The sequence below is a fragment of the Triturus cristatus genome, chromosome 7 (assembly GCF_964204655.1).
Source record: "Triturus cristatus chromosome 7, aTriCri1.1, whole genome shotgun sequence".
Classification (NCBI taxonomy): domain Eukaryota; kingdom Metazoa; phylum Chordata; class Amphibia; order Caudata; family Salamandridae; genus Triturus; species Triturus cristatus.
The window spans coordinates 1,484,717,693-1,484,861,871 of NC_140590.1; the positions used below are offsets into that span (position 1 = coordinate 1,484,717,693).

Below are 144,179 nucleotides of genomic sequence, written 5' to 3' on the forward strand. Positions count from 1 at the left end.
TGTCGTTCCAGCGTTTTTTCACCTCCTCCATGGCCCTCCTCTTCCTCTCTCCCACAGCATTGACCTTAGCTGTGATCTCCTCCCAGATGTGTTTCTTTCTGGACAATGGCACTGTCTTCCTTATAAACAGCTCCTGCTGGTGTTCAGCCACCAGGCTATACAGGACCTGATTCTCCTGGTGGCTGAACCTGGGGTTCCTCCTCCTCTTTTCCTTCCCCTGGCTCTCTCCCTGCTCCTCCTGGCTGGCTGTGGGGTTCGCTGAGGTCTCTGCGCTTGGCCCTGCTTCCTCCATGTCTCTGGTCTGGTCTGGTCTCTGCTCACTGGAATCCATTTTTTTTTTTTTGCCTGCTTGGGGGCCTTTTATAGTGCAATTTACCGCTTGCTGCGTGTAAAATGCAGGCCTGCTGTCAATTGTCAGGCTGATTTTTTAGATAAATTGCTTATCTCTACTTTTCGCGGCTTAACGTGCGTTTCTTTATCGCCGGCGCTAAGATTTTATCGCCATGCCTAAGTGCCGGAACTGATTGTTATCGCTTGTTAATACGTTGCTATGGCGGCGATAAACAAAGGACTTCGCCGGCGATAAAAATGTTCGCGCTAGCAGCGCTTAGCGATAATTATCACTATTTCTTGTTGATATGCCCCCAAGGTGTTATACTGCAAGTTAGTATAACTGAATGAGGACAGAAAAAAATCCAAGCATGTATGTCTAACCCTACTGATGTATGGTGCCCATTGCTAAAACCATGGGCCACATCGCTCACCAGTCTTGACAAATTTCATTGTTTAGTAAATTAGTCTGGGCCCTTAAAAGAAGAAACACGTTAAAGTTGCATTTTTGAATTACAGGTTTATGGGTCTTTTGGGCAATATGCTTTTCAATACACTGTGGTGATGGCACTTAAACATTCTTGGACGGAACTTAAATGTTTGAGGGGAGCTTGTTTGTTTATGAATGTTCTATTGGTGGCAGTTTCTCTTGAGGGTGCTGGGAAATGTGGTTGACTACATTTCACATCTGTATCATTAATTTGAACTGAGATGCTACAAATTTGCCGACCATTTTTCCACAACCCCACCACGTCTGATTTCATCCTCCCTGGAGGAGAACTGATCAAGCAGTACACCTTGTACCGTGCAACTAAATTTTGTAGAGCCAGACTAATGTGACAGACCGGTGCACAGCACTATAGAGACAGGCTTACCATTTGTGTGTGGCTCTGTTGGGGTTTCTGCACAATTTCACGGCTCTGTAGGCACAGGGCTGGTGTTGGAAGGCATGTGAGTAACCCTGGGCGGTGAACTCTGCTCCACTCGAGGAGTTTGCGGAGTTTTATACACTCCGCGTTACACAGAACTTGCGGAGTTCCGGAAAACTCCGCTTCTCGCAGTGGAGCTGAGTTTTTTTCCTCGTTCGTGTTCAGCAACGTCAAGTTGGCGAGCGCGAGCAAGGAAAATTCACCTCCTAGTGAGATTTTTCCACGTTCGCGATTGTCAACATCAAGTTGGCGAGCGTGAGCGTGGAAAATAAACCTCCCGGCAAGATTTCTCAATGCAGGTGGGAGTCAGGTTTCTCATTGTGAGTGGTCGCGTATGCTTGCGACCACTCACGTTGAGAAACTGCCAGTTCGCGTTGAGAAAGCTGCCGCTCGAATAAAAATCTACTCGAGCGGCAGAAAGGAATGCAGCGCTCACTTGCACTGTGCATGGTGCCGTTCGCGATGATTGAACAGTGCGGACAAGCATCTGGCACTGAAAATCACAGTGAATGTCATTTTTTTACCGCACTACGCCGTTTGCGGAGTTTTGCGTAGCGCGGCGGAGTTTTTTTACCACTTCACGTAGTTTTGCGTAGTGCAACTCGGCGAACTCCACCCAGGGTTAGTCCAATGCAAAGATCTAGTGACGGCATTAGAAGGGAAGAGCCCAAAAGTGACGCAACGGCGGCGTAAAAGTGTTGCAAGGGGTTTGTAAATCTGCCCCTTGGTTGGTACCATCGGGCCTCTTTGGGATAAAGCTTAGGCCTGGAAAGAAAATGCAGGTGTCTGTGGCTGTGGAAGGGGATTCTACAGTTGCTGTACCATTAAAGGACAATATCGGGGTTAAGTTGTATAAATCAGCCTTTAGTGAAAAACTGGGCAGAATCAAAGGTTAGAGCATAATATTTGTGTCAGGGGGGACTAACCCAGTCAAACACAGACTACAAAATGTACTGTTTCATGTGAGAGAAGATCTAGCGGACATTTAAAGGAAATACGTGAGGATGATGTCTTTGAGTCAGTATAGTCTTCCTTGTGGACGTCTCCTTTGGTGAGAGCCCACAAGAAAAATGGCTAGTTGAGTGTAGAACTCAGGAGCTTCAATAAAGTGATATGGGTTGATTCTCATCCACTCCCCAGGATAAATCGCATAGTCACTACTTTTAATGGTGCTAGAGTGTTTAGCAAGATTGATCTAGCAACCGCATATCACCAAGTGTAACTAGATACTTTTCCTAAACACCTTTCTGCCTTTTTTTTTAACGGTGGTTACTTTCCAATTTTAAAGGATGCCGTTTAGGCTGGCACCCACAGCATCTGTCTTTCAACGGATTCTTGAAAAACCTTTCAGAGAGGTCAAAGGTGTGGTCGCTTTTCAAGCTGACATTTTAGTTGCTGGAGGAAATGTCAAAAAAAATGATAGAGCCATGAGTGAAGTTTTGAAGAGATTGGAGGAGGCAGTGATTGTGGCAAATATTAACAAGTGTGAATTTCAGAAAAACAGCATAGAGCATCTGGGTCATGTCATTTCTGAGAAAGAATCCCACCACAATCAACAACAAGTTTGGTTGAGGATATAACTAAGGCTCCGACTTAAGATACATATGATCAAGTTGCTTCTTTTCTAGGAGTGTGTGAGTTTTACACACAATTTATTAAAAACTTTGCTGCCAAAACTACCAATGTGCATGAGTTGCTGAAGAAGGGAAAGAGATTTCTGTGGGACGAGAAATGCCAAAATGAATTTCTGTCATTGAAAAAGACAGTGTTTCTGCTAATGTATTAGGGCTGTTTGATCCTATCAAGAAATGTATCATCTGGTTTACGTCAAAGGCATTGAGAGAAAATGTTCTCTGTCTTTGACAAGGAACGTTTGACGTGCTGTCGGGCTTTTTAATGCTTTAAGTGTTTTATCTGTGAAAGGAAGTTCACCCTAAAAACTGCCCATAATCCATTACTTGATGTTTTGAATGGGATTGTTATAAAAGATCGTACCCCCAGGATAGCCAGGTTGAGCTCAGAATTATTGCAGTGTAATATTCAACTGAACATGTCTCTGGTGAGAAGAACATCAAAGCCGATTATACCTGTCATGATATCCTGTTTTTTGCAGTAAAGAAATTTCTGTTGGCAATGATGAAGACTGTTTAATAGCCACTATTGATGTATATGATGAGTGTGGTTTCACAGAGGATGAGTAGAGTGTAGCATTTTCCGAGGACGAAATTCTGGGGGAAGTCTCTCGTTATAGCACAGGAGGTGGCCCAGAGAGAAGCTTCTGCCTGTTAGAATTCTGCCATTGTTTAAATTAGCGGACAAACTATCTCTTGACGATGATGGCATGTTGATGTGAGGAGAAATATTTACACCTCCCTGTGGTTTGAAAGCAAAAATAATGCTATGGGCCCAAGAGTGACATTTAAGACAGACCATTACTAACTGAAAAGTTAGAGCAAATTATCCGTGGCCAAGTCTGGACAATGACATAAGTGAAATGGTCAAATGGTGTATCATTTGTTCCAATAGTGATAAAGGGATGAAACTGTTCCTATTCCTTTGCAAGCAACTGAGATACCTGATGGTCCTTGGTCTAAAAGAGCTATTGACTTCATTGGGCCATTTAATTCTCTACCTTGGAGATAAAGATTTGTGATGCTTTTTGGTAGATTAGTATAGCAAATAGAGGTAAGTGGAGAACATGGAAGAACCTAACACAGAGGGGGTAATCAATTTTCTGAAGAAAGTGTTTCTAAGAGAGGGGTGCTCCAAAGAAATTGTTACAGACAATGGTGTCCAATTTGTGTCTAGATGGATGAAGGAGTTTCTAGAAAAAGAAATATCAAACATAGGATTGCTCTTTATCACTCACAATCCAACGGACTTGTGGAAAAGATGAACTGTACATTAATGGATTGTGTGCTGTGGCCCATTCAGAATAAGATCGATGTGGTAGAACAGTTGAATGCATGCTATGATCTCATCGGGCATGCCTGAACTGCACCATCGGGGAGTACCTGTTTGAAGTTTTGAGAGGACATGCTCTAGTGTCCAAAATGTGTCCAGCATTGTTGCGTAAGTTTCAACCTAAAACCAGTTACGAGAAGCAAGTTGGCATTATCATATGACCAAAAATTGAGGCATCCCAGATTAAGATGAAAGGTTGGTATGATGATAGACACAAGGTAAAAATAAATCTGGTTCCTAGAATAAAGGTAGGGGATAGGGTGCGAGTCAAAAATACAACATATGTTATAAAGCTATTGTCAAGATTCAGGGCATCAGTGCAGGTAAAAGGTGTGTCTGAAAGGGATGTCCATAGCAAAGGGAATGGACAGTGGAACATGGAGAGGTTAGTGAAAGTTGACAATGTGGGGTCCAGTAGTCGCAGTTAATTGTCAGAGCATCCCATTTATCCTAGTATTTAGGATATTTCCCCAAATTGAAGTACTACTACACAGTCTCATGAGGCAGTTAAAGATTGTGATGTTGTTAGACACAAGAGTGCTGCTAGGTCCATTAAGAAATCATTATGATACCAGAATGCATAATGTTACGTGTTGTAGTTCATGAGAATTGTGCAGTTTTCGACACTTTTGTTATTTCATTATATGTAGTTTGTTAGTTTGATATTGTAGAATGCACAATACTCTTACGTATAAACTGCATGAAATGTTAGATGCAATTGTTTATGTCTTAGAATAATTTTTTATTTATTTGTATGTGAAATACCGTGGTATGTATTACGCCTTATGCATACATTGTGTATATAATTTGTATTTATTAGGAAGAAGGGAGATGTTGTGGTGATTTCACTTCAGCATTCTTGGGTAGAACTTAGAATGTTTGGGGCGTTTGTTTATGAATGTTCTACTGTTAGCAGTTTCTTCTGACGCTGCCGGGTGTTGTGGTTGACTACATTAAAAGCTCTACCTTTCACAGCTGTATCTTGATATTCATTAGAACTGAACTACTACATGTCTCCACGTGAAACCCCCTTCAGTGTTCCTATGCACAAAATAGGCATTGCAGAAAATCTGTCATTCAAGCAGATTTCACATTAAACTAAATCCAACCAATCAGTTTGGATCTCCAAATTTAAAATGACTGAAGATTTTTCATGCCACTGAGCTCAACTTTTTTTGCAAAAATGTATGTAACTTGGCCCCTCCAGTATAAGCTAATGGTTATTTTTTTTAATAAATATTTTTACTGGCATTTCAAACATGCAACTACAAACAGCTTTCCTATTACATCATACTTCAGCATAAAGATGATACAATAGTGTCTCAGATACCAATAACCTCATACTCGGTGTGTTGTATCCATATACCCATGCAAATGCATGATTGGGGCATTAGTCCGAACTTACATATCACATTTTATGTAAGTTCAAGATGTAGCTTGGGCTATAAGCAGACCGTGAGAATTCTTGTTAGGAAAAATTGTCGCACTTACAGACAAGAAGAACAGGTGTGGAGTCGCCGCACTAGACACTTCTGATGAAACCTGGTCTGTTTTTAAATTGAGCAACAGACTTGCTGATGGTTGTGCACAGCTGATGGTTGCTGCAGATGCTGGCCACTGGCAAGGCTCTGCAACCAACATGATGGTGAGCAGTCAACCCCTCCAGCTATGCACTGTAGGGGATGGCAAAAGGGCCAGACATCAGGCCCGGTCCTGCATCCAACATGCTATTCAACTCCCTGAACGTTCACAGACTTTTATTTTTTTAATTTGTTTGGAGTACAGCAGTAGTCCTGCAGTACCCTTCACAGAAGTATTACCCTATTTTATCAGGGTACTTTGCAAGCTTCCCCGATCAAGCTTGCATAGTGTTGCTGTACCAGGGGTGTAAGCTGGTGCAGCAGATCCCATGGGAGCACACCTGTATCACACATGAGGGCTGCACTGAGTCTTCTAGGTTTACTACTGTACTCGCAGCTTGAAAAACAATGTCTATTTTAACCTTTGAGGAGGTGCCACTGGTTCTCCAGGAGGTCAGGGTTGTTGCTACCATGCCCCCTTATGCCATTTAAAAAAAATATATATTCCTGGACATGGGTATAGAGTCCTGTAATGGCGAGCACAACATATTCTAGAGTTGTGGCCACCCAATCAGATCGCTTGGTGCCGGTTCTATGGTACCAAAATGTCTGACTTGGGAAAGGGTTCCTTTAGCCAATGAGAAGGTCCTATTTTTTTAATTTCCATTAGCGCTGGAATCCTGCAGGACTAGCCATCCAGATACACCTAACTTGTTAATCTTTTCATTCCACCCAAAGAACCTCTTTAAATCATCAGAAATTATTTAATTGATTTACACCTAGTAACAAAAAGCACGCTTTCTGAGTAAAGTTCTAACTTCCTGGCAAATTTAGTGTAATTCCGTTCAGACATTTTTTTCTGCATTGTAGAGCAAATTTCTGGGAATTAATATGTGAAATCAGCATTTCGAGACCACCCCTTTTTCTTGGCCCATGCTTGACAGATCAGCACAAAACCTTCCATGAAGGAGCTGAGGTGGATGAACTTTTCTTTTGGAACATTTTGTGCAGATTCATCAAACAGTGGCAATGTTATTAGCAGAACTAAATACACAATGGTCACTATGGAGTATATATATAAACACCATTGTGTAGTTAGGGGAGCAGAATATATTTAAATAACATTGCATACTGAATTGAGTATATATAAACTTTATTGTTAGCCGTTTTGATGATCGTGTTAAAGGTAATGTGATATGTAATCTGTCTTGAAGGACCATTTATGACATCTGTAATTACATCTGACAATTAAAGGGTGCTGTCATGAGGACTGCATTTAGTATGCGAGATACTGTTTGCAGGGCCCTTATGCTGTTATATATAACAGCTCTGCAATATATATGTATATAACAGCCCTGCAAACCGTATCTCGCACACCAAATGCAGTGCTCATGAAAGCACACTTTAATTGTCAGATATAATTACAGATGTCATAAATGATCCTTCAAACCAGATTACATATCACATTACCTTTAACACTATCATTACAACGGCAAACAATAACGTTTATATATACTGCTTACAATATGCGTTGTTACTTACATATATTCTGTTTTTATTTGCTGTTAATTATCATGAAAAATATTGTGAGGTCTAAAGCATTGAATTCGTTGGGCGAGTAAATGCTTGCAGGACAGTTGTAATATTTATAGGTTGCCGGGCTAACAATGAATGTTGAATGTTATTAGTGTTTATGTTTAGTTTTGTAACCATTACTTCAATTTTGTTAATGTGTTTTGGTTTAGCAAATATAAAGTTGATAAAACCACCCCAAACATATATTGTCCATGCACAGTTGGTTTTGACAGAATAACTTGGCCACATTACCACCCCTTGCAGCCAATCAGCCACGGGCAGCCAACTCCTACTGTGCACATCCTTTGGCACAGTGAGGGTTGGCTACAATGACTGGCCGCAAGCCCTCTGGTCAACCGCAGAAGGCCGCCAACTCCCATTGATGTTAGCCACAGGACCTGGATTTGACAAGGCCCTGTTCCCATCCCACCACTGGCAGCCATGTATTTGGAATGTTGCTATATTTTGGCATGGCATTATTTTGTTTGTGTTGTTTTTTTTTTTATTACAAACAGATTTTTTCTTACTGTCCCTCCAGCTTTTCTGTCCCAATTCCTGGGTTCTGTTCTCTGCACAGTACATTGGTCTTTCACACCATGCAATACAGTGTGAAGATGTTAAGGTGCAGATTGCTTTCCCGCTCAAATTGCTGTAGAACATCTGGAAGAACATTTGGGGTTGTTTCAATGTCCTGTGCTTCAGCAGTAGATCTCTCCTGCAGCCACCTCTCATGCTTTGACTTGAGATGTCTTCTTATAGTCGAAGTGCAGAAGTAGTGGAGTCTCCTCTGTCCTCTGATCAGCTTCTGATCGTAAGGCTTGCATATTACCTTCTTATGATTTAATTTCTTCTCTTATATATGATCCCCAAATTGTCAGTATTCAACAGACTATTATTTGGGACCACTAAACAAGACATCTAAATTGCACCCACAGTCTTGGTACAGAAGCTGACTAGCAAAGGGGACCAAGTGTTATTCCAAGAGTTTCCGAGTTCAGAGTCCCAGTAACAAGACCTTGAATTTTGAAAGGACACCTAAGATGGGTCTAGGAGTTTCATAGGCTGTAGTCCAGGTACTGGAACTGAGGACTATTGACAGGTGACACACGGGGAGTTTGCAGACCAGTTGCAACATGAACACATTTGATTTTAATTTTGAACTATGGTGGGTTCACTTTAGCGGTCCCACCATTAAGACCCCTTCAGTCAGGGTGTATGCTCCCTGACCCCTTATGTGGTCTTTTATTCTTTTCTCAGGCCACTGCCTGCCAATCAATGCCTTTGGGTATCCATGTACCAACTTAGAGCTCATGTACCTGAAAGATGGGGAAAAAAGCTTCCTTATGCAATCAAATTGAATTCTTTTTTAATTTTGGTCACAATCACTCGTTAAACCTGCCTTCAAAGATGGCTTGTGGACTAATGGTACAATATCTTTACGTTTTTTACCCTTTCAAGACCACTGACAGATTTTTGCTACACTATTTTCACAAATACTACTGAACCCATTTACGCCAAAGCAAACACAGTTTATTGAGTAATGTTCTACTTTCATGACAAATCTGGTGTCATTTCATTTAGTGTTTTATTTCTAGCAGAGTAGAAAGATTCTTACAGGAGTGAGGAATGAGAATACGTAAAGTTATATTATTATCCATATTTATTCCCCCATCCAACGGATCTGCATGAAACTTGACACGCTGAATTCAAATCTTTGTTTTTTTGAAATTTTCAAACAGATTTGCCAAACAGAGCCAATATTATTAAGAAACAAAAATGACTTTTCAATGTGAACTCAGGGGCATAGCTGCACCACATTCTTGTAAATATGGTGCAGCCTTGCGTTTCCGAAGTGGAGGAGCACGGCGTTAAGCCCTGGAGGCTAACGACACGCTACGCCACTTCATTGTACATATGCCCCTCAGTGTGTAATAAATTACATTAGACTGTCCTGGGATGCTATAAAGGAAGCAACATCACTGTTAATTATGCAGAATTCATACTGTAGTGTCCCAGTGGAGAAGACATTCATGGATCTAAGTCATGAGGCACTGCTGCTTCGTGCACGAAGTTTGTTCTTCCACCAGAAAAGAGTGCACCATTAACACGGAATTCTTTTTATTATTTGTGTCTCCATACATAGGAATGATTCAAGCAGTGTTGTTTATTAATTGAGGTGTTATTAAATCCTGTGCTTACATTAATGAGAAAAACCAGTTTGTTCTAGGTAGTCATGGAGTACGCACAGTTCCAGAAATGAGTGATATTTATTAAAGGCAATGTTAGTAAGCATGCCTCAGGTAAAGATGAAATAAGGTCATCTATTAATTTTTAAAAAACTAATTCTCTCTCAGTCCTATTGATTGTGCTATGGCAATTTAACAACCCGTTTATTCAATTTATTCATTCAAATATGTTAAAACGAACCATTAAAGACAAACTTCTTACAGGCCGCTATTTCCTTGACGAAATCTTTTAAGAGAACTATTTGTTTTGAATGTTGTTTACACCCTTTAGCAAATTAAATGCAGGGCGTTTAAGCTCGAGCTCTGACATAAAGTTGTATTTGAATTCTATGTCTCTCATATGCTTAAAATACAGACATTGTATACAACCTCAGTATAATTATTATATTTTTTAATCCTCATCTCACCAATAAATGTAAAGAAAATTATACTAATAATGCTTATTAGTATAATTTTCTTTAAATTTGACCATATATTGACGAATGCTGCTCACATAATGTGCTGATAAATGTACCATATTATTACTAACATCACCAACAAATCTTTGGTGAAAGCTGTGAAAAGACAATAGAATTTGGTTCACTGTTATTTAACTGATACGCTCACCGTGTTCTATCACATTCTGGAAGTTTAAATACCGACCCTTCCTTATATCCACTCCACAATATTTATTGCAACATGCCATCAAGCTAAATATGTATGTAGTTAAGAATAGAGAACTTGGAGCCAGATGTACAAAGCATTTTACTGGTCACAAAAAGCATTTTGCTATATACAGAAGGCAAATGGGACTGGTAACTTGCTACAGAATCACATTTTGCTTTTTCGATTCGGCATTAGGAAGGACTGTGTTTAGGGTGCCCCTTCCTAATACCGAAGAGCACTGGTATGTAGGAATGTTTTGTGACCGGGAACTTCAAGTTGGCGGTAACCCATTCGCAAATAAGAAGGACCTCTTCCCCTTTGTGAATGTGGGCGTCACCATTTTCTAAGAGCAGGCAGTGGTCATGTGGATCACTGCCTTTTCATTTTTATTTGTGAAATGCATCCTGTTTTCCTTTAAGGAAAATGGGTGCATTACAAAAAACAATATTGCTTTATTTAAAAAGCAATCACAGACATGGTGGTCTGCTGACCCCAGCAGGCCACCATCCTTGTGATTGTAGCCATTCACAATGGGTCGCAAATTCCAACCTGCCTCATGAATATTGATGAGGCATGTCCCTTTGGGACCCACTGCGAATCACTAACAGTGTCAGACACACTGTTGTACATCGCAGTTTGCAATTTCCTAATAGCGAATCGCTAAGGTTTGCTTTTAGGAAATTGCAAATCCGCAATTTCGGACATCAAGCCCCCATTCTTTCCAGTTTAGGCGTATTGAAGTGATATAGTGATATTGTGGATTTGATATATGTTCAGGTCAATATTCTGGACCTCGATATTGTGACATACAACCTAAAACCGAACCTGCATTTGCAGAATGATAGTCATTTTATTTACATAGCAAGATGTACATCCTGATATTAGCTTCATAGCACTTAAATCTATCACTAAGGCATCACAGAGACAGAGCACTCTCAGCCAAATTATTGATTGGCCCATACTGCAGCCATAAAGTAGATTCATATGCATGGCCACACTGATAAATTTAATAAACAGGGGTTTTGGTAAATATGAGCAACAATCCCAGCGGCAAATATATAAGGTACTGAATTCCATGCAGTAATATTGGGTCTGCACGTTATTCACAATTAAATGCTATTAAATTTGTAAATGCATTGCTACAGGGTGTTACTCCTCAGACCCTGATTACGAGTTCTCAGCTAGGCGATTATTTTCACACCTTTCAAAATCCAATATTACAGCGATCAGAATTTAAAAAGATGCAAGAATTAATGCCTATCATGAGTTATGACTTTAAAATGAGTAATAACATGCGGAATTGGTGTTTAACATTCCTAATTCTGCATATTTGTACCCCAAAAATTGCCACTTTGCACACGTAAGACCTGCCTTGATATATCTGCAAATGTAGTCATCACCCTTGATATATTATGGGATTGCACATTTCTTATCAGGGGCCGTATACAGAAGGAAAAAGTTTGATTAGCCATTGAATTGGGACCGGTCCTGTAATCTTGTAAGAGGCACTGCTTTTAATTTCATATGAGTACTGTATTTCATGCACCTTATTCTGGCTTAGGCCGTTATTTTTTTTGAATTTTTGTTTGTCGCTTTGCACACTGTTGTGATATATTTGTGAATGCCGCCCTCATCCTTTACAGGTTATGGAATGGTGAGTTCCTCAGCATGGACCATATGCTGAAGGATAGTTTTGATTGTGTACTGAATAAGGACTAGTAATCAAATCTTTTAGGAAGTATTGTTTTTCATTTTGGGTTGATATTGTTTAACATGTATCTTATTAAGGTCTTGTCGGTATTCTAGTTATGCCATGACAAACCAAATACATATTAGGGCTAAGAAATTGATAAACAACTATTGTACATGATATAGTAGCTTTGCCCTTTATTACTATGTATCTGTATAGTTATATTGGTCTACCCTTTGTCTGACTGTACTTTTATGGCCATAATATTGCTGAATAAAGTATTATTGACTGACTGACCGTCAGATTTTTCTAAATACATTTCTGACTTTTTTCCAGATAAATGTTGGTAGGGTTGATAATTATCTCACAACTCGTACTTCTGATCCTTTTGCAAACGTGTTTGCACACAAATCACTCTTTAGCTCTTCACTTGTAATCAGGGCCACAGCTTTATTTTTTTATGCAGATTTAGCACCCTGCCAGTACCATGCAGTTAGTAATCGTGGCCTCAAAATAGTAGGCAACCGCTCCTGGAATCCCATCCAAAGATTCTGCATACATTAATCTCATCACCATCTTTTAGTAGTAGTTCAGATATGCATCTTTTTCACAAACATCCCCCCAACTCCTGAATAAGGCTTTCAAAGTAACCAATAAACCACAACATGTAATCTATGAATCAGTGTGTTATCTAAACTAGGACTTTCTGAAGAGTTCTATCAATAGTGGACCTCATTATAAGTTGCCCATAATCTCCGATGGGTCCAGTAGCGGAGTGGACCAGCCCATTGTGACTACAGTTAACATGGAGACACTTTCGGCCCATTGATTTCACTCTGGTGAAACCGGCTGCTCAAATCAGTTGAACTCCCTGGGTGAAAATCCGAACAAGAATGGTGTATACCCATTTGAATCAATTCTGTTAAATCCAATTCTCAATTTTTTCCCATTCCTAAAGAGACACTAAGGGACCACCACAGTGGAACTTTCCTGACCTCCAGATTTACCATTCTGGCTGGCATCTCTGGGGGGGCAAATTTCCAGACTAACTAGCGGACAATTTGCAGTGGAGTCCATGCCCTTTGAGAGGTCAACATCTCATAATCATCTTTTTCATGCTATTTCACAACAGAGAGCTTACACCCATGCAGCAACCACAGCAATAGGCTCTTTTGTAAAACAAAAAGTGGCAGACAATGTAAAGTGTTATTGCTTTTGGACTGAATCAAAGGCTGAATGGATTTCTGGTTTTTCAAGTTGTGCAAAGCTTGTCGCATATTAAACACACCTTCATTTACAAGTCTGTGGGAGACAGTTTAAGAGTCAACCGCAGCTCAACATGTGTTTACATGAGTACAATCACTTCCTGTATTTAGGATTTTTGAACAGGTGTTCACATCATCACGTCACTTTGCTGCATTTGCTTTGGTCCCCTGCATCATACTCTCTGGCCTTCTTCACCTCATAACTCCTCTGCCTCAGATACCCTGCTCGGTCACTATCCCAAATTCTCTTCTCCCCGATCACCTCTTTCCACACCCATTGTCCAAAAGCAATAATTATCATTAGCATAATTACACCCTGCTCTGCCCAGATTCCCTTGTGACCTGTATATCTGTCAAGCACTCTGGGTCCTTCCTCAGTCCTACTCAAGCAAGGAAGCCTGAGGTTGTTCGAGCCAGGACCTGGGACCAAGACAGCACCTTCAGGTATGAGCAGCACAGCACTGCACTTCTATCTGTATTCCTCTCTCTCACTCCCAATGCAGTGTACATGTTAGGCACTGCCTCGTGAGCTAGTCCAAAAGCTAATTTACAAGTTTATTTTACTAGGTATTATTCTTATTATTTTGAGTTTTATATAGCGCTAGCTAGACCCGAAGGTATCAGAGCACTGTACATGGTATGTGACAATGTTTACAGGAGGTACATGAGGGGATTCATAAGAGTCCTAGTTTAGCAGCACAGCATTAAGTGGTTATAAAGACACACAAGTGTAACACTAGGACATATTGAGGAATGGCTGTTTTCCTCATCATCGAAACATGATTGGAGAACACCTCCCAACCTCAACCTTGACACCACACATTCAACAACCGAAAACCCACTCTACAGACACAACAGTTTGTTCACCATCCCAGAAAATGTTTTCTTTGCTTTTTTAGGGTTATGAAGTGCTCATCAACTGCAACAAGTTATCACTGCCAATGTGGTTGTTGTTTCCAGTAATGTTTTACATTAGTAAGGATATATGATGGTTAGAAGCATAAATTCACACCTCCTGAAGGCATTGGCAAAGACTGCACTTTGGGAATAATGCACAACTATAATGCCACCGATATAATGAATACATGTAACTCACATCTCCTTAGATTTCTTTTCTTTGCTACATATAAGTGATAACAACATTTTCATGCACATTATTTTACGTAATTTCTTCCACTTCCTTCCTAAGCTTTAACTTGGTAATTTACAGACTTATTTACTAATGTTGCACAGGAGCTTGTGCGGCCCGATGCAATTTTGCACCGTGCCTGAGGATTTTTATAATGGTAACTAATCAACACAATGCGTACCATGATTTGCACAACTTTGCTTCATCTGCACCACAATTTACTGTTTTAATTTTTAATATTATCACCTATGTGCACACAAATGTCGTGTTTCCAATTAATTTTGTAGTGGCACTGAATTATTTTTGGTACGGTGACCTCACTTCCAGCGTTTATACTTAATTTATGGAAAATATAACCTCAAAATTGTCCACAAATATCTGCTACGGTGTGTGTATGCATCTTTTAATCCTTTTCGAAGGTCAGTTTCACATACAAGCAGTTGCTAATATGGCAACCTTCCATGAACCATGTCGATCAATAAAAATGCATCACTTGGTAAAATTTCCTGTTTAATATTTTCTTCCGCTATTTCTACTTGCATCAATTTAAATTTCTACCTGTCGGTATATGTATGTTAGTCCCAAGTATGATATAAATGTTCCTTTTTTACACTTTTCTAATGCATTATAGTTGCTGTGGAGTGGTTATCGCATACGTCCATTTTTAGAAAGATGAGGAATGGGTACTGGGGAAACAGCCATCACCCCCACACCCCCCCCCCATTGCAGTTATTCACTCCACCCTTCTTTAAAATGCAAGCCAGTTGCCACCTGTACCATTGAAAGACAGACTGACAGCTTCCACATCCAGTTCCCATTTCATTCATGCTTTGTTCCCATTGCCGGGACGGGTTTGCGCCTTCACTGGACATTGCATTTGCTATTATAAAGTCCACATGTACCATAGGCAAAGTAGTAGGATTCTCCTGGGGCCTGGTAATCACTGTAACCTTTGAATATACAAAGAGTATGCAATTCCTAAGAAAGGTAAAATGGGAGATCCCGTAGGTATCATACCCATGTCAAGAAAGGTTGGAGGAATATGAATATTCAGAAGCAAGAGCCCTCATCCATCGAGTTGGGTGGCTTGATTTGTCATCGGGGAGCTCCTTGTTGGGCCGACGCTGCAATGCCCAACTGGCCCCTCAAGGGGGCTCTTTGCCAGGCATCTTTTTAGAAGTTACTAGCGGTGAAGACCCTAAAGGGAGGGTGCTAAAAGTGTAGAATGGTAAAGGAAGTAAGAAGGCATAAAAATGGTTAGTGCCACCTAAAGACTTTTTATTGAGTTGATGGATCCTGTCACATCTAAAAGCGATGTGAAACAGTGAACGAAATGATGTCCATATGTGTCTCCAGTGATCTATTTGAAAGACGGCCAACACGTTTCTTTCCAACAAAGTAATCATGAATGATCTAGGCCAATTTGTCAGGACCGTTTGAAACCTAATCAACATGGGTCGGGACAGTAGTCCAGCTAGTTTAAGGGCCCAATCCAAAAACCACCCTACCAGTGTGGTAAAGACAATACCTAATGTAAATTAATTACATGGAGATAAATCAAACCCTATGTAAACTACTTACACGGGGACAAATCAGACACTATCCTCCAGTATTGTGAAGTGCGGTTTCCTTTGCAAGAACTAAGGGGCATAGATTATTTTCCGATAGAGTCGGATCTGTGCTCATGTAATTAGTTTATGTAATGTCAGATATGTGCCAATGTAATTAGTTTCCACAGTTTTTTTTCTCAGTTTCATGTTAGTTTTCAAAGAGCCATTTTCTTCCACAAATGGAAAGAGGGCATCAATAAGTAATGTTAGTGTACCAATTACATCCCCACTAGGAGGACATTTTTTACTCAACTATGATTTATATGAATGGGATCCAAAGCTTTACAGCTAACACAGGAGGATGTTAATGGTGTAAAAATTGATCTTTTCAGCTTATCTTTTAGCTGTTTGAAAGAAACCAAAATTATTGGTCCAGTCCAGCATTCTTATGGTAGCTTTTCCAACAGAGGGGCCAGATGTAGGCACCCTGTCGAAAATTCACCCTTTACCATCCAATGCCTGCCAAAAGTTGGCAGCATGTACATTCCGGGATTCCAAGATTCTAATGTCAAAATCATCACTAGGGCAACTTTGGAGTTGGATTACAAAGTCAAAGGTCAAATATCCAGCAGACTGTTCTCCAATTCCAATATTTTTTGGGTGTGACACCACACCACTATAAAGGTCACCGTCTCAGTTGCAGACAGGTTTACTTTTAACATTGTCGTCATTCCGTTTGTCCTGGGTAATGGGCTGGTATTTTACTACCCTCGATGTAATGATGCCAGGGGTACTAGTATCCTGAGGAAAGGGAAAATCTGGCCCATTTTGAGATGACCTCTGAGAACAATCGAGAAATTAGAAATTGATTGATGACTCAGCAGTTCTGGTTCAGGTTCACCCTGTGAATCTTCATTCACACCAGATATTCTTAGGATCTTAGGATTTCAACTCTGTCATCGGATAACATTTCTGGGTAAAAGAAAAAGAGATCCACTGCATTCCTGAGGTTCACATAACTCTGAGTGGGCTGGCCACTCCCATATTGACCTACCTCAAAATGAAGTAGCCACTCATTATGGGGTTCACATGCTTAAATCTGGTCTGATTTGCATGGCTGAACTTTTCTATCATGCCTGTAGGTGGTTGCTAACCCCCTATACTGAACATTAGCTCTATTCACCCTCAGAATGGTGTGGGTATCAGGGATTTCTCTAGAGTGGGTATTTTCCATACTCCTTTAGCCATGTCTCTGTGATTAATGGAATGCCAAGGCAAATGTAGATGGTCAAATCATTAATTTCACCAGCTACTGCATGTAAACAGGGGGCATTATTCATAGCATATTTGTGAGAGGACTTTTCTACTGAGTTTTGACCAAAGTCCTTGCTTCCCTCTTCCTCCCTGTTTCTGGAATTCATTAGCTGAAGCCATGTTTTAAGAAAATATTTTATCTTCTAGTATTACCTCAACATTTATTATTAGGGTTTGGTAGCCTGAGAACTCTGAGCACCATGTCAGTCCTAATTAGTGTCACAGCCTAAATACGCACTTGTAAATTGAATAAATCCAATACACATATTCAGCTTTCAAGTAAGGCAATGCTGAGTTGGCAAAGAAAATGCACAGTGGCATGAAAGCTAAATGCGGCATGTGGGCTGCAGTGTCTATAAACACCACTGACACCTAAGACTAAAATATATGGCTTCTGGGGGTCAAACACCATTTCTTTGAACAGGCTTGAGTATGAATAAAAATCAATTCTTACAAGTAAGCCTGGTAAAAAGTTAGAAAAAATATTTCAAACCTCTTCTTATTTCTTGGGGAAAGCTGATTTTTGAAAAATATATTGGAGAGTTAACTTTTAAGAAGGTACTTTGAGCTGCAAGAAAGCAAACTAAATTATAACCTGTTTTCCTGATAACCCAACTTTTTAGACTGTAAACATTATCCCAGAAGAGCTGTCATCGGTTCCCCTCAGGGAGGACAATAGAGCAGCTTCAGGGAGTGAGAAGTCTACTGTGGTGCCAACAGTGTCTCCACTTAGCAGGGGTGAATCAGGAACAGATGTCACTACAAAGGACTGCCTCAATGCTTCTTTCCTTGAAGTTGAGGTCCTGAATGATGGCCACAGGAGTGGAAACCATTCATTCCCAGTTGTGTCACACACTTTTCTGTGCCCACTGAAGGCAAAAAACGATTTACAGCACAAGGAGAGTGGAGGTTCCCTCATTTCAATATGGGTGTTTTTGAAAGGAAATACCATACTTGTACACAGGAAAGAAGGCTAGTTTAAATATTAAATGAGGCTCTCTGGAAAGATTTGTAGTAAAGGTAAAAAGGGAATGCTGCACAATGAGATTGTTTTCCATGTGAAAGTTGACAGGGCTGAATTAGGGAATTCTGAAATCAATTCATGTGCACAGGATAAGAAAAAGACTAAACGTCCACCTTTGCCTCTGGACATTCTTAGACCTTGAAGACAAAACGATTCTGTTTGATTGCTGGAGAAGAAAGACAGCTGGCACCATGGACTGCAACTGCTCTCTAAGAGTTGCAGGCCTCCTGTTGCTATTAAAGGGATACAAAGAGCAGAGGGCATCCCGGCCCAGAGGGATGTCCTGATGGAACTCAACTTCAAAAGAAATCTATCTGGATAGAGGCCTGCTGACTAGAAGCCTTCTCTGGGGACCTGAGGGTTGTATGAGATACCAAGACCGATGTTACCAGCATGATAAATGTTTGGGAGCTTTTTGAACTCCGTGGGTCAGATTTACAAATCCTTTCGTTCAGGTTTGCGTAACGTTTGTAACAGAGAAGCCCATATAAAGTGTCCAGGTGGGATTTGCTATTCAATGCAAATAGGGATTTTTATTGAATAATAATTCAAAGAAACACAAAGTTGTGCAGTGCGCTGTCTTGCAGTACTTTGTGTCCCGGAGGCATTCTATGGGTAGACCATGGGTGTTCCAACGCAACCACTGCTGGGGTTTGATGCAAATCCCTATCTACAAAGAATTGTACACAGGAGTTTGCACTGAAATTCTATCCATTCTTGAGACAGGAACAATGAGAAGGAATGTTTTAATTGTTCCTTATTTTTCCCAGTTTGCATGTGTGCTGCATTGCGCAGCACACATACAAAGTGGGAAAAGCCTTGAAGCATAGGCTTTGGCATAGAAATGATCCCTTCTGATAAAATACCTATGCTTCAGGCAAAGCAGACACCCTTGCACTTGGTGCAGGGTGTTTGCATTGCCCCATTGATGCCTAAATTGCAACAGTGCAGGGAGAGAGCAGAACAGCACCACATCTTCATAGCTATGGTGCTGCTCTGCTCTCTCCCGTTCATGCAACACAGAGCAGCTTTACTGTCTGTGATTTGCTGTGCTGCATGGCTTCTTGATAAATCTGGAACAGGTAAATAGGTCGGGTTTCTAAGGAGAGTGCACCCTAGGGAAACAAAGATGTCAAGTCAACCAGCACAGAACATTTGTCAAGATGAAAAAGGCTACAGCAGGATCTCAAATTGATGTTATCCAGCATCGTGGAGCCCTCTCTGGTTACAGCATCCAGACTTGATTCACTGAAGGATATTGGAAGAAAAAGTTAAAATTTAGGACCTAGGTGAGGTGGCTGCAAAATCAATCTGTGTCCTGCTCAAAGATGTTGGTGCCCAAACTGAAGGCTTTAGCTTGAGCACAATGACGACATATCTGAATTTGATGGGCTTTTGCTAACGTCCGGATCCCAACTTCCCACATAGGGGAATTTTGAGTAAGAACGTCTTGAGTAAAAAACTTTGGGGCATATTATCAAACCAGGCGATAAAATTATCGCCACTTTAGCGGCAGAAAACTGCAGCTAAAACTGCGATAATGGGCTTGATAATATGCTCTATGGAATTCCAATTGAAGCCCATGTTAGACGTCCTTCACATTTAACATGGGCTTCAATTGGAATTCCATAGAGCATATTATCAAGTCCATTATCGCCGTTTTAGCAGCAGTTTCCTGCCGCTAAAGCGGCAATAATTTTATCACCTGGCTTGATAATATGCCCCTTTGAGCTATGTAACTCACTGGGTTCACATGCCCCAACTCCATTGCAGTTAGCTTAAAATCGCTCCTAGGTACCTCTCATGAAAATAATGATATTGAGTTGTGCTTTCTGTTTTCATTGTGTTTTTGTGCCTAACAAACCATAACTCCTGTTATCATTATCTGGTTTGAACCGTTTTGTATCTATTACATTTTTTATTTTTTTAAACTTTTCTAAACTGGTTTGGGAGATTTATTGTGTAGTCTTAACTTTAATGGTTTCTTGGTATTGCTTGAACTTAGCACAAAGTTTGCTCAAAAATTGCCTGTTTGCTTGTGCCATTGTTACCAGTAGTGACTAACTCAGAACTGTGTTGTGACCTAACCATATTGTGTTTATTAATTTGGTTGGGGAACTCCTTACTAAATTAATTATCCTCTTGGCACAGGTACTGTGGCGTTAAACGTCATGATACAAATTTGTAAAAAGTATACAATTTCAAATGCACCTGTCTAGGTGATCTATTCACCATCATGGTGAGCTTACCATGGGGATTTATACATCAAGATGCCTCACTAGGCTTTCCTGTAATCTTGAAATATGCATATAGGTACATTTTAATGCACCTCTATAAAGTTCCCATGTCATGAATTCCTGGGACTCCATAAAAGAGACATGGTATATCTTAAATGTGGCATTTACTACTCTGACTTCAACCAATATGATAGGTCTCCAGACCAAACAAAAAAGGCTCTTCAAATTTAAGTGAGGCTGCTTGTAAATAAGTGCTTGGAATATCACACCTATACCAGCCGAGAAATAACCTGCAAGTGATAATCAGTGCAAGTGATAGGCCAATACTTGTCACAAGGACCTGGAAGACTTCTGACCCTTCAGCCTAATGGAATTCCCTTGCACTGACTCAACCCTTACTTTTTCTCTGACAAAGATCAGGTGAGGCAACCAAAAGAGGCAAAGAAAAAGAGAATGAGTGGGATAAAGAAGAGAAATAGAGAATGCAAGTAAGAGAAAGAGAGACAGCATGAGAGAGTTCTTTCCAGGCGCTGAGACTGCTCCATTTTGGTTTTGAGGGAAGTAGTAATTAAACGCTGCTTCCTAAAATCAGTTATATCAGCATCTAGGCATGTCTTGATTTAGTAAAAGTTAGTTCAATTGTGGCCTTTTTGACTTGGAACTATGAATGATATTGAATATTAAAAATTGTAAACTGACTGAAGCAACAAAGCGAGTCAAGCCTACATCAATCAATGTACACAGCCCTGAATCAAGCAAAGGTACACACATTATTGTTTGAAAAGCCAGGTTTTCAGCTGCTACCTAAAGTTCATCAAATTGGATCCTTGATGGAAAGCAAGATGGAGTCTTTTCCATGTTTTTCTGCTGTCATTGAAAAGTCAGAATCACCATAAGTTGGCAGTGCAAATCCCAAATACATGGATTAAGGCAAACTGGGAGGGATCCCTGGTTGAGAGGATTTAAACTTTGCATCCAAGAAATCTGGAGTTTTACCATGGAAAGCTCTGTGATCACTGTGGGTTTTAATAGTATTCTTTTGTAGAGATAGAACAAAGGGCAAAATATGCACTATATGTGTGAGGAGGTCACAGAGAAAGAGACCATAAAGCAAGGTGGTGACTGCATTTTGAGGTAACTAATGGCTGTGTAGAGATTTTTCTGGCATGGCTACAAGGAATGCATTACCATAACCTGGGATAAGATGGGGCACATATTACTGACTGTCAAAGAACGGAAGGATGTATATGAACGTCTTTATGTGGAGCAAACGTGTTCAAGACTTTGGTCACCTGGGTGGCCTAAGAAAAAGAGTGGTTGTTAAAGCTAAACAAAAAATGTGTGCTAACCAGCTTTGTAATCATTTGATGCCTTCTTGTGAATGTGTGCTCTATGAAAGGCAAATACTAATGCTAATAGCTGGAACATTGTGATGAACTACCTATGAAAGGATAGGCAGTACATGGGAGTAATTGCTTAAACAGATGCCTGCCTTCTGGATGGATCCTGTGTGAGTGGCTTGGGCTCATAGGTTAATCTCCAGATCCTGTGTAAATAGTTTGATTTGTGTAACTATCTCTGGCTAATCATTCAGAGTCATCGGACTGTGTGAGATTTGAGACAGTGTAATATTCTTTCAATCATCTGCTAAAGATCATCCACCTCCCAATGTAAAGGATCAGATAAACCTATTACTGTAAATGGTATTATTCTATGGAATATACTCAATGTAACACCTCCAGAAGTTGTCCAACATACCTGAATAAAGTATAAAAGTTATGTATTGGACGTGACCCTCTCTGTAGGGTCACCCCCAAATGTTTTGCCCTGAACCCTCTTATTTTTACTGAAATCATTTTTGTCTGCATTAGGACTCTATGCACTTTACCACTGCTTACCAGTGTTAAAGTACTTGTGCTCACTATGTAAAACATGGCAAATTTTGCTTACACCTGATTGGCATATTTAATGTACTTATAAGTCTGTGTAGAGTATTATATCATATACCCAGTGCCTATACATTAAATGCTAAAAGTGGGCCTACAAAAATAACATATGTTGGACGGAATGCTGAACAAATTAAACATTCACCCTCAGTCACAGATCTGGGTTAAATCTATTGTTTTTTTGCTTGCCATGCCATTCCAGTTTGGGCCCAGCCATGTGCAAATCAATCTTGACCCTGCGCCCAATGGGAAACAGTCCAGCCCGAACTACCAAGTCAGGTCCTCTCTGGACCAGAAAGAAGCATCCTGGGGCCGGTTTAGGGGTATCACGCCTCATTAGCCAGGCTAGCTTGAATCTGGTGGCATAAAGAGCATGGGATCCACGTCTGGACATACCCTTCCATCTTAGAGTGACAAATGTAAATAAACAGATGATGGACGAAATGCTTAAAAAAAAAACATTCATCCCCAGTCACAGATCTGGCTTAAATCGATTGTTTTTCACTTGTAATAAGGGCCACAGTCTGGAATGTGGACAGGAAGCCGAAAGCCTCACACATCTCAGCCCACTCGTCCATCACATTAAAAAAAAAGTTTAGATGCTTGGTTGTGAAATATCAAATAATACAAATTAAAAACCTATGGCCACACTGCTGAAACCTTCAAACTGTACACCAATTTCAAACCCATGCTCTATTAACAAAATTATAGAGGATATGATAACCGGTTAGCTTTTTAGAAGAACCAATGTTCTACAGCTAAGCCAATCAGGTTTTATATTAGGGAGTGGCACACAGGCAGCAATAGCTGATATTCGAGACGTTCTGCTTTCTTGCCTTAATATCCGACCTGAACTTTTAATTCTACTTGATCTCTCTACTACAAAATGTGCTGGTGCCTATTTAATGCTTTTAGTGTGACCGTAAAACTAAGGCTGGAATGCAGTGCCAGAAGCCCTAGAAAGGCCCTTTAGGCCCAATCATTCTTTTCAAGCTGCAGGAAGAAACTGAGTATTAGCTCTGTATCCATGAAAATAACACATTCCATGCTGGGTCACACAGGGAATGATACAGTTACAAAAGTACACTGATGGTATTTAACTCCTTGTCTGCCTGGATTGTCATTAACATCATCACAAACATGTCAGACTTCCAAAAAAACATATACATGTGTTGGAAATGGCCCTTTCTGCAGGGTCACCCCCGAACATTTTGCCTTCCTCCTCTACTTTTTGCTGAATTTGTTTTTGTTTGCCTTAGGACTCTGGGCACTTTGCCACCGCTTACCAGTGCATAAGTGCATGTGCTCTCTGCTTACTTCAAGGGCTAGTTGGCTAGCCTACAGAACGGAGCCTTAGGGACAGAACAGACTTCAACTAACTTGAAACCACTCCTGGACCCAGCCTGAGTGAGTCCTAAAGCCCCATAGGGGGTACCCCTCCAGTCTTGGACCCATGTTTGTGGTGTGAAAGGTGCCCAGGTAGCCAAAATCCAAAACGCTGGACTTAAACAATGTTTGACTAAAAATTGCTCTAAGAACAGAGAAAAGACTGGGACAATCTGCTCATCTATCCACCTAAGGTGCATCGCCCTGACTTTGCGGCTGCTCCTGCTACTCTTTCACCTAAGGGTAATAGCCTCTTGGAACTCTCGTCGGCTACAATCTCTTACCTCATCCTACTGTAGTTTTTCAACTTCCAAAAATAGATAATATGTCAGAACTTAAAATTTCACCAGGACGTTGGCCAGCGGCTCCCTGATGACGACGCTCTCGCTTGCAGACTTGCCCTTTAAACTTTACCTTCTCTGAAAATTTTCTTCAAAATATCTTCTAAGTCCGCATGTCAAAGCTAGGTCCAAGGTAAGCACCAACAGGGCCCAATCCACATCTTATATCCAACTCACTCTCCATCGTGGTCGGCCATATTTTTCGACTTTGACACGGGCCCACGCTACTTGATGTCCATGGTTGGTGTTTTGATCTTTTAGGTGCTATTTTTATATTAAAATTTATGACTCTGCTTCTACTGATTGGATTTTTTTTGTTTTGGTGTCAAATCATTCCTTAAAATGTGCTCTATTTTTCTAAAGTGGTGTGGGATTTTTCTTGTGTTGTGTTTCTCATGTTATTGCTGTTTGTGTGCTGCATAAATGCTTTACACTTTGCCTCTAAGTTAAGCCTGACTGCTTTTTGTGCCAAGCCAACAAGGTCCAAGCACAGGTTAATTTAGTGACATTGTGGCTCTTCCTGACAGCGACCGTCATTGTTGCTTGAACAGGGTCAGCCCCCATTCCACCAACAACCCAGTTTCTCCCAGTGTATAAACGTGGATTCTTCTAATGATAACTGTTGTGAGGAAATTTATCAAGACTACAGGAAGTTTTGGATGTCAGACGATTGATGGTGCTGACAATTTGAGTTGATTACTGATGCATGAAACGCCACATCAAAGGACTTACAACGATGTGGTCTTAATATAAACTGCAGCACTGAGGGGCATATGTACAAGCCACTATCGCCAGCACAACGTCACTTTTACGGACGTTCTGGTGGTGATAGGGACTGTGCCATATGTACAAGGCAGCGTTAAGCCACTTAACGTGGCTTAGCGCTGCCTTGTACATAAGGCACTCTTTCAGCTATGGTTAGTATGAAAGGGGTGTGCAGTGGGTGTTTTGGTGGGTGTTCCACTACAACACCCATTGTATTTGACGCTGCCCCCCATGTACAAAGGTGGTGTACATAGGAGGCAGCACCAAGATTAAGACCAGGAAAATCCTGGTCTTAAGTTGGCGAAACGAGGAGAAATGCATTATTTCTCCTCGTTTTTGCTTTTTCCATGTGTGCTGCCTTGTGCAGCACACATGAAAAAAGCAAATTGCTATGGTTTGTTCATGTACAGGAAGGTGTCCCTTCCTGTACATGAACAAACCTTTTAAAAAATGCCATTTTGTAACTTTCATGCGTGCTGCATGAAGCAGCACACATGAAAGTTACAAAATGGCATTTTAGGAATGGTTATGTGCAGGAAGGAACACCTTCCTACACATAACCAATCGTCCCCTGCACACAGACACCCTTGCACTCTGGTGCAATGGTGCCTGCGTTGGCGCTAAGGTTTCTTAGCGCCATCGCAGGGGGAAATGCAAGGCTGCCCCACATTCTTGTAAATATGGTGCAGCCTTGCGCTTCAGAAGTGGCAAAGCGTGTCGTTAAGCCAAGGAGGCTAACGACACGCTCCGCCACTTCCTAGTCCATATCCCCCTGAGCGTCTTGCCTTCTGCAGAATTTGATACACCAAAATGCTCCTATTATTGTAAAACCAGTTACTGACAGTTGATGACAGTTCATGATATCTCCTGTAAGGTTTTATCCAATCCATAAAGCCATTAGGAAGGCTGTGCAAATGGAAATTATTTGATTAGACCACTGACATTGTGTACAGTGTGTGAATCTTTATGAATTTTGAGTGCTAGGCAAATTTGTGCGCATTGTAATAGATAGTAACATTCACTTCGTTGTTGATCTTTAGATTTCATATTGATTTGATAATAGTACTATTTGAGTTGTTTAACTAAACTATTTGTACTGAATTTATGGCATGAAAAGACCGTAGAAATGGAAGAACAAGATTAGGGAGTTTTATGGCAAACCATTGAAGGCAGAAGCACAAAACACCCTTCAAACCTTCACCTTGCATTGGATACATTTTAATTCTCATGGTGTGAGGTGCAATATATGCAACACAACCTCCAACGAATCTAATGGAACGTATAATCCCAGGCCACTTGACTTTCCTCTCATGATTGCCCTTCTGACATAAGCATGTTGTACTCTCTAAATTTTTCTCATGTGGTTACTTGTTGGATGTTCAACTGTATGAAAGTCACTGGTCCCCTGGCCTAAGAACATTGGGGCAGATTTATGTTAACTGGCGCATCCCTGCATATCAGCAGGGATGCGCCAATTATTATGCGCCACAGCTGCGCCACCATGGATGCGCCACATTTATAATGCGGCGCACCATGGGGCAAAAACGGCACAGATGCGTGACGCATCTGTGCCGTAAAAGTGGCGAATTGCTGGAGTTGCGTCGCAAGCGCGACGCAGCTCCAGCAATGTTCTGGGGGGCCCTATCTGTACAATGCTGCGTCAATCCTTACACCTGCTTCAAGCAGGCGCAGGGTTTTGACGCAGCATGGGCCTAAAAGTGACTGAGTGAAATCTTGTAGATTTCATTCAGCCACTTTTAGGAGGCGTTCCTGCGCCGGAACGCCCCCACCTGCCCTGGAACGCCTACATGTGGCGCAGGGCTTTACAACGTGACGCATCTCCCAGATGCGTCACGTTGTAAATACCCCGCACCATGGCGCAGGATTTGCGCCGCTGCTGCGTCACAAAAGTGACGCAACGGCGGCGCAAAAGTGGCGCAAGTGCAACATAAATCTGCCCCATAGCTTTTTTGAAGTAGCAACTTCCTCCTGCATTCAGGTCACTGACCTGCCACGTTTTGTGATAAAAAGGGAGGGTATGACTTTTCATGTGCTATACTATGCATATGCATGTGCTATACTATGTGCATGACTATATGATAGAAAGTCTGGTTTACAGTATCTGTTTATCCCTTTTCCCCATTTTTTTAAGGAAAAATAAAGAGTAGCGTTAAGGATGCTGCCCAAAATATACCTCGCGTTACTGTTATGTCAAGCTGCATGGTCCATGAAAAGTAACCCAGGTCTCAAGGTTCAATGCTCCAAAAAAGGAATGCACTATGGTAAGTCCTGCTGGAGCAATAGTGTGGTTAATGGAAGAGAATTCAACTCTAAAACGCTGCACTCTCAGTGGTTGTTTCAGATCAGCGGTGGCCAGGCGGGTGGAATCTGTGCCATATTTTCATGTTAAACTCAATCTATGTCAATGGGTTCCATTCAATGTATGCGCATGTGTTGTATGTGGCTATTTTGCATTGCTCTGCCTAGTCCAGACATAGCTTAGCCAACTATGTCCTTGGTATTGCCAAGCACCAGGGAAGCTATTGCTGGGAGAACCAATGAGAGGGCAGACTCAGGCGTTCTTCCTATGACGCAACATTCTGGAAACCTTTATCAGCGAATCCTGAACTCTCATATCATATCCCAAAACTTATTTTTTTACCCGCCATAGGGTCCGACTTTAACCTTACTGGTGTGCCTGGTCTAGGGGCAGGTCGAATGTGGGGCAAGTCAAACATTTGTAGTATTTTTATAGTCTTACAAAATCCTTTTACAAATCTGTATGCAGCACAACCTTAATTTGCTACTATAGATCACATGCTTCATACAATCACATTTCCATTGTCCACACAGACAATAAATATAAATGTATCTTTTCTGGTGTGGGGTTACAATGTGATCTGCAAGGGACTAAGCTCAAGTTGTTTCACCTGATATTGGTTATTTTCCTGTACTTTGCCTTTGTGAATGAACTCTGTAGTCTAGCGCCAGCACGCACGTGCTTGGGAAACAGGGCGCTTTATAAGCACATGTAAAATAACACCTTGCCACTTAAGAAATATTAAATTAAAGCACGAACAATGTGTGGCCTTTCATCTTACCTTCAATTCAGGTGACAGAAGGCGTTTAAGGTTAGGTGGAGGGAGTCACGTGATGTCGGGTGCATGAATGGTATGACCCTCTCGAGTCTCTGCAGGGTTTGTCCGTTCAAGGTGTAGAAAGGCATTCATGAGGAGCAATGAACAAACTAAAATGCTAATAGCTCACTGTTGTAAAAGTGGTATTCGTGTTGCAGTTTCGAGTTTGTCATAGAAACACTCTATCAGAAACACTGATCCCCTCCCTAGAGAGCCTATTAGGTCATGATCATCCACATGATAGTCATTCAGTGTGATGTGTCCAGTTATATAGCTCGCCATGGGTTTTTGTCCAGGTGTTTCCGTGGCTCAATAATTTTTGGCTTGAGATCTTGAGAGAACTAATGAGGGCACCGGTTGTTATTACCCTCCTTAATGGAGCTCAATTTACCAACCTTGGAAGGATGAACATTTGACTGGTTCCTGCCGGAATTTAAACCCCTAACGGGAGTATTTTTTTCCCTTTTAAATATGTTTTATTGAGGACATAAAAATGCAATAGAAAATAGGAAAAGCAATAAGGTAATATTTAAAAATATGCAATATTTGTAAGTCATTCATCTAAAATTAAATATGTGTTTTGAAAACTCACGAGTTATAAATAATGTCAACTGTAAATACATTAAAGCTATTAGTTGACAGATGATTCAATAAAGCATAAAGGAAAGTGAGTACATTGGAAAGAGGAAGAAAGGAAAAGGGAAACAATACAATTGTTAAAATGGTGGAAATAAACAATAAGGAAGGAGTCACAAGATGATATTATGAGATAGTCAATAATGACAAGCTATTTTTGAAAAAAAGAAAACTGTACTGGAAGCTTAACAAACTGCTATAATAAAATTATTATGGAAACTATACATAAAATCATTAACTCAAATAGCCATTCATGTTTTAGTATATCTTTGGCAAATACATCCTTGTTTTTTCACTATGGAGACTAATGGCCCCATTTAAGAGTTTTGGGCGCAGGGAAGCGCAGCAAGTCACTTTGGGGAGGAATGTGCCATATTTATGATATACGGCACATTCCTGTCCTTTCAGCAAGTGCACAGTTTGTTGCCTAGCACCAACGCAGATGCCCTTGCACCATAGTTCAAGGGTGTTTGCGTTGTTGGCAGGATTATATTTGTGCAGGATGGGGCACCTTCATGCAGTTGTATGATAGAACGACGCATGCGGTTACTACGCGTTCCTTTACAATGCGGTGGTTACAACGTGAGTACTGTTACCAAGCGTTACCTTTACCACACATGATGTTACAATGATTATCCCTTTACCACGTATGCCTTTACAACAAATTTTGTTGTAAAGGCATAAATGTTAAAGGCATATGCATAGTAAAGGTTTTTCCCCAAAACAAAAAACGCCTCTCTCCCAGACCTGCACCCTAAAACTGGCACCTGGCACAACCCCACCGGCCCCACCCCTAAAAAAAACACCCCCAACCCTGAGCCCTAAACCCTGACCCCCGCAAAGCCCCACTTCACATTCCATTCCCCAAACCCAATCCAATACCTGGCCGGCATCCACAAACCAACTCCTGATCCCTAAGCCCTAAAACCACCCCTAAAACCACCCCTGGCACAACCCCCCCACCTCCCGGCCCCTAGCCCTTAAAAAAAGCCACTCCCAGTCCTGAGCCCTTAAGCAGGACCCGGTCTGGCACCAGCCCTAACCCCCCACTCCCCAGGCATGAGCCCTATAACCTACTCCCAATCCCAAACCAGGCTGTTAGTCCTAAAACACTCTTGTGTGCATTACTCATACCTATGGCAGGAAAAGGAGGGACAAGGCCATATTGACGTCTATCCCATCACCGGTTAATTCCAGGTGCAGAAGGTCTTCGGCTTTCGTCACAGAATAATGAGGTAAAGACGCTAATTATCTTTGCCAAGCCTATGCCTTTACTGCCTGTACAACGCATATACCTTTACCGTTCATACGTTAACAACGTAATTCATTGTAAAGGCATGCATGCTAAAGGCATAATAGCTGTAAAATCACATGTGGTAAAGGCTATGCACAGTAACAGTAGTCACGTTGTAAGCGCTGCGTTGTAAATGTATCACATAGTAACAGCTGCTTTGTAACGGCTGTTTCCTACTTCCTGCACAAAAACAATCCATGGAGGCGTTTTTCTCATTCTGTGTGTGCTGCAGAATTCAGCACACATTGAAAGAGGAAAAAACGAAGAGAAATAAAAACATTTCTCCTAGTTACGCCTGCTCTAGGGAGGTGTAAGGTTTTGGTGATGCACCAGCTTTAAGTGATTTTGAAAAATCTAGGGCAGTGTCAAATTCCATCGGTGTTGCGTGGGAACATCCCACAACACACATGGAAAGCTTCCTTGAAGCAGAGTAAGACAAGGCAGTGCAATATCTATGAGGTCATGCAAAGCACTCAGGGTGACTTTGCGTCACCACATAGATATGATTGAGAGGCCAGCGGCACTGGCATAACAAAACCTGAGGGGCCCCCCTGCAAGGTTCGTAGAGGGGCCCCCTCTAGACTCAATCAGGAGCTCTCTGGCCAGAGTATTGTGCTGAGGGGGCCCCTTGTAGCTTCCCCCCCGCACCGCTGGGGATGCGGGGGCCTGTGTTACGCCACTGGCCTGTGCCACCGTAGGGAAAAAAAGTGACGGTCCAGCGGTGCAGACCTCTTGTAAATACCCCAGATTGCTTACCGCCAGGCTTTGAAATGAACGTTCCAATTATATGTTATTTGATGAAAGGCCCCAGAAAGCAAAAGATCTATTAACTGATGGGAATGGGATAAAACCGATGGGGGACAAACATTTCCCAATGCGGGGAAAGCTGCTTAAAAACATATCAGATATCATCTAAGGAATATTATCACCAAAAATCATATTGATTTGTGTCCAAACGTTTCTCCAAAATCTAGATGTCAGAGGGCTAGTAAAGGGGAGATGACTTTAGATGTCAGTGGTGAGCACTTTTCTCAAGGAGGCATGTTGCTTGCATATGCAACTTTTCAGTTCTGAGATTATTTAGTGTTTTCAGTTTCCGTCAACATCTACCGAAATACAGGCTGCTCAGCCCATTACTTCAATTTCCTCTTAGCTTCTTATATGTTAATTTTTTCCTCCTCTTCAGCTACTCAGATGGCAATACACTTCCTGGAGCCAATGCTGACCTCTCTCCCAATTGAAGACATGCATGGGAAGGCAAACATCAAAGTTGAAGTGGATTATGAAGTCACCAAGTGAGTAGAAATGGCTTTGGCCTAACCTGACAAAACGCACACACACACACACACACACCCTCCCCCCTCTCTCTCTCTGTCTCTCTCTCTCACTCTCTCTCTCTCTCTATATATATATATATATACATATATATATATATATATAATATATATTATATACATATCTATCAACCACAATTCTTCAGAAGAAGGTAGACCGCACTCACGAGTCAAAGGTCATGATTTTCTTTATTTCATTATACAAGGACCAAGAAAATCCCTATGCATTTCAGTCTGACTAAGACCTTGATCACGGGTTGATGATATATACATGTATATGTATATATATATATATATATATATATATATATATATATATATATATATATTATCTACCGTACCGTACGGTAAGCGCACCCTTCTGTGCGCGAGCGCAATTCTGATTGGTTGTTAGATCTTAGTAAACATTCGAATCGGTCGAAACCAGGAAGTGTCGGCCGCCATTTTGTCTCTCGCAGTCCGAGGGAGGTGAAAAACTAAAGGTGGAGAACATGAAAAGGGGGCAGGGTGGACAGGTTCTGACCCCCTAGCCATTGTCAGGGGGTCCCCAAAGGACCCCCAAGGGCCATAAATGTTTTTAATATTTTTACGAAAAATCGCGGAGTGCGCTTACCGTGCGCGCACGGTAGAAACAGGAAAATTACGCGAAGGGCACCGTGCGCGCACGGTACGCGCACGGTGAAAAACCTTAAAAAAAATAAATAAATAAATAATAAATACATAACTTAGCATTTAAAAAAACGTACAAATTCACTGAAAAAACCATAGGTTTCACACATGTTATAGTTAGGAATTAGCATTTAAAAAACCTTGCAAATTCACTTAAAAAACCATAGGTTTCACACACGTTATAGTTAGCTGGACATTTCCCTCGTAAAAAAACAATGAAATTCCCCCGTTATAGTTAGTAAAGGGAACTATAACTCACGCGACCGCAATCCACTGCTGATGACGTCAGATATTACATCACTGATGACATATGTGTCTTTCTGTAAAATAAATATTTATTAAATATGTATAGCTAAAGGTTAAAGGAAAGAAAAATGGGTAAATAAGTGAATAAATACAGTGATGTAATATCTGACGTCATCAGCAGTGGATTGCGGTCGCGTGAGTTATAGTTCCCTTTACTAACTATAACGGGGGAATTTCATTGGTTTTTTACGAGGGAAATGTCCAGCTAACTATAACATGTGTGAAACCTATGGTTTTTTAAGTGAATTTTATATATATATATATATATATATATATATATATATATTCTCTCTCCTCTATATATCCAAGCTTGATGCTTGTGTAGGTCCTACCGCTTCTCCAGAACAGAGGGCGCGAACAGTTAATAAGATACAACAAATTTGGGTGTAAATATAAATGAAGCCCCATACTTTTGGAAAATGTAGCTTTGACGCATGAACTATCATTACGTAGATTGTACAAATGTCTTAGCAGCAAATAATGAAATTTAGATCATTATGATGTTGATGCATTTTAATTCATTTGCTAAAAAACTACTAGTCTATCTTTACTCACATTTGTTTTTTGTAGTTCTCACGTGACACGCTACAAATTGGTGTTTAAAAACGGTTGAAAACTTTATTGATCTGTTGGTGAGCAAGCCTGCTTTGCAGGCGAAACGCATCCGATAACAGCTGTCAAATAAATCAATTTCATGGCTCAAGACAAGGCGTCATCATCCTTGGGTTCATGAGGGACAATGATATATATATGGAAAATAGGTCCTAACTATAACTACCTACTGGCGATCACCAGTAGGTAATATATATATATATATATATATATATATATATATATATATATATATATATATATATATATATATATATATATATATATATTCACTGAAAAAACCATAGGTTTCAGGGGTGTTATAGTTAGCTGGACTTTTCACTTGTACAAAACCATTGAAATTCCCCCGTTATAGTTAGTTCAGCTAACTATAACTCGCGCGCCCGCAATGCACTGCTGATGACGTCACATATTACATCACTCATGACATGGTCAGTGACATCACTCATGACATCACTGATGACATCTCAAATGACATCACTGATGACATCACTGATGACATCATCCAGTGAATGTGTGTTATTCTGAAAATTAAATATGTTTTATATATGTATATCTCAAGGTCGATGGAAGAATAAATGGGTATATAAGTGTCTAAATGGATGATTTGTTTTTGAAAAATTGATTGTGTAACTGACTGATTAAGTGTATCATAGTGAATACATGGCTTAGTGAGTAATGTTTAAATATGTAAATATCTGTATCAGTCTCTCACTTTGTGTATAAGTGGCTGCATGGGTTGGTGAGTAGCTACATGGGTGTCTATATAGGTTATTAGTTGGTTTTTTGAGTATCAGTCTGAGTGTCTGCATGGTTCGGTGGGGGTATTACGTAGTGCATAGGTGCATGAATGAGTGACTCACTGTTTGTATGTGTTGAACACAGTATGTGTGCAGGACTGTATGGGTGGATGAGTGTGTGTATGGGTGTGTTAGTGAGTGAATGACTGTCTCAATAGTGTCTTTATGAGTAACTACATATGTTTTAAACTAGTATATGTGACTATTGGTGTATATATGTGAGTATATGTGAGAGTGAGAGATTGAAAGAGTTCCTGTATGAATAAGTATGTGTTTCTATAAGTGATTGTTTAAAAGACTAAGTATGTGTAAGTTTCCGTAGAAGTAAGTGTGGTGGTGTGTGTATAACTGTATATGCAAGTAAATGTATGTTTGATTCTTTATTAGCATGAGTGACTATGTGTGTGAGTAACTATGGATGAGTGGCATTGTGTAACAGGATGTATAGGTGTATGAGTACATATGATGAGTGAGTACATGTATGAGTGACTGTATTGGACTGTTGGTGAATGAGTGGATGTGTATGTGGATCTTAGAATTACTGAAGAGGTTGTTGTAACTGGTATTGGTATGTCCATTGATTTTAGTCTCTATTTTTGAATGTGTGTATCAAAGGTTATATTAGGGTGAGAGGAGGTCTGCCACTCTATCACAAGGATGATGTCATCAGTGATGTCATCAGTGATGTCATTTGAGATGTCATCAGTGATGTCATGAGTGATGTCACTGACCATGTCATGAGTGATGTAATATGTGACGTCATCAGCAGTGCATTGCGGGCGCGCGAGTTATAGTTAGCTGAACTAACTATAACGGGGGAATTTCAATGGTTTTGTACAAGTGAAAAGTCCAGCTAACTATAACACCCCTGAAACCTATGGTTTTTTCAGTGAATTTCTGAGGTTTTTTAAATGCTAATTCCTAACTATAACGTGCCTGAAACCTATGGTTTTTTCTGTTAATTTCAAAGGTTTTTTAAATGCTAATTTCTAACTATGCCTACAGAGATAGGACATGTGAAGAAAGAAGAAAAAATGCACAGAAAGAAACAAAAGAAGTGCAGAAAGAAGCAACAGAAGTCCTCAAATACGAAGATAAGTGCAGGAAGAAGGATAACGTGCAGAAAGAACAAAAAGAAGAGCAGAAAGAAGCCTTGTTGCAAAATCATCCTGTACCCTCAACTTTTTCAGACGGATACTGGTGGTAACTGAGTCTGACTAACCAGTCCTAGAGCCAGTGCTATGTTAAAAGACACTTAGAATACAGTGAAAACACCTACATACACTAGGGAACATTATGCGTTGGGGTCCCCCTGTGATTAGCCTTACCTCCTCTATAAGCCCCTAGTATATAATAGGGCATGGGGATTAAAACTACCTCTTAAAACAGGCCACAGGGCGTTTTTGCACACGTTAACTCAGGCCCCGTCCCCTCCTTTCACCATTGTGTAAACACGCCCTGTGTCCGTTTTTAGTTGGGAGATTAAGTTCATTTGAGTCCTGAGGGTCCCTAGGGTCCAACTAGCCCACTAGGTACCTCCAGTAAGTGCCACAGAGCTGCGTTGCAGAGAGGTGTAAAAAGTGGCACGGCCTGGACCACCTCTCTGCAATGCAGCTCAGTGGCGCTTACTGGAAGCACTTGGTGGGCTAGTTAGCCCCCAGGGGCCCTCAGTATTGAAGGGAAATGATATCCCCAATTTAAAACGTGCCATGGTGCGTGTTTGCACACGTCACCTCAGGCCCCGTCCCCTCCCTTCACCACTGCGTAAACGCGCCCTGTGGCTGTTCTAAGTTGAGAGATTAAGTCCCCTTGAATCCTAAGGGTCCCTAGGGTCACACTAGACCACTAGGTACCTCCAGTAAGCGCCACAGAGCTGCGTTGCAGAGAGGTGTAAAAAGGGGCTTGGCCTCAGAACACCTGTCTGCAGCGCAGCTCCCTGGCGCATACTGGAGATGCCTGTTGGGGGCGCGTTTGCAGAGTGCTGCATGGAGGGGGCATGGCCTCCGGCACGATGCCAGTCTTTTATTTATTTTATTTTTTTAAGAAGGGGGGCTGTGTGGTTCCCCTTCTTATTCTAATTTATTGGCCCTGATGACCCCATCCCCCAGGGCCTGTCTCCTAATTATATTTTTTTGACCCCAATCCCCAGGGCCGGCCACTGTTTTTTATTATTTTAAAAAAATATATATTTATAGACACACCTAGGACATGCTGGACAAACCGTACGTACCTATCACCATGACGATTTGCGTGATATTCATTAAAAGGCGACTATGCATGCAATTAATCCACGTGGAATGTATTTACACCACTAGTGAAGCTCTGACATGTCTGATGCTCTACCGTGCCTAATCCCGGTAGACACCCTTGTCGTTTATTTATACAAACATGGGTAGCTATTGACGGGCACATTTAATACACATGCACACCAAGCCATTCAAAGGGGATTCGACAAAAATTCGACCAAAACTATGCAAGAAACCCCCCTCACAGTTAATAAAACACACATCCACTGCCGGATGTGTAATACTTTTTATTTTACTCTCTGGAAAGGGGGCGAACATCACTTGCGAGTCACAGCGCGCTCCTGACAGAGCCCAATGCTGTGTTACACCCACCATTGCCTGCCGAGTGCCACACACCTCTGTATTGTATTCCACCAGCTAGTGCATATGCTATGACACTCTCTAGCCCATGTGCACTGTAACACCACCCCGTGAAAATGTCATGCCACACTTGTCTTCGCACGGGTTATATTGCCCCATCTAACGTGCCTTCCTCGATGCCTATGTTATAACGCACAGTGCTATGCCATACATATTACAATTTGGGATCCATATCTTTGTCACAGTGCATATGCAACGTTACACTCCCCAGCACATATTTTATATTACAACTTTAGAGACTAGTTAGGTTACACAACACTGCCCTGTGCATATTACACTCCAAGGCGCATATCGCATAGCACACGATAGTGCCTGTGCTATCTCGCGCTCTCCAATGAATCTGTCATTGCGCACAATGTATTGCATATTATATTTCACGCCTGGTTCATCTTATATCACACTTTTTGGTGCATAGTTTATACCATACACTATATCTAGTTTTCATTTTCAATCGTGCTCTCAGGACTATGTTCTATATAACACTGTGTTCACCTACCCTTTTCACGGGCATTACATTTTGCGATAGGGGGTGGAGGGTCAGGGGGTGTTTTTGCCAAGTGAGCCCGGAGTCACAGTCACTAACGTCTTCTTCTTCCTGAATAAAAGTGAGATTATGCTGCATACTTGTTCATATTTTAAGTAGTTTGCACAGACAAAATGTTTTAAAAACAATAAAGTTTCTAATACCCGCCTTCTCTGAACAGTTAGCTTGCTGCCCCATCCCCCTCCTCCCTATCCTCTGTTGTGTGAATCCATGGACTAGCCTCCTCCCTCCTGCCATGCATGGTCTGATGTGCTGCCACTGCCCTCAATTTAGTATGATGTACCAGTCCACTCCTCCTGCCCTCCATTGCCCAATTCTATGCCCCACCATTGACCTCCTGCTTAAACTCTGTGCTTAGCTTGCTGCCCCTATTCTCCTTCCCCCTGCCCTCCGATGTCTTTGTGCATGCCCCTGCTCCATCCTTTTTGCCCACCATGTCCCATGGACCTGCCACTCCTATCTACTCTGAGTGTTCTGTTGAGCTGCCACTCCCCTCCCACCTGCCTAGCATTGTCAGATGACTGTAACCTGTCCCTGCCACCTCCACCCTGCCTGTCCACATGCCATGCCTCTATCCTCTTCCTCCTGTCCTACATGGTCCATTGTACTGCCACACCCTTCTGCCCTCCCTGGTCTGTTGTGCTGCAACTGCTCCTCCTGCCTGCCCCGTGTGGTCTGTTGTGAGGCCCCTTCCCCTGAACTTTCTTGTCTGTGCACAGGTCCTGACCCTCCCTTCTATCCTCCATCGTCCTTTGTGCATGCCCCTGCACCCTCCTTCTTGCCCATCATAGCCATTGTGCTGCCACTAACCCTCCCACTTGCCATGCATGGTCTTCTGTGCTGCCATGGCCCCTCCCACCTTCCCTGTGTGGTCAGTTAGCTGCCCCTGACCCCCTCCCACCTTCCCTCCATGGTCTGTGTGTATGCCATCACAGTCTCACTGTTGCTCTTCATGTTGTGTCTTGCTTCTAGTGCCCATCCTGCCTGACCTCCATGGCCATCTTGCTGCTCCTGCCCTGCCCCCTTGCCCCCAGCCCTCTGTTTACATGTGCAGACCCCTACTCCCTCCCTCCTGGCTTGTCTGTTCCATTGTAATGCCCCTGATCCGTCCCTCCTGCCCTTTATGGTCTGTTATGCTGCAGCCTTCTCTCCTGTCTGTCCATTATGGTCAGCTAGCTACCATTGCCTCTTGCCCCTCTGTTCTCTGTTGTCCATGTGCATGGTCCTGTCCCCTCCCTCTTGCTTTCTATGGATTGTTGTGCTGCACTCCCGTCCTGCATGCCCTGTGTGGTGTATTGTGCTGCTGCAAACCCTGATGCCTGCCCTGCAGGGTCAGTTTGGTGCACCTCTCCATGTCTCTCCTGTCCTCTGTTATCCAAGTCCATGTCCCTATCCCATTTCCTTCCATGATCCAATGTACCATACTTGCGAACATTTTGAACTTGGTAAGAGGGAGATTTTGAAAAACAACTGGGGTATTGATTTTCCCCTTTGAGTTACATTGAAAAAGAGGATATTGTAGACAGGAGACAGATCAAATAAAGCCCATTTGAGCTTAAAAACATTGGACGTTTCCTGGCTGAATCGGGTCTGTTGGCATGTATGGTTGTACTACCATTGCCTCTTCCTTCTGCCCACAATGGTCTATTACATTGCCACAGCCTTGAAGGAGGGTAGATTTTGTATCACAGGGGGCCCCTGGCCCGTTCTGTCCACACCTGAAGTATGAGACCCTTGTCCTTGCCCTGCCAGTCGCATTTGTAGGCCGTATTAAATTGACCAGCGGGTCCTGTGTTGCTATATAATTATCCTGAGACATCCTTACCACTCAGCCAGCATAAAACCCCTGTGTAGGCCCTTCTGTTCAATATGTAGGCCTCTTTGTTAAATTGACCATAGCTCTGCAATTTTAGTGTATAGCAGTCTGAAGGCAGGTCTGCGAGGCCTTCTGCTCCAAACTAGTAGCCCCCACCCTACCCGAGTGCTCCGTGCTCGGTATCAAAGTTCAACATCCCCCTGAAGCTGTCGACATACAGTAGGCTGCATCCTGGACTGGTACTTGCTTCCTGGGCAGGTTTCCCGCTTTTAAGGAAGTGGCAACCGCAGAGCGTCAAGTTAGGAGAACTGAGGAGATTTTATACATGAATATATTGAATTCCTGTACAATACCCATTATTTTCTGCTTGCTCTATGGAACTTACGATAAGCGATTGGCCTGAGAGACTGACCTTTTCACCCAGTCCATTGTCAGCATTCAGTGGGTAAATGACGAAATGTCTGGTAAAATCTGCAGACGAAGCTTTTGGGTAGCATACGTAGGTAGATGTAGCGTGCAAAGGAGCCCACAAAATGATATAAAAAGGGAGCACCCACAGATATCGACGGACAACCTCGCCGTCTGTATGTAGGTTAACAGGCTGTGCAGGTTTTCCCCAAGAACTGGGAGCTCTTGTCTTCCTTTGCTTAAAATGTCTTGCTCGGCTTTGCTTGAAGTATCTTATTCTATTTTACCTATATGAAATGTCATGTTATGTTTAACCATTGTTCTCTTTACTTTTGCATTTAAAAGATGTTGTATTGTAATTGCAGGAATGCTTGCTCTAAGAGTAAATGTGAGTGTCCCTAGGTAACATTTTCCTTGGTGTAACTTGTTTCTCATGATGCATTTATAGATGTGTTTTCTCTCTCTCTCTGTCAGTCCATTAATTGAGATACAGAGAATATCATGACAGCTGTATGATTATCTGGATTCTGTATTTTGTACTTTAGGTCTCTATTCTGCGGTTTCTTTGAAGTTGCATCTTCTCATTAAACTGCCATTGTATTCTGCCTCCAATTCCATGTCTCATATGTCTGTTTTCTTCATTTTTGGAGCAAGCGTTCCTAGGCACCCCGGCTCAAATTAAGGTGCCCCTTTTGTCCCTGACTCACTCTCCTGCTCAGTTCTGTGGTGGCTCCCGGGGCTCTGGGGACCGCCCCTAGCTTCCTTGACCCGTAACAGATCTTCCCTCCAACAGCCTCTCTTGCAAGTCCTGTATTGTTGGTTTGTTGCCCCTGCCCCCCTTTCCACTGCCCTCCATAGTCTGTTGTGCTTCCACGGCCCTTCCTGCCTGCTCAGTGTGGTTAAATTGTTGCCTTTGCACCCTCCTACCTGCCTTCAATTTTCAGAGTCCGTGCCCCTGGCCTCTGCCTCTCAACAGTATCCTAATGAACAACTAGATTGCTAACATTCTATATTTATTACAAAAGTGTGGAGCGCCTGACATCATCTTGATGTAATCAAAACTGTAATACCTAGAGCATTCCTTTAGAAATTACATATATGAGAGGGTCTTATTGGCATCAAAATTATGGTTAGTGCTCTAAAAGACTAAAATAAGGACATATTTTCTGAGTTTTCAAATAGCGACAAAGCACTTTTAAATTATTTGTTATCTTTATGTTTTTTTATCTAGTTGACAACTTGATTAAATGTTGCACTTAGGGGAGAGGATGTGGTGTTACTTCCAGAACTGCAGACTTTGCAACTGGAGAACCAGGTTGAAGTTTCTGCTTCAGCTCGACATTCTGTGATTCTGGTCAAATCACTTAGTCTCCCCATGTCTACAACCAAAATGAATTTGTTCTTGTGTGATGTAACCAATGCTCATGTAAAGCACTCCAATACCTGACAAGTCTGCACTATATAACACTGCAAAAACACAAAATAATAAGTGTTTTGCACACTTCTGTCATTGGGCTATATTTGGGCTATATCTGGGTGATTTTGGGCTACATTTGGGCTCTTTTGTCTCCGGTGGCCATCTTGGGAGATTTATTTGTTATGAAGTTTCCTAATTTCCTCATGTACTGCAGTCTCCTCAGTCGGAAATGCTTTCAGTTTTTTACTTTGATTCCATCATGAAGGTATTCAGATATGTCACACATTTGCCATGAATTCTGAATGTTAGCACTCTAGTTGCTCATTAGATCACTGTAGTAAAACTACTGCTCACCATGGAAGTCTGCTCCTGGTATTAAAAGTGCATGTTTCAGTCTGCATGTCAGAATTTTTTAATGAAATAGAAGAGGATTTGAGAAGTCACTCAAAATGTGCCCTCATTTTCTTTCTTCAGCATTAATCATAATTTCTATGGCAAAATGAACCCCCTCATTGTGTTCCTTTTTAAATTAAATGTTTTAAGTGTTACCAGTTTATTCCAATCAAGATGGCTTCAGGTGTGCCATACTTTTGTCATAATGAAGACAGTAAGTGCTCTAGTTGTTTTTAAGAACATTCTTGGACATTCTGTCATTGGGCTATACTTGGGCTACATCTGGGTGATATTTGGGCTACATTTGGGCTCTTTTGTCTCTGGTGGCCATCTTGGGAGACTTATTTGTTATGAAGTTTCCTAATTTCCTCATTTACTGCAGTCTCCTCAGTAGGAAATACTTTCAGTTTTTTACTTTGATTCCATCAAGAAGGCATTCAAATGTGTCACACATTTGCCATAAAATCAGAATGTTAGCACTCTTTTTGCTCATTAGATCACTGTAGTAAAGCTACTGCTCACCAGGGAAAACTGCTGCTGGTATTGAAAGTGCATGTTTCAGTCTGCATGCCAGGATTTGAGAAGTCACTCAAAATGTGCCCTAATTTTTCTTTATGCAGCACTAATCATACTTTTTATGGAAAAATGAACCACCTCATTTTGTTCCTTTTTAAATTAAATGTTTTAAGAGTTACCACTTTAATCCAAGCAAGATGGCTTCAGGTGTGCCATACATTTATCATAAGTAGGACGGTTAGCGCTCTAGTAGTTCTTTGGAACACTCTGGAAAGCTGCAGTAGAACACAAAGGAATCAACTGACAGTCTCTGCCCTTGTTGGATGTACATGTTTTACTGAGAATGACAGACTTCATTCTCACATGACTGAGAAATATAATGTGAATTTACAGAAAATAAGCTCTCAGTTTAGCTTATAGATCACCTTCCAAACCTCTGTGGTAAAAGCATGAGAAAATATTTTTCTCTCAATCATGATATCCCAGCAGAAGGCTTTTTCACATGGTGAAATCACCTTAGAACATACCACAATTCCTAAAATGAGTATGGTACCATCAACAAATGATTTATAATGTAACTAAAGTCTTAAAATCTTCTATTAACTGCAATGCTTTTTAATGAGGTGCTATCATGTATATTGGTCCCAAGATGGCTGCCAACACTTCTTGGATGAAGTGCTGACAGCTAATCAGATCTCAGGATGAGATGTGTGGTTAGGCTCCGCCCACATATATATATTGATTTAAATGCTATTTTCTCAGGAACTACTGAACAGATTTACACCAGACCTACAAAAGGCACTTCCTTGACCTGAGGACTACCTCTCTGCCAAATTTCAAGTAACTCTGTTCAGCCGTTCGGGCTGTAGCTGTGTCTAAAGGTCCTATGGAAAAATGCATGGGAAAAACGCGTTTTGGGACCCCCCTTTTTTCTCAGCCCCCGCTTGACGAATCCCCCCGAGACTTTCAGGGTAGGAGCGGAGCGTAGCGCCCCACCTATTTTGAAAATTTCGCGAGGATTCATCGACCTGCGCCAAAGTTATTCCAAATAGAATGTTGCGGATTTCCTATGGAAACAGGGTCCTAACTATAACTATCTACTGGCGACCGCCAGTAGATAATATATATATATTATCTACTGGCGGTCGCCAGTAGATAGTTATAGTTAGGACCGTGTTTCCATAGGAAATCCGCAACATTCTATTTTGAATAACTTTGGCGCCGATTGACGAATCCTCGCGAAATTCTCAAAATAGGTGGGGCGCTCCGCTCCGCTCCTTCCCTGAAAGTCTCGGGTGAATTCGTCAAGCGGGGGCTGAGAAAAAGGGGGGGTCCCAAAACGCGTTTTCCCCATGCATTTTTCCATAGGACCTTTAGTCCAAGCTACAGCCCGAACTGCTGAACAGAATTACTTGAAATTTGGCAGAGAGGTAGCCCTCAGGTCAGGGATGTGCCTTTTGAAGGTCTCGTGTAAATCTGTTCAGTATTTCCTGAGAAAATAGCATTTAAATCAATATATACATCTATAGGCGCACTCCGAGCGCGTACCGTAAGCTTACTGTACGCGCACGCTGCCGTGCGCGAGCGCGATTCTGATTGGTTGTTAGATCTTAGTAAACATTCGAATCGGTCGAAACCAGGAAGTGTCGGCCGCCATTTTGTCTCTCGCAGTCTGAGGGGGTGAAAAACAAAGGTGGATAACGTGTAAAGGGGGCAGGCTGGACAGTTCCTGACCCCCTAGCCTTGGTCAGGGGGTCCCAGAAGGACCCCCAAGGGCAAAAATGTATTTTAAATTTTTTATGAAAAATCGCGGAGTGCGCGTTGCGTACGCACACGGTAGAGATGGAAAAATTCCGCGAACTACGTAACGTGCGCGCACGGTGCGAGAAGCTAGTTAGTGCAGGCAACTATAACTCACGCGACCGCAATCCTCTGCTGATGACGTCAGATATTACATCACTGATGACATATGTGTTTTTCTGAAAAAAAAATATTTGTAATATATGTATAGCTAAAAATTAATGGAAGACGACATGGGTAAATAAGTGTCTAAATACAGTATTAGCATCAACAGAGGATTGCGGTCGCATGAGTTATAGTTGCCTGCACTAACTATAACGGGGGAATTTCATTGGTTTTTCACGAGTGAAATGCCCAGCTAACTATAACATGTGTGAAACCTATGGTTTTTTAAGTGAATTATATATATATACACATACATATATCACTTCCGATCCCTTAAACGGAACATTATGAGTGGCATTAATAACGCAAAAGCGGTTCAAATCAAATGTTATTATTTTTTTGCATTAGTTTACTGAAGCACCTCAAAATGTAAACCTACACATGTCAATGTTTTTTAAAATAGATAAAAACTGTTTTCTGAATTAAAATTCAATATTGGCCTAAAATTTGGAATAAAGTGTCAGGTAATTATGCTTCTTGTAATTTGTAGTTAGATGTTTTAAGTAATTTAATGTTTTATTTTCAAAAGAATTATATTCATTGCATTTGAATCACAAATTAGACTACACTAGACTTTAACAAAATAAAAGAAAATGTAAAAGAAAGAACATCTGTTTTTATATAACATGCTGTATAAAAATGCTCATAACCAGCACCACCATGACTTCAGATTACGCATGACTCTTTTTTGCTGTTTTTTTGTCATAATTTTACAGAGGTTGTAGCTATTTGAGAGATTTTATTTTCTTTACTTGCAGGATCAAAATAAACAAGTTCAGTATTTCCCACGCGAATATCACCTTTATCCCAGGGACTGGGATCCATGTGAAAATCTCTAACAGCCGGGCAGAAGTTAGTAATAAATGGAAGATTAACAGCTGGGTGGTGTAAGTATACCAGTCGAGTCAGGTGCTTGGCAATCATATCCTGAGAACAGTTTAGGAAACCAAAGGGCATATGTATTAAAAATTCATTTAGCGAGTCCTTAATAGCTATTTTTTGCGAATCGCTATTAAGAGCTCGCAAAATGCAATGTATGTAGGAATCGCAATAATAATTGCGATTCCTACTTATTCCTTAATTGCGACTCGCAAATTGTGAATCGCAATTAAGGAATACCTTCCCATTCATTCCTAAGGGCCAATTGGAAGACATTCACAATGTACTCGCAAATTGCAAATGCAATTTCAAGGGTGCAAGGGTGTCCAAAGGACACCCTGTTGCACCCCTGAAATATGTATGTGTGCCCATGTGGCGCACATACATGCCCTAAGGGCATGTATGTGCGACACATGGCACTTTGAAAAATGCAAAAAAGTGCATTTTTCAAAGAAATCGCTAAATACCACCAACTTGAAGTAAGCCAAAATCGCACAACTTGGTTGCTTCCAGAATAACATTTGCGATTCCTTAAATGCATTTGCAAAACAGGGAATCGCGATTGTTTATACTCCAATGAGCTGCGCAGATAAATCCTTACATCTTGCCAATATTTTTAAACAGAGGTTATATCATGTTATGTTGTCGCCCATCAGGTTGTGCTAATGCTACTCTATACTTTTTCATGCCATCCTATATTCTATATTGTAATTGTAATTGTAACTGGGTTTTGTATCGCGCCAACTCACCGACAGGTCTCAAAGCGCTACTGACCAAGTACAGCACAAAAGGTGGAATAAGAATATATAGATATCTGATCTAGTAACCGACTATTGAAGCGGGAATGCGTCTTTAAAAAGTAAAGTTTTCAAGGACTTCCTAAAGTGGAGAAGATTGGGCTCTCTGCGAAGTGCCTCCGGTAGCTTATTCCAGATGATAGGAGCCTGCACTGAAAAAGATCTGCCTCCTTTTGTTGTTAGCTTGAAACGTGGTCGGGATAGCAAAAGAGATCCGGACGATCGCAAGGCGCGTTTAGGTTCGTGTATTTCGAGCCTTTCTTTTATGTAAGCTGGCGCCTGTCCGTGGATTGCTTTGTGGCAGATACACATACTTTTAAATTCAACTCTCTGCACCACAGGCAGCCAATGTAGTCTGTGGAGCAGAGGGGAAGCATGAGTCCTCCTCGGCACACCAAAAATCAGACGTGCTGTGTCATACAGAATAATCTGAAGACGGTTGATGGAGTTCTTTGGAAGGCCGAGGTACAACGCATTGCCATAGTCTATTCTAGACACTATTGTGGCTGAAACAATGGTTCGCAGCATATTCCTCGAGAGCAAGGGGGCGAGTTTACGTAGTTGCCTGATCAGATTGGTACAGGAGCCGACTACAATGGATACTTGGTTGGCCATCGAGAGTTCCTGATCGATTTTTATCCCAAGACTCTTGACACTAGGGCAAGGTTTTGGAGTAGGTCCTAGTTCTTGTGGCCAAAACAAGTCGTTCCAGGGGGAAGTAGAGGTTGAAATTACGAGGACTTCCGTTTTGTCTGGATTGATTTTCAGCAAATTGGATGACATCCAATTCACTGTAAATCGTAGAATGTCTTGGGCCATTGACTGAGCCGATGGTGTATTATCGATACTCAGCAACAGCTGAGTATCGTCGGCATAGTTGAAAACTTTACACTTCATGTTTGCCAGGGACTCTATCAATGGTTGTAAATAAAGATTAAATAGGAGCGGAGAGAGCGCTGACCCCTGCGGGACTCCACAGGCTAGCATACCCACATCTGAGACCTGGTCTGCCAACTGGATCTTCTGCGTCCTTCTTGTTAAGAAGGCTGTTAACCATTTGAGAGCTTGCTCTCCTATCCCAAACCTAGCCAGTCTGTCCAAGAGCAGTGCATGGCTGACAGTATCAAACGCCGCTGAAAGGTCTAATAATATCAGGGCGCCTGGCTTTTTACTGTCAGCCATGCATCTTAGCTCGTCCAGTACCGACAGCATTACTAGTTCTGTGCTATGGTGGGCACGAAAACCAGCTTGCCGCTCCTGGAGAAGATGGTGAGATTCCAGGAGGGCTGACAAGGATTTTAGTATGTGCTGTTCTAGTACCTTTGACAGAAATGGCAGCTGGGAGATTGGCCTGTAGTTCTTCAGGCTAGTTGGATCAGCTCCAGGCTTTTTTATCAGGGGTCTGACGCATGCCTCTTTGAAGGTAGATGGTAATGATCCAGTGGCTAGCGAGGTGTTTAAAAGGTCTAAAATCTGGTCTTCTAGAAACGGTATTGCTAGCCGAAGGATGTCAGGCGGGCAGGGGTCAGCGGGGGAACCAGATTTGGTGGATGCTACAAGTTTTCTCAGAGTGGTAGAGTCAATGTAGGGGAAGCTGGTAAAAATCGGGGTTAAAGAGTCTGAGAGGGGCAGTTGTACAATGTGAGAGACTGGATTATCCTTCTTGATATCAGACAAGATGGTCGCTACCTTTCCAAGGAAGTATCCTTGAAAGGTATCGCAGTCAATCAGGATGTCTGCCTTTTCCTCCTTCTTACTCAGCTCTTTCAGAATTTGGAAAGTCTCTCTCTGAATAGTAGTAGCGTTGTTAATGCGCATCTCATAATAGTCCTTCTTGGCTGATGTAATAAGCTTTTTATATACTTGAAACGATGTTCTGTATGATTCCGTGTCGGTATCCTTTTTAGATTTCCGCCAGCATCTTTCGAGATAGCTAAGCTTTCTTTTTTGTTCACGTAGACCTTCGGTGAACCAGGGGGCTCCTTTCTCTACACCTTTTATTTTTTGTGTCTTTTCAGGAGCTAGCTCATCGATTGATTGCCTAAGGATGGTTATTATCATATTATACTTTGAGTCTAGATCAGTACTATCAGAGGGGATTATAAAGTTCTGTATGTACTTGGGCAGGGTTTTGGCTAGGGTATCAGAATTCACTTTTTTCCATTGGCGCACCTTTTTTGTTTTTAACGGTAGTTTGACCTGGTAGATATCTTGCGATAAGTCATATGAGATAAGATGGTGATCTGACCAAAAACAAGGTGAAATACTTGTGATGACCGCTTTTGGTGTCGAAGACCAAATGAGATCTAAAATATGGCCTTTTATGTGGGTTGGAACTTCCACAAGTTGTGTCAGTCCAAGGGCGGACATGATGGTCTGTAATTTCTGGACTGACGGATCTTGGTCGCTTTTATCCCAGTGGACATTGAAGTCGCCAGTTACCAGGATATTTTTATAACATGTGCATAGGTCTGATATAATTGGAAAAAAGAGATCATTGAACATGGGGGTACTTTGGGGTGGGCAATATACTGTTAAAATAATAAGACAAGAATTGTTCATGGTAATTTTTATCCCCAGTAGGTCAACGGTATTTATGGTCTCAGATAAGATCTTTGTTACCATATATTGCCTTTTGAAGATCGTTGCTACACCCCCACCTCGGGCCCCCTCTGGTCGATTATGCTAGATCATATCATACCCACTGGGAAGGGCGGCGATGATATCCGGGGAAGAGGCATCACTCAACCAGGTTTCGGTGAGTGTCAGGATATCGATAGTCTCGTCCTGTAGAAGGGTGAAAATTTCTAAGTGGTGTTTCTGCAGTGACCTGGTATTGAGGGTAGCCAGCTTCAAAGGGGTTGAGCGGCTTAAGTTCTTACAGCTAGAGATGTGCAAGATGTTGTTTTCCTTAAGAGTAGCACATACAATAGGAGATAGGGTATACCTGTCAGAATTCAGTCCTAGGAGATCCGCTGAGGTATAGCAGGTGCGTGTGCCAGAGTCCCTGAGCCCTGAGCCCGGTCGTGCGCGGACGGGCGCAGACGGGCAGGACTCTGGCACGACTCCGGCGCAGATCCGGCGCGTCCGCTGGTCGCGTCCGCTGCGCGGAGCCATCACTGTCCGTTTTTATAGCGCTGTGGATGGCCTCACACACCCAGCCCGACCCAAGATGGCCGCCAAACCCGGCGCCCAGCGCTCTCGGCGTCAATACTCAGCCGAGAGCGGGACCGGAGCTGCAGGGAAGGGGTAAGAGTGAATTCTAGGCGCTGCTAAGCGCTGGAGGGTCTCAGCACACCAAATAAGATCAAGGTGTGAAATTTACATAGCAAAATACCAAAACTGTTAAAAAACACGGTTTGAATACAAGAAAAGACAGGAGACCTCCCGGCTTCCGCCTCAGGAGGGAAAAGGTGCGTGTAATGTCAGAATTACCCGTTACCAACTCCTGGCGCCTTTTATAGCGCTATGGATGGCCTCACACACCCAGCCCGACCCAAGATGGCCACCAAACCCGGCGCCCAGCGCTCTCGGCGTCAATACTCAGCCGAGAGCGGGACCGGAGCTGCAGGGAAGGGGTAAGAGTGAGTTCTAGGCGCTGCTAAGCGCTGGAGGGTCTCAGCACACCAAATAAGATCAAGGTGTGAAATTTACATAGCAAAATACCAAAACTGTTAAAAAACACGGTTTGAATACAAGAAAAGACAGGAGACCTCCCGGCTTCCGCCTCAGGAGGGAAAAGGTGCGTGTAATGTCAGAATTACCCGTTACCAACTCCTGGCGCCTTTTATAGCGCTATGGATGGCCTCACACACCCAGCCCGACCCAAGATGGCCACCAAACCCGGCGCCCAGCTCTCTAGGCGTCAATACTCAGCCGAGAGCGGGACCGGAGCTGCAGGGAAGGGGTAAGAGTGAATTCTAGGCGCTGCTAAGCGCTGGAGGGTCTCAGCACACCAAATAAGATCAAGGTGTGAAATTTACATAGCAAAATACCAAAACTGTTAAAAAACACGGTTTGAATACAAGAAAAGACAGGAGACCTCCCGGCTTCCGCCTCAGGAGGGAAAAGGTGCGTGTAATGTCAGAATTACCCGTTACCAACTCCTGGCGCCTTTTATAGCGCTATGGATGGCCTCACACACCCAGCCCGACCCAAGATGGCCACCAAACCCGGCGCCCAGCGCTCTCGGCGTCAATACTCAGCCGAGAGCGGGACCGGAGCTGCAGGGAAGGGGTAAGAGTGAGTTCTAGGCGCTGCTAAGCGCTGGAGGGTCTCAGCACACCAAATAAGATCAAGGTGTGAAATTTACATAGCAAAATACCAAAACTGTTAAAAAACACGGTTTGAATACAAGAAAAGACAGGAGACCTCCCGGCTTCCGCCTCAGGAGGGAAAAGGTGCGTGTAATGTCAGAATTACCCGTTACCAACTCCTGGCGCCTTTTATAGCGCTATGGATGGCCTCACACACCCAGCCCGACCCAAGATGGCCACCAAACCCGGCGCCCAGCTCTCTAGGCGTCAATACTCAGCCGAGAGCGGGACCGGAGCTGCAGGGAAGGGGTAAGAGTGAATTCTAGGCGCTGCTAAGCGCTGGAGGGTCTCAGCACACCAAATAAGATCAAGGTGTGAAATTTACATAGCAAAATACCAAAACTGTTAAAAAACACGGTTTGAATACAAGAAAAGACAGGAGACCTCCCGGCTTCCGCCTCAGGAGGGAAAAGGTGCGTGTAATGTCAGAATTATCAGAATTATAAATATATGACAAACTGGCTGAAATTTATTGGGAGAAATGGTGTGGGAAAAGGGAAAAACATGCAGAGTTCTAGTGTTAAAAAACCAATTGTCAGTTTCATGCCTTGCTTTCCTAATTAAAACACAGAATTAAGGTATTTACCATTTATAATAAACAGCTTGCTGTATTCTACCCAACTCGTAATGAGGGCCTTGGTCAAGACTCAGTTTTGTGAAAGAAGAAAATGCCCTTTGGGTGACCAGTGATGCACTCTGTAAGGAAGTAGTTCTAACTTCCCTAAGATCTCGGATCAGAGCATCAGGCTTGTGCAGTATTGGGCTGATATGACAGTAGTAATAATTAACATCTCCAGCTCTGTAATTTCCTAGAATATTAGTTCTCAAGAGCAGTTTGAGGGCTAATGGAATCCGGACCCAAAGAGAATGCTCTTCTGCACTTGTCTTGTATATTCTTTTAAGCGAGGGCTGTACATTTCTAACTGTCCAATAGTGCTATGCTTTGGACCAATCATGATTCATATTTCTGACCCCATCTTTTAATACTTGCCCTATTTTTGTTGAAATGTTTATGAGCAGCATTTATGTGCATAGTTCAAGTTTTTTGAGTTGCAGGGAGATCACAGGACTAGTTCTCTAAATAATCTGTTGTGGTGGGAATAGAACTGTTGACTGGATTTTTTAATTTGTGATGGGTGGAATATCAGATGCATTGAATGCCTTGATGAATCTTGTCAGTGAGGCCGTCCTTCTGAAACCGAAATGGATTGGTTTAGGTGTGTGGATGATTTGCGGCCTTGACTAGTTTCAATCAGATTTGTGCTGATTATTGCACACATTTCTTAGGTTCACTGTGACTTACCGGAATGATGGTTTGGTTACCCTGGGTATTTGGCAATTGACATTTTGCAATGTACTGCAGGGTGAAATATTGAATAGATTTTTAAAGAGGATATTGCTTGGTATCCAGTGGGTGGAAGAGCAAGTCAGCTCTCCGTTTCTGTTTACGTTGTGGTAAGCATGGCCTACAATTAGGCTTTTGTGGGTACTATATGAAACATAGTGATATATATATAAACTTTAATCGGTCTGTGAAATAAAGACCATAAAAGTACAATCCATGACACACACTTCAAAATCAACCAGTTTAAAAATCATCCTTGATATCAATAGTTTAAATTTACATAGAATAAATACACTGTTAAACAGGTCCTCCGAAGGCATTAATAATGCCAAATTTTCTACACTCCAAGGGGGTTTAATTGCAGCTGTTTCTCAACCTGATAGCGACTTAAAAAAAAAAACTAAGGACGCTGAAAATAATGTCTCCTGAAAGCATTTGTAAGTATATGCGTGAAGGGCGAACCTGAGTAAAGTTAGCAGTGGTATAAAAAGGAAGCAAGTAAATCAATGGCTCTTTGTGTGCTGGGGCTTGTTGGCACATTCTGGGGAAAGAAACCTGCCAGCTCTAGGAGGCAAAAAACAGCAGGCAACTAATGTGGCGTCTAGAGGGATGGGGAGCTCCTGCTTTAGGTGTCCAGGTTTCTGATAGGTTTGTTCTTGGGTGGGGGAGGGGCTTCCACGTGTGCCAGAGAATCGGCGCATGAGCGAGAACCAGGGTAGGCAAGAATTTCCGTAGAAAGCACAAAGGCAAAGGATAGCAGATAATGTACAAGGAAGAAAGGAGATGTGTAAAAATGGGAGACAGATGTGCAGTGGAAAGAGTGATGTGAGGCAGATGTACAAAGAAGGTGCCATGTGCAAGGAAAACTGAAATGGTGCAAAGGAAAACTGAAAAAAAAGAGACAGATAGGTGAGAGCAGCGAGTCGGGGAGTAAACATCGAAGTATAAAATATTACTCTTAGGATATTGAGGCACCAATACCAATACGCTGTGAAAAAACAGAAAAGCATGTGGGGCCATTCAATATGCTTTCGTCACATACTTCACCAAAGCCTGTCGCTACTTAATTTGGATGTCCATATAGTAGAGAATTTCTGGGCCACCTGCTTAGGCATACATTTATTTGTACCAGCTTGAAACACCCTATACACGTATACAGTAGACATTTTATTTATTTATTTATTTATTTAATTTATATGGCGCGTTATAACCACAGGGGTCTCTAAGCGCAGTCTGACCAGATTTACGTGAAAGATGTTACATTCACTTGAAACCAACTGTGCACCTAAGATCTGCTCCATGCTTGTTTGAACAGTACCGTTTTTAGTTTTTTTCTGAAGGAAAGTAAGTTACTTTCCTTCCTGAGCTCTGGATCCAATTTGTTCCATAAAGCTGGGAGCGTGTTGGAAAAAGCGCGGCCCCCCACCGTGGACAATTTAAAACGGGACTGAGACAGAAGAGTGGCGTCCGACGAACGCAAAGTCCTACCCGGTGTGTAGGGGGATAATCGGGATTTCAGGTATTTTGGTGCTTTGCCATACTGAGCCTTGTGAGCGATACACAGTCCTTTGAAGACAATTCTCTGACGAATTGGCAGCCAGTGCAGCTCCTGCATCAGGGGAGAGGCATGGGCAGTCCTGGGTTTTTTAAATATTAGCCTAGCTGCATCGTTCATAACTCCCTGTAGTTTGTCCAGCAGCCGCTGTGGCAAACCTAAGTAAAGGGAGTTCCCGTAATCCAGCCTAGCCAGAATTGTGGCTGAGACCACGTGTCTCAAAGTAGGGAATGAAAGTAGGGCAGAGATCTTCCTTAGTTGTCTTAAGAGGCATATACTGGTGCCTACTACAGTGGCAACTTGTTTTTCCATGGATAATTTATTATCCACATATAGGCCTAAGCTTTTGACCGCAGCTGCCGGCTTTGGTGGTGCGCCCAGCTCCCTAGGCCAGAATTTCTCACTCCAAGGGTTCCCCGAGATGGAAATGGGCAATACTTCCGTCTCATCCGGATTAACTTTCAAGGAGTTCTCGGACATCCAATTGACTGTAGTTTTCAATATGTCCTGTAGCCTAGTGGATGCTCCTGGACCATCATCCAGCCGGATGATTATCTGGGTGTCATCGGCATAGTTGTACACTAGGCAGTCCATCCTGTTCAGGAGAGCAATTAGTGGCTGCAGGTAGATGTTGAAAAGTAGTGGGGACAAGGCAGAGCCCTGTGGGACCCCGCAGGTGATCGGAGCAGGGGTGGAAAGTAGATCCCCCAGCTGCACTCGTTGTGTCCTACCCTGCAAAAATGATGTGAGCCATGCATGTGCTGTACCCACGACGCCAAAGGATCTCAACCGCGACAGAAGCTGTTTATGACACACGGTGTCAAACGCCGCGGAGAGATCCAGTAGTACCAGGGCGCTCGGTGTTTTTACATCAGCTCGCATCCTTAGCTCATCCAGAATAGATAACATAACTAGTTCCGTGCTATGATTAGCACGGAACCCTGCCTGATTGGTCTCCAGCAGGTTGTTACTCTCTAGATGGCCCGATAATAGAGCTAACACGTGCTGCTCAATTACCTTAGCAAGGAAAGGCAGCTGGGAGATGGGCCGGAAAGTTTTCAGACATTTAGTGTCTGCTCCAGGTTTCTTCAGCAAGGGAATCAAGCGGGCCTCTTTAAAAGCTAAAGGGATCTGTCCTGTATGAAGAGAGGTATTCAATAGGTGCAGAACCTCTTCCTCTATTCCTGGCATTGCCATCTTGAATATGTCAGGAGGGCATGGATCCACCAAGGAACCTGATTTAACTCGGCCTATAATTTTGAGTAATTCCTGTTTGGAAATAGGGGATAACTCAGCGAATGGTGGAATGTTTGGCGGGGCAATAAGGTCCGGTATACGTGGACATTCGAGGGGTGCGGTTTCCGCAATTTCGTCCAAGATATCAGATATCTTCTTTATGAAGAAATCCTGGAACCTCTGACAGTCCTCCTGGGTGAACTCGGGACTTTGCTCCTTGTTCACCCTGAGCTCCGCCAGGACCCGAAAAATTTCTTTTCGCGGATTTCTTGCCGTAGTTATTCTTTCCTCGAAGAAAGCAGCCTTCCTTGATTGTATGGCTAGTTTGTACTGGGCTAAGAATGAAACATATTCTTGTTTGGAGATGGCGTCGTATTTTTTACGCCATGCCCGTTCTTTCTTCCTCACCCCGCGTTTCATCTCCCTAAGGGAATCATTATACCAAGGCGCCCCAGCTCCTCTCGCCACCTTCTTCATCCTACGAAGAGGTGCCACCACATCAATGGCACTTCCCAGTTTATGCTGGAGGTGTCCACATAGAGCATCGACGTTGGCATCCTGCTCTTTGGCTGAAGGGTGGTGTTCTAAGAGGTGGACCAGTTTTTCCCCATCAAGGTTTCTCCATTTACGGGCCGTTTTCCAGCCTTTCTCATGTGTCGGTCCCTTGACCTGTTGGGTAAGACCTAAAGAGGAGACCGCCTCCTCGATCTGTAATGCTTGTCCTTCTTTCGGGGATTTTTCCCAATGATAGTTGAAGTCCCCAACGATCACCATTTTATCATATCTTGTACACAGGTCCTGGACCAGTCTTACAAAGAGAGTGGGGAAGTCAGACGACGCCCAAGGTGGCCGATAGACCACCAAGAACACCACACAGACCGCTCCCCTCCTGAGCTTAACCCCCATAACCTCGGCTCCTCCAAGGGTTTCAGAGAGGAACCTATTGGCACGGAGGCATGACTGATATAAAAGGGCTACTCCTCCTCCTCTCTTGGCCCCCTCCCTGTTAAAATGAATAGCCAAGTAGTTATCTGGAAGGGCCGCCACTAAATCAGGCACTGAGCAATCCTCCAACCATGTTTCAGTAAGCGCAAGGACATCTAACTCCCCGTCTTCCAAACATGTGAAGACCTCTAGCCTATGGCTCTGCAAAGAGCGAGTATTCAATAGACCGTAGCTCAGGGTATGTGTGTTGGGAGTGCGATGTCGCCCTCTGACACTCCTAGGTGAAATTAGCAGACCCTCGCAACCCAGCCGATGTATGGTAGCCGGCTCCAGATGAGACTTAAAGGGAAGACCTATGAAAATGAGACTTAAAGGGAAGACCTATGAAAATGACGGAAATATGGGGTCTGTGTGGGAAACAATAAAGCTAAAGTCTTATTAAAAAAAAAACTTTAAAGGAACAAAAACTATTAAGGAAATAGCTTGAATGGTGGTGATGTTCTCTTTAACAAAATCTCAGACAGCTGTTGTGTTCTAAATAAAAAAATGTTTAAATTGTCTCTAGACTGAATACCATTACATTTTCCGATTACTTAAACATGCATCGTGCTGAGAATGAGAAATAATGATAAAGTTCCTGCATTGCAGTCTATTTTTAAGATATTCATGGACTCATTCTGACTAGCCTCCTTATCTTCCCTTTCCAGGAAAGACCAAGGATCCAGCATTCTTAACCTGGATGGGATTTGCGTCAACGCTGTCATCAATATCACCAAGACCAGCGATGGGCTCCCCTCCTTCACTATCACCAGTTGCAGCTCAGTAGTTGAAGACGTCAAAGTCAAACTGATTGGCGGAATTGAGTGGGTATCAGATGAGCTTCCACCTTGCCTGCCTAGATTCTCATGCTTTCGTGCGAAAAGTTATAAACTGGGGCCATTTTATATCGACAAATTCAGATTATATAGATGGTTATGGTGCAATGTCTCACCTATGTTAGCATCACCTGTGAGTTGCAAAAAACGTATTTTCAGCTACTCCGTGGCCAGAAATATCCTGCAACGGTCAGTACGAATGTTGGCGCAAAGCAGCACATGGATTGCCAGTGTAATCCTGCACCGTGATGGCCAAAGTGAACTTTTAGTGTCAGTCAGTCCATCCCAAAACTCCTAACGATATCCACACCTGTACAACAAGCTATGAATTTTGGGATTAACCAAGCAAAGACTTTAAGTATTATGGAACGTGGTGGGTTTGTATACTAAGCTAGAAAATCAAGACTGGAGAACGCTGGTATAAGAATATACCATAATCTATTGACATGACACCTGGCTCAAGGACCCCCCTTACATTGATGGGTATGCTTCTTATTCGGTCCCAGCCACCCCTTCTAAGTCAGGCCAGGCAAAATGAGGTCTGCCCACCCTTATCTCTGTATCACAAGAAGGCATAAAGACACAAGAACTTACCTCAACATCTTATTCTTATCCACATTTGGGGCCACATGTACGACGAGGTGGCGGAGAGAGGCGTTAGCCTTCCTGGCTTAACGCCTCTCTCCGCCACTTCAGAAACGCAAGGCTGCACCATATTTACAAGAATGTGGTGCAACCTTGTGTTTCCCCGTGCCCAACGCAGGCACCCTACCACCAGAGTGCAAGAGTGTCTGCATGCAGGAGAAGATTGGTTATGTGTAGGGAGGTGTCCCTTCCTGCACATAAACAATCCTAAAATGCCATTTTGACACTTCTATGTGTGCTGAAAGTTACAAAATTGCATTTTTTTTTAAATGGTTTGTTTATGTACAGGAAGGGACACCTTCCTGTACATAAACAAACCATTGCATTTTGCTTTTTCCATGTGTGCTGCTAAAAGGCAACTTAAGACCAGGATTTTCCTGGTCTTAATTTCGGAGCTACCTTCTATGTACGCCACCCTTGTACATGGAGGGCAGCATCAAATACAACGGGTCTTGCAGTGGAACGCCCACCACAACACCCACTGCGCGCCCCTTTCACGCTAACCATAGCGTGAAAGGGGGCCTTATGTACAAGGCAGTGTTAAGCCACTTTAAGTTTCTTAACACTGCCTTATACATAAGGTGCAGCCCTATCGACATCACAAGGTCTGTAAAAAGTGATGTTTTAGTGGCGATAGGGGCTTGTACATATGCCCCTACTTGTTTTCTGTAATAATGTGTTAGGCAGACACCCGGGGGTTATGAGGATAAGTGCCGATGCTTGAAAGTACAATAGGAGGTAGAGAGTGTGTGTATGTGGGGTGGAGGGGTTGTAAACAGCTCAACAATATACATGTGGGCTAAATTCAGCTGCATTTCATAACATAACACGCATAGTCCCATGGGGGACACGCAGCTTGAAAGCACGGTGTGTGAAGAGAAGGAGACTGGAGGAGTTCAGATAAGAGGCAGAGCTTGGGGTTATCTTGACCTCGTATGTCCCAATCAAGGGGATATGGGAGAGGTCTAATAAGCAGAACCAATTGTGAAAATACATGACGATTTCCTTCTGGGACATCATGTTCAAAATTGATAGTACTTTTTCGTATGTTCCCAAACATTCCTTTGTAGTTTTTCACCTCCTTATCTCATTGTAAAGCCACTCTGAGGGTACCATACACCAGGACACGTGGTCTGGTGAAGTACATGCAGATCATTGCACATTAAAAACTTCAGCGCTTATCCCAACACATGCCTTGAGCAGAACCACATGTGATTCTGGGCAAATCTCCCTCTGTCACTAAAAACCTGCCAGTGCCATGTCAAGTTTTGCCACAATTACATACTTCCACCGCCCCCTCAACATATCCTTTTTTCTCTAATGGGTTCTAAATGGAATGCGTCATTGTGGGTTGATCATTTTAGTGAGAGTAAAGCCTACTTAAATATTTGCCATTAAATGTTCCTCAATTTGAGTTGTGATTTGTATATTTTTCATTCTGTCAATCTTCATTTTTCTGTAGTTCATTTTGCTTTTACATGGATACTTCAGTGGTAGCTACCTTGAAATTGTTATACCTGCCCCCATGTCCTATCCCGGAATGTTCACTGATAAATTTGAATTTTGCAATGGAAATCCCAAATCATTCCCTAAATTTGTTTCTGGGTGATTTTTGTATGTTTATAACAAAGTTTGATATATCTTGGATATATCTTGGAACACAGCCCGTGTCCCTTGTACCAGAGTACTACACACAGTAGCATAGGCCCCAAGCATTTACTTCTGTTGTGGGCCTATTGTAGCGCACATGGGATATTAGTTACCAACACAAAAGGGGCTTAAGGCCTGCTGTTTCAAAGAAAAATAATACTAATTTCATGCTCATGAATTTCCTACTCTGCAGAATGTTCCATGGCATGATGACTGAACCTATGAAGAAGATCAGCCGTGAAAAATTTAATCAAAAGGTAAAGTAATAGCAAGAAAACCATCGACCCCAGAACATCGATACATAATGGAGTAAATATGCAAGCGAGTATGGGGGAGATTCCTCTGAGGCACCCAAACTTTACAGTTATCCTTTGGGAGGAAAGACATCACAGCGGGCAGCGCAACTATTCTGAAGTCCCATCAGCGCCCTTGGCACATATGCCATTAATGTGGTGGTAGGCACCAAGATGGACGTTGACCAAAGAATGATATAGAATGTAGATCAGCGGCATTATTTAAATTTACCATTCCTAAACTGTGTAGTGATTGTGATTGCAAGATGTGATAAAAGAAATAATTTTCAGTAGCCTGGGAATCCGATTAGTAATAGCTATGTTGGAAGGATTTATATTAGTTAATATGAAAATAAGAGAATATGAAAGTTGTTTTATGATTTGTTTTTTTAGAAAAGCCTACCGTGATCTCTAAGACTAATATTAAGTTAATAAAAATCATGACAATAACATCATGTGTGCATGAAAAGAATACTCTGGAAAACTGGAGAAAAACAGGACACCAGCTTGAGGTATTAGATAAGAGAGGGGCAATGAATGTTATGAAGGAAGGGAACATTGACCAGAGTGAGACTTAAGTACATGAAGTGAAATCGGGTCAGGAACAAGTTAAGGTCTTCTTTGTAACAATCACCAAGGAGAGGCTTGAAGGAGATGATTTTAAAATATTATTTTTCTTTTTCTGCAGGTGTGTCCCATCATGAAAGAGCAAATTGAGAAATGGTCGAAGAATCTCAAACTGGAGCAATGTGAGTGTCTACTTCCTTCTTTAGCGCCGCCAAGGGTGTGGTCAGTGCTCTTTTGTGTAACCAAGTAACCGCGTTACCTATTGGAGAAAGAGTTTTGCAGTAACATATGCACCAGTGCTGACGCTTCCTGAATAAATGATAATATTCCCGGCAGTGTCATAATGAAATTTGAGCCCCCCGCAAAGTGCATGGCGGGGCCCCCTTTCTGACTTACTTGAGAGCTCTCAGGCCAGGGTACTGCCCTGCCCCCCACGAGCTCTGGCCACCCCCCCCCCCCACTGTACTGCGGGGGCGTTTGTTACTCCACTGGTTCCTGGGAAAAGTTTGACTTTGTTTCTCCATGGTAGAAAGAGTGAGGAGTTATTATAGACAGGCTGGGACAGCGAGTGCAGGGCTGACTGTGGAACAGCAGGAACTTCGCAGTTGCATTATGCTGACTCCTTACAAGGAGAGTGCTGCATGCTGTGAGTACTGGTTGTATGTGAGTGCGCTGCAGGCCAGGTGGGATCTGCTGTCTGTCTAAAAGTAAGACTGCAGCTGAGTTTGACATGATCAATGCATCAAAGTAGGAGTGCCTCAGGACCTAACGTGCTGCGCAGCAGTGATAGTGCAGCAGTTACAGTTATGGCGACACTACAACAGTGAGAGGGCTGCAGTTGTAATCATGATTGTACAATAAGGATTTTTAAGTCCAAGTGTCTAGTTCTTTTTTTTTTACTTCATGCTAGAAAAATATCGAACAATATTGACTACCACAATATTGTGAAAATATGTATTTATCGGTAAATATAGGCTTATTATTCTTAACTCCACACTTATATATACCTCGATGATATGTATATTATATAATCTATACACATATATTCATTGAAAAAAAAAAAGTTAAAGTAACGTTGAAATGATTTAAAAACTAATGCTTTAGTGCCAAACCAGCTCTTAAATTTCCCAGTTATAGCTCAGTGAGCTACCTCTTACTTGTGCCCCGCCATGCACTGCTTATTGACATCATATATGATATCACTCATGACATGTTAAATGACATCATTGATGACATCACTGATGACATTTGAAATGTCATCATTGATGACATCCATGACTGATAACATCACTGATGACATCATTCAAGCTACTGCTCCTCATATTACTCTATAAGCTATTGATCATTTCAGACAATACAGTAGGTAGGGAAGGGTACACATACGTATAAAGCATACAGTGACTGTATGTACATGTGTGCACCTGTGAAATATATATAGTGTAGTCCTAGTGACAAGTATGATTCAGCCCCTCCCTCCTGCCCTCCATGGTCCATTTTGCTGCCCCCCTCCGTAATGCCCTCCATGGTCTTTTGAGCTGCCCCTTCTACCTGCCCAGTGCACGGTTTGTCGTGCTGACACTGCCCCACCCACCTGCCCAGCCTGGCAAGTTGCTGTTGCTGTTCCTGTGCCTACCTTATCCCCCTTCTGTCCACTGTCCCTGTCCCTTCCCTCCTGCCCTCCATGGTTCATTGTGTTGCCCCTCCCCCAGGACCTCTATGGTCAGTTGTGCTGCCATTGCATCTCCTGTCTGACCTGTGTGGTATTTTGTGCTGCCACTCCTCCTGCAGCATGGTCTGTGTTGCTGCCACTCCCATCTGCCCTACGTGATCAGCGTGCTGCCTCTGCCCGTTGACCCCACCCACCTTCTCGCCGTTGTCTGTGTGGATGAGTAAAAAACACATCAAATTCTTCAGAGGAATAAACAATCCAGGAGCACTGCTTAACCACTTCCTGTGAAAACCCAATTACGGTGGGCAAAGCTGTGGAATTCTTCTCCTCACCATGCACTACCATCCTCCCTTTTTCAGCGCCATCGTTCAAAAACTTTGAACCTATGGATTCATTGGCAATCAAAAGAAAAGCTCCAGTAATCAAAATATCAAATTTACTACTGGAAGGATACCATGATGTCTTGATAGAGCAATGAAGGAGACATGACCAAAAATGGTGAACATAGCCTTCAGAGCAAACTAATAATAGCAATCGTCACCCCATTGCAAATACATGACACTAGCCCTACTTGGGCCAACAAACTAGCTACCAATCTCTAACCACTTTCACTGCACCAATATTTCATAAAAGTGGGTTTTAGATTAAGAGTACACATACTGAAATATTCCGCTGAACTGCGTGCCCATCTATCAATTTGAAGTCTGCTCATTGAGAAGAACATAATACTCCCTGATGAGCATCAGGGAGAACTTTACAAGAACACTGATGAAGGGCGAGAAGCTAGTTGGATACTCATTCAACTTTCTGGATCTTAAAAAACGATGGAACATGAAATCTTTCTATCCAATCTGAAAGAGCAAGTAGGGATATCCAGAAGTGCCCTGACTACACTTGCTTACTTTGGAACCACCAAGTAATCCATCCAGATAGCGTCATGCGCAGTGCCACACACACACTTACCCCACTCACCCTTTTCACTTTTGTTTAAAGGCTACACATGCTCTCAAGAGCAGGCACGTGGCAATATAAGGGGCACTTCCAAAACTATGACACTGACACTGAAATAAAGAGCTGAATCTAGAATGATGACTTTCCAGTACACGTCACCAGATACATAAAAAACCCTGATAAATAGATGGAAGAATGCTTCCTCTTCCTAATAGGGTAAAACTCAGACATATTGTTTTTGTGTGCGGGCATGCATACACCAGTACACTCCCACAGTACTCAGCCCAGGCATGTCAGTTTTAGGAACAATATGCTGATTCTGTGGACACATTTCTGATTGAGAATCTTGTTAATCTGTAGTCTAGACCTTCTTTGGGTTCTGTGTGTAACTTGTATTTCTCATGTCTCTTCTCAGTCCGGATGAACATAAACAAAAATGTTGGATTTGATTATACTCTTGTGAGTAATCCTGTCACCACAGAGAACGATTTGACCATCCCTCTAAAGGTAAATCTCTGCCCACAATCCCTATAGTATCATTTTCCAGGTATTGATCTCTAGTTGCTAGTGCTTACTGCTTGCTCATATACGTGCCATTATGTGTAATTCACAGGTAAAAGGAAAACTCAATACACCTATGTATACTGACCTTCAAAGTAATAGGCGAGATCTGTGTAGAATAAGATTTTTGTTCTCTATATTCTGTCATGCAACCATCCTAACCTTGCAAGCGCATAGATTATATATGTGCATAGGCTAAGAAAACTGGGAAGCCTTGATTTGTGTGCATACTGCATTCAAATATTGCAGATAGTATACAGGAAGCCAAGGCATGCAGATCCCACATGCACACTCACATTACATATACATTAAATGTTGTGCATCATGTTATGTCACATGTGCATGTTAGGATTTTTTTTCCAAAAAACAAGATGGCGCCAATACTTAGAATGAAAGTCTGTTTAACCTTGATTAACTTGAAAATTCATGTGATTCGAGTTCTTGCGGGTTGGTTCACTCAAAAAAGAATACTATCAGCATGATTTTAGGCAATGTTTCGCATCACTATCTTATTGTCAGACAAATTGTGAATTTGTTCTCATGCAAAATATGCATAATGTTAGTGAAAATGATGTGATATTATGCCTATTGCGCAAATGTACAGAGCCAGTATCTCGTATGAAAATTGAACATAAAAGCACATTTTGTATTAAAACGTTAAAGGAAATACTGGTTGGATGCCGATTCAAGCAAAAAATATCTCTCGGCTGCGGCAGACATGCCTTTTATATTTCCTCCATGGCACTTCTGCTCAAACTGATCTCAGTTTGGCAATATTTCATAAAATAATGTCATCATGAGAGTGAATATCAATAAATTGGTGGAATGATAAATAAGCATATTCCACAAGAACTTGGTTGAGTTACAAGAAAATCTCAAGCCTTATAAAATTGACTATGTACCAAAACACATTCATTTTGATTCTCTCTCCATAGGGTATGTTCTATGAAGTTAAAGCCCCTCAAGAAACTCCTTTTGCACCAGCATCTTTCTCCCTCGCAAGCCTGATTGACAACATGTTCTGTGTTGGGATCTCTGAATCTGTCTTTGGATCTGCAGCACACTCCTATTACAGATCTGGTTATTTCACTCTCAGCCTGGACCCTTTTGTGAGTCAAACCAAGGAGTGCACACATTTTTCATGATGTATCCACATTTCCTAACCTTTTACTTTGTTATTTACCACCTGGATTTGTCTTCTTTATCCTCAGCTATCTGCAGGGCTAGCCACAATGAACTCTACTACACTTGCAGAAATCTTTCCTGAGGTGAGTTATATTCGAGGCCAACTTTCATGCACCTGAAACAATTGCTGGGCATGGGATCTTGCAGTGAGTCCTTTAAAGCTGAGTGAGCTAGGGCACGCAGAACTCCCTAAATGAATTGTCTACCCATAAATTTACTTTGCATGGATCCTAATAGGACTAATTTGTGCATACGCTGCTTATACTGAAAATGTGGCTCATCACCAACCTCTACGGCTATCAATAAGTGTGTCTGTACTAAATTAAGTAATGCATAATTTCCAAATAAATTTGTATATTTCAGTGGCATGGTACTGACAGGATAATCAGCATGCCTGGAAGCAACTAAGAGCAGGGCTTAATTTCAGATGGTGTTTTCCGGTGCTCGGCACCTGCACTTAATTTCCGGCACTGGCACTTGGAACAGCTGCTCATGTAAAGATGAGCAGGAAAACAGTTATTTAATAATTCAATACATGTTTAAAACAACTACTACCGGACACCCAAACCATTTTTAAAGCTTGGTGGCCTTGAACATTCTGAATTCTCACATTCGTAGCAGTGTGATGGTTAGTAGTTGTGTAAGTTCTTTTATTGGCAGTACTGGCACTGGTACAAACTGTGGTGACCTCATCATGAAGGCCCCGGCACTTATTTGTTTACAAATTAAGCACTGGCAAGGAAGGTTTTGGCGTCCACATACCTTAAGGGCACAGAAAGCCATGACCTTCCTGATGGTTCATTTTACTTTCTCACAATGTTGTAAAGAGTGATATACAATCAATCACATTACTAAAGCCATATGCTTTTATCTAATAAAACCAGCAAATAATCCAACACTGTTAGCACAAATCTCCCTGAGCTAACAAAACTCTTTCTGTTCTACAAGCTCTCCTTGCTTTCGAGGATCTTTACCTCTCTCTGGAACAGGACAATTGCTGAGGATTATATGTTTCCAATAAATTAACTATTTTATGTATAATATATGGATATACTTACTTGAGTATCTCCTCATCAATCATTAGCTATATACCTCCTTACCTGGTACACCCACAATCATAGCCTACACAACAAGATAATGGACGGAGTGCTGAAACTTTTCGACCACTCACCCCTAGTCAAGAGATCTGGGTTTAATCCATCGTTCTTTTGCACACTATTTCACCCCAGTTTGGACCCACCCATATGCAAATCAGTCTTGACCCTGCTCCCTATGGGAACAGTCCAGCCTGAACTGCCAAGCCAAGTCCTCCCTGGACAGGAAACAAGCATCCTGGGACCAGTTTCATGGTTTCACCCCTCATCAGCCAGGCTAGCTTAAATCCAGTGGCACAGTGAGCAGGTGAGCCACATATGGCCATACCCCAAATCATAGTCATGAGTTTGCCAACAAAACATAAAGCACCACAATTCTGGGTAATTGGTGATCGCTGAACTGTACAAACACCATGTAGCTGAACAGAAACTGTCGCCTCAGTCCTGTGGACAAACACTATTAAGTGGACTATTGCACCAGCTCTGACTATACCAATATGAAGCACAGTCAAGTCACCCAGTGATATACCTCGATACTGCTACTAATTCTACACTATTAGCACTCTTTCTGCTACTGCTAATACTGACTACTACTACTGTTTCCACTACTACTACCTTACTACTACTGCTAATACTTCTACTCCTTCCCCTCCTACTGTTACTACTACTAATACTTACTACTACTATTGCTTCTACTGTTCTACCACAACTACTTATGCTATTCCTAGTACTTTCACTACTTTACTGCTACAGCTACTACTAATAATACTCTTTCTACTGCTACTAATATCACTACTCACTGCTACTACTATTTCTCTACAACTACCTTACTACATCTAACACTTCTACTTCTCCCCGTCTGCTGTTACTAATACTTACTAATGCTACTACTGCTGGAACTATTTTGCCCCAACTACTCCTGCTGTGCCTACTAGTACTGGCTTCCATTTTACTGCTACAACTAGTGCTATGAGTACTACTTGTACTACTACTACTAATGCGTCTATCACTACTACAGAACATATTCGTAATTAAACATTAAAGTGACCTTCATTCTTTACTTTCAATTGTATGAAACATTTTGAAAACTCAAGTATCCTGAAAAACAAAACTACTGCCAATGGGAATTTCGTTACTTAGAAAACATGAATAACACATGGGTTACTAAAGCACAAATCCTGATGGAATCAGACACATTTTTAGAGCTTTGATCAGAACACAAAGTGTGACTTTTAGATTGGTGGGAGAAGCATATGTTCTTTGTAGATGTATAATATGGCAAAATGTTATAGGTGCTGTATTAAAAAGCTTTGAAACTCATCTCAAATGTATATAAGCACCTAAGTTACACCTCGGTTTGCAAATACATAAACTACAAGTGCAAATCCAATTAAAATGTTCACCAGTGTAAATGTATAGTTGTAAATGGATTCACTCACATAGATATTTTCACCACTGGTGTTTTGTGGGCCTTTCTGGAATGGGACACTTACCAAAGTAGGAAAGAAGACTCCGACTTGTAAGTCAGTGACAGTTCACACACACCTGCCAGGCACATTCCCACTTGAAAATGAGGATAATGCTTGTAGAGCTCAGGAACAAGTCTGTTTCAGGGTGGAAATGGGAGGGAGCACTGCAAAACTGGAGACAGTGTGTGTAAAAAGGGGTTTTCTGAGGGCAACTGTATTTTCACAGTGTAGAAGCGAGAGAAAAAAGTTTAAAAGTGCAATTGCACATTTCCATACCCTCTCCGCGTGCAGAAATGCATGTCTGTGTCTTTGCGCGTGTGACTCAGTCCTAATGGTATACTGCAACAGGTCGATGCAGCTTCCCAGGAGCTCTTCTTGATTTCATAGTGAGACCCAAGTTGCAAGTTTACCCAAAACATGAACATAAGCCTACGTGAGAAACTTTCCAAATTGCATTTTGAATCTGTCGCACCCTCACTATCACCATCAGAATAACAACCCCTATCATGACAGATGATTGGCGCTTGTATACCCTAATAAAGGTTTCCCTACCCTAATAAATTGCTGTAGTTGCCATGTTCTAAGACATTATGTCTGCTCTTTTGTGGTTTCCGACAATGTCTTCAGCCCTTATCTAGATCTTGGCTGAGGCACCATCTCGGCTCAGGTCAAATCCTCAACGTCGCGTCCCCACTCTACTGCCCATGCTGACGCCAGTAATTTCCATTGCTAAAAAGGGCGGCCAGGCTTTGGCAGGGGAACAGCAAGGTGGTGGCATACAAAGGCGTAGCGATGGAGGTACCATCATTCTAATGTCCTTGTAGTACCTGCCAGTCCTGCAAGGTCAGCTGGTGGAACCTGTCCCTGCTGGAACCCAGGCAGGAAGCCCTCGCATTTCCATCACACTCCTGTGTTTGCACAGCATTGTGGGAAGAGGACCGAAGACTCCCCGGCCAGGCACCTCAAGCCCTTACCTAGGGTGTATAAGTATCCCACACATGCGGAGAATCGGGTGATTCCCTCACGGGTACCACATCCACCGTATGAGTAGGTGATGGGAGTCCACCTTTCTAGGCCTCAGTGGATCCACGGATATTTCCTTAGCCCTGGAGTGGGGGCAGCCACGGCTCGTGCGGGTAAGAGCGGTGGGGCCGTGTGAGGGTATTTCGATGGACAATGACGAGGGAAAATTATTTATTTAATTTTCCCTCCTCATCGTCCATCGAAAACCCCCCATATGGCCCCATCGCTCTTACCTGGATGGGCCGCGGCTGAGTGGGGGATGGTAGAGGGCTTGTACCATGCTAGGACTGTCTCACACACTGCCACACCACTACAGCCCTCCATTCCCCAAGGCCCTGGGAATATCAGACAGTGAGCACTACCATCCAGTTCTTACATGATAGGTGTTTGAGGGGCACAGGCGAGGATATCATCATTTGATATGATTGGATATATTTCTGCCTCCGCCTGATTCCATCTATCAATTGCCATCTGGGAAGCAGGTGGCAGAAGGTTGTCAGATGGAATTCGCTGCCCGCTTTCATTAAATTTTTAGGCATCAGTGCTGTGATAACCTTTATTCATATCACATTTCATATTAAATAAACTTAAGGCTTAAAAGAAATAAAAACCAACTTCAGGAAAACATATATTAAAAATAAGGAATACATTAACCACATTTCTTACCCCCTTTTACAATGTAATAAAAAAACTACAATCTCCCAAATACTTTGAAGCTACTTTAAAAGTTAGATGACGTAAGCAGATCCAATCCCATTAAAATTACTTTTCTAAGGGGGGATACTAATTTGGACCTTTCTTGAGAACTGTTGTACCACACGTAAAAAGACCGTAATGAGTGCACTTTTTTTATGACCCATCACTAGGTTTCAAATCAGCAGCACCAATTGACAGGGACGATACAAGCCACGAGCGCGCCACTAGTCACCCTGAAGCCTGACAACCTGACTGTAGAAATCGGGTTCTGTGTAGAGATCTACGCCCAGCTGCCAAACTCTGTCAGTAAACTGCTTGTCAAACAGAACATGGTGAGTTGATAACTGCATGGGTTGAGTGTGTTGGAGAAAATTGGCGTTTTCAATGAGACAGGTGTACATTGTATCTGGTGATGCTGTGGATTCAGAGAGGTCCCATGGACACAGATGACATCCATTACTTCTTCACAATGAATTAACTTTAAACAACTGACTGGGGCCAGATGTACAACCCTTACAATTTGCGAGAAGCAAATTGCGTCGTTTTGCGACTTGCAATTTGCGACAAGCAAAATGTAATTTACTACAGTGTTTGAGACACTATTTGCGATACATAACAAGGGTCGCAAATTGCATGCCTCATTAATATTCATGCGGCAGGTGCAATTTGCTACCCCATTGGGAATGGCTAGCACTCCCAGGGATGGCGGCCTCCTGGGGTCAGCAGACCACCATGTCTGTGACTGCTTTTTAAATAAAGCTGTTTTTTTTAATGCAGCCCGTTTGCCTTAAAAAAAATTGGATCAATTTTAATTTTTTAAGAGCAGGCAGTACACTGCCTGCCCTTAAAAATATTTTCGCATGCATTCACAAAGTGAAAGGGGTCTCCTGGGAGTGGCTTACCACCTACTTGAAGTAAGTGGTAAAATGCAAGTGTTTTGCAACCACAATTGTGGTAGCAAAACAATTGTACATTGAAGTGCCAGTCATTATTAGGACTTGGCACGCATGGCGTGGTTGGGATCAAGCTTATTCAATACATTTCTTGTTTCAAATTTACTTTTTTTAGGTGAGGTGGCTGCATTTGGGGTTTTGGCGAATATGTTGTACTATTGCTGTGCTGTATGGTATTTGCTTTATTGCTTTCTATTTGTGAGCTTGCTCATTGGTCTACGATTGTTCTTTTGATATTACAACACAATGTTGCATGGCCCCAAGGATTCCGGTATAACAATGTGTTCTGTTTCCCTATAGATTGCCAGCATCAGTGGAAAACTCTCCCTCTCAGACCGGACATCCTCTGACACAGAGCTAAATCTCACTGGCACACTGGCACTTAACAGGTGACATTGATTGTCTAATCATTCAAATATTGTTGCTGTCTTTCAATCGCATCCATGAAGTTAGTTGACATCATCTTGTTCTACCACTGAAAAATTAGTTGGGACACATGGTTAATTTCATTTTTTATTTTTTTGTCCTTTTCAAAAGAGTTTAGCTTTTAAATGCAAAATGCCTTTCAGTTTCCGTTATTTCACCACTATCGAGCTGTCTTAGGCCATAACAGCTACGGGAGTAACTCTGATTTGTTAGAAGCAACACCATTTTGAGGAAGTTCAAAGTGATGGAAATGTATTAGTATTTTTCAGGGGTCTCTCTGGGACACAAATCTGGAGCCTGAACAGGGCCTAAACTGTGTGGGGCACCTCAGTGCTAACCAGTCAGCAATCGGGGAGATGCCAAATATGTCCAGGCGTAAACGTCTCCCCACAACCTCTACAACGGCAGGCATGAAACCAGGGAACTCCACTGTGCCACGCCTCAATCGCGTATTCTGAATGACGGAACTTAGTGAAAACATTACTTTAAGGCCCCTTTTGGCTTCTCACCTGGTGACGGTAAGGTGGGAGGGAACCAATGGATTCAGGGACAGCTCCACTTGCAACGTGGCTGAGAGGGATATGCCTGGGGAGCCCTGAACCGGAGACTAGCCTGGGGGGGATTGGGCAATCCCCCAACGCACACTGCTCCACTCCCCGCTTGAAGCTTCAAATGTGGGGAGCACACAAAAACTGTGCAGCACCCCACTTGGAAGTGCCGGGCCTTGCCCAGGACTGAGGCGCCCCCTGTGACCACCTATGGGATGAGAACGACATAGGGGAAATTGGTACGCCGGGCACTTTTGTACAGACCTCTTGCAAACCAATTCTAGTGGATCTTTGGACATGGGAGGGTGATATGCACCCTTTCGTGCCACCATTAAGGGAAGGTCTAATTTGCATAACTCCTAATGCACAGCACTTAGCCGTCACACAGGAATGAGAAACATCTGCATATGTCAAATAAACTCCTAATGCTTCCCAGAGAGAGAGGGAGCCTAGTCTGACCCAACCTCCTGGAGTAGTACTGGATGGCCCACCATCGGTTCACTTAAGTATGGACGGTGAGGGAAAGAGAGACTAGTTCCATATGGATCAGTCGGTCACATGCCACCCACAATGGGGCCTCACGTGGCCCACCCCAAAACGGCCTACTCGGCCACACCAAAGAGAACAGCCTTGGATGAATGAGACTGCCTGGCTTCATGACTTTCCTGTCCCAAAACACATCAGTAGACCAAAACCTTGACTTTACGGTGGCCAATGAACCTAGATCATTTATTAGCTGGACAGAGAGCGACTGATGCACGATACGGCTCAGTGAAAACATTTGAACAGTGTAAGCAAGAGTGCTCTGTCCCTGAAAACGCCAGACTCCAATACTGCCAACTTCACTACTGGGCCCTATTTACGACCAATGCACAAGGGACAACACTGAAATTGACACCCTTTGAGGATCTAACAAACTCCTTTTCCATCTCCAAAGGGTTAATCTTAAGGACATACAAGGTGATACAGGCTTTAAAACCTGAGACCACTCACCCCTACAAAGTCAAATGTAGGTCATTGAGTCCTAGGACTGGAACAAGATCTGGCACGACATACCCTAAGCTCTAAGGAATATTCCCAGAGAGAATATGCCTATAAAATCATGTTCCACTGGTAACTTACACCAACCCACCTCTACAAAAAATTTCCCACAGCGTCAACTCTTTGTTGAAGATGTGGGAAGGCAGTGGGATTGTCCCTACACACCTGGTGGGAATGTGCACTCATTCAGATGTTCTGAAAGGATATCCACGGCCATGACAAAGGCTGACTAGGTTAAGCAATCCCGGCACAGCCGCTCACAAACCTCTTAGGAATATTACCCTCCACCATGAAACATAAACAGTGCTGATAAGATACTCATTCAACACATAACGGGCAGGCAAACAACTTATCAAACTCAGTTGCAAAAAGAAAGACCCACTGTCAGAAGCCCTCTGGTTCTACAAAGTGTTCAAAATGGAAAGGATCACCCACACACTCACATACCCCCACTAAACATTTGCACGCATTTAGCAACCCCTAATACATGGCGAGACTAGACTTTGTGTTCTCCCTTGTTATTCTTACAACTATTAATATCACATCTTCTATGGGCAGCGACCACCCGCTCAGTGATATCTATTGTATGTTTCCTCTCATTGCTCATGGTCTATTGCTGTATTAGCCTGGAAAGCTTATTTTTCTCACTTGCTGTTCATGTGCTACGGAAAGCCAATATACAGATTTATACAACAGAGAAAGATATTCTAAAAGCTTGATTTAAACAGTTTATGGAGTTAATTGCTTGCAATAACATATAGATATATATGTATTTATTTATTTATTTATTTATTCTTATCACTTTAATACAGTAGGGCCCAGTGGATGGCAGACAATTTCCTGTGTATATAATATATCATATAAACAAGTTAGTAAAAAATATTATGATGTAAAATACAACAGAAAATACAATAGGGACCATGAAATATATTGTAGGAAATCATAGAAAATTCATGCATACAGGGTGTGAGCCATACAAATATAGGATCAGCTGAAGAAAAAGAGATGCTCTCAGTTACCTCTGTCATCCCTAAATTTATCTTGTCCTCCAGAGGTGGGTAAGCCAGTATCTTGACCTTCCCCTGGGACAGAGGGATATTTTATTTCTGCTGTGGCTACTTGCCTTCCTGCTCTTGGAACTACATTTGTCACAAAGCTTGATGTGTTGGAAGCTGTGGAGTCCAGGGAAAGAGGACTAGGCACCCTGCTGAAAAAAGCTCCTTAAAGCTCTGACTGCTTTTAGACTATGCCAACCTGTAGACATTGGCTCACCCTTGTCACACTGTTTGCTATGTTTTCATAAGGTAACCAGACTGAAGAATCCTTGAAGATTTGTGAACTCCAAATTCTGAAAATAATTAACTGTGGAATACCTCGGGGGTGCGGTGCCGCGAAAGTGATTCCTGAGAGCAGCTGCAACGTACCAGGCTGAAATACCGGCTGTACAGGTCCTTACATCGACAGCTGACGTGAAGCCGGTGGGCTACTGGCCACTGCGGTGCTGGTCTTGGAGGTCTCGGCAGAGAGAGGTGGCTGCAGAGCCCTGACGCTGCAGGGAAGCTGCTGCTAGGGTCGGGGGCAGAGTCAGCACAAGTCGAGGCTTCCTGCAATCCTCAGGGCAGTGTTTAGAGACCAGTCTCCCTCTGTGGGAGATCAGAGGAGGAGGGAGCCAGGTGAGATAGTGAGTTATACCAAGGAGGTGCGAGTAAAAAGTTCCTATCCCCTTCATATGGAGAAAGGTGTTTTTAAAGAAGGTTGAGGTCGGTGATAAACCCTCCAGGTACACCTTGAGAACCAGGAACTTCGGGGGTTAAGGCTGGCTTTTTTCCAGTTTCTCTAACATCTGACCCCTTTTGGGCGCAATGCAGGAAATAAAGGACACGGCCAAAGGAAGGCGAGGTCGGCAAAGTGGAGGGAGTCTCCAAAGTAGGAGAACAGGCAAATCCTCATTAAAAAACGCAGGGGAAAGGAATAAAAAGGGAACTATTATACCTACTAAAATAACACCCTCGCTTAAATCCTTTTTTCACGTTAGACCTAGTATGCAGAGGGGAAGTTCGGGGGAAACGACTCCTAAAACAAAGGAGCAGAGGCACTTAATATGGATCTTAATGTGCTGAAAGTGGCACAAGCAGAGCCCCACACCAAATGAACCCGAAACTGATTCCGTAATAGCTCAAAAGGAGACAGCTAGAATTCCCACCAGCAATAAGTTTGAAGCTCTGGCAGCGATGGGCACACCAGAAGAGTCAGAAGGGTCTAAAAATATACATATTAGGACGGACAAGAATGTCGAAAGAGGAGAAGGGACTCCGGGGAATGCAGATGACTCACTGGCAAGTATTCTAATGGGGCTGAAGAATGAAATCAAGAATCGTATCGAAGTACTGGAAGCTAATCAGGTCAGCATACAAACTTCCTCCTCTGAGCTAACACAAAAACTAGATGAGGTTACCCTCTGGACTAAGATTTTGGAAGAAGAGGTAGGTACAGTAAAACAAGATGCGCCAAAAAATGCCTCTGAAATCTCTAAGTTAGCCAAGCAAAATCAAAGCCTATGGGACGATCTTGAGAGATTGGAAAACCATTCCTGAAGGAATAATTTAAGATTTTTGAACATCCCAGAAGCTGAGGTGGGCTCGGACATGAAGATCTTTATAATTAATATACTCCGGAGCACCGTCTTGAAGGATAACAAAGATATAAACCTTGAGCAATAAATTCAAAGACCACAGAGAGAGCCCTTCTGTCGTAACCCCCAAGAGGTTAAACCCAGGAAGATTTTGGTGAATTTCCTCTCTTATACCATCAAAGAGGAAATCTTCAGTGGGACCCTAAGAAACGGACCGTATTCAGTCAATGGTTATTCGGTAGCAATCAGGTTAGATATAAGTAAATCTACGGAACAGAGGCAATGAGAGTTAGGAAACAAGATGGAGGAGCTATGGAAGCTTGGGGCCAAGGTCCAATTAAAATTCCCCGCAATGCTACGCATAATGTGGGATAACCAAATGCATAACTATCGCTCAGTAGGAGATGTAGAGAAACTAATTGACACAATAAAAGGAAGCAAGAATCGGCTAAGTGTCAGGAGTCTGTGTTAATGCAAAATTGGCTTGTTTAAAGCGCGGCAGTATGTTCTTTCTTATATCTCATTGTTTATTGAGTTTCCCCGAATGGGGTGGGGTGGTGGAGGGGGGAAAGGTGCACGGGTGGGGAGGTGTGGGGTAAAAATAAAAAAAAGTCCTTGTTATCACTTAGTCAGGAATGTTTTTGTGAGTCAGTGATGAAGCAGGAGGTGGGAATTAGAGGGGAGGTATGATGGCCAACATAAATATTCTTATATGGAATGTGAATGGTCAGTGCTGAGGTATCTGGAAGAAAGCCAGGCACATATTAAAGGTGTTACAGCAGACACATCTGGTAGCAAGCAAGAGTAAAGAAATATTTCGTAGATATGGCTGGGTCCAGAATTTTCTAGTCTCTGACCAAGCACAATGTTGTAAGGGGGTCACAATTGTAATAAGGATGTGTGGATTGATCGAGCTTAATTTCTTGAGCACGGATAGCTCTGGTAGATGGGTCGTAGACGGTATGAAATGGGCAGACTGTGAATTTATTTGTTTCGGCTTATATGGCCCCAATGAGTTCCACCCACAGTACATTGTAGATTTGTAGCTAAGATTAGTTGACACTTCGGTCCCAGTGATCGTGGGGGGGGGAGATTTTAATATTTTGTTGGATCCTGTTCTGGATCGCTCCACAAGAAGGGATAATGCCCCGGTACCTAGAACGAGACGTGCCCTGAAAAACATGATGTAGGATCTAGGGTTATTGGACGTTTGGAGACATCTGAGAGGACCGTTGGGAGGCTATACCTACCATAGCAAAAATATCACCACTATTTTAGATTGGATTACATTTTGGTTGAAAGATGCTTAGTGGCCAACATTAAAAAGATCGTACACCATCCAGCTCACATTTCGGATCACTCAGCTGTCACTATGACACTACAGGGTCCAGGAACAAAGCCCAATATTAGGTGGACACTGAAGTGTGCTCTTCTCTTAGATGAGGAGGTGGTGCTTGCTTTAAAAAAGTCCACATCAGAGTACTTTTTGGTTAACAAAGACACCACCACCCCTGGAGTAGAGTGGGATGCTTTTAAAGCACACACATGTGGGGTTTTAAAAAGTCTCGGATGCTCTAAAGCATGAGAAGAGAGGGCAGAATTACCAGCTATGGAAAGAGAAGTGGGTATCTTTGAGGCCTCTTAACAATCTGTAAGTGAGGGGGAGGATAGGGAGAGGTGACAAGAAGACTAGAAGAGGCACAATTAAACTACAAAATCAAATTGTATCTAAGGTGTAAGGCAAGGTGGCAGGCAGGAAATATGAGGCAGTTTAAATGTGGGAAAAAAAACAGGGGCATTATTGGCTTGGAAGGCTAGGGTTGAAAGAACCAGGAATACGATTAATGAGCTGAGGGGACCTTTGGGTGAGGTGTTCGATAATTGGGAAGGAATGCAGAATCGTGTGGTCTCACTCTATTCTCAGCTTTACAGTGAAGATATCGTTCCTGAATCCCGACGGCTTAAATGTTGGTTGGAGATGATTGGTCTACCTGTACTGACGAGTGAAGGGAAAGAGAGTATGGAAGCACAAATTACTCAGGAAGAGATCAGGGGGGCCATGAAGAGAATTAGGAATGGGAAGGGTGCTGGGTTTGATGCCATCCCCTTAGATGTCTATAAATTACTAATAGAGGAAGTTCTCCCAGTTTGGGAGAACTTGTTTAATTTGGTCTACATGGGGAAGGCGCGGGTCCCGGAATCATGGAAAGAAGCTACCATGGTCCTGATCCTAAAACCAGCTAAAAATCCTAGGAAGCCAGACCCGTATTGCCTGATATGCGTGCTGAATGATGACTATAAGATCTTTGTCAGCATTTTGGCAGGGAGGTTGGCTAAAGTGGCTCCCCTGTGCATACATCTCGATCAAAAAGGATTTATTCCTGGGAGGCCGATCCATGAACTGAGCCATCAATTAATTGGTAGTATCGACCTGGTTACATCAAGGTTGCTCCCCTTGGTGGTAGTTACATTGGATGCCGCCAATACTTTTGATCGTCTGCTGGGCCTATTTATGGGAAGTCTTGGGGTTTGGCCCATGCTTTATTACAAAACTGAAAACCTTATATGAACGTACAACAGCCAGGATTCTTCTTAATGGCTCCCTCACTAAAAGTTTCTCGATTTCCAGGGGAACGCAGCAGGGTTGCCCTACCTCAACATTGTTGTTCGATATTTATATTGAACCATTCGCCCAGATGCTGTCTCAGGATGATCAGGTTACTGCTTTCAGCCCAGGCACATATAAAAATAAAATTGCATTATATGCGGACGATCTTGTAATTTTCACTGCAGACCCAGTTTTAGCTATTCCCAGGGTGGAAGCTTTAGTGAAAAAGTTTGGGGCACTATCCGGTTACTTGGTAAACAACGCGAAAACAGGGATAATGTTTTGGAATGTCCCAGATTGGAAGGGAAATGTTCAGGGCGAGCTTAGATACCTTGGAATTAGTATCATCATATCACTAGAAGAAATTCCCCAGCTTAATCTGGAGAGGATAGCAAAAGAAATTGACAAATCACTCGCTAGGTGGAAGAATCTCCCCTTGACCCTGTATGGGAGAGTGAATTTAATTAAAATGGTGATATTGCCTAAATTGACATATCTTTTTTATTGAATCTGTGAGAAGTTGGCCTGGCATATGCTGGTCACTAGTTATAGTGGCCACCTTGCACCAGTCCAATTAGACTCTTATGGTAGATAAGTTTAAAAACATTTTTTAAAGAAAGCTATCCTAGTGGTAGCTGTGGAGAGCAGCCTTCAGGCTAAATCTCAGAGAAATGTAAAGCAGCTTGTTTTACCTTATAATCTCTTGAATTACCAAATAAAAGGACACCACACAGGTATATATATCAAATATATATGTATTTATTACTAGACACACTCTACTAATCTCCTTATGAGATTAGAAGCCAGGTACACATTCAAATGTCAACGTTTCACAATAAATTAAGCACAAATATGGATGGAGCACTAGGGGCGTACCAGACCATATACTAAAAAAATGGTATAAGAATGTCGACTTGCAAAATGACAAGGCCTAGGGCCTGGAGAATCGCTGGGGCTTCACTACTGCAGTGTTAGCAGGTAAGTAACAGGCCCACGGGAGACGCGTGCAGTGTGTGAACACAGCCGCGGGTTCCTTATTGATTACAATGGTGCAAGTCGCGGTTTGATTTTTAAAGTTTTAGGGTACTTTGAGGAAGTCTACAAGCAAGCCACTTACAAGGTGAGTACTTCGAGGGCCAACACACACTAGGGCACTGGAGTGCACGAGTTACCTCGCCCAGGGAAGCCGGGTGCATAGGTGTCTTTTGGTGTTGGGTCGCATCGCTGTTTTCTATGGAAACCAAAGAAGACTTGCTGCTTGCGTCGACTGAAGAAGTGTCCGGTGGAATCCAAGGGTGGATTCAAGATGCAGAAGACCTGAAAATTGAAGGGACAGTGTTCAAAGTCACTTGCCAGTGACCGGTGGCCAGGAAGATGGATGACCACAGATGTCGGGTGATTTCTGGTCATCAATGGTGTTTTGACTCTTTGCTAACGAGGTCCGTGAAGAATCGACGATGACCAGCAGCTGGATTCAGAGTAAACCACAAAGTCTGCAGCTGATGGCGGTGTCGGCAACCGGATTAGAGCCAACAAGCCTTGGCAACTGCAAGTCTTGTGTAGACTGAAGAAAGTCGATGGTGCAGACCAGCAAGGTCTGAGGGACTCACCCAGCAAGGGTAAGTGAGGGCAGGCCTGGAGCAACCAGAGGAGCCCTTTGAGTTGATAGGAAAGTCTTCGGGGGACTCACTAGCCAACGGGCAAGCGATTGCAAAGATGCCTCTTCAGGAAATGCTTCACAGGAGCCCACAGTCACTCAGGACAGGGTAGGCCTCTGATCTTTGCTGCAAAACCTGCTGGAGGGTTGTGCCATAAATGGTCCAAAGCACAAGTTCGTAGAATGTCGTGAAGGGATTGCACTTGACAATAGTACATAGTCCCCAGGTATTGCTGTTCCTCATCACTCATGGGGTCCACTCACCACGGCTCTGCTGGGGATTCACAATGGCCATGGAGAAGTCAGGAAATCCACTTCCAGGGCTGCTGGGACTTCGAACTCCGGCGGGAGCGGGAAAGTTTGCAACCGGTAATTAAGATTTTTGTTGCCTGCCAAGCAGGGGAGTCACTCCTTGACTCCAAGGGAGATTCTTCTGTCTTCCAAAGGCAGTGGAATGTCGAAGGGCCAGGATTCTTCTTTGTAGAGGGCCGTCCAGGGTTATCTGCTTTGCAATGGCAATGCTTGCTATCTTATAGTGAAGATAGGGGAGGGACTAGCTCTATGACCACTCAGGGTCAGGGTAGGGGGTGGTTACACCCACTTCCCTTTGTCCAGTTTCACGCCAGATCAGGGACAGGTAGCCCCTGAACCGGTTTGAGCTGGCATATGCACAGAGGAGCCTACTGCTCCCCCAGTGCAGGACTTCAAAGCACTCTAGGAGTGCACCCACCCAGCTTCAATACACTAAATCCTGTCTGGAAGGTGGTGACACCTCCATGTGACAGGATGCCTTTTGTTGGGTCTCCTCCACTGCGAGTTTCAGTCAGCAGCAGGAGGGCAGCCCCGTGTCTGTGCTGGTGGCATCCATTTTGTGATGCCAGGGCTCTATAGGATTTCTATTGTTTTACATGTCGTCCCCTCTAGAAGGGTGGGATCATGCTACCACATCATGGACTGATGTGGGGGTATGATTCCAAGTTGTTTGACACCAAACACGACATGTTTTGATGCAGTCATTCTAAAGATAGTATTTTAATGCACTTAAGAATATTTGGTTTAACTGCATCCACAAACAGCCATAGAGAATAGACTCTGGTAGCTGCAGAAGGGCCCTGCTCACGCAGAGGCACCCCCTCACATTGTAGACCACGCACCCTGCCCTCAGGATTGATAGGGCCTGCCATAGGGGTGGCTGATAGGTTTATATGTGTGTGTATGGTGAGCTATAGGAACCTATATCTCTGTGAGGAGTGCTAACATTACCTCACACAGGCTGCAGTAGCAGGCCTGTGGTGTCAGATTGAGAATGCTTCCCAGGGGTGGCATAATACATGCTGCAGCCCCTGGTAGGCCTGTGAAGTGCCTATGCCCTAGGTACCTAAGGTACCATATAATAGGGGCTCATAAGGTACCACAGTATCCAATCACTAGTGCATCTAATATGCACACCAAGTTGTTTAGAGAGAACAGAGAGGCTATGGCCCTGATTAGCAGGGACCCAGCCAGACTATAGCCAGAAACCAGTGTATACATCATAAAAGACGTGGGGGCAACATAGGTGCAGATCCTACTCTCCTACACAACCCCCCCACCAAACGCAGTGACATTAAACTAACCTTGACCAGTTGAGTCTTCATATTCTAAGTGGAAATGCCTTGAGAGTCCATCTGCATTGGCATGTTGGGTCCCAGGTCTATGTTCCACTGTATAGTCCATCCCCTGTAGGGAAATGGACCACCTGAGCAGTTTAGGATTTTCACCTTTCATCTGTTTGAGCAATAGGAGGGGCTTGTGGTCAGTCTGAACAATGAAGTGAGTGCCAAACAAGTATGGCCTCAGCTTCTTCAGGGCCCACACCACAGCAAAGGCCTCCCTCTCCATAGCTGACCAACGTTTCTCTCTGGGGTCAGCCTTCTGCTTATGAACGCTACTGGCTGGTCTTGACCTTCATCATTAAGTTGAGACAGTACAGCTCCCGTACCCAGCTCTGAAGCATCTGTTTGAACAATGAACTTCTTTTTGTAATCTGGACTCTGCAAGATGGGGGCAGTGCACATTGCCTGCTTGAGGTCATCAAATGCCTTTTGAAAGCTAGCTGTCCACTGAACCTATTTTGGCATTTTCTTAGAGGTCAGATCATTTAAGGGGGTCACTATAGATCCATATCCCTTAACAAACCTCCTATAGTACCCAGTCAGGCCTAAAAAGGCTCTAACCTGTGTCTGGGTTGTTGGAGCTACCCATTCCATTATGGTTTGGATTTTGCTCTGCAATGGTTGAACCTGGCCTCCACCTACAAGGTGGCACAGGCATACAACCTGACTCTGCCTTATCTGGCACTTAGTGGCCTTGATAGTGAGGCCTGCTTTTTGCAGGGCCTCCAGAACATTTCTGAGGTGGACCAGGTGATCCTGCCAGGTGGAACTAAAGACAGCAATATCATCAAGATAAGCTGAGCAATAGGTTTCCATACCAGTCACAACTTTATTCACCAACCTCTGAAAAGTGGCAGGTGCATTCTTCAAACCAAAGGGCATTACCACAAAGTGATAGTGCCCACCAGGGGTTGAAAATGCTGTTTTGGCCTTGGCATCATCAGCTAACTTGATTTGCCAGTAACCAGCTGTTAGGTCAAATGTACAAAGATACTTGGCTGAGGCCAAAGTGTCTATAAGTTCATCTGCCCTGGGAATTGGATAGGCATCAGCCTCTGTGTTGAGGCCTCTGTAGTCAACACAAAACCTAATTTCTTTCTTACCACCCTGGGTATGAGGTTTTGGCACAAGGACTATCTGAAGGCTCAATAACACCTGTTTCCAACATTTTCTGGACTTCAGTCCTGATACAATCCCTGACATGGTCAGGTTGCCCCTATATTTTACTCTTTACAGGCAGACTGTCTCCAGTGTCCACCTCATGGGTGCACCAGGAAGTCTGACTTGGGGTCAGGCTAAACATATGTCTAAACTGTTGCAGAACTTGTCTGCATTCAGTTTGCTGATGCTCAGTGAGGCTGCTTGCCAAAGCAACACCATCAACTGACCCATCATCAGGGTTCGGTGAGAGCAGGTCAGGGAGAGTGTCACTCTCCTCCTCCTGGTCCTCATCAGTTGCCATGAGCAAGCCCATGTCAGCCCTGTCCACATATGGCTTAAGTCTGTTGACATGGAGCACCCTAAGGGGGCTCCTGGGAGCTCCAAGATCCACCACGTAGGTGACTTCCCCCTTTTTCTCAACAATTGTATGGGGGCCACTCCATTTGTCCTGGAGAGCTGCTGGGGCCACAGGTTCCAACACCCACACTTTCTGGCCTGGCTGATAAACAGTCAGGACAGCCTTTTGGTCATGCCAAGCTTTTTGTAATTCTTGGCTAGCCTCAAGGTTTTTAGTTGCCTTCTTCATGTACTCTGCCATCCGGAAGCGAACACCAAGTACATAGTCCATCATTTCCTGTTTGGGAGGTTTGATAGGTAACTCCCATCCCTCCTTCACCGAACATAATGGTCCTCTAACAGGGTGCCCAAACAGAAGTTCAAAAGGGCTGTAGCCAACCCCCTTCTGTGGAACCTCCCTGTATGCAAACAGAAGGCAGGGAAGTAAAAGGTCCCATTTTCGCCTAAGCTTTTCTGGGAGGCCTTTAATCATTCCCTTTAGGGTTTTGTTGAATCTCTCAACTAACCCATTGCATTGTGGGTGATAGGGAGTAGTGAATTTGTAGTTGACACCACACTCCTTCCACATTGCTTTTAGATATCCTGACATAAAGTTTGTCCTCTGTCAGATATGACCTCCTTAGGGAAACCCACTCTGGAGAAGACTCCAATGAGGGCTCTTGCTACCACAGGAGCTGTGGTAGTCCTTAGGGGTATAGCTTCTGGATACCTGGTGGCATGATCCACTACCACCAGTATTAATCTGTGCCCAGATGCAGTTGGAGGGTCAAGGGGACCAACAATGTCAATCCCTACCCTTTCAAAGGGAACCCCCACCACAGGTAGCGGTATCAGGGGGGCCTTTGTTGTGCCACATGACTTGCCACTGGCTTGGCAAGTGTCACAGGAGCGACAAAACTCCTTAGTGTCCTCAGACATGTGTGTCCAATGAAAATGAGGGACAAGCCTGTCCCAGGTCTTGTTTTGGCCCAAGTGTCCTGCCAATGGTATGTCACGTGCTAGGGTCAAGAGGAACCCCCTAAACTTCTGAGGTATTACCAACCTCCAGGGGTAGGATCTCTAGCCTCAGAATATAGGAGCCCCTCATCCCAATAAACTTTATGGGACCCACTAGCACTCCCAGCAACCTCAGCAGCAGCTTGCTGTCTGAGGGTTTCAAGAGAGGGGCAGCACTGTTGCTCCTTACTCAGATCTTCCCTGGAAGGCCCTTCTGCCCCCAAGAACTCAACCTGATCAGGCTCAAGTCCCTCTGGGGTAGTTCCTTCTTCAGGATATGCTTCTCCTCCCTCAGGAGGGGAATCTGAGATCTGAGACAGAGGGGAAGGCACAGCCTTAGCCCTACTGCTCCTCCTCTTGGGTAGCATCTGGTCCATAGTTTCAGGATCCACAGCTGGTTCAGCTTTATGCATTTTTTTTTTTTTTTTTAAAGACCTTTATTGGTATGTTTACAATACACAGCTTTGGCCTACAACCCCTCGGGCCGGCCGCATATTTGCATACATGCACTTTGTCTTATCTAACACAGCCCATTGCCGTCAACCCGGGGGTACGGCGGCGCTAGAAGGTGCATTCGTATCACCAGTTAGAGAAGGATAATGCAGGCCTCATTTTCTCTATGTACAGCCATAAACCAGCGGAGAACCCCCAATGGCGCCGGCGCCTAACGAGCAACTAATTCCCCCCCCTTCCCCCCCAAACTCCCTAAAACCAGTCACCACTCGAACCGTAGAAACACTCCGTACCCATGGGCGACCGCGGCACCCAATTTCAGCCCCAGGAGCCACTAAATAGTGGGAGTCCTAAATGGCCCCTGCGTCATCCTGCTCGACGGCAGGCGGCTCACAAATGCCACCCCTAAAGTCATTCCATTTGGACCATACTTCCCCCCATTTCCTGGGGCACCCTCTTGCAATATATACAGTCTTTTCTCGCAGCATGCACCAGTCCATGTCGCCGTGCCAGTCCGAGAGTTTTGGTGGAGTAGGGCTTCCCCAGAGTCTGGCAATGTTCCGTTTATCCACCATTTGACCAAGCGTCACCCAGAGCCTTCCCTTCGGTGGCAGGTCCGTTGGCTCCCATATGTTAAGGAGACACCTCTTGGCCTCCGGGCGAATTTCCACCTCCCATACCTCCTCCATACACTTTACCACCCTTCTCCAATAACGTTGAATCTGGGGGCAGTCCCACAACACGTGGAAGAAGGTACCCGTACCCCCACATCCCCTCCTACAAAGAACTGTGTCCGCCCTACCCATGTTGTGTAACCTAGTACAGGAGAAATAGATTCTGTGTAACAGCTTGAGTTGGATCAGGCGCAGCCGGGCAGATATCGCGACCTCCCTAGGGGAGGCTAACGCATAGAGCCATTCCTCGTCGTCTATCTCAAGCCCGTCAGCGACCCACTTGTCTCGAAGGGGCAGCAGCAGATCAGGGGGGTTGTTAATTAGTTTTTTGTATGTGAGGGAGATGGCGTGTTCTGGGAGATACCCATCCAGTAACCTATCTTCCAACGGGGAGGCTTGCGGCGGCTTAGTTTCCGGTGGAATATTGGCCTGTAAGGAGTGGCGCACCTGCAGGTATCTAAAGTATTCAGTGTGTGCCAGCTCATATGTGTCCTGCAGTTGGGCGAACGTACGGATCCCCGTGGGGCCCCAGATGTCTCTGATTTGGGAGATGCCTATCAAGTCCCAGTTGCGGAAGCCCTTTGTGCGTCCAAGATTGCCCAGTTGTTCAGACGCCCAGAGTGGCGTGGCTAGCGTTAGGACTCCTGCCCATCCGAGCTTCCTCTGGGCCATGCGCCAGACTTGTACCGAATGAAGGGTAGGACCCGTGAGGTTATGTGTACCTCGTTTGGAGTAGAGTGCTCTCTCATAGTTCCCGCCGGGAAGCAGCCACCTATCCATACCGAAAGCTGGGTTGTTCCCGTCGCCGTATGTCCCGTGATTGATCGCTGTGAGATGGGCCACCCAGTAATATTTACGAATGTCGGGGAGGGCTATACCGCCGTCGTACCACCCCAACGTGAGTTTAGTCAATGAGGTTCGGGGCGACCCTGCCCATAGGAGGTCCCGCAGCGCTGCCTCTATCGCCGCAAAGTAGGTGTTGGGGACTAAGTCGGGATAGTTTTGTAGCGCATAAAGGAACCGTGGCAACCCCAGCATCTTGAATAAGGCTGCCCGACCCAACAAAGACAGTGGCAGGCGCTGCCAGGCCTTGGCCTCCCTCTGCAGCCGAACCAACGGTGGCTTGAGGTTGCGCTCGTACAACAGGGTCTTGTCAGTCGTGATGAATATTCCCAAGTACCGGAAACCGTCGTCCGCCACCCTGATAGGGCACGCGTCAGGGAGCCTCGGGGGGTCGCCCCGCAAGACGTAAAGATGTGATTTGGCCCAATTGATCCGGAAGCCAGAATTACGCCCGAAACTCGCAAATATGTCGAGTGCCACAATGAGTGACCTGCGCGGCCTGCAAAGGTATAAGAGAATGTCGTCGGCGTAGAGGGATATTCTGTCCTCCCACCCCTCTGTCCACGCTATACCCCTGAGATCTACATCCTGCCTTATCCAGGCCGCGAGCAGCTCAAGGGAGAGGGCAAAGAGAAGAGGAGAGAGGGGGCAGCCCTGCCTGGTCCCTCTTGCAAGCGGGAACACCTCGGACAATTTGTTGTTAACCAGTACCTGCGCTAGGGGTTCGGTGTATAAGAGACGCACCCAGGCTATAAATTGAGGTCCAAATCCGAATTTATGCAGGACTGCAAACATGTATGGCCACTCTAAGGTGTCGAAGGCCATTGTGGCGTCTAGGGAGACCACCACTGCGTCTTCCTGCAGTCTGTGGCGCTGCCCCAGAACGCCGTGCAACCGTCTGATGTTAAGGGCCGTGTTACGATGAGGCATGAAGCCTGATTGGTCCGGATGGACCAACGAAGGAAGCACTGCCTTGAGCCTGTTGGCAAGCGTCTTTGCCAGTATTTTGGGCTCCGCGTTGAGGAGCGAGATTGGCCTGTAGGAGGCACAGGAGTCTTTGGGTCTCCCTTCCTTAGGGAGTGCCACTATAGTCGCGATGCGCTGGTCGCGGGGCAGGACCCCCCTCTCCCTGCTTCGATCGAACATGAGTTTCAAGTATTTGCTAGTGACGTCCGGACGGAGTTTGTAGAGCTCTATCGGGAGGCCATTGGGTCCGAGAGCCTTCCCAGGGCGAAGTTCCCCTATTGCACGCTGCAGTTCGGCCTCGGTGATCGGGCTATCCATAGCTTCACGATCTTCTTCCGAGAGGGAGGGCAAGCGAATATCAGTTAAGAGGACCCTGGAGTCCTCCTCCGGCCGGTCCGACTCACTCCGATAGACCCGCTGGAAGTGTCTCGCGAATTGGCTAACTATTTCCCGGGGTTCTGTCACTACAGTCCCAGACTCGGTGCGTATTTCAGGCACCACCTTACTGGCTTGTTGTTTTTTCTCCAGCCAGGCTATCAATTTCCCGGCTTTATCGCCCTGATCATGTATCGTGCCTAGCTTGTGTTGAGCCACTGTCTGAGCCTCCTGGGTAACCAGAGCCCTATATTCCGCCGCCTTCAACTGCAATTTGTGCCTAGCTTCACGATCCCCACCCTCAGTCGCCTCCCCCTCCAGAACCTCCAATTCCGCCTCAATCGTAGTAACCTGCAGGTGCCGCTCCCGACGCCTTGCCGCTATGACCGAGAGCGCCTCCCCTCTAATCACGGGTTTAAATGCCTCCCATAAGGTGACCGGGGAGTCTACGGAGCCCAAATTGTCATCAAAGTACTGGGAGATTGAGTCGGACACATGTTTCCTGGTGTCCTCATGTTTCAATTGCCAAGCGTTCACGGGCACTATACCTCCCTCCCGGTGAGCACCAAATACGATGTGTGTACGGACAGGTGAATGGTCGGAGATACCCCTAGGCAGGAGCTCTGTCTCCCGGACTGTCATATCAGGGTGCAGGAGGGTAAGGATGTAATCTAGTCTGGAGAATGAGTGATGCGACCCCAAGAAGAAGGTAAAGTGGGTGTCTGTAGGGTGAAGCAGTCGCCAAACGTCTGTGAGTCCGAAGTTGTCAATAAATTCCGCCAACCACCCCTGCCCTCGAGGGAGGTCGCGGGGAGGCTGCCTATCTCGGGTTCCTGACACCACGGCGTTAAAGTCCCCACCCAGCATCAACTGACCCCCGGGAAGGGAAAGGAGCAGCGCACCCAGATCCGCAAAGGCCCGGGCCTGGAGGCCAGGCGGGATGTATATAGAAAGCAGGGTAAGTGTACGTCCCTCCCACCATCCAGAAACAGCCGTGAAGCGGCCCTGCGGATCAGTTTTGATAAGGTCTATATGGAGGGGCAGTGAGCGCCGCAGGAGGATCCCCACTCCCCGGGAATCAGATGTAAAGCCAGAGTGCGCCGCCAGCGTGAAGCCATACCTATTAAGGGCCTGACAGACATTACCCATCAAATGAGTCTCTTGCAGCTGGTGCCGTTTGAGGAATTGCAGGACTATAGTGCGCTTAAGCCTGTCCCCCAACCCGTTGACGTTCCAGCTTAGGACTTTTAGGCTCTTCTCCCAGCGGCTATCCATTGCCCTTGCTCCGCAGGGTGCCTCGTCCCACCACCCCAATGTTCCGGCTGACGCAGTGATGACCTAGTTCGTGTGACCATAAACACGCCCCTCCTCCCCCCCCAAACTCAACAACCCCCAACATCCCTGCCACCCCTTGCCCAACAGACCCCCCCCTCTCTGCCCCCTGCTCCGTGGGCTCAAAACTACCCACCGCCCCAATTAGCAGAGCGCCTGTCGCCCAACCCTACCCCGGTGAGAGCCCACCGAGGAACTCTACGTGGGAAGTTCGTGGGCCAGCCCCATCCTGACCGCCCGCCCGTGGTGCCCAGTTAACGCAGCCCCCAGGTCCACAATACATCTGCTACATAAGGAGCCCGGCTCAGCAACCGCGGGCATAAAGTCTAAACACCTCATGGAGCAAGGCAGTCTCACAGGTAACAACTTTAATACGTTACTGTCCGATGGCTTCTATGTCGAGCGTCCGTGGCTCATCTCACTGCGTCGTCTCTTGGTGTGTCCCAACGGGGACTATTCGATCTTGACCGCCAAGACCGCTGGCTCTGCTCTCCCCTGTCCACTCGCCCCGTCGCTGACCCCGGGGAGGAGTCCCCCGCGCTTCTCCACTGTGCACCATCTCGCCGTGGGTCCCCCGACGTATCCTCTGAGTCCAGCCACTCCTGCACCGCCGCAGGCGATGTGAAGAAATGGGATTTGCCACCAGCTATGACCTTCAATTTGGCGGGAAAGAACATCATGTACCGAATCCCGCGGTTTCGGAGCACCGCCTTCACCCCCTGAAAGGAGCGCCTCTCCTGCTGAACCTGGAGCGTGAAGTCTGGGAAGAAGCGAACCGTGGCGCCCTCGTACTTCAAATCACCGTGTTGTCTAGCAGCCTGGAGAATTGCATCGCGGTCTCGATAGTTTAGTATTTTGGCAATGATTGTTCGCGGGAAGGCCCCTGGTTTAGGTTTCGGGATCGGGGCCCTGTGCGCCCGCTCGACCGTGAACAGCTTAGACAGTCTCTTGGGTTTGAGGTGTTGTAGGATCAAATCCTCGATAAAGAGCTCCATACAGTCCCCTTCAAGTCCTTCCGCCACACCTACCACACGGATGTTACTTCTCCGGGCCCGGCCTTCCTGCTCGTCGAGCCGCGAGGCCATCAGCCTATGCTGGTGGATGAGTTCGGTGACCCTCCCGGCGAGCCGCTTCTCGGATTCCTGCAGGGTCGCGATGTCGGCTGCATTGGTTTTAGAGCAGTCGGTGGTGGTCCCCAAGTCAGCCCGGAGCAAGTTAACTTCTATTGTGATCTTATCCATTTTCGTCTCCAGGTTGGTGCCCAGGGTTTGAATTGCGGCCATTATGGACGTCAGGGAGGGTTCCGCCTGGCCTGCCGCCTCCTTCGTCGTCCCTCCAGGCTGCGCCGCCGGTTTGGCCACCGTGTAGTTGTCAAGTTTGTTTGACTGGGTCGCGGCTCCTCCTTTAGGCCGCATGGCGCCGCCGGTACCTCCGGGGACAGCGTCCCCTCTTCCCCCCTCGCTCGGAGGCGCCCGCAGGGGGCCGCGCCAGCTCCGGTCGCCCACATGTAGTCGGGCGCAACCCTGGCACCGCCGGCACTCCCTTGGTCGAATTGCAGGGCGGGGGGCCCCCAGACGAACCTTGCGCGTCCGCTGTATGGTCCGGAGCCTCAGTCGCCTCCCGCCGCCGGTTATGATCCGCCCAGGCCGCACCAACGGTCATGAAACAAGGGCCCAAGCCGGCGGGCCACACAGGTCACACCACAGCAGCAGCCCCGGCTGGTCTCCTGTCCTTGCCCCTGCCGAAGCAATCCGGAGGTCAGCCGGCCCACCTCCGGGATCACGGCGCCTCCTGTCTCGGCGCCGGAAAAGCAGGGCCCCTGCCGCCGCACTCCGCTCCTCTCTGTCCGGCCCCCAGAGGCTGTGGGGGCATTCAGTCAATGATGGCAGGCTGCAGGAAGCCAACGGCCCCTAGGCTCCGCAGGGGAACAGCGCCGTCCTCGGCGGCGCCCTTCCGCGCGCCGCGCGCGTCAGGCCGAAGCCGGGGCTCCAAGTAGCAAAGAGGCGGCCCCGCAGCTCCGGAGCGAGGCACTCGGCCGCCGCCGTCAGTCGCGGCAGCCGCGTCGAGCCGTCCGAGGGTCCTCGGGGTCCGCAAAAGCGCTCCGCTGGATTACTGGGCCCTGGGGGAGCCGGGGGGCATCCACTGGCCCGCCCCACAGCTCGAATTGATGGCGGATGGTAAAGGACACCAACGGTCCCGGCGGAGCTCTGGAATCAGGCGGCCATTACGTTCGGCGCCTGGCCACGCCCCTGCTTTATGCATTTTGGCTTGTTACCTGGTCACAGCAAATACATCTGCAGTTATGCTCAACATCTCAGCATGAGTCCATAATTCTACTTCAGATCAGGCTGAAGTCTCCAGATCATTGCCCAACAAACATTTGACAGGGAGGTCTACTACCTTTATAAGGCCAGTTACCCCTCCCCAGGAGAAATTCACAACTGCCAGACTATGGTTGGTCCTGACATTGCTTGCATTGGTCACCTGGTACATTTCACCCAGGATGATCTGTGCAGGGTCCACTAGATCCTCTGCCACCATGGTGACACTAGCACCTGTGTCCCTGAATGCCAAAGCCTGTTTGCCATTTATGATAGGCTGCTGTTTGTACTTGCCCAGATTACTGGGGCTCACTAGGAAGGACATATCAAGGTCTCCCTCACAAACTAGCAATGCCTGTGTTGGTACTCTGACTAGGCCAGAGTCCACATAAGAACCCAGGGTCAACCCTACTACACCCTTAGTCTGGTTACCACCTCCACCAATGACTGCACTAGGGAGAACAGCTGCCTTAGGGGCTGGAGTGGTGGTGATTTGGTCTTTGGACTTGGTACAATCAGAAGTCCAGTGACCTTTCTGTTTACAGAATTTGCACCAGGGCTTCTTTTGGCCTTTTCCCTTTGTAGACTGTGAATCCCCATCAGATGCAGATTTTTGGGGCCCTTGTGAAGACTTCTGGTCTTTTGACTTATCCCCACCTTTATCTGAGCCTTTAGGATCTTGCTTCTTGGTGTCACCCCCTTGGTTCTGGGTTTTCTGCCTCACCCTGGTTCTGACCCATTTGTCTGCCTTCTTTCCCAATTCTTGGTGAGGGGTCTGATCAGAGTCCACCAGGTACTGATGCAACAACTGGTTTTGGCAATTATTAAGGATCTGTTCTCTCATGATAAGATTATACAATCCCTTAAAATCAGTAACTCTACTACCAACCAGCCAACCTTCTAGAGCCTTGGTTGCACAATCAACAAAGTCTGTCCAATCCTGAGTCTGTGCTTTCTGGGTATCTCTGAACTTCAACCTGTACTGTTCAGTGGTTAAGCCAAACCCATCTATTAATGCACTCTTTAGGACTTCATAGTCATTAGCATCCTCTTCTCTAACAGTGAGGAGCTTGTCTCTACCTTTATCAGAAAAGGAGAGCCACAAGATTGCTGCCCACTATTTCTGGAGGACATTCTGAACTTTACAGGCCCTCTCCATAGCAGGTATCCACTTGTGGATATTGAAGTACTGGGAATTTTAAGCCCAGCGGTGCAGGGGAACACACCTTAAGACTTCGGGTTCTTCCTGTTTCAGACCTACAGAAACACAGAGTCTTCTTGGTGAAGTCAAAGATCTATTTATTGGCTGCAGACCAATTACAGGTGTCCGAGAAGTACAGCACAATGTATGTTCTCAGGAGACTGCTTAAAATTACAGAAACGGGCTTCTCCTTAAATACAAAATAACATGCTTCAGGCACACATTCCTTGTTTTACGATATGGTCATTCACATGTATACATTACAAACGAAAAGGCAGAGTCATGATGACCATCCCACATTCCAGTTAAGCCAGCCTACAATTATTTACCCAGCGAGGCTCAGATCCCACATCAGATATCAACAGGCCCCAATAAACACGGGCAGCTCCTGTTTGTAAAACAAGCCATAAAACAGGAAGAGTCAGGTGTGAAAGAGATTAGCTGGAGGCTTGTGTGGGATGAAAAGGCTTTATGGTGTGTCAAACCCTGATGCTAATCACAGGTGGCCGTAGGACGGGGAGCTCGTGGGACCGGACTGACCTGGGGCAGCGGAGCCAAGCTGCACAGGTCACAGAGAAGTCAAACAGTGAAGTACATGTGTTCTAAAGGCCCATATTTGCTCGTAATGCGTAGCCTATGTGAGGGCAACCATAAGATGGCCACCGCTCTAAGATGGAACCCACAAAGTCATCCCCACTCTGGTAGGGTGGAACAACCTTGGACAGGTTCCTATGGTCTGGAATATATTCTCTACCTCTAGGGACACTGTTGCTGCCACCAGGGGTATCTAACCCCTCTTTTCTAGAAGCTCTCTGGAGCTCAAAGGCTTCTCTATCTAAGGCCAATTGCCTGGTTCTGAGGGTAAGCCTAGCTTCCTCACACTGGAGCATCTTGTACCTTCTTTCAGAGGAGGTCACTCTATGGAAGTATGAGTTCCTCTGATGGACAGAATACTTGTCAGAGTGATATGAGTGGTTAGATTCTCTTGATAGGGACCTAGGCCTCTCTTCCACTCCGTCAACTCTCTTAGAGAGAATTCCTCTGTCCCGTTCAGACCTTTCTGGGTCTGGCCCTTCAATCCCAGACTCCAGGTCATCTTGATTTTCATCATCAGACCCAGAGACTATGGTTGACCCACCCCCTGATCCAGATCCACTAGCTCCTATAGCTAGTCTAAGATCATCTGCTACTAACAGATCTATCAGTTGTTGGGCTGAGGGACTCCGTCCTAGCTTCAGGTGTCTTTCAGCACACATGGCCTTCAAGTCAGTGTAGGCCATGTCCTTGTACTGAGGCTTGGTGGACCCACTGGCTCCACCTTTTGAGGACATTCTAGTGTTGTGCAGTGTTGTACTACCTACACTAGTTTGTGGCCTACTGAACCTAGCTTGAGCTGTAGCAAGGGTGTGCTATCCCTTCACAAACAGCTCTAAGTTCAGTAGAACTTATTGATACTAAGCTTGACTTTATATATACCTTGAGTACCTTTAGTGGTTTTCAGTTAATAATTCAAATAGAGATTTTCTGGTAAAACAATGGCAAGCTGTAATCCCACACGCTGCCCACCACTGTGAGATGTTGGTCTGGCATATGCTGGTCACTAGTTATAGTGGCCACCTTGCACCAGTCCCATTCGACTCTTATGGTAGATAGATTTAAGACAACCTTTTAAAGAAAGCTATCCTAGTGGTAGCTGTGGAGAGCAGCCTTCAGGCTAAGTCTCAGAGAAATGTAAAGCAGCTTGTTTTACCTTATAATCTCTTGAATTACCAAATGAAAGGACACCACACAGGTATATATATCAAATATATATGTATTAATTACTAGACACACTCTACTAATCTCTTTATGAGATTAGAAGCCAGGTACACATTCAAATGTCAACGTTTCACAATAAATTAAGCACAAATATGGCTGGAGCCCTAGGGGCGTACCAGACCATATACTAAAAAAATGGTATAAGAATGTCGACTTGCAAAATGACAAGGCCTAGAGCCTGGGGAATCGCTGGGGCTTCACTACTGCAGTGTTAGCAGGTAAGTAACAGGCCCACGGGAGACACGTGCAGTGTGTGAACACAGCCACAGGTTCCCTATTGATTACAATTGTGCAAGTCGCGGTTTGATTTTTAAAGTTTTAGAGTACTTCGAGGAAGTCTTCAAGCAAGCCATTTACAAGGTAAGTACTTCGAGGGCAAACACACACTAGGGCACCGGAGTACAAGAGTTACCTCACCCAGGGAAGCCGGGTGCACAGGTGTCTTTTGGTGTCGGGTTGCGTCGCTGTTTTCTATGGAGACCAAAGAAGACTTGCTGCTTGCGTCGACTGAAGAAGTGTCCGGTGGAATCCAAGGGTGGATTCAAGATGCAGAAGACCTGAAAATTGAAGGGACAGTGTTCAAAGTCACTTGCCAGTGACCGGTGGCCAGGAAGATGGATGACCACAGATGTTGGGTGATTTCAGGTTGTCGAAGGTGTTTTGACTCTTTGCTCACAAGGTCCAGGAAAGATTGACGATGACCAGCAGCTGGATTCAGCGTATTCCATAATGTCTGCAGCTGATGGCGGTGTAGCCAACCGGATTGGAGCCAACAAGCCTTGGCAACTGCAAGTCTTGAGTAGACTGAAGAAAGTCGATGGTGGAGACCAGCAAGGTCTGAAGGACTCACCCAGCAAGGGTAAGTGAGGGCAGGCATGGAGCAATCAGGGGAGCCCTTTGAGTTGATAGGAAAGTCTTCGGGGGACCCACTAGCCAATGGGCAAGTGATCGCAAAGATGCCTCTTCAGGAAATGCTTCACAGGAGCCCACGGTCACTCGGGATGGGGTAGGCCTCTGATTATCACTTCAAAACCTGCTGGAAGCTTGGGCCATAAATGCTCCAAAGCACAAGTTCGTAGAACGTAGTGAAGGGATTGCACTTGACAATAGTGCACGGTCCCTGGGTATTACTGTTCCTCGTCACTTGTGGGGTCCACTCACCACAGCTCTGCTGGGGACTCACAATGGCCACCGAGAAGTCAGGAAATCTACTTCCAGGGCAGCAGGGACTTCGAACTCCAGCGGGAGCGGGAAACTTTGCAACTGGTGATTAAGGTTTTGGTGCCTGCCAAACAGGGGAGTCACTCCTTGACTTCAAGGGAGATTCTTCTGTCTTCCAAATGTAGTAGAACATCGAAGGGCCAGGATTCTTCTTTGTAGAGCGTCGTCCAGGGTTATCTGCTTTGCAATGGTGGGAACGCCGGATTCTTGTCTCTGCCTAATTATCTACAAGAACCCACTCAGGTCGCCAGGATCTTTTTACTTGCTTAATAGCGTAGAGGGAAGAAACACAATTACCAAATCGTATTTACCGCAATTTGACATGTCAGAAATAAAGACTCATAATCTGGGAGGTTGACCTTTTATTATCAGCAAAAACATCTGAATATATAGGCACCTCAATACCAAGCACAAAAGATATATGGGGATCAACACAAATGCTAGTCTACGAAGTATTCGCATACGGCTAAAAATAAACAGGATTACAGCTTCCAAAAGCATCAGGTACCCTATGGCAATCGCAGGGGCGTAACAAAGGCCCCCGCAACCCCCGCAGTGCGGGGGGGCCCCTGAGCTCCAGGGGCCCCCTAAGAGCACTGCACTATCTGCTACTATGAATGAGTCTGAACTTGACCAATCTGGTGAGAGACGGGCCTTGCAAGTTTCCTGCCTGTACGTAAAGGACCGCACTTAATATTGTGTCACAGTTGTTAACTATATAGATTTATGGCATCTTCCTGTTACAACATAAAACAATAGAGTGTGTTAAGGCCCTTTATGTGTACCTAATCAACAAGCTCCTTTCTTTGTCACAGCTGTAAATTGTGTAAGCCATTCGTCGAAGCTGTAATCCTCGTCACACTCCTTGCAGAGGCAGCAATACAGAGATGTTTTAATGCATGGGCAAGATCAGTCTTTCAGCTTCCCCTCCCCCCCCCCCCCCCCCATCTATAGAGCGAGCTTTGTTCAGAAGAGAATCTTGCCCTGATGACTTTTAATAATTGGTTGATGTGTGAGTCTATTACAAATAATTTGCAGAGATTCAGAAAATGTATGTTTCATGAACCATCCATAGAGAAAAAGTTTGTTTTAGATCAAAAACAGGACCTTACATATGAGAAATGGGAGCGTGTCACAGAGATTATTTGCAGTAATATTACTGAGCTGCTGCAGTGCTACAATTTTGAAAACACATATCACTATCCCTGAATATTAAATAAAAACACATTTACAATTTGGACGAGTTAGCCTGTTCACTGTCATTGACCAAAAGGGCATGAAAGAGCTGAAATTGGATCATACATTTAGGGGCCCCTGTTCTGGACAGGGACCCCTAAAATATTTTTGGCCCAGGGCCCCTAAAAGCTTTAAGATGTCCCTGATAAGGTAAGACCCTTTATGGCGGTTGAAAAGGCAGAAAAATGTAATTGATTTCAGATGTGAGGCTATTCCCAGAGGCTCTCATACACACAAACCAAACCCTGTCACAAATGGTTGCCATCCATCAAATGACAATCCTGCTACAGTCTCTCATGTCAAGCCGGGAATCACTGTAGCATTAAAATAAAGACAAAACTCCACTGCAAGGGAAGGTCTGCCGAGCACAGGTCAAATATAAAATTAAGGAGCAAAACAAGAACTAAAATCTATCTGCATTACATGCTAAACAAAACATACAGAACCAGATCAACCCAAATCTGACTATGGAAGTTCCTAATACGAGAGGACAAACTGATCACAAGAGAACCACAGCATTTCTGGCAACTATCTGGTTCATTCTATGTGTACTTTCTATATCCTACCTTGCATTCACAGATAGGTCATGCCTGTAAATATTTTCATTATAATTAGTCTTTTTCACCTGAAAATGATCCACCTACAGGCAGCACCACCCACACAATCCAGTAGACCAATAAATATTAGCTTTACTTTTGTTACGTTCATTCAACCCATCAAAACTCCCACCAACATGCTCCAGTCCATAAATGGTGGAAAGGGCATGAACAGACCTTATTTGTACTCCCTTCTTGCATGCCTGGATCACTTTGTTTTCGGACAATGTGATTAGGATTCCGTGATAGACCTTTGCTAACCACACTGACCACCACAGCCTAACACAATTTAATGCACCATTCCTGACATTTCCAAGCATCCTGTTTCTCAGACGCCCACCTTCATGTGCACTGCTTTAGCATCTTCTCTTTGTCAAATATTTTTGATTATGACTGTCTTGAATACATCCTCTTCTTTACTTCTTCAAATGAATATCTCACACGTGTGAGTAACTTTCACATTTTCATCATAGTCGTACAGAGACTGGACAGCACTCCAGCAGAGAGAAGGATTTCCCCTGATATTTTTTTACATGGTCCTTTTAGTACACAACAGGGCCTGAATGACAACCAACAATGGAATGGGATGTTACTAACCAAAGACCACTGTACACACACCTTAAAACTGTGGCTGACACCACCAGCCAAGCTATTAGATTGTGGAAAATAAAGAGTTATGTGATAATATAAGGCCACTGAATAGCTGAAGAACATGTTACCATCTGTAACATTCTTTCTGGTGGATTCTCGAACTAACCCCAAATTCCTCAACAGTAGAATACCCCCAGGCACCGGACTGGATCCAGACTGTGCGCTAGTACGTGTGCACAAGGGCTATGCTCCTTCCTAGAAGTGATAGCTTGAGACGCATATAGGTGCCCTCAAGCACGCAAATGTCATTTGCTTTCTGAACATCATATACGCCTTTGGATGTGGTGTCACAAAACAAAAGGTTTGTGTCTGATTTGGGACTTTTTGGAATGTGGAAAAGTTAATTCCAGAGAATGTGGAGGCGGGAAAGAGGTAAGGATTCTGTGGTTAGATAGAGCATCCTGGCTGGGGCAATGTCAGGGGTGTAACAAAGGCCTCTCAGTGCGGGTGGCCTCTGAACTCCAGGGGCCCCCTAAGAGCACTGTACACTGACTTACAATCAGATGCGGCGCCACCCGTGACTTGAGCATGCTGCTCCAGCAAGTTTGGGGCTTGCAGCAGTCTGCTGGGAGCCTCACCCAACTACTTGCTACAATGTATTTTTATTGCGCTTTTCAATCCGCGCGCAGCCTCTGACTATCAGCCTGACGTCATTGCTGGGGACATCATATCCTGCTGTTGGAGCGCGGCCCGCGCGCGGAGTTTGTTTTGGGAGCCTCAGGGAGGGAGGCTGGCTGGTTTGATGCAGTGCTGCAGAGAAGCGCTGCAAATAATCATGGTGCAGGCCGCAGCGCTCTAAGCACTGCCTGTTGCAGCTCGCCCGGCCTGGGCCAACCCCTGCTATCAGCTATTACCTGCTCTTCCCCGCTTCATTTACTATATAACCGCAATTGGGAGCTTTGAGAATTCAGTCTGTCACAGGATGTCCCGACAGGAGTCAGGACAGCTGAGCGGCCGGGCCTGGGTGACTATCACTGGAGGCGGACTGGGGCCAGGCAGCAAACTGGAATTTCTACGGCCTCCGGTGACTCAAGGCCTGAGTCTGTCTGCAACCAGCCTTACAGATCACGGTCGCTGCCCTCTGTTATGGAGCGCCGTAAGCCGAAGGCAAGAATTCGATGAGAGGGTTGAAAACCATTATGGGAGCCCGGCAACCAACGTGCTGCCGAAAAGTGTCCAGGGTCTCGTCAGCAGGCACTTGACCCATGATGGTAAGAGAACTTTTTCATTGATATTGTGAACCTATACACCTATGACGAGAAATAGGTTTTCAAGTGAATGCTCGTATCGTGGAAGGAGCACCTTGAACACGATATGAGTATTCTCTTGAAAACCTATTTCGGGTCAAAGGCATAGTCAGCATGCTCCACTCAGACCCAATTACTGAATCAAACACAGGAATGAGGGAGAGTGAGGGTTGGAAACACGAAATTGGACTAAACTTCACACTGTCCAGTTGCTTGTTCTAGTATCACACATTTACACTGGACAATAAAAGAGACGCCCAGACCAACAGCACAAAGCCGGATTTGAACCCAAGTCAGCAAACTGGGACAAATGTACGGATCAAACCTGCAACCTTCATTGGCCGGGACTACAAGTTGAGGGGTGTAGAAGTCCCATCAGTGAAGTAACATTAGCCCTCTTGGTGCGGGGGGTGGGGCTTGGCCCGAGCTCCAGGGAGCCCCCTCAGCACAGCACGCTGCAGGTTCGATTTTTTGGCACTAGGGCAAAGTGGTAGGCCAGGTGTTAATAACCAGGGAGCAGGGGTAGCCTTGTATGTACTTTGCAGGGGAGGGCTCAAGTTTTGTTACCTGAACGTACTACATAGTGAGATGTGCTAACATCGAGCTTTGGTAGGGAAAGGTTGGTGTTTTTCCCGAATAGCGGTCCCGTACAGTGACTGTTTCCTAAATTAATTTAAAGCAAGATCTGTTTTATATTTAATTAGCTCTTCTGATTTTCCATTCACAATTCTGAAGCACTGTAGCACTGAAATTGGTAACATGCATTAGTTTCATTGTGCAACATAATTTGAAAAGCCATTGTTGTGAAATACATATGCAAAAACTATTTAAAACAGTGCACACTATATTTTATTGCCTAGGCAACAGCTGTAGCCCAGTATTAGTCTTAAGACCTGCTGGTACCTGAACTCGCTGTTTATGTGCTACAGTGTATATGTATATATATATTTGTGCTTATGACTTCTCTTTAATGTTACAAATGTGTAATTTCGTTTCTGAATGGACATTAATCTAGACACTTTCCACATTGCCATTACTTTTTCTGACTTTAATATTCCAGGCTTTTGTGTTTAGGATTAATCAGACATCCGTCCTCGTCTGGGAAACTGATAAGGAAGTGCGCCTCCTCCCAAAACGTATGGTGGATTGATAAAAAAAATGAAACTTCACACCCCTTTTGTTGCCTGTGTCAAACTTTAACCAGTTTGCTTTCGGTCTGTCAGCATCTGCCATATGTCTGGATTTTCTCATAAGGGGACATACCATTTTACACAGAACAGCACCCTGGCTGGCTGTAACCTACATATGCTTCAGCCTCACCCTTCTGAGACTTGCCTGATGCAGAGTGTCTGTGGTCACTGTCCAATCAGGTTAAAAGGGCACTAGGTTAGTTCCCTTCCATTTCTGGTGTTTTGCAGCTGTTTTAAGATCTCCTTAGGGTTTCACATTGCTCAAATGGGTGTAATTTCTGATATTTATATGTTTCCCTCTTCTACGTTGCTTGATTTTGCTCGGTAGAAAGTGTCATTCATAGTCCTTGAAATGTCACTCATAATTACACTGAAATTATGAAAACGTCACACATAGCAATCTGAAACCTTGGCAGCTAAGGGACAGGGTCCGTCTGAACTCTGGGACCTAGTGTTAAAGTTAACTCATCGCTCAGTGCTTGCTCATATATTACAAGGTGCATGCACCAGGAGCCCCGGTAACAAAAATTATGTTTCCGAAATCTCTTGATATCGATTCTGCACAAGAAGCTCAGAGTTACCCTGAAGCCCCCTGTATGCCACTCAGACGTTTTGAAAGTGACAGAGCGCAGCATTTCCAATTTTGGCATAACACTGCGCTACGTCATTTTCTTGTCCATATGCCCTGGCATTCTATTTCATTTCCTGGCTAGTGATTCTGGAAGAGGAAGCTCTACCATTAACCAGTTATAAAACATGAAAGATATGGGTTAGCTTCATTTGGTCTCAGCATCTAGGTTAAAATCTGTCATCAAAGGATGTGGTTGCCACAAATGACAAGAGTTTACCACTCACATGTGTGAATGTAATCATGTCTGAAGGAGGCAGAAGACGTCATTTTGGGGGAATTTTTGGAAACATTGAAAAAATGAAGATTTTTGTGAGTTCTGGTCCTGGTCTTGCACTCCGCTCCTCAAATGAGGCCTCACAAATCAATTACTCTGCAAGACCATATGCGTTTTAGGGAAGATCTGCATGCTGAGCCTGCGCATGGCGCAGCTGTGTGGCCTTCAGTCTCCGGGTTGGGCATCAAGTGGACAGGGGCCAGGGCTGGTCTGACTGAATTGTCATCAGCAGTCAGTGTAAACTGTACGTGCGCCAAGCACGTTACCTGCCAGGGAAACACAGACATAGTGTGTAATGCTCGCTCTAAGGGTGACTGTGCTGGAAAAGCACTGACCCCAGTGTACTTTCCTGAAGAAGCCCAACCATCTCGGGGACCTCACTTCTGATTTACAGTACTTGTGTCAGACGAGCACCTGTTGCGTCAGATGCCTCCTATGTCGCATGGGCACCTGCAGCTGCCCTCTTACACCGTGTAGAACACCCCCACACCCAACATAACCCTTCAGGGGTCCTACATATGCACCATGGGAGTGTGCAAGCTGGATAACCTTGTAAAACAACACGTGTGGTGCACGCTGAGTGAAACAATCCCAAGATAACGCGGTTACTCTGTAACGTTCGCACTGGGATTAAGAGCGCAGGTAGAGCGGTTTAAACATGAGAAGCGATAATTAACGTCCGAATTAGCTGATGAGGATCCTGTATGTTCGCCGTATAACCTGTATGGCCAGACACCTGTAATCACTCATTATGATCACATCTGCCGAGGATCATGTAAACAAACCTCCGTGCACTTATTTTGATGTGCACTCACACACAAGACACTCTTTGTGTTTAAGGAGCGAGATTTATTTTTATTTTTTTAACATCTGTTTGTAAGAGGGTGACATTTAACATGCCATGCACATTCTGTTGGGTGGGGGACACAGCTCATTTGTTTGGCCATAAATACCCCGTAAAAAAGCCCCGTGCACCCTTCTCATGGGCCTCCGTGACTCCCATGTGAGATTCAGATTAGTGATAACTAATTAATGGACGGTGGTAGGTGGTGGGCGGGGCCGCTGTGGGGGCCTCCTCATTGTGATTTGCAGGGGGGCCCCCTCAAGTTTCGTTACGCCACTGGGCAATCGTGATATCAAAATTTGGAGTCATCAATCAAATCATTTCTGTCCCTACTCTACTCTAAGGTGACATCCCTACTTAACATTCCCTTCCAGGTGAGGATCGCATAAAAGGTGTCAGCAGTGAAACTTCCTAAGAAGTCTTCACCATATGAGAGCTCGATCTAAAGTGCTCCTTTCAGTCCCTCTCCTAAGTCTCGTCTACTCAACCCACGGGGCTCTGTCCCTAATACAAAAACCCCAAAAACTGTACACGCCCTTCAGCACACCCCTTCAGGCAGACTCTTCCTCCAGTAGGTTTCCATCAAGATCCTTTCATCTTCCTTTTTATAAATTCGACCTTGGGTCCCAGGCCTTCTCTGTACCAGGAGTTTCAACTACACATTCCAATTCACTCCCCTCATGTCTACTCCTTCTGTCTCCATTCCAATTGAACAAAGACTCATTCTAACTAACAAGCTGCATGGCCTTGTACCTGCAGCCAAATGATGAACAGAAAAAACCCCTAACATCATGAGGTTTCACAATTCACAGCAATTTTAAGCTCTGCTGAAATCCTGTCGTCCTAATATAACATGGATAAAATAAATGAAGGCCTTCACTTTACATACACAGTTAGGCCTTAAACTAAACGTGCAACATTTACTAATTCAACTTATTCATCTCATCCTTAAGAGAACTACCTCTTCCTTCTTCTAACCTGAACTAATGTCCCTTAATACATGACATTTCTACAATTAAACAGTACGCATACACAAGTGCATTTCTCAATAACTGGTGGCCTTTTCTCTTCTCTCGAGGCCTGTTCACATTTCTACTTTTCTACTTCAACAAATATATTTCTAATACTCTTTAAACATTCTTGTTTATATGCGGGTGCTGACTAACAATGAATATGGTGCACCCCTATAATTTTCGCATCAGCAACGCTCTATCAGTTGCAATGCTTGCTATCTTATAGTGAAGATAGGGAGGGACTAAAAAACTATTCCTTACTAACAGGATAAACAAGGCAGGCAATTCTACTAAGGAACTGTATAAGGTTCTGAAAGAATTTACCATCCCTAGGAACCTTACGTCTGGGCCTGTTTCACCACACTGGGTGGACTCTCTTTCTAAATTTTTCGAAGAAAAAATCTTGACCATCCATCAGTCTTTGACGTCCAATATTAACAGTTCAGACTTAGTCAATAAGTCCTACGTTCCCATGGTCTCGTCCCATCTTTTTGAGGAATTTACTGAGGTAGAGCCAGAATCAGTCCTTACGACTTTACAGATTTGATTTCCTCTAAACTACTTGTAACGACCTCCCCCGCACTGGTTGACAACATCACTGATCTATTTACCAAATCACTATCAGAAGCTGTTTTCCCCTTAGGCTGGAAAACTGCCTGTGTGACGCCTATTCTGAAAAAACCCACGGCCGATCCTAGTCTCCTCTCTAATTATCGTCCGATCTCCTTACTCCCCTATTTAGGGAAAGTATTGGAGTCTCTTGCTAATCAGCAACTTGTTGGTTATTTGGAGAGTTATGAGTTATTAGACCCCTCACAATCGGGATTCAGAGTGGCCCACAGTACGGAGACGGCGCTGGTCGAGGTCACTGACAATATCTGGCGAGCCTTGGACAGACAACAACCAGTAATTCTCGTACTCCTTGATCTGTCGGCCTCATTTGACACCATCTCTCACAGCATTTTAATACATCGGCTGGGGGAGATTGGTGTCAGTGGTACGGCCTTGAATTGGTTCAAAAGCTATCTCTCGGATCGTAGCACCACTGTTCAGTTATGACTCAGTACCTCTTCTATTAGACCGGTCGGTCACGATGGGTGTCCCGCAGGGTTCCATTCTGAGTCCCACTCTTTTCAATCTTTATGTGGCTCCTCTGGCCCCAGTGATTAGAGCCTACGGATTTGAGGTCATATCGTATGCTGATGACACCCAGATCATAGCGACGCTGGGCCCTGACCCAAAAGAAACCATGATGCGCTTTAAAAACTGTATGCCCCATATCAACAGGTGGATGAAGGGTAACCATCTCCAACTGAATGGTGCAAAATCCGAGATCATGCTTTTTGGGAAAGCTTCTGAATACTGGTCCTCAGAATGGTGGCCCATTGACCTTGGTGTATGTCCTGTTCCCAAGGAGGTGGCCCGCAACCTGGGCTTTTACATGGACATAATATGCTAATGGGTCAATTGAAGCCCATGTTAGATGTCCTTCACATCTAACATGGGCTTCAATTGAAATTCCATTGAGCATATTATCGAGCCCATTATCGCTGTTTTAGCGGCAGATTTCTGCCGCTAAAGCGGCGATAATTGTATTGCCTGTCTTGATAATATGCCCCAGAATTTCTTCTCTTGCAGTTACTCGCAGTTTTATTCAGATCCAAAAACGATGGTATAACTAAATTCATGGTACAGATTTGAACATGCAACTCTACCAAGTGTAATCAGATTAATTCGCTCAAGGACTGCAATTTCACAGTTTGCACCAATTATTATTGTGGGCTTAGAATAAGGTATTTTGGTTGTTAGTACTTTCGTTTACATATCTAACAACTCATGTTCCTTCTTGCCTTAGATTTCAGATCAGTCCACCTGAAGCCAAGAAACAAGGGCAGGCCAAGGTCAATCCCTCACAAGTAAGTATGACGTATTGGCATTGTAGGTCATTGGAAAATATGAAGTGTAAAAGATAAATAAAGTACAAAAAGGGTACAGCATTATTCACTTCACATAGATAGAGAAACGGTAGGTTGTTACCAATTTAAATGGGCTGACCTGCAGAATTAACTAACAAGGAAAACTTCTTAGGTTCCCTTTGAGGACCTAATAGATTGAACTCAAGAGGCGCAAATCTATTATAAGAGTTAGAGTTAGTTAGCACAATGCTTCCTATTAGCAAGTACTTCACTTTCTAAAATTTACTTCACATGACCCTAAAGCATAAAATTATCAGCAACTCATGGGTTTATGAGAAATCAGCGGCGGTCGGTGCAGGTAAGCACGGCGGGGAGATGTTGACAGAAGACGCAATAGGGAAAAATAAATGAATAAATCCTATTCCGTCATCTGTCGACATGCACCTGCCTCACCCCACCATGCTTATCTGCACCGACTGCCACTGTGAGTAAGTAAGGAGACCTTAAGACTGCTCTTGGGTGAAAGAAAACACAGCCGCAGCTAGTGCAAGTAAGAGCGGTGGGACAGCGGGGCAGGTGATGGGGGATTTCGAGAGACAACCACGAGGGAAAATTAATTACTTATTTTATTTTCCCTCGTGGTCGTCTCTCGAAATCCCCCTCCCACCCCTGACCTTGCCACACCGCTCTTACCTGCAGCAGCCACGGCTGGGAACACATGCATATTGTTTGTTCCCTCAAAATGTAGAACAGCTGTTAACAGCTGAAATTGATACAAACTTGTATTAAGAAACAGATATATAGGAATATAAAAATGCTATTTCTTATTCTTAGACACCAGGTGCAAGAGCCATGATCGCATTTCAGATTTGAGATATCCTCGTGCTTGTAGCATAGCTCTGCCGACCCAGATTCTGCACAAGAAAATACCTGTTTTTAGAATTAAAGCCAATCGAAGAACTGCATGGCATAAACTACATACATATGCTCTTGGTAACCATTGATGAGGGGGTCAGCTGTCCCGCTACAGGCTTCACCTGTAATGAGTCATGGCTTGTTCCTGTGCTAAAGAATTCAAAACTTCCTTCCTGAGTGTGTTGGTAGGTTGTATGTACAATGGCAGAAGTTAGTCTGTTGGGTGGTTGCTTGTCAGTGGTTTCGAAGTGTGCTTCTATATGGTGATTGTGCATCCTCTTTCTAGGTTATTTAGCCAGTTTTTCGTGGTAATTCCTAGCTATAAACTTCTCACTAAGAATCAGAGTTTTTTTTATTCTACATTTTAACTTTTATATGGTTACACCAGATCCGTAAAGCAACCCTGAAAAGTGCTTTACTAAAAGTCCAATATTACATACCAATCCGAGTCAAAAATACTTTATACACATTTTAGCTCAGTCATGTGAAGAAACTAGCTAAAGTTCATGCAGAAGGTTCTGGAACAATTCATGAAATACTACCATACATTCTGAGAAAGTACCCACGAGCATTATTTTTCTACAGCAGCAAATCATGTGTGCACATATAAGGAAACTGTATGTTTTAGCATTTAGCTATTTTCAGGATTGAATGGGGTTATGACCCCTCAATTCATCCAGGAATGACAGAAGGTTACTGTCCCAATGCTAAGAGGATATTTTAACTGCGGTGTTATGGCCAGTCTTATAATGTACAGGGTTCAATCAAACGAAACCTTACTATCATGGTCATATACAGCATGGTAGAGGTGAAGCATTCGACCAAAATGGTGGGTGTCCCACCAACCAAACCTGTGGTTCCTCCCTCTCTTTTGAAGGTTAGGGTACCACAGGATTTCAGATGGTGGAGCCTCAACTGGTTCTACCAACTGAAACCTTGGAAGTGACAATCCTTCTGCCACTGGGCCGCCAGCGCGTAATTATGGTATCTCACTGTACCATTCTTTGTATTCTCTCCGTAAGTCTGCCATGCAAGACATGGTTGACCCCGGCCAGGGAAGACTCACAATGGCCCCCACATGCAGAGAGAAAACTCCCTACACATGAAGGCCATTGGTTTTTTAAATTCTTTTTTAAAACACTGTCTTGAGAGTTTGCTTAAGGAAATGAAAAGCAAATGACAATCAGGCTGAAAAAGACACATGGCAGCCTACTCTGCATTAGCAGTGACAAATATACATTCACCATTCCACTAAAAGATGTCAGGTATCTTACCCACAGACCTTACAAAGGCATCAAATGGCTCAGATTATATAAAGTCATGCTTGAAAAATGGGAAGCTATCTTCAAAGTATTGTCAAAGAAAATGTAATTATGTTTTGTTTTATAGCTAAAATGTGTTTCCTTACTTTCTAGGTATCTAAAATGGAGAAATCAATAAAGAACTTGGCAGAACAAGGGCTTCTGAAGATGTTCAATGGTAAGATATTCTGGAGGTCTGTGCTCTGAAATTTGATATTGCCTTTGTGTCCTCTGATATTGTAACTTCTCTAAAGGTGATGAAGCCATCTAGTAAATATTTTTGAATGTACATCAAAATACTAACTCCTTTTTGCAGAATGTACCCATTTATTGGGAAACTTCTATTTTTTTCACATAAAATCCTTACTAATCAGAAGAGCATTGGCCAACATTACCTTTTCCAGTCCAGTGTCCATGCCTTCCTTCAAGACTTAAAGCACTTATGTGTGTTACTGACATGAAGCCTATTCACTATACTCAAGACTTGTTTTTGGATTCAGTGTCCCTTTGATGACTTAGAGTTCACGTTTTCATTTCCTTTTCATCTGCCTACATCAGGTTTTGTTGGCTTCTTCGAAATCTAGTCATGTGATTTTCCACTTACTAAACCTGATCTCGAAATAAAGTAGGTCTAGCAGTGCCCTACCTTTCCCAGATTGAACAAGGGAGTGGGTGTGTCAACAGGGTGTGCTGAGATTTAGATGTCCTCATTTTATTCTTGGAAGTTGCTTGAGGTTGCCAACCTTGTTACTAGGCTGCTTGCGCCACTGAGGAAGCCGCACCTTAGAGAGCACAACATGTTATTGTCATGCTGGATGGGGAAATCCATATATCCTGGTGCTCTTATATCTTGTAGTGGCCTTAGATACAATTGATCATATGAATCTCTAAAACCTGTGTTTCAAGATTCAGGCTGTGTATGTTTGCCTTGTTACCAGTTTTCCATACACAGTTATTCGCTACACTCTCCAGAGTCCAGCTTCACTATTACACAAGGGAATAGAATTGTCACTAGTCTATAAATTATAGCATGGAAAATCTCAGATATTTCAAACAGGAAACTTATGTTACTCACTTGTCGCCAAGGTTGGAACTATCCCTTATGATTTATTTGAAGTAAAACTGTGAAAGTTCACATTTAGTAATTTGTCGAGCTATAAAATTCTGTCCTATTGTTTTTTTCTTGTGTTTATTATTTATTTTTAATATGCCTTTGACTTCATTGGTAGAGCATATATGATTAGATATGGTGATTTAGAGAATAGTCGGACGCTAAATTCAAATATTCATCAAAGAAAATATAGTACTTGCATGTAATCATATGTTCCACAACCATCAATATTTCAAACTTTTCAGTGTTAATCCCCCTAATCACACAGCAGCTTGAACACAAGTGATGCATATGTGGGATAAAATACCCCCTACCATACATTATAAGGATATTGCAAATCACCGAGGGGTCCAATTACCATATAAAGGAAAAAGGTCGAAGGCTGAGTTCCTTTGCAAGGTTATGGAACTCTGAGGTGACTTGCAATATCATTATCATGCATGGCAGTGCGTAGTTTATTCCTTATAATACATAGTTACACCATCACCTTTCCCACAAGCCACCTATATCCTTGGTGCATAGTTCTTTCATATGAAAGAGAAAGTATGTTTACAAACATGAGGGTTAAAAATAGAATCTTTAGCATACAATTTAATACATCAAAAAAGCTGTAAGATATTTGTTGCAAAAATATATTAGAATAAGGTTATAATTTAGTTTTATTAAAAAGAAAAAAGCACAGTAGCTTGGAATGTGATGAAACATGCAGAAAGATTTTAACTTTTCTATAAACAGGTTGCCTTAAATATCTCCTTTCTATATTTCCATGTACAGCAAGAAAAACAAGCTGAAGAAAGAAAAGCCAGGTTTCATTTTGTTCCTCAAACCTAACCTGCCTTTCCCCTCAATTGCTGGGTCTGGTGGTAGGCATTGTGATATCAGAAATCAACTGTAATAAATTATTACATTTGAGATATGTTGTCATCTCCTTTAAATAGGTGACTGTGTGTGTCACAAGTTGCCTTTTATATATGGGATCAAGTACCCCCTGCCCTACATTATAAGGATATTGCAAGTCACCAAGGAGTTTCATGACCACATATAAAGAAACGAGGCCAAAGGCTTAGTTCTTGCATAAGGTGGTGGTTATCCAGGGTGGCTTGCTATAGCCTTGCCTTTTACAACAAGGGGCACTTTATTCCTTATAAAACATGGTCAAGCAATCACCTGTCCCACAAACGACTTACATTCTTGTTGTTAGTGCTTTCATGTGAAAGAGAGAGCATGTTTTATGTTTAGCAAAATTATGTTAGAATTAGTTTGATGCAAGTCAGTTTTAAAAGAAATGGTGCAGCAGGTCTGAATGTGTAGAAACATACAGAAAGATTTGAACTCTGTATAATTACCGAAGGAGTGCAAAAATAAACCTGTTGCCATAAATATTTCCTGTTTGCTTGTCACTGTACAGCTAATAAAATCAAAGCAGAAGAAAGAAAAGCACAGTTTTGCCTTTGTTCTTTAAACAGCTGCTTTAATTATGTTCCATGACCTGTGGTGCCTTTCCACTCCGTCACTGGCCCTGGCAGCAGGCATCGTGACGTCAGAACTCAACTGTGGCAAGCTTTTATACAGGGATTGTGCAATCCCATATATTATAATTACATATGAATAGATAAGGTGTAATGTACTGGAACTAAATATGATTTCTATGTTAGTGTAATGGTAGACCAAAAACAGCAATCCTTAGAGCCGGTGGACAGGGTGTGTGTACACATATTCACATATTCCGTATTCACAGTCCTGCTCTGCATCGGTGTAAAACTATGACTATAAAAGTAATCCACGGTTGAGAAAGGAGAGTGTTCTATTGAAAGGCAACTGGAGATTCCCAGTGTACTTTTTAATATCTTTGCCCAAAATTACAATTGACATAAAAGCTCTGAATTTATGAAGTATGGGGATGATTAGTCCAAAGATAGAGAGTTTTTGCTAGTATTCATCTGCTGATCTGGTTCATTTTGAATAGCAGTGTGCTCATAAGAAAGTTGAAGTATTTCGGAAGAATTTCTAGCAGTATTACCATCAAACTAGGGTGTATTATTGTATGCCTGGGTACATTGTGGAGATTTGACTATTCTTTTTGATACTTTTTGGAAGTTTAAGTTGGATATGTATCATTGTAAATTGTATTGAGGAAGCTGGAGTTAATGAGTTTGTACCACTGAAACGCTGCCTCGACATCTTGATGACACTTTGCAGTCTTTTTTGACAAATTATGGAATTACAAATTCTGCAATGATGTGATCAGATAGGATCTAAGTTTGATGCATTATACTATATAGAATTTGGATGTTTGTCTTAAGGAATGGGGTGGGTGTTGTGTTGTAAACATGCAACCGTTTCCTGATTATTATGACATCAACTTCTCATTCTAAAATGTATTTTTAATTAATAGTATATTTTTGTTGGTACTAAAATGATTAATATATATTGAGAAAAATGTAATTTAAACTGTGCATTCTGTACACTAAAAACATACATTAAAGATGGGTTTCTCTCTGTCCTTGGCTGCTTTTATATGAGATAGTACTCAAAGTTTTGGAAAAATGTTTTTTTTGATTTTTACAAGTTAGTGTAACAACATATGATTTTTTTGTAGATGAATTGAGGAGAGGAATTGCTATACCTAACCTGCCATACTTCCCACTGATGAAGCCTTCCTTTAAAATTGAACAGGTGAGAACATTGTTCATATTTATATTTACATTTGAACTGATATTCACATCCTTATATTTACACACATCTTGAAATTATCATGTGCAAGGCAAGACTTCCCTGCAGATGGCAGGATGCATGAGGGTGTATTGGATCTTTGGTAGGCCATTTGTATGTGACAGGCTGACAATCCGTCATTTAATGAGAACGACATGAAAGACAACCTATAGAAACAGTAGGTGACTGTTAGACCTGACATCTTTGGCATGGTCTCCTCTGGCTTTTTGGCTTCTGGCCTCCTGTTTGGACCTTGCTTTGCTGGGTTAAGACTTTGAGTACTTTACCTCTGCCATTCAGTGCCAAAGTGCTGTGCTTGTCATATGTATACTGGTTATTGGTGTATACAAGATTGGCTGATTTGAGTAAGCTGTAAGTCCCTTGTCCAGTGTTAAGACATATACCTAGAGCATGCAACTCAAATGCCACTCTGAGGACTTTCAGCACTGGTTTTGCCACCCACAGAGGTAGCTCTTCATAAATACCACAGGTTTGTCACGGCCAGGCCTGTGTCTGCAGGTTACTGTTACTCAGATTGGCATTTAAAAGACACTTGCCAAAGTTATGCATGTCTCTCGCTACATCTGAGTACTCCCTGGGGGCAGGGTGCAGTGTAGGGAAGAGAGAGTACATGTCCACATGTGCTACATGCCCTAGTAGTGAATACCACCGAATGGCGTGTTCAGTACTGCGAGGCCTGCTTCTTGCATTGATGAACATGGGGGATCAATGGAAAGGCTATTGAGCTGTATTTCCTACATGCAGAAGAGTAGCAGTATGGTGTTTGGGATAAAGGAATTAGTACTGGCAAATCCTTTCCGGTAGTGAGAGTGAATTTGACATTACTAATGTGGAAAAGCCATTTTGGGAAAGTGGGCATTTCAATGCTCGTGGATCTCTGTGTGCCTGTCAGCCTGTCTCCAATCCACATCTGGGTGGGAACAGCTACATCTGTGCATTCCTCAAAGATGGCTATACATTTGGTGTATTCAAGGGAAACTGCAAACCTCTGACTCTGAGGGGCCCTCTTAGGGCAGATAAGAGGGGGTGGGATTGCCACCTACATTTCAAGGGGCAGGGTCCTAGCCACACAAAAGATATTGATAAAGACTCCCTGGGTAGGATGGCAGACACAACTACATTTAGAGATGGCCTGTGCATTTCATATTTGGCCTTTTGAACTGGTCTCATCTTCAATGGCCATTGTGAGAATAACTGCTGGGGCTCCGTCCTCAAGAGTTTAGAGACGCTTTTGGGATTGGATCCATACTACGCTGGTTTAACGCTGGGAAATCAACAAGAGAAAGCATTGGGGCAGGATGGACTGCAACTGGATTATCCACAGGCTTGTGGTGGCCTGGGGCTTGTTGTGCTCCAGAAGGGGACTATCACTTGGTGGATTTTGCTCGGACGCTGCTGACCTGCAGCTGATTGCCAACTGTTGTGGCCCAGGTCCCTGAACACCCTCCAAGAGTCGATTAGTTTGCCTCCTGTCCACAAGATTCCAGGGACAGAAAGAATCTCCCCATTTCCATTAGATTGTAAGGACTGTGCAGGATGCAGTGGAAATGGGTGGAAGTTATCGTCAGTTGGGACAAGGACCGTTCTAACTTACGCAGTAATCACACTGTGCAGAGGAGTGTGCTTGTAAAGAATAGCGGCCCACCTGGGGTGTCGTAACATGAGGAGTTCGAGGAGTGCTTGGGAAATTTGCCAAGTGCGAGGGACCCGAGCTTGCCAAAAACCTGTGCCAGCTCACACTTCCCAGCGTGTGGTGTCCAAGGGTGGTGAGGGATATTTGCAAAGTACGCGGGACCAAAGCCGGATGCCTGGACCGTCTCCGACCTCCAGAATCAGAAAGAACAACGGTGCCTTACATCGCTGCCTCAGTCCGAGGATGCCAGCTCCCTCTCCAGACCCACGGTACAAGGTACTCTGTTGTTGGTAACATCATGACTGGATCCGAGGGTTCTCATTGTGCCTTGAGTGCACTCACAGCTGTCTACCTGGAGCAACTGTGACTAGCACCTCTGTCTGGGGGAAACATTTCTCAGTTGCATGGGGAGGGGTATAGTGATCCTGCACTCGTGAAGGTGCTGCTGGGGGTCTTAAAGGCCTAATCAGGATGAACAAAACCAAGAAACTGTTTCCTTCTGCTCCAGGTGGTCCTGACAATCTAATCAAAGTGATGCCAGCGGGTGCATCGTGAATCGTTGGCTGATGTATTTTGAGTGGCCGAGTGGCTGGGTCATGAGGCAATGTTAAAACTTGTAAAAGTGAATTCCTATAAAGGGCACATACATGTTCCTGCCATTCTGCTGCTAATGAAAGACTTTGACAATTGCATATAGCTGTAACGCATATTTCCACTGTGTATGTCCTTTTGATTTCAATATGTCTACAATACAAATACCAGTGTTTTATACATACTGTGCGGAGTCTTTTTGTGGTGTACTCAGTGTATTGCGAGAGTGGTGCTGTACCAATACTTTACACTTTGATCCTGAGGAAAAGCCTGACTGCTCTGTGCTAAGCTACCAGAGGGTAACACAGGCTTTGTGACAAGTGTATCATACTCATCTTATCTAGGATGGTGGATTCTGTCCAGCTTCAGGGTGTACCAGCTAGCCAAAAAAATGCTGAATCTAACAGTGACCAAACAGCTATATCTCTTTAGTCTGATAACCATTTTTGTGTACTTACACAGCACACGGAACAAAACATTAATGACAAGTGTGATGTCTGCAGGCGTGATTACTTGATTAATCAGCCATGAATCATAGAAAGTGCTTGATATGTGGAAATGTGTTCATGGCTCTCTAGCCATAACATACATTTAATTTTGTGAAGCTTTGTAAGGATGAATATAGTCACTGACATGTTGTTTACACTTCCTGTCCACAAAGTGAGTTTTGGGCTAATTGCCAAATAGAATAGAGCAGAAAAATGTAATGATTCCTAACAATATACTAATACAGCACTTGGTGGCTGCTGCTTGCAATGCATGTGAATGAATCTCCATGAATTATTGTTGATTTTTTGTTTCATTGAGAAGATTCGATGACTGATTGGGTGGATTGATTGCCAGTCACTGATATGCATAAAGAGCAAGTCATAGAAAAAGAGAGAGGCTTCCTCCTGTGATGGAAATAGAATGAGCACTGTTTCAGAATTGTTCCTGTGTGAGAGAGAAATGTACCTATAAGAAGCACTGGAGACAAAATATGACTTAGGATGCAAGAGCATGAGTGAAGTCTATATCCCATTTTATTATTTTAGGAAATACTCACATTCAACATCTGTGGTTGTTCACTGTTCCTCGAGCCAGGGAGAAATGTATAGCCTCCCTGGATGCTCTGGATACTATCCTGTCAATTTGGGCTACACCTCTACTCTGGCCCTGTAAGGTGGAACTCTGCAGTTCCTTTTTCCCTTATCTGGGAAATATCTACTATTGTTCCCCCTGATATAACGTTGATGACGATGCCGTCCTGATTTGGGGTGAACCACCTTACAGTAGGCTTTGGCCTTCTATCCCTAAAACAGGGTTGAGATCTATTGTGATCTTCTCCTATTTAGGCGAGAAACCACATCCCTTGCAAAGTGGAAAGGTTGGAATTCATGTGGTTTCCCATTAAAAGCTTTTTTCTCCACAAAATTACATATGTGGTAAATAAAAACTTTCCAACCATTGGAGTTGGCAAATTCACTACATTAAATTGTACTTCAAATAACAATATTTTTATTGTTTTTAGGGATTCCTCAAGATATGTGGCGATGTTAAACTTGTACCACCAAAGCTGTGAGGGGATTGTGGATTTTTATCCTTCATGACTTCCTGCAAGAACCTAATGCACTGTTCACTACTTGATCTCTGCTCTATTGCTTCCAACATATTTCCACAGTCTAAGAACGGCTGATGAACATGAGAATGAAGACAGTCCAGCAACCATCTCATCAACACCGATTTTGAAATGTCATATATTTATTTATAAAGTAAACAATAAACTGTACCTCTACCAACTACATTCTTTTATAACTTCTTTATTCTACTGAGGGTTCATATAGGTCGTGCATGGGGTTGTAAAATAAATTAAGCATCAAATTATATGGGTTTTCTGTTTGTGAAGCAAGTTCCCCTGGAGTTTTGCAACATGTTCTCCACACCTAAAAGGTGAGTTGAGTTTTGTTTCAGATTTAACAGAGAGTGGTGTCACAATAGCCCTTGAAGCCCCCCACAGTGCATGGATGCCAATCAATCAAAAGGACCCACCTTCTAAGGGTCAACACTCAGAACAAGGCATTGGTGTATTTGGAATGGTCCCACTCGAAGAAAAAATGTTAGGGTTCCTCTGAGTGAATTTGCATGAGTCGGACCATTTTTCATTATAGAGCACTAATAATCGAGAAAGAATTGTAAAAAAAAGTATTGAAAGAACATTCCTTTCAGCGAAAAGGAAACAATATTTGTGAAATGGAGAATGAGCATATTCTAGGGAAATCTGCAAAAACTATTTGTTTGAACTCGACCATGCTTGAACAAATCACTTCTCACCATTAAGCGGATTATTTTCAATCAGCTGTGTGGCTACAGGCAGTAAGACACTGAATCAGAGACAGTGATGAAAAGATATAGACCTTGGCATCATGTTTGTCTGTTCATATGCCTTCAAAGGATACTGCTTTATTTCATGACTTTATGCCCTCCTGATGGGGTTCTCACACACACATATCTAATCACTGGCTTCACCTTGTTACATTTGTAATTTTTTTTTTTTTTAAATTACATCTTCACTTTCAGGCATTTGAAACACGCACGACATAACTGCTTTAGCATAGAGCAAACTATACAGTCATAAAATAGATAAGAAAGATACAAATTATAGTAAATTTCTTATAAGACATGAAATAACCCACACATTAGCATATAATAATGAGCCTTAATGACAGAGGATTACAAAATACTCATTCAGTGGATATTCAAGAGTCTAAATGAACCTGTGGTTTATTTCAATTGACTCAATACAAATTAAAAAAATGTCCCTGTTTTTATCAAACAGAAAGTACATCCTCTCATGTGTCCCACCATACAGTTTTGATGAATTTTCCAAAGACAATGTATCAACAGGTGTACCTTCCATCAGTCCCCTACAACAGCAGGCCTTCCCTCCTGCTTGTACTGCACTTTCTTTCAAATCATAATGATTTGTCCAGATCCTATCCACAACCAGGTAGGTTCTTATCAGAACATCACCCAAATGCCATGACCAACAATCCATCAATTTATTTAACAAGTTTCACCTTTCAGTTTCTTATGTTTTTGAAAATAACTGCGGAAACTATTAATACAAAAGCAGTTTATATTTTATATGGCAGAAACCATGTTCTGCATGCCATAATCTTCTACCATTTTCCTAACAATCTAACTCTGCTTCCTCAGCAGTGTAATTTTGCCAGCTTTTAAATCAAGAGTGTAGAAGAGTAGGATCTGCCTCTTATGTTGCCCCCACTTTTTTTCTGATGTTTACACCGGTTTCTGGCTATTGTCTGGCTGGGGCCCTGATAATCAGGGCCCCAGTCTCTCTGTTCTCTCTAAACAACATGGAGTGCATATTAGGTGCACTAGTGATTGGATACTGTGGTGCCTTATGAGTCCCTAGTATATGGTACCTTAGGTACCAAGGGCATAGGTACTTCACAGGCCTACCAGGGGCTGAAGCATGTATTATGCCACCCCTGGGAAGCAGACTAAATCTGACACCACAGGCCTGCTACTGGAGCCTGGGTGAGGTAGTGTTAGCACTCCTCACTGAGATATAGGTTCACTATATCTCTCCCTGCACACACATTTAAACCTATCAGTCACCCCTAAGGCAGGTCCTATCAGTCCTGAGGGCAGGGTGCTTGGTTTCCATGTGAAGGGGTGCCTGTGCCTGAGCAGGGCCCCTCTTTAGCTCTCAGAGTCCATTCTCTGGGGCTGTTTGTGAATGCGGTCAAACCATATACTCTTAAGTGCAATATAACCTCCCGGTAAATGCTAACTTTGGAATGGCTGCATCAAAACATGTCAAGTTTAGTGTCAAACGCTTTGGAATCATACCCCCACACCAGTAACTGGTGTGGGAGTATGATCCCACCCTTCTAGAGGGATAGACATGTACCTACTGTGAAAACACAGTCGAATCCTGAAGATCCCTGGCATCACAAAATGGATGCCACCAGTCACTGACAATGGGCTACCCTCCTGCTGCTGACCAAAACTCGCAGTGGAGGAGGCCCAACAATAGGTATCCTGTCACAGGGAGGTGTGACCACCTCCCAGACAGGGTTTAGTGTATTGGGGCTGGGTGGGTGCACTCCTAGAGTGCTTTGAAGTACTGCACTGGGGGAGCAGTAGGCTCCTCTGTGCATACACCAGTTCAAACCGGCTCAGGGGCTACCTGTCCCTGCTCTGGCGTGGAACTGGACAAAGGGAAGTGGGTGTAGCCACCCACTCCCCTGACCCTCCCATAGGTGAGGTCATAGAGCTAGTCCCTCCTTTCCTTTCAGTATAAGTTAGGGAACCCTTGCCATTGCAAACTAGATACCCCTGGACGACACTCTGAAGACGAATCCTGGACCTTCGACGTTCCATTACCTCTGGAAGACGGAAGACCCTCCCTTGGAGTCAAGGAGTGACTCCCCTGCTCGGCAGGCACCTAATCTTGCAATCAACGGTCACAAACGTTCCCGCTCCCGCCGGAGTCCGAAGTCCCTGCAGCCCAGGAAGAGGATTTCCTGACTTCTCCAAGGCCATTGTGAGCCCCCAGTGACGCTGAGGCAAGTGGACCCCACGAGTGATGAGGAACCGCAATACCTGTGTACAGTGCACTATTTTCGAGTGCAACCCCTTCACGATGTTCTACGAACCTGTGCATTGGACCACTTGTGGTCCAAGCCTCCAGCAGGAATCCTCCGAAGATCAGAGGCCTACCCCATCCCGAGTGACCGTGGGCCCCTGTTGAGTGAATCCTCCTGAGGCATCTTCGCAATCCCTTGCCGGTTGGCTTGTGGGTCCCCTGAAGACCTTTCTACAGTTAGAAAGGGCTCACCTGGTTGCTCCAGGCCTGCCGTGACTTAACCTCGCTGGGTGAGTCCCTCAGACCGTGCTGGTCTGCACCTCTGACTTTTTATCCTTTCCACAAGACTTGCTGTTACCAAGGCTTGTTGGCTCCAATCTGGTCACCGACACCGCAGTAAGCTGCAGACTTTGTGGGACATGCCAAATCCAGCTCCTGGTTGTCGTCGACGCATCCTGGACCTCGTGGCTGAAGAGTCAAGACACCCGTGGATCACCTGAAATCACCCGACGACTGTGGGCATCCATTTTCCTTGTTCCGGGTCACTGCCAAATGACTTTGAACACTGTCCCCTCTGCTTTCAGGTATTCCTTCATCTGAATCCAGCCTTGGCAGCATGTGGGATTCCAGCTTGCCATTGTTTTACCAGAAAATCTCTATTTGAATTACTAACTGAAAACCACTATAGGTACTCAAGGTACATATAAAGTCAAGCTTAGTATCAATAAGTTCTACTGAACTTAGAGCTGTGTGTCAAGGGATAGCACACCCTTTCTACAGCTCAAGCTAGGGTCAGTAGGCCACAATCTAGTGTAGGAAATACAACACTGCACAACACTAGAATGTCCTTAAGGGTTGGAACCAGTGGGTCCACCCAGCCTCAGTATAAGGACAAGACTTTCTTTGACTTGAAAGCCATGTGTGCTGCAAGGCACCTGAAGATAGGACAGAGTCCCTCCACACTACACCTGATAGATCTGCTGACAGCAGATGATCTTAGATTAGCTCTAGGAGCTAAAGGGTCTGAATCAGGGGGTGGGTCAATTTCAGTGTCTGGGTCAGATGATGAGAATCAGGATGACCAGGACTCTGTGGTTGAAGGGCCAGATTCACAAGGGTCTTTAAAGGACAGAGGAATTCTCCCTAAGAGAACTGACAGAGTGGAGGAAAGGCCTAGGTCCCTTTCTAGGGAGTCTGACCACTACTATCACTCTGGCAGAGAATCTGTCCACCAGAGGAGCTCCTACTTTCCTAGAAGGGAGACCTCCTCTGACAGAATGTACAAACTACTGCAGTATGAGGAAGCAAGATTTGCCCTCAAAACCAAGCAGTTGGCATTAGATAGAGAAGCATTTGAGCTCCAGAGAGCTTCTAGAAGAGAGGGGTTAGAACCCCCTGGTGGCAGCAACAGTGTCCCTAGAGTTAGATAATATATTCCAGACCATAGGAACCTGAGCAAGGTTGTTCCTTCCTACCAGAGTGGGGATGATATCCACAAGTGGATAACTGCTATGGAAAGGGCCTGTAGAGTACAACAGGTTCCCCAAAAGCAGTAGGCAGCAATCTTGTGGCTCTCCTTTTCAGATAAAGGCAGAGACAAGCTCCTCACTGTTAGATAAGAGGATGCTGATGACTATGAAGTCCTGAAGAGTGCACTGATAGATGGGTTTGGCTTAATCACTGAGCAGTACAGGTTGAAGTTCAGAGACACCCAGAAAGCACAGACTCAGGACTGGACTGACTTTGTACATTGTGCAACCAAGGCTCTGTAGGGTTACTGATTTCAAGGGATTGTATAATCTAATGATGAGAGAACAGATCCTTAATAATTGCCAGAACCAGTTGTTGCATCAATACCTGGTGGACTCTGATCTGACTTCTCCCCAATAATTGGGAAAGAAGGCAGACAAATGGATCAGAACCAGGGTGAGGCAGAAAACCCAGAACCAAGGGGGTGACCCCCAGAAGCAGGATTCTAAGGGCTCTGAGAAAGGTGGGGATAAGTCAAAAGACATAGGGCCCGATTCACAGAACTAACTTAAGACAAAATCCTAAACTTACTACTTTTGGTATTCACAGAAGTTAGGATTTTGTCTTAAATTTGTCTTAAGACAAACTTAAGACAGACTTAAGACAGTCTTAAGACAGACTTAAGACAGTCTTAAGACAGACTTAAGACAAACTTAAGACAGACTTAAGACAGACTTAAGACAGACTTAAGTTAGGATTTTGTCTTAAGTTTGTCTTAAGTCTGTCTTAAGTCTGTCTTAAGTCTGTCTTAAGTTTGTCTTAAGTCTGTCTTAAGACAGTCTTAAGTCTGTCTTAAGACTGTCTTAAGTCTGTCTTAAGTTTGTCTTAAGACAAACTTAAGACAAAATCCTAACTTCTGTGAATACCAAAAGTAGTAAGTTTAGGATTTTGTCTTAAGTTAGTTCTGTGAATCGGCCCCCAGAAGTCTTCACAAGGGCCCCAAAAATCTGCATCTGGTGGGGATTCACAATCCAACAAGAGAAAAGGCCAAAAGAAGCCCTGGTGCAAATTCAGTAAACAGAAAGGGCACTGGACTTCTGATTGTAACAAGTCCAAAGACCAACCCACCACCACTCCTGCCCCTAAGGCAACTGTTCCCCCTAGTTTAACTACTGGAGGAGGTGGTACACAGAATAAGGGTGTAGTAGGGTTGACCCTGGGTTCTGAAGTGGACTCTGGCCTAGTCAGAGTACCCACTCAGGCACTGCTGATTTGTGATGGAGACATTCTAGTGAGCCCCAGTAATCTGGGCAAATATAAACAGCAGCCTGTAATAAATGGCAAACAGGCTTTGGCATTCAGGGACACAGGTGCTAGTGTCACCATGGTGGCAGAGGATCTTGTGGACCCTGGACAGATCATCCTGGGTGAAATGTACTAGGTAACCAATGCAAGCAATGTCAGGACCAACCACAGTCTGGCAGTTGTGAATTTCTCCTGGGGAGGGGTAACTGGCCTAAAGAAAGTAGTAGTCAGTGCAGACCTCCCTGTAGAATGTCTATTGGGCAATGATCTAGAGACTTCAGCCTGGTCTGAAGTAGAGTTATGGACTCATGCTGAGATGTTGGGCACACCTGCAGACGTATTTGCTTTGACCAGGTCACAGGCCAAGATGCATAACACTGAACAAGCTCTGGATCCTGAAACCATGGACCAGGTGCTTCCCAAGAAAAGGAGCAGTAGGGTTAAGGCAGTGCCTTCCCCTCTGTCTCAGATCACAGATTCACCTCTTGAGGGAGGAGAAGCAGATCCTGAAGAAGGAACTGCCCCAGAGGGACTTGAGCCTGATCAGGTTGAGTTCATGGGGGCAGGGGGACCTTCTAGGGAAGATCTGAGTAAGGAACAACAGTGCTGCACCTCTCTTGAACCCCTCAGACAGCAGGCTGCTGCTGAGGCTGCTGGGAGTGCTAGTGGGTCCCATAAAGTTTATTGGGATGATGGACTCCTATATTCTGAGGGTAGAGATCCAACCCCTGGAGCCATCAGGAGGTTGGTAATACCTCAGAAGTTTAGGGGGTTCCTCTTGACCCTAGCACATGCCATCCCTTTGGCAGGTCACTTGGGCCAAAACAAGAGCTGGGACAGGCTTGTTCCACATTTTCATTGGCCACATATGTCAGAAGACACCAAGGAGTTTTGTCACTCCTGTGTCACTTGCCAAGCCAGTGGCAAGTCAGGTGGCACAACAAAGGCCCCCCTGATACCATTACCTGTGGTGGGGGTACGCTTTGAAAGGGTAGGGATTGATATTGTTGGTCCCCTTGACCCTCCAACTGCATCTGGGTACAGATTTATCTTGGTGGTAGTGGATCATGTCACCAGGTACCCAGAGGCAATTCCCCTGAGGACCACCACAGCCACTGTGGTGGCAAGAGCCCTCATTGGATCTTTCTCCAGAGTGGGTTTCCCAAAGGAGGTCATCTCTGACAGAGGTACCAACTTCATGTCAGGATATTTGAAAGCAATGTGGAAGGAGTGTGGTGTAACTTATAAATGTACCTCCCCCTATCACCCATAATGCAATGGGTTGGTTGAACGTTTCAACAAAACCCTTAAGGGAATGATTAAAGGACTCCCAGAGAAGCTTAGGCGGAAATGGGACCTTCTTCTTCCCTGCCTTTTGTTTGCATACAGAGAGGTTCCACAGAAGGGGGTTGGCTACAGCCCATTTGAGCTTCTGTTTGGACACCCTGTAAGAGGTCCATTATGTTTAGTAAAAGAGGGCTGGAAGTTCCCTCTCAAACCCCCCAAACAGGATGTGATGGACAATGTACTTGGTCTCCGCTCCAGGATGGCCGAATACATGAAGAAGGCAACCAAAAACCTGGAGGCCAGCCAAGAATTACAAAAAACTTGGCATGACCAAAAGGCTGTGCTAACTGTGTACCAGCAGGGGCAGAGAGTGTGGGTGTTGGAGCCTGTGGCCCAAGCAGCCCTCCAAGACAAATGGAGTGTCCCCCATACCATTGTTGAGAAAAAGGGAGAAGTCACCTATCTGGTGAATCTTGGAACTCCCAGGAGCCCCCTGAGGGTGCTCCATGTCAACAGATTGAAACCATATGTTGACAGGGCTGACATGGGCTTGCTCATGGCAACTGATGAGGAACAGGAGGAGGAGAGTGACCCTCTCCCTGACCTGCTCTCACAGAACCCTGATGATGGGTCAGTGGATGGTGTTGCTTTGGCAAGCAGCCTCACTGACCATCAACAAACTGAATGCAGACAAGTTCTGCAACAGTACAGACATATGTTTAGCCTGACCCCTAGTCAGACTACGTGGTGCACCCATGAGGTGGACACTGGGGACAGTCTGCCTGTCAAGAGTAAAATCTACAGGCAACCTGACCATGTGAGGGACTGTATCAGGACTGAAGTCCAGAAAATGTTGGAATCAGGTGTGATTGAGCCTTCAGATAGCCCTTGGGCTAGCCCAGTAGTCCTAGTATCCAAACCTCATACCCAGGATGGTAAGAAAGAAATGAGGTTTTGTGTAGACTACAGAGGCCTCAATGCAGTCACCAGGACTGATGCGTATCCCATACCAAGGGCAGATGAGCTGATTGATACTTTGGCTTCAGCCAAGTATATAAGTACACAGCTGTCTACTGGCGGATCAGGTTAGCTGATGATGCAAAAGCCAAAACAGCATTTTCAACCCCTAGTGGGCACTACCACTTTGTGGTGATGCCCTTTGGATTGAAAAATGCACCTGCCACTTTTCAGAGGTTGGTGAACAAAGTTCTGGCAGGGATGGAAACTTATTGCTCAGCTTATCTAGATGATATTGCTGTCTTTAGTTCCTCCTGGCAGGATCACCTGGTCCACCTCAAAAATGTTTTGGAGGCCCTGCAGAAAGCAGGCCTCACTATCAAGGCCATTAAGTGCCAGATAGGGCAGAGTCAGGTTGTGTACCTGGGCCACCTTGTAGTTGGGGGCCAGGTTCAGCCTTTACAGAGCAAAATCTAAACCATCATGGAATGGGTTGCTCCAACCACCCAGACACAGGTGAGAGCCTTCTTAGGCCTGACTGGGTACTATGGATATGGATCTATAGTAACCCCCTTGAATGGTCTTACCTCAAAGAAAATGACAAAAAAGTTCAGTGGACAGCTAGCTGTCAAAAGGAATTTGAAGACCTAAAGCAGGCCATGTGCACTGTTCCCATCTTACAGAGTCCAGACTACACCAAAACGTTCATTGTCCAAACAGATGCTTCTGAGCAGGGTATGGGAGCTGTACTGTTTCAACGGAATGATGAAGGTCAAGACCAGCCAGTAGCTTTCATTAGCAGAAGGCTGACCCCTAGAGAGAAACGTTGGTCAGCTATTGAGATGGCTTAAAGAGATGAAAGGTGAAAACCCAAAACTTTTAAGGTGATCCATTTCCCCACAGGGGATGGACTATACAGTGGAACATAGACCTGGGACCCAACATGCCAATGCAGATGGACTCTCAAGGTATTTCCACTTAGAACACGAAGATTCAACTGGTCAATGTTAGTTTAGTGTCCCTGCGTTTGGGGGGGGTTGTGTAGGAGAGTAGGATCTGCCTCGTATGTTGCCCTCACTTTTTTCTGATGTTTACACTGGTTTCTGGCTATAGTCTGGCTGGGACCCTGCTAATCAGGGCCCCAGCCTCTCTGTTCTCTCTAAACAACATGGAGTGCATATTAGGTGCACTAGTGATTGGATACTGTGGTGCCTTATGAATCCCTAGTATATGGTACCTTAGGTACCAAGGGCATAGGTACTTCACAGGCCTACCAGGGGCTGAAGCATGTATTATGCCACCCCTGGGAAGCAGACTAAATCTGACACCACAGGCCTGCTACTGGAGCCTGGGTGAGGTAGTGTTAGCACTCCTCACTGAGATATAGGTTCACTATATCTCTCCCTGCACACACATTTAAACCTATCAGTCACCCCTAAGGCAGGTCCTATCAGTCCTGAGGGCAGGGTGCTTGGTTTCCATGTGAAGGGGTGCCTGTGCCTGAGCAGGGCCCCTCTTTAGCTCTCAGAGTCCATTCTCTGGGGCTGTTTATGAATGCGGTCAAACCATATACTCTTAAGTGCAATATAACCTCCCGGTAAATGCTAACTTTGGAATGGCTGCATCAAAACATGTCATGTTTAGTGTCAAACGCTTTGGAATCATACCCCCACACCAGTAACTGGTGTGGGGGTATGATCCCACCCTTCTAGAGGGATAGACATGTACCTACTGTGAAAACACAGTAGAATCCTGAAGATCCCTGGCATCCCAAAATGGATGCCACCAATCACAGACAATGGGCTACCCTCCTGCTGCTGACCAAAACTCGCAGTGGAGGAGGCCCAACAATAGGTATCCTGTCACAGGGAGGTGTGACCACCTCCCAGACAGGGTTTAGTGTATTGGGGCTGGGTGGGTGCACTCCTAGAATGCTTTGAAGTCCTGCACTGGGGGAGCAGTAGGCTCCTCTGTGCATACACCAGTTCAAACCGGCTCAGGGGCTACCTGTCCCTGCTCTGGCGTGGAACTGGACAAAGGGAAGTGGGTGTAGCCACCCACTCCCCTGACCCTCCCATAGGTGGGGTCATAGAGCTAGTCCCTCCTTTCCTTTCAGTATAAGTTAGGGAACCCTTGCCATTGCAAACTAGATACCCCTGGACGACACTCTGAAGACGAATCCTGGACCTTCGATGTTCCATTACCTCTGGAAGACGGAAGACCCTCCCTTGGAGTCAAGGAGTGACTCCCCTGCTCGGCAGGCACCTAATCTTGCAATCAACGGTCACAAACGTTCCCGCTCCCGCCGGAGTCCGAAGTCCCTGCAGCCCAGGAAGAGGGTTTCCTGACTTCTCCAAGGCCATTGTGAGCCCCCAGTGACGCTGAGGCAAGTGGACCCCACGAGTGATGAGGAACCGCAATACCTGTGTACAGTGCACTATTTTCGAGTGCAACCCCTTCACGATGTTCTAAGAACCTGTGCATTGGACCACTTGTGGTCCAAGCCTCCAGCAGGAATCCTCCGAAGATCAGAGGCCTACCCCGTCCCGAGTGACCGTGGGCCCCTGTTGAGTGAATCCTTCTGATGCATCTTCGCAATCCCTTGCCGGTTGGCTTGTGGGTCCCCTGAAGACCTTTCTACAGTTAGAAAGGGCTCACCTGGTTGCTCCAGGCCTGCCATGACTTTACCTCGCTGGGTGAGTCCCTCAGACCGTGCTGGTCTGCACCTCTGACTTTTTATCCTTTCCACAAGACTTGCTGTTGCCAAGGCTTGTTGGCTCCAATCTGGTCACCGACACCGCAGTAAGCTGCAGACTTTGTGGGACATGCCAAATCCAGCTCCTGGTTGTCGTCGACGCATCCTGGACCTCGTGGCTGAAGAGTCAAGACACCCGTGGATCACCTGAAATCAACCGACGACTGTGGGCATCCATTTTCCTTGTTCCGGGTCACTGCCAAATGACTTTGAACACTGTCCCCTCTGCTTTCAGGTATTCCTTCATCTGAATCCAGCCCTGGCAGCGTGTGGGATTCCAGCTTGCCATTGTTTTACCAGAAAATCTCTATTTGAATTACTAACTGAAAACCACTATAGGTACTCAAGGTACATATAAAGTCAAGCTTAGTATCAATAAGTTCTACTGAACTTAGAGCTGTGTGTCAAGGGATAGCACACCCTTTCTACAGCTCAAGCTAGGGTCAGTAGGCCACAATCTAGTGTAGGAAATACAACACTGCAAAACACTAGAATGTCCTTAAGGGTTGGAACCAGTGGGTCCACCCAGCCTCAGTATAAGGACAAGACTTTCTTTGACTTGAAAGCCATGTGTGCTGCAAGGCACCTGAAGATAGGACAGAGTCCCTCCACACTACACCTGATAGATCTGCTGACAGCAGATGATCTTAGATTAGCTCTAGGAGCTAAAGGGTCTGAATCAGGGGGTGGGTCAATTTCAGTGTCTGGGTCAGATGATGAGAATCAGGATGACCAGGACTCTGTGGTTGAAGGGCCAGATTCACAAGGGTCTTTAAAGGACAGAGGAATTCTCCCTAAGAGAACTGACAGAGTGGAGGAAAGGCCTAGGTCCCTTTCTAGGGAGTCTGACCACTACTATCACTCTGGCAGAGAATCTGTCCACCAGAGGAGCTCCTACTTTCCTAGAAGGGAGACCTCCTCTGACAGAATGTACAAACTACTGCAGTATGAGGAAGCAAGATTTGCCCTCAAAACCAAGCAGTTGGCATTAGATAGAGAAGCATTTGAGCTCTAGAGAGCTTGTGGAAGAGAGGGGTTAGAACCCCCTGGTGGCAGCAACAGTGTCCCTAGAGGTAGATAATATATTCCAGACCATAGGAACCTGAGCAAGGTTGTTCCTACCTACCAGAGTGTGGATGATATCCACAAGTGGATAACTGCTATGGAAAGGGCCTGTAGAGTACAACAGGTTCCCCAAAAGCAGTGGGCAGCAATCTTGTGGCTCTCCTTTTCAGATAAAGGCAGAGACAAGCTCCTCACTGTTAGATAAGAGGATGCTGATGACTATGAAGTCCTGAAGAGTGCACTGATAGATGGGTTTGGCTTAACCACTGAGCAGTACAGGTTGAAGTTCAGAGACACCCAGAAAGCACAGACTCAGGACTGGACTGACTTTGTACATTGTGCAACCAAGGCTCTGTAGGGTTACTGATTTCAAGGGATTGTATAATCTAATGATGAGAGAACAGATCCTTAATAATTGCCAGAACCAGTTGTTGCATCAATACCTGGTGGACTCTGATCTGACTTCTCCCCAATAATTGGGAAAGAAGGCAGACAAATGGATCAGAACCAGGGTGAGGCAGAAAACCCAGAACCAAGGGGGTGACCCCCAGAAGCAGGATTCTAAGGGCTCTGAGAAAGGTGGGGATAAGTCAAAAGACATAGGGCCCGATTCACAAAACTAACTTAAGACAAAATCCTAAACTTACTACTTTTGGTATTCACAGAAGTTAGGATTTTGTCTTAAGTGTGTCTTAAGACAAACTTAAGACATACTTAAGACAGTCTTAAGACAGACTTAAGACAGTCTTAAGACAGACTTAAGACAATCTTAAGACAGACTTAAGACAGACTTAAGACAGACTTAAGTTAGGATTTTGTCTTAAGTTTGTCTTAAGTCTGTCTTAAGTCTGTCTTAAGTCTGTCTTAAGTTTGTCTTAAGTCTGTCTTAAGACTGTCTTAAGTCTGTCTTAAGACTGTCTTAAGTCTGTCTTAAGTTTGTCTTAACCCCTTCCCCGCTCATGACGGAACCGTTCCGTCATGAGCCACGGTTGCCGTGTGCTCATGACGGAATGGTTCCGTCATGACACGCCCGTTGGCGGCCGCTCCGCCTACGCGGCGCTGTTTCCCCGCCTGTGCGGGGGGACAACGCAAATGGGCGGAGTCATGACGGAACCGTTCCGTCATGAGCACAGCTCAACTGTGGCTCATGACGGCGCGGCTCCGTCATGAGCACAGGCCCACCGCGCTGCCCCCCCTAGCGCTGCAGCGGAATGTCCGCAGCAGCGAAGGGGTTAAGACAAACTTAAGACAAAATCCTAACTTCTGTGAATACCAAAAGTAGTAAGTTTAGGATTTTGTCTTAAGTTAGTTCTGTGAATCGGCCCCCAGAAGTCTTCACAAGGGCCCCAAAAATCTGCATCTGGTGGGGATTCACAATCCAACAAGAGAAAAGGCCAAAAGAAGCCCTGGTGCAAATTCAGTAAACAGAAAGGGCACTGGACTTCTGATTGTAACAAGTCCAAAGACCAACCCACCACCACTCCTGCCCCTAATGCAACTGTTCCCCCTAGTTTAACTACTGAAGGAGGTGGTACACAGAATACGGGTGTAGTAGGGTTGACCCTGGGTTCTGAAGTGGACTCTGGCCTAGTCAGAGTACCCACTCAGGCACTGCTGATTTGTGATGGAGACATTCTAGTGAGCCCCAGTAATCTGGGCAAATATAAACAGCAGCCTGTAATAAATGGCAAACAGGCTTTGGCATTCAGGGACACAGGTGCTAGTGTCACCATGGTGGCAGAGGATCTTGTGGACCCTGGACAGATCATCCTGGGTGAAATGTACTAGGTAACCAATGCAAGCAATGTCAGGACCAACCACAGTCTGGCAGTTGTGAATTTCTCCTGGGGAGGGGTAACTGGCCTAAAGAAAGTAGTAGTCAGTGCAGACCTCCCTGTAGAATGTCTATTGGGCAATGATCTAGAGACTTCAGCCTGGTCTGAAGTAGAGTTATGGACTCATGCTGAGATGTTGGGCACACCTGCAGACGTATTTGCTGTGACCAGGTCACAGGCCAAGATGCATAACACTGAACAAGCTCTGGATCCTGAAACCATGGACCAGGTGCTTCCCAAGAAAAGGAGCAGTAGGGTTAAGGCAGTGCCTTCCCCTCTGTCTCAGATCACAGATTCACCTCTTGAGGGAGGAGAAGCAGATCCTGAAGAAGGAACTGCCCCAGAGGGACTTGAGCCTGATCAGGTTGAGTTCATGGGGGCAGGGGGACCTTCTAGGGAAGATCTGAGTAAGGAACAACAGTGCTGCCCCTCTCTTGAACCCCTCAGACAGCAGGCTGCTGCTGAGGCTGCTGGGAGTGCTAGTGGGTCCCATAAAGTTTATTGGGATGATGGACTCCTATATTCTGAGGGTAGAGATCCAACCCCTGGAGCCATCAGGAGGTTGGTAATACCTCAGAAGTTTAGGGGGTTCCTCTTGACCGTAGCACATGCCATCCCTTTGGCAGGTCACTTGGGCCAAAACAAGAGCTGGGACAGGCTTGTTCCACATTTTCATTGGCCACATATGTCAGAAGACACCAAGGAGTTTTGTCGCTCCTGTTTCACTTGCCAAGCCAGTGGCAAGTCAGGTGACACAACAAAGGCCCCCCTGATACCATTACCTGTGGTGGGGGTACGCTTTGAAAGGGTAGGGATTGATATTGTTGGTCCCCTTGACCCTCCAACTGCATCTGGGTACAGATTTATCCTGGTGGTAGTGGATCATGTCACCAGGTACCCAGAGGCAATTCCCCTGAGGACCACCACAGCCACTGTGGTGGCAAGAGCCCTCATTGGATCTTTCTCCAGAGTGGGTTTCCCAAAGGAGGTCATCTCTGACAGAGGTACCAACTTCATGTCAGGATATTTGAAAGCAATGTGGAAGGAGTGTGGTGTAACTTATAAATTTACCTCCCCCTATCACCCATAATGCAATGGGTTGGTTGAACGTTTCAACAAAACCCTTAAGGGAATGATTAAATGACTCCCAGAGAAGCTTAGGCGGAAATGGGACCTTCTTCTTCCCTGCCTTTTGTTTGCATACAGAGAGGTTCCACAGAAGGGGGTTGGCTACAGCCCATTTGAGCTTCTGTTTGGACACCCTGTAAGAGGTCCATTATGTTTAGTAAAAGAGGGCTGGAAGTTACCTCTCAAACCCCCCAAACAGGATGTGATGGACAATGTACTTGGTCTCCGCTCCAGGATGGCCGAATACATGAAGAAGGCAACCAAAAACCTGGAGGCCAGCCAAGAATTACAAAAAACTTGGCATGACCAAAAGGCTGTGCTAACTGTGTACCAGCACGGGCAGAGAGTGTGGGTGTTGGAGCCTGTGGCCCAAGCAGCCCTCCAAGACAAATGGAGTGGCCCCCATACCATTGTTGAGGAAAAGGGAGAAGTCACCTATCTGGTGAATCTTGGAACTCCCAGGAGCCCCCTGAGGGTGCTCCATGTCAACAGATTATAACCATATGTTGACAGGGCTGACATGGGCTTGCTCATGGCAACTGATGAGGAACAGGAGGAGGAGAGTGACCCTCTCCCTGACCTGCTCTCACAGAACCCTGATGATAGGTCAGTGGATGGTGTTGCTTTGGCAAGCAGCCTCACTGACCATCAACAAACTGAATGCAGACAAGTTCTGCAACAGTACAGACATATGTTTAGCCTGACCCCTAGTCAGACTACGTGGTGCACCCATGAGGTGGACACTGGGGACAGTCTGCCTGTCAAGAGTAAAATCTACAGGCAACCTGACCATGTGAGGGACTGTATCAGGACTGAAGTCCAGGAAATGTTGGAATCAGGTGTGATTGAGCCTTCAGATAGCCCTTGGGCTAGCCCAGTAGTCCTAGTACCCAAACCTCATACCCAGGATGGTAAGAAAGAAATGAGGTTTTGTGTAGACTACAGAGGCCTCAATGCAGTCACCAGGACTGATGCGTATCCCATACCAAGGGCAGATGAGCTGATTGATACTTTGGCCTCAGCCAAGTATATAAGTACACAGCTGTCTACTGGCAGATCAGGTTAGCTGATGATGCAAAAGCCAAAACAGCATTTTCAACCCCTAGTGGGCACTACCACTTTGTGGTGATGCCCTTTGGATTGAAAAATGCACCTGCCACTTTTCAGAGGTTGGTGAACAAAGTTCTGGCAGGGATGGAAACTTATTGCTCAGCTTATCTAGATGATATTGCTGTCTTTAGTTCCTCCTGGCAGGATCACCTGGTCCACCTCAAAAATGTTTTGGAGGCCCTGCATAAAGCAGGCCTCACTATCAAGGCCACTAAGTGCCAGATAGGGCAGAGTCAGGTTGTGTACCTGGGCCACCTTGTAGTTGGGGGCCAGGTTCAGCCTTTACAGAGCAAAATCTAAACCATCATGGAATGGGTTGCTCCAACCACCCAGACACAGGTGAGAGCCTTCTTAGGCCTGACTGGGTACTATGGATATGGATCTATAGTAACCCCCTTGAATGGTCTTACCTAAAAGAAAATGACAAAAAAGGTTCAGTGGACAGCTAGCTGTCAAAAGGAATTTGAAGACCTAAAGCAGGCCATGTGCACTGTTCCCATCTTACAGAGTCCAGACTACACCAAAACGTTCATTGTCCAAACAGATGCTTCTGAGCAGGGTATGGGAGCTGTACTGTGTCAACGGAATGATGAAGGTCAAGACCAGCCAGTAGCTTTCATTAGCAGAAGGCTGACCCCTAGAGAGAAACGTTGGTCAGCTATTGAGATGGCTTAAACAGATGAAAGGTGAAAACCCAAAACTTTTAAGGTGATCCATTTCCCCACAGGGGATGGACTATACAGTGGAACATAGACCTGGGACCCAACATGCCAATGCAGATGGACTCTCAAGGTATTTCCACTTAGAACACGAAGATTCAACTGGTCAATGTTAGTTTAGTGTCCCTGCGTTTGGGGGGGGTTGTGTAGGAGAGTAGGATCTGCCTCGTATGTTGCCCTCACTTTTTTTCTGATGTTTACACTGGTTTCTGGCTATAGTCTGGCTGGGACCCTGCTAATCAGGGCCCCAGCCTCTCTGTTCTCTCTAAACAACATGGAGTGCATATTAGGTGCACTAGTGATTGGATACTGTGGTGCCTTATGAATCCCTAGTATATGGTACCTTAGGTACCAAGGGCATAGGTACTTCACAGGCCTACCAGGGACTGAAGCATGTATTATGCCACCCCTGGGAAGCAGAATAAATCTGACACCACAGGCCTGCTACTGCAGCCTGGGTGAGGTAGTGTTAGCAATCCTCACTGAGATATAGGTTCACTATATCTCTCCCTGCACACACATTTAAACCTATCAATCACCCCTAAGGCAGGTCCTATCAATCCTGAGGGCAGGGTGCTTGGTTTCCATGTGAGGGGGTGCCTCTGCCTGAGCAGGGCCCCTCTGCAGCTCTCAGAGTCCATTCTCTGGGGCTGTTTGTGAATGCGGTCAAACCATATACTCTTAAGTGCATTATAACCTCGCGCTAAATGCTAACTTTGGAATGACTGCATCAAAACATGTCGTGTTTGGTGTCAAACGCTTTGGAATCATACCCTCACACCACTAACTAGTGTGGGAGTATGATCCCACCCTTCTAGAGGGATAGACATGTACCTACTATGTATAATCCTGACGAGCCCTGGCATCACAAAATGGATGCCACCAGTCAAGGACACTGGGCTGCCCTCCTGCTGATGACCGAAACTCGCAGTGGAGGAGGACCCACAATAGGTATCCTGTCACAGGGAGGTGTGACCACCTCCCAGATAGGGTTTAGTGTATTGGGGCTGGGTGGGTGCACTCCTAGAGTGCTTTGAAGTCCTGCACTTGGGAAGCAGTGGCACGAAACTGGACAAAGGGAAGTGGGTGTAGCCACCCACTCCCCTGACCCTCCCATAGGGGGGGTCATAGAGCTAGTCCCTCCCTTCCTTTCAGTACAAGTTAGGGAACCCTTGCCATTGCAAACTAGATCCCCCTGGAGGACGTTCTGAAGACGAATCCTGGACCTTCGACGTTCCATTACCTATGGAAGATGGAAGAATCTCCCTTGGAGTCAAGGAGTGACTCCCCTGCTTGGCAGGCTCCCAATCTTGCAATCAACTGTCCCAAACGTTCCCGCTCCTGCCGGAGTCCGAAGTCCCTGCAGCCCAGGAAGAGGATTTCCTGACTTCTCCAAGGCCATCGTGAGCCCCAAGTGACGCTGAGGCAAGTGGACCCCACGAGTGATGAGGAACCGCAATACCTGGGTACTGTGCACTATTTTCGAGTGCAACCCCTTCACGATATTCTACGAACCTGTGCATTGGAACATTTGTGGTCCAAGCCTCCAGCAGAAATCCCTCCGAAGATCAGAGGCCTACCCCATCCCGAGTGACCGTGGGCCCCTGTTGAGTGAATCCTCCTGAGGCGTCTTTGCAATCCCTTGCCGGTTGGCTTGTGGGTCCCCTGAAGACCTTTCTACAGTTCCAAAGGGCTCCCCTGGTTGCTCCAGGTCTGCCCTGACTTACCCTCGCTGGGTGAGTCCCTCAGACCTTGCTGGTCTGCACCGCTGACTTTTTATCCTTTCAACAAGATTTGCTGTTACAAAGGCTTGTTGGCTCCAGTCTGGTCACCAGAACCGCAGTAAGCTGCAGACTTTGTGGGACATGCCAAATCCAGCTCCTGGTCCTCCTGGACCTCGTGGCTGAAGAGTCAAGACACCCATGGATCACCTGAAATCACCCGACGACTGTGGGCATCCATCTTCCTTTCCCCGGGTCACTGCCAAGTGACTTTGAACACTGTCCCCTCTGCTTTCAGGTCTTCCTTCTTCTGAATCCAGCCTTGGATTCCACCGGACACTTCTCCTATCTTCGCAAGCAGCAAGTCTTCTTTGGCTCCCATTGAAAATGACGCCGCGACCCGACACCAAAAGACACGTATGCACCGGCTTCCCTGGGTGAGGTAACTCCAGCACTATGTTGTTCCTGTGGGTGTTGGCTCTAGAACTACTTACCCTGTAAGTGACTTGCTTGTAGACTCTCCCGAAGTATCCTAAAACTCTTAATTTCCAATCGCGACTTGCTCCATTGAAGTCAATAGGGATTTGCGGCTGTGTTCTCACACTGCATGAGTCTCACGTGGGTCCTTTACTTACCTGCCTTGGGTGGTTTCGTGAGGCCCCAGCGCTTCTGAAGGCCCTAGGCCTTGTCCCCTTGCAAGTCGTTATTTTTAAGTCTCTTTTTTAGTATATGGTCTGGTACGCCCCTAGGGCCCCAGCCATATTTGTGCTTAACTTATTGTGAAACGTTGATTTATGAATATGTTCCTGACTTCTAATCTCATAAAGAGATTAGCAGAGAGTTATTAGAAATACATACATATATATTTGATATATATACCTGTGTGATGTCCTTTCATTTAGTGATTCAAGAGATTTTAAGGTAAAACAAGCTGCTTTACATTCCTCTAAAGACTTAGCCTGAAGGCTGATCTCCACAGCTACCACTAGGTTAGCTTTCTTTAAAAGTTTGTCTTAAACCTACTACCTTAAGAGTCGAATTGTACTGGTGCAAGGTGTCCACTTTAACTAGTGAACAGCATATACCAGGCCAACTTCGCACAAAGAGCATTAAGTAACAATAGTGTCCACATTTCCTGAGGACTTGAACTCTCCAATGGAGCACGTTCCGAATACATACAGCTGCTTTAGCTTATCTATTCAGATACTAGACTTCCAAAAAGTCCCATAAATTGTTTCCTTTCTATCACAGCTTTGAATTATCCAAAAAGTGAGCGTTTTGAACACAATCCAGATCAAACCCACTGTCCATACCTACTTTCCAAATACTTTTTTTAATTATGGAATATTTTCAACATTAACCCTGCCTCCACATCAATTCAGGTTGTTTGTGGTGTGATTATCATACTTTTCACGGCACCAAACCTAATGTTTCTTACAGGACTCCAAGAAACACATTTTCTACCTGCTGTAATGCACACATCTGATGATAGAGAATAAAATGTGGTAGTGTCGAAGTACCCCAGCATTTACAGCTTCTTGAAAGTTCACCACCAACAACTTAGGGTCCGATTACAATGCGTTAGGAAACAGTCGGAGCTGTTCCTAACGCATCGGAATCAGCTGGTCGGATTCCTTTCTGACCGACCCATTATGATGGTGTCGGTCGGAAAGGATTCCGACCGGTCATTCCGACTGGCTTCCGACCAGATCGTCTGCCAGTAGGAATGATTCCAATAATTCCAAGGGCGGCTCTTTCCACTGGAGTGATCACATTGTCAGATTCCGACAGCCTCTCTGTGCGCCCTTTCCGACACAGAAAGGCTGTCAGAAGTCGACTTCCTCGGGTTGGAGGCCGAGGCCGAGGGGGAACCTATTGTGCCCCCTGTTGATCCCTGCACTTCTACGTTTTACAATGAGAGCATGCATTCCAGTTGGAATGCATGTTTCCATTGTAAAGCATAGGAGTACGGCTGAACAGTGTTCGATCGCATCCTAATTGGTCGGTCAGGAACGCAACAGGATGTCAGTTGGTGCAAGTACCGAAACGATATTGGGAGGACTTAAGTCCTCCCGACATCATAATTAAACCCTTTGGGGCATATTGCCAAGTCCCTATAGCCACCACAACTTCACTTTTTGTAACGTTGTGCTGGTGATAGGGTCAGCACCCTGTTACCAAGGCAGAGTTTAACCACATAACATGGCTAAAAGCCACGTTAAGTGGCTTAGCGCTGCCTTGGTAATAGGGCCTCTTTCACGCTAAACTTAGCGTGAAAAAGGGGGTGCAGTGGGTGTTGCGGTGTGCGTTCCACCGCAACCCCCATTCACTCCGACGCTGCCACCTATTATCAAGAGAGGCGATAATAGGTGGCAACGCCGAAATTAAAACCAGGAAAATCCTGTTCTTAAGGTGGCGAAACGAGGAGAAATGTTTCTCCTCGTTTTTGCTTTTTCAATGTGTGCTGCCTTGTGCAGTACATATGGAAAAAGCAAAATGCGAAGGTTTGTTTATGTACAGGAAGGTGTACCTTCCTGTACATAAAGAAACCTTTTTTTAAAATGCCATTTTGTAACTTACATGTGTGCTGCATGAAGCAGCACACATGTAAGTTACAAAATGTCATTTTATGTTGGTTTATGTACAGGAAGGGACAGTTTTCTGTACATAAACATCCCTGCTCGCAGACACCCTTGCACTCTGGTGCAAGAGTGCCTGCTTTGGCGCTAAGTCGTGAGACTTAGTGCCATCGCAGGGGGAAACGCCAGGCTGCACCATATCCTTGGTAATATGGTGCAGTCTTGCGTTTCCGAAGTGGCGATGAGAGGCATTAAGCCAAGGAGGCTAACGCCTCTCACCGCCGCTTCCTAGATAATATACCCCTTAGTTTTTTTAGTAAAGCCCAACAAGAAATCTTTTACAGTGAGGTCTGGTCTTCTAAAATTTAGCTGTTGCAGGAACCTTGGAAAAAACAGCTAAACTTATAAATAATCCTACAATAAATAGACAACGATTCCATACCAACCCAATGTAATTGATTTCATCTGCTGAATGTCAACCTACTGCTCCAGAGGACCAAATTCACTCTAACGACCTGATTCACAAATGCATTTTCAGTGGTAAACATTGTTACCACTGAAAAAGTAATTTGCAAAGAGATTCCCAACACCTTCACCATTCTTATTCTATCAATGATTAGTTATTTAATTACTCCCACACTGAGATATTAATCAGACTCGATCTTCCTGAGAATTTGTGTGGATGTTAGGGAAGAGCTTTATCTATTGGGAAAAATGTTGTGACTATGGGATAAAAAGGAAAATGGGGGCATATTAACATGCGGTGATAAAAAATTATCGCAGGTTTTGCGGCCGTTTTCGGCCAAAAAGCGGCGATAATTTTATCGCCTTATCAGCAAGGACACGCTATCGGGTGTTTTGCTGATTTTGCTCCCGTTTCCAGCACGCCTAACTTCGCATCGCTAATGAGATGCAAAGTAGGCGTGTCTGTGGAAACAACATGGGTAAATATCGCAAAGGCAGCTTCGCCATATTTACAATGCGGGGAAGCGATTATTTTAATCGCGCTAAGTATGCCTTAACGCAGGAATTTAACGTCTGTTAAATTCCTGACTAAGGCATACCTAACATGGGAGGTGGATTCATGTGATACGACCACAGGGTCGTATCATCAAGCATATCGCCGTTTTACATGGAACATTGCTGGAAAACCAGCGATGTTCCATGGAAAAGGGCGCTATCGCTGGAATATGCATCGCCATGGCGCTAAGCGTTGTTAATACAACGCTAGCCTGGCAAAATATTTCAGCGATAGAAAAAAATGCGGTATACAAGGTCAGCGATAATTATCACTGCCTGTTGCAAATATGCCCCATGGTCTTTTTGCACATTCTGCTAACTTTCCTACTGTGCAGAATCACATGCTATGTTCGCCACTAGGCAGGGGAATAGGCAGCCTAAAATGTTACAGGGCAGGTTCAATATTACCTCTGGGTGCCCAACTGTGCTTTACACATGTTTTGTGAATTAGGAAAACAATTAACAGTTCATTCAGGCACAATCGTAGACCTTCACCCGTATCTTTGTGAGTTGGGTCAAAATACGAATTCACATGTATCTGGCACAATCACTGTGCTCCTTAAAGTGCCATTTATCAAATTAATTGCTTAATATTCTACTTATGATTGTGCGATGCAAGATATATTCCATGAGAGTTGATTCTTGACGTAGAACCAACATATTATATGAGATCAACTAGTGTGGGCAGCATTGTAACTGGATTTGACACCTAAAAAATGTAACAGCCAGGATACATTGAAACTTTGCATCCCTTGAAATCAAAGGTAATATCTGTAACATTTGCATCAATTCTCATTGAACTCACTGGTAGTTGAACAGAATATCAAAAGCATGGTCAAACTGGGCACCCACAACTAGCCCCTTTAATGTGCTTATTAGGCATAGAAATATTCTTTTGATCGTTAATTTGGTCTACAAAGCCAATATAGGATGACTGCAGTTACTTTCCTAATGTGTTCCTCAAAGCTCACATATGTCATGAACTGCAGATGTTCACACTAACTAGCACATTAGATACTCGGGGGCAGATTTACTACTTCTGGCGCATCTCTGCTAATCAGAAGGGATGCGCCAGAAGAGTTGCGACGCATCTGCCCACCCGTGCACCACCACTGATGCGCCGCATTTACAATGCGGTGCACCGTGGCGCAGGGATGGGCAGATGCATGTCGCATCCACCCGCAGAAAGACGGCACATTGCTGGAGTTGCATCGCAAGTGCGACGCAGCTCCAGCACGGCTCGGGAAGCCCCTATCCCCAACATGCTGCATCAATCCTTATGCCTGCTTCAAGCAGGTGCAGGATTTTGACGCAGCATGGCCATAAAAGTGACTGAGTGAAATCTTGTAGATTTCACTCAGCCACTTTTTGGAGGCGTTCCTGCCCCATAACGCCCCCCCTGTGCAGGAACACCCACATGTGGTGCAGGGCTTTACAACGTGACGCATCTCCCTAGATGTGTCACGTTGTAAAGAGCCCGCAGCATGGCGCCGCAAAAGTGACGCAACGGCGGCGCAATTCTGGCGTAAGGGGCTTGTAAATTTGCCCCTCAGTCTATAACAGAAAGTGGCCTTGCAAACCTTCTTTGCTTTCTGGGTAGCATGGGTGAGCTGTCAAAGTCTACTTAGGGCTGCAAGAATTATGCTATTGTCCGGCTACGGCAATTTTCGCCCTATTATAGATTTGCTGCATTTGCTTCATAATCCAATATCTGTCACATAGTCTTCAGATTTTAAGGAAAATAAAACGTTTCTAGATCATACGGTTCAAAAGTTACTAGACAAGCAGAGACATGTGTTGCCACTAGGTGGAAGGTCTTTTGCAAAGCTGGACTGGCCAACTTTCAGTTGCTTATTGCTATATTTGGGTGCTAAACTGATACTAATGAGGTGCAACCACTGACCAGACAGTGTTGCCAAGCTTAAAAATGATGAAATAATGAAGTAATACTGTTACAAAATATGCCGCACTACGCTGCTTAATTTTTCTTCTCTTGATGCATAATTTACTCAACCCTGCTTCATAATTTGACCCTCTTCTGAGGCATATTTCCAGTGGCCCTGAGCCTACCTTAAAGCAATGATGTTAAGGTTAAGTCAAGGCACAGTGCTACACAAATATCACAGTTGCAATAAAGATGGGAATGCCCCTCTGAGGTGTTATTTCATATAAATGTATAACAGTTTAATAATGCATTGAACTATATGAGCGCACTATAACACAGTATAAAACAGTAAGACACATCCAAGTTAAATAGCTAACAGTATTCCTAAAATTAAATATAATTGCAGCTCCGAACAACCAAGTACCACACAATATGTTATGTTCATGATTACTAATTAATTGCGACCGCTACACTCAGAGGCAGCCGGCATTGATCGGGGTGGCGGGGCAGAAGGTTGAGGGTGTCTAAAAAAGATAAAAAAGAAGAATACACTTAACCTCCTGCCGAATGCACAGGTAGCACATGCAGGCTCCCCTGAGCCAATCCCAATGCTGCAATGCAGCATCATGATTGGTTTGAGCACAGTGGATCAACACTCGGACGGTGATGGAGACCTGGGCATGTTCTCCACTCTGTAATGCAGCCTGGGTGGAGAACATGCTAAGTGCGTATGACTGTTTGACCTGGCCACTTGGGACGTCCAAAGCATCATGCGAACTTCAGTGTGCCCACCACTCATCCCGTGCCCTGCTCTGTGAGCAGAGCAGCCCCGCCCTGCCCTGTCAAGCTGCCACAGCAGGACAAAATAAAATGATAATATCATCAAGCTATCATCATTTTATTTTTCCTTTCTTTCACTGCTTGTAAGCAGCGGAGTGACGCCCCTCCTATGCCTTAGCGGAGTCGCCGCCACTGGTTACACTGTTGATATAGCCAGAAGAGCATGGAAGATCAGGAAAACTTTAGAATACTGTTCGCATGCATTACCTTCCCATGATCACCTGAAACATTTCAAAAGACCTGATACACACTGAGAAAAGGAACACAGAATTCTATAGCAGTAATAAATGCCATTCTGAAAAGGAAAGAAAATGCTATCTCAGTCTATCATAAGGATTTGATTTTGGGTTAAAGCGTTGATATGTCATGTTCTTGGGTTTGTAATGGCTGTTTCACTGGATCCACAGTTCAGGAGAACAGATGTTGGTATTAATGGGTGTCTGGCGGCTGCCGGACCCACATAAATGATCACTATGTTAACCTACGGTCAGAAGCGCAATCACAAAAGCATCTTTAAGCATACTAGATCAATCTGACACACAAGCCATCCGTGTACAGGGGACCATGCTCTGTAAGGCTGAAGGCACCTAAGGGCACATTTACAAAAGCAAAGCACAAAGTAGAGCGGCAGCCAGAATTGCTCCACTGCGTAGCTCATTAAAGCCAGACCTAATGTCACATAATGGTGGTGGTAATGGTGGTAGTAGCTGTGGTATCATTGGTTGTGGGAATGGTTGTCCTGCTCATAAAATGTGTGGTAAGGATGCCAGTGGTAATGGCAATGGTGGCAGTTATGGTAATGGTGGTTTTAATGGTGGTAATGGTGGAGGAGCTGAAACATAAGCACGCAGCAGCTAGGGAACTGCAGGGCGTGACTTCAAAATGAGCTGAATGGCCACGCCCTGTGTTTTGTCCACAACCACCCGATGGGAGGTAAATGAAGGACAACAGTGGGGCAGCGAACAGGGGTTGCTGCATGCACTCAAAGTGCATGTAATATTCAGGTTTTAAATGTTTTTGCCCATTTGTGGAATGTAGAAATTTACCTGTAGATGTTTTTTATTGCCTGTAATCTGAGACATGGAGTAAATGTGACCAAACATCACAAAGAAAGGAGCAATGGGTGGGACCCCCTCATGCAAGGATTATCAGAACTGCAAGCACTGAGATACTCATTGGGGGAGAATACAATAAGAAAAATGGAAAACATACCTTGCACTCACTACGCCACTGGACAGATGTAAGGTAAAATAACGTAACATAAGAGTATAATTTATAAAGCAATATAACTCCGCAGTTAAAATATAACAGGGTACAGCATATCAAAACAGTAAAAAAAGAAAGCCAGACGTCAATCACAATAAAACAAAATTGCATGAATGCAGCACAAAAAACAGAGCAGCTAAAAAAAAACAGAACACATCAACGCCACAATCAAATACACAACAAAGGTATCCAAACGTTCTAACACATGTTACCAACTCCAGAATCCTGTTTTCATAACAGGGTGATAAAAGGTGTGTGGAGCAAGCACTGACTTAATTTTCTACCTAGGACATGAAATTACACCAGTCAAAAATATTTTATTGAATCGGTTCCAGATATCACTAACTAGATGACTAGAGATATGTAGCGCACTTTTATATTTCAGTTACCTATTTTGTTAACATTCAGAGGGGCATATTCTGAAGGAGCTATCGCCCAGTTAACGGCACTTTATGGCAGTCAAAGTCATGATAAATGTATCACCCCATTCACAAGCTGATGCTAACAGCCCATATTACCAGTTTACCCACGATAGCAGCTGCAAAAAACATCGCCACAGATGACCCTGGCAACTATCGTTAATGAGATGCAGAGTAGGCGTTCCCGAGCAAAAAGCTGCGACAACACCACTCCGCAACATTCTCAATGACTAGACACATTGGCGATAAGATCACAAAACAAGCAATAAGGCGCGTTAGCAGCAGTAAATTAACAAATGCTCGGACCTGGTGTAAAGTCGGAGAACAACCGGCAGCAGCCAAGGGAGCCCAGCCCAGAGCCAAACATGAAGGGCAACAGATGCCATGGAGCCACTGATCATACAGCACGGAGCCCCAACAGGTACACAACACCCACTGCCACCACCCACAGGACCACCCCCAACCCTTGGACACCCACCACCCCTCCGGACCTACACTGAGGCAGCGCAGGCATAGACAGTGACCCTCCAACAATGCACCAACCTCACAGACCCAACACCAAAGAATGTCATTGCCCACTACATGCTCAAAGGGATAACCCTCCTCTGCATCCTGACCACCATTGCCCACAAGCCGACGGTACCAACACAGTGGACGACCAACATCTCAACTCAAACAAAGCTGCTGACCGTGCTTCATGTGTTGGCCCCTGGTACCCTCCAACCAACATCCGCCTGAGAAGAGGAGTCACACAGCCAGGCCAATCCAAGTCCCTCACAACGGTCATGGATGACACCATCAGCTTGGTACCCCACTATCTATACTTCCCACATACTGTGCGGGAACAGCCCGAGACCAAGCAAGGCGTGTACACCACAGCTGGCTTCTCGCACGTGTCAGGGGGAAATTGACTGCACACATGTCCTTCTAGTGGCCTCTGGCAACACTGCACACAATAAGTGCAACAGAAATGCATGTATCCCACCAATGTCCAGGCAATAGTGGACCACCGGGGAATCTCTGCCAAAACGCCGCCGCAAACCACCCAGGCAGTGTGCATGATTCCTACACCTTCCGACAGTCCATCATCTACCTGCGCCACCAGGATGGCACCCACGGAAATGCCATTCCCATTGGCCAATACCAAATGCACACACCACACACCTCAGCTCCACAATCATGCAACACACAACACAAGAAATGCACACATCACAAGCACACATATAACATGCACACCCACCAGACACAACAGCACAACTCACTGGGGGAACCTGGACCAGCCATGTACATTAGCTATCAACAGCATGGCACCTCTGCCACACAATAGCAGAATGTCAGAAGAGGTGGGGACCAGGCATGTGCGAAGGAGGCAAGTGACCGATGAATGAGACTGTATACAATGCCAAGTGTGGTGTGGATGTGCTGGCCAGATTGCAGTATGCAGACCACACACATATCCATGCCGACACACACCACTCGTGTTTGGAGTGTAATGGACAGTGGACGCAACCATATCACCCAAGCCAGTGGGGAAGATCATGGAAATGTAGCTTGTTACGTCCCCCCGTAAGCGTGAGCGGAGTGGGTTGGCCCGGTATATGCCAGGCCAGTGTAGGGGTGTGAATAATAGGCACGTAATTCTGGGAGTGGTCCTCTTCCGGAATGCCCAATGTCTCTGCCAGTGTACCGCCTCTCACCCCGCCATGAGGCCGACGCCGTGAGCGTTGTTGCCAGCGATCCTGTGCACCTGCTGCACCCTGGCCCGCTGGTCCCCGAACCAGTTTTGCCCACCCCTGTGCACCCAGGCCTCAATGCCCACCTGCCAACACCAGTGGGTGTCGAAGAGGGCCCACCATGTGCCGATGCAATCTCCAAGCCTGAGGCTTGCGACCTTGGAAGCCTCCTCAGACCATCACGGCCTCCGCCACACAAGCCCGCAGTACTCCTTTCTCGTTTACATACTCCACCGGCATGCAAAGTGGACAAGTAGGTCACACATTTGAAACTGAGTCTTGATTACACCATGGCAGAGCACATTAATTATGGCTGAGTGTATGTCACTATACACCTTTCCACATGGTGACACCAGGTCTTCGTAGTATATCACAACCGCAACATTCTGTGGGCCCACGCGGACTACTGCTCTCGGCCTATTCTGCGCTCGAGTTGGCCACAAAATTGGAACTGGACAACGATTATTCAAAGGTAGAGTACATATCATTGCACGCAAGGAGAGGCATAAGAGAATGACGCGTGTCAGTCAGGAGGAAAAAAGTATCATCGTTAGGGAGGTGATCAAACACTACTGACAACTGCCCTGGTTGTGGCCCACTGCTGACCGCTGCCTCCAGCCTACACTGTGGTCCAGTAGGTCACAGAGTCTTGATTTAGCAATGGCAGAGTTCATGTCAGTGTACCGGCATCATCGCAGACTGCATCCCCTCTCAGCCCCGGTTCCACCAAGTCTGTTCCCCGACATTCATGGACACTCACTGGTCGTACATTGGTGGCGTCTGATTCTATGGACTAGGGGGTAGTTTTCATCCTCATGTAGCTGATACCGAATTGGTGGTGGCTGTCACGTTCCTCACTCCTCTCTGAGCTAACTTACAAGCATCTTTCTGGCCTGAACTTATTTCCTAGGCGCTCTGCAGAATCAATCTTTTGGAGCGCTGTAATGTCAGGTGTTAACTTTAGACTGAAAGTAACTGAAAGTATATGCGCTGTAATGTCAGGGGTTAACTTGGACTGAAATGTTACTTGTGTGCTTGTATATAGACTCCTTCATAACCAGTGCACGCTTTGGAATGCGGTGAGCTCGTTTATTGACATTGCTTTGAACTTCGATAACGCTGTGTATCTTAATTGCATTTTATGCGTGTGCTCATCTAGCGGCGAAAACATTGTTCCAAGGTTCCCAAAAGCTTTCTTTCCATGTAAGCATTCATGTTTATTTCTGTTTCATTGTTCCGATATTATTATGCAAATTATTTCCTTTTTGCCGAACCGCGTTCACGCGGCACGCTATTAATACCCTTGGCAGCCACCGTACCTAGGTCTCTTCTAATAAATAGCGACCGCACCCAGCCACACCCTGCAGGTTATTCAAGAATCTTCCCTGGAGCTGAGTGTCCTGTTTGCTCTTGCAAGATTTCTTCGCCCGATAAGAGACAGAGTATTCAGTTTGTGAATCAGCCTTAATCAGGTAAGGATCATCGTTTGTTTATTGAGGATTGCTTATTCTTGAACCAGCAATTATCGGTTTCATGTCATACCTTCCTAAGGAGATTCTCAGCGGATTTGAACTTTAGAAACATGAATAGATGATTACAATATTGCGTATCCTTTGAGACTTGATTTTCGAACTTAGAGGCACTAATAGATGAAGATGATTACAATATCGCGTATATTTTGAGACTTGATTTTTGAACTTTAGAGGCAATGATAGATGATTGAAATATCGTGAGGCAAGAATTCCAAAGACTTGTATGAACAATCCAAGTATTTAAGCTAAGAGTGACTTATTCTTTTTGTATATAATCAGACATTCACAAACTGTTTCCAATATATGTATCCACAGAGTTGTTTGTTCTCATGAAAGCAGTAGAACGAAAAGGAGTTTTGTGATTTCGTTTGTGATATTGGGAATATGATTTACATTTGTTGTTAAATCAGAGAAAACTACTACAGAACCAATCAAGAGTATGTTGATGATAATCCATGCATTGTTATTTCCATGAGGAGTATCGTATTCATTTGGTTCTGTCAAAGAACGTATTGTCTTCCGTTCCAAATCTCCCTCCCCGCAGTACCCTCCCTAATTCCCTTCCCCCCATCAGGCCATCTTGATACTCTGCTTAAATAAAGTACAGAGCCAAGGCTGCCTGGAGGTGGTCCTCTTGAGGGTACTGCTCCAGAGGAACCGTGCTTTTGACAGACTAACCTGCCCACGACATAGTGTTCCTCCTGAGCAGTATCAGCGGGATGGCCACCCTGGACGACCTTTGCAAAATGTTGGGCAATTTGCAAAAATAATTGACTGCAGCCAGACTAGAAATGGCTACCTTGGCCAGTCAGGTTTCACAAATACAGAGTCAACTGCCCGGAACAACGATGAATCCGACTGTTTCCAGGGGACCTTCTTCTGGTTCCACTTCGGCAATTTCAGCATCAATCCCTACTACTGTGCCTTTGGCCCCTCCAGAACGGTTTTCAGGGGAATCTAATAAGGTTCAAACCTTCTTAACCCAAATCCAGTTACACTTTATGGTGAAACCAAACTCCTTTCCGGATGCTCAATCACGTATCGCCTTCCTTATTTCTTATCTTAGTGGTGATGCTGCTATGTGGTCAATGCCCTTGGTGAACTCTGATGATCCTTTGCTTTACAATTGGTCGCTGTTTAAAACTGAATTTGAAATTTTTTTGGACAGACGCACTATAACTGGATCGGCTGATCGAGAACTCCTTGAACTTCGACAAGGCAATAAAAACCTCATTAGTTATCTAACTCATTTTAATTGGCCTGAGGAAGAAAGGTCAGCTCTTTTTTATCAATGGTTAAAAGATGACCTTAAGGATTTAATAGCCTCAATTGATCCTCAACCGAGAGATTGTGCTGACTTGATATCTTTGGCATTACACTTAGATCATAGATTAACAGAAAGAAAAGGTGATAGGAGAAAAGTAGAAATCAAGACTACATTTCCTTTTAGAGAAAAAACTACTATACCAACTCCAGATCATAGTGAACCCATGGAAATAGGAGGGTTACGAAAACCACTTACTCAAGAAGAGAAGGATGCACGGCGGAAAGCTGGTTTATGCCTTTATTGTGGAAAGAAAGGTCATTTTGTTCGTGAGTGTCCGATTAAACCAAAAAACTTCAAGACAACAAATGCTGCTACCTCCAATCAGGAAAACTAAAACACTCGAGGAAGAAACAGAGGATCTCCTCGAGTACAACTCATGATTCCTCTGCTCAGTTAATTGCTAATACTCTTCAAAGTTCATCATCTCATCTGACTGTGAATGCCTTATTTATAATCCCAGAAGGCCTAAGACAGGAAATTACCCTAATGGTGGACTCTGGTGCCACGGGGAATTTTATTGATGTTAACTACTGCTCTAAGTTGCGCATTCCAACCATCAAAAAGGACAAACCTGAAGCTGTTCTTGCAGTTGATGGGTCAATACTCACTTCAGGTATGATAACTCATACCACAGTTACTCTAACTATGATCATTAAAACTGCTGATCAGGAACATACGGAAAGTCCTCGTCTGGATTTGATAGATGCACCACAGTTCGGGGTTATTCTTGGTATGCCCTGGCTAACCTTACATAATCCCACCATAGATTGGGCTAAGAGAAACATAACCTTTCATTCTGAGTGGTGTTTACAAGAATGTATTCTATCTAGGAAGCATAACAGCCTTAAACCCCTGAGAGACTATGAAAATCAAACTGAGGCGCATTTTATAGCTACGGCTGCTGAACAAGATATAGAGCTGCCTCCTCAGTATGCCTCTTTTGCTGATGTTTTCTGCGAAAAAAGTGCAGATACCTTGCCCCCACATCGTGAATGCGATTGTGAAATCGAACTCATCCAAGGAGCTAAGATACCTTGTAGCAGAATATATGCCCTCACTGACAAAGAAAACCAATATTTGCGAGAATATTTGGATAGGTATTTAAAAAATGGCTTTATCAGACCTTCCAAATCTCCAGCCGCCTCCCCTCTGTTTTTTGTGCCTAAAGCAAACGGCGATCTTCGCTCTTGCATTGATTATAGAGCTCTCACTAACATCACGGTTAAGAATAGGTATCCCCTACCACTTATTCCGGCACTCCTTGATCAAGTGCGAACTGCTCGAGTATTTACGAAATTAGATTTGAGGGGGGCATATCATTTGGTCAGAATA

General features: G+C 44.5%; 1 protein-coding gene and 1 pseudogene across 1 annotated transcript; one reads left to right on the forward strand and one right to left on the reverse strand.

Moving 5' to 3' along the window:
• The first annotated feature begins 13,385 nt into the window (after nucleotides 1-13,385).
• On the forward strand, nucleotides 13,386-112,081 carry LOC146812226 (BPI fold-containing family C protein-like). The gene is made up of 16 exons (XM_085619256.1): nucleotides 13,386-13,668; nucleotides 27,069-27,198; nucleotides 31,170-31,278; nucleotides 44,188-44,316; nucleotides 55,210-55,365; nucleotides 57,866-57,929; nucleotides 58,654-58,714; nucleotides 61,568-61,659; nucleotides 62,649-62,822; nucleotides 62,925-62,981; nucleotides 67,351-67,512; nucleotides 68,434-68,522; nucleotides 101,956-102,016; nucleotides 104,347-104,410; nucleotides 107,943-108,019; nucleotides 111,811-112,081. The coding sequence occupies exons 2-16, from the start codon at nucleotides 27,093-27,095 to the stop codon at nucleotides 111,859-111,861; spliced, it is 1,452 nt and encodes a 483-aa protein (XP_085475382.1). The 5' UTR covers nucleotides 13,386-13,668; nucleotides 27,069-27,092; the 3' UTR covers nucleotides 111,862-112,081.
• LOC146812227 (U11 spliceosomal RNA) lies at nucleotides 97,780-97,953 on the reverse strand (annotated as a pseudogene).
• Nucleotides 112,082-144,179: the final 32,098 nt, after the last annotated feature.

Coding starts and splice junctions, on each gene's coding strand:
- LOC146812226 (XM_085619256.1), top strand. CDS start 27,093: ATGCTGCCCAAAATATACCTCGCGTTACTGTTATGTCAAGCTGCATGG. Junction 27,199..31,169: donor CAAAAAAGGAATGCACTATG/GTAAGTCCTGCT, acceptor CCTCCTCTTCAG/CTACTCAGATGGCAATACAC. Junction 62,823..62,924: donor CTCTCAGCCTGGACCCTTTT/GTGAGTCAAACC, acceptor CTTTATCCTCAG/CTATCTGCAGGGCTAGCCAC.